The 130,911-nt window shown below is 44.2% G+C and overlaps 6 protein-coding genes, 1 long non-coding RNA gene and 2 pseudogenes across 18 annotated transcripts; 4 read left to right on the top strand and 5 right to left on the bottom strand.

The window, feature by feature from the left end:
* Positions 1-3,696: 3,696 nt before the first annotated feature.
* LOC141568993 (uncharacterized) lies at positions 3,697-10,919 on the bottom strand. Its single transcript, XR_012492346.2, has 2 exons — positions 10,514-10,919; positions 3,697-10,429 (listed from the first exon to the last, which is right to left on the bottom strand). It is a non-coding gene; the product is annotated as an uncharacterized LOC141568993 (long non-coding RNA).
* SLC13A5 (solute carrier family 13 member 5) lies at positions 9,718-39,088 on the top strand. 7 transcript variants are annotated; one of them, XM_019743826.3, is made up of 12 exons: positions 9,718-9,940; positions 14,361-14,489; positions 14,769-14,905; positions 17,445-17,632; positions 18,672-18,840; positions 20,366-20,488; positions 25,179-25,394; positions 25,793-25,893; positions 26,784-26,902; positions 28,880-29,041; positions 32,476-32,613; positions 33,762-39,088. In XM_019743826.3, exons 1-12 carry the CDS (start codon positions 9,839-9,841, stop codon positions 33,891-33,893), a joined length of 1,716 nt encoding a protein of 571 aa, XP_019599385.1. In that variant the 5' UTR covers positions 9,718-9,838; the 3' UTR covers positions 33,894-39,088. The 7 variants fall into 7 exon arrangements, with proteins under 7 accessions (XP_019599385.1, XP_074176761.1, XP_019599388.1 ...); XM_074320657.2 differs by having other exon boundaries at positions 9,767-9,940; positions 18,594-18,840; XM_019743828.3 differs by having other exon boundaries at positions 9,803-10,094.
* Positions 39,089-46,580: 7,492 nt separating this feature from the next.
* Positions 46,581-63,456, bottom strand: C12H17orf100 (chromosome 12 C17orf100 homolog). The gene is made up of 3 exons (XM_074320310.2): positions 62,422-63,456; positions 57,586-57,713; positions 46,581-47,815 (listed from the first exon to the last, which is right to left on the bottom strand). Exon 1 carries the CDS (start codon positions 63,131-63,133, stop codon positions 62,735-62,737), a length of 399 nt encoding a protein of 132 aa, XP_074176411.2. The 5' UTR covers positions 63,134-63,456; the 3' UTR covers positions 46,581-47,815; positions 57,586-57,713; positions 62,422-62,734.
* Positions 63,430-69,685, top strand: MED31 (mediator complex subunit 31). The gene is made up of 4 exons (XM_019743809.3): positions 63,430-63,628; positions 64,498-64,575; positions 64,962-65,058; positions 69,326-69,685. The coding sequence occupies exons 1-4, from the start codon at positions 63,445-63,447 to the stop codon at positions 69,516-69,518; spliced, it is 552 nt and encodes a 183-aa protein (XP_019599368.3). The 5' UTR covers positions 63,430-63,444; the 3' UTR covers positions 69,519-69,685.
* On the top strand, positions 64,512-130,039 carry KIAA0753 (KIAA0753 ortholog). Of its 6 annotated transcripts, none has more exons than XM_088801988.1 (19): positions 64,512-64,575; positions 78,600-78,762; positions 85,255-85,879; positions 88,461-88,567; positions 89,765-89,827; positions 91,212-91,427; positions 93,371-93,581; positions 104,006-104,238; positions 105,528-105,694; positions 107,575-107,694; positions 108,783-108,872; positions 109,064-109,153; positions 111,428-111,506; positions 112,525-112,608; positions 115,453-115,638; positions 116,801-116,882; positions 119,855-119,975; positions 120,446-120,670; positions 128,962-130,039. In XM_088801988.1, exons 2-19 carry the CDS (start codon positions 78,667-78,669, stop codon positions 129,077-129,079), a joined length of 2,913 nt encoding a protein of 970 aa, XP_088658114.1. In that variant the 5' UTR covers positions 64,512-64,575; positions 78,600-78,666; the 3' UTR covers positions 129,080-130,039. The 6 variants fall into 6 exon arrangements, with proteins under 6 accessions (XP_088658114.1, XP_088658113.1, XP_088658112.1 ...); XM_088801987.1 differs by lacking the exon at positions 64,512-64,575 and adding an exon at positions 73,136-73,256; XM_088801986.1 differs by lacking the exon at positions 64,512-64,575 and adding an exon at positions 77,088-77,905.
* TXNDC17 (thioredoxin domain containing 17) lies at positions 70,756-73,024 on the bottom strand. The gene is made up of 4 exons (XM_019743812.3): positions 72,658-73,024; positions 72,054-72,135; positions 71,560-71,635; positions 70,756-70,936 (listed from the first exon to the last, which is right to left on the bottom strand). Exons 1-4 carry the CDS (start codon positions 72,800-72,802, stop codon positions 70,868-70,870), a joined length of 372 nt encoding a protein of 123 aa, XP_019599371.1. The 5' UTR covers positions 72,803-73,024; the 3' UTR covers positions 70,756-70,867.
* On the top strand, positions 73,263-77,024 carry LOC141568944 (uncharacterized). The gene has a single exon (XM_074320301.2). The coding sequence runs from the start codon at positions 73,574-73,576 to the stop codon at positions 77,012-77,014; it is 3,441 nt and encodes a 1,146-aa protein (XP_074176402.2). The 5' UTR covers positions 73,263-73,573; the 3' UTR covers positions 77,015-77,024.
* On the bottom strand, positions 90,309-90,901 carry LOC109453788 (transcription factor BTF3 homolog 4 pseudogene; annotated as a pseudogene).
* Positions 98,902-100,620, bottom strand: LOC109453784 (large ribosomal subunit protein eL8-like; annotated as a pseudogene).
* Positions 130,040-130,911: the final 872 nt, after the last annotated feature.

Here is a 130,911-nt window from a genome sequence, read left to right as displayed (position 1 = left end):
CCCAGCACCAATTTGGAAAAGGGATCAAAGCTCACATTTTAATTCAGACATCATTTATATACACAGTGATCAAAAGATACTCGTACTTGCCTGACTTAAAAACACACAGTACAGCTTTGCCACCCCTGTGCTGCTTTCTCTCAGTCTTTACTCCACTCCCCCATAATATTTACCATATTTTTACCATAATATGATAACCATCTCTGTATCCATAACTCAACTAAAATAATAAAGCATTTCAGATACAGGTGAAGTCCTCTCTCTAATCACAGGCCTCCTCCCCACCAGGTTAAAACTAGACTAAATTTGGTGTTTACTTATATTGATATTCTTTATACTTTTACTACTTCGTTTGTATCCCTAAGCAAAATGTAGTATTATATGGCATGTTTTAAATTTAGAAACATTAACACACTCTAAGTATTCTTCTGTAACTTATTTCTTTTATCAGATATTGTAAACTTTCACCAAATACTCATAAGCTTCATTCATATTTATGTGTATGCCTCTAATTCCTTCATTTTTCGCGTTATATAAAAATTTGGCATGAAAATACCCCAATTCATTTATTCATTTTCCTGTTATTGGACGTTTCCAATTTTTTGCTCTTGCAAACACTATTACCATAACTTTCTTTTGTATGTCTCCTTGTACATACGCGCAAGAGAAGATTTTTTTAAGGGCAGTGGTCTTTGAACTTCTTGGCTCATATGCTCCCCAAGATAATGTTGGAAAGCTTACGTATCTCTTTCCACATTTTTAAGTTGGCATCTAAAATTTTTTTTCCATAAATTTAATTATTATTTTAACCATATGAATGCTTTATTTGTAGGTTGAAAATGGTTGAATATTAATAATTTCATATGGTTAAAACTAATAGTTGCAAAGAATGTCATGTCTGGTTATTATACATATCATTTAAAAATAAAATTATTACTTCACTTTTTAAGATGCATCCAATGGAATCTGCGTATCATAGTAACTTGATACTTGCTATTATCCACTTTAAAAAATACTCAAGCTCTTCCTTAACAGACCAAAATTTTACGTATTTTTCCCATGTATCTTATATTTCCATTCTATTTAGCTCATAAAACCTCTCAACATATTTTTCATTCGAAGTCTTCTATTGGTCTTCTAATCTTATTTCTCTGCATAAAAATATGTGTATAAATCGAGATACTCATGTTTTAAAGTTTCTTATAACAGACTCTAAGTGTTAAAGTTATCTTCTGTTTTGAATTATGACAACAATTATTAGTATACATTTGACCAAAGCAACATAAATGTAACACAGATTTTGATAATTATAATACATAAAAAGTAAAATTTGATTGGAAAGGCAACACAATAGGTTGATGGGGATTTTTTATTGTCAATTGTCGAAGGATGTATGTTACTTATATACCTGGATAAAGCAGGATTCAACATTGATTCTATCCTTATTTTCTGTTACAGATGTGAACTCTGAGCAACTTTGTTCATATGAATGAACAGATAGCAATAGAAGATTTTTAAAGATCAGAGTTTCTTAATTCTATTAACTTTTTCCAAGTTACACCAAATTCACCAAAAATCATATAATGATTTATCACAGAAAATTATGTTTGCTGTTGTATCAGTTGACAGCTCGATGGGGTTCTCACTCAATTTTGTTGACAGCAAAGAATTGGAAATCACCTAACTCAGAAAAACATTTGTTGCTGAGACTTTTAGGATTCTTTTTTGGTTCAACTTTCAAGAAGTACACCAAAAGGTCTATTAGGATTTTCAAATGATCATTAAATATGTGTTTCATGTAGAGGCATTGTTAAAGACCCAATATAATTGGAAAGAGTTGGGAAAACGAAAATATTGTTAATTTCAATACATCTGACAGAATAGAACATTTTCTGTTAATCATGTGCTTTAAACTATACTTGTGTCAAAATGTTTGAGCTGCAAATTTAGCTCATTTGGCTTATGGGAAGCATCCTCTATATAACCTAATTGGCAATGTGAGTCTTTAAAAAATTGTTTGTAATTAAATTTATTGGGGTAACATTGGTATATGGACCCCTGTGTTCATTGCAGCACTATTCACAATAGCCAAGACGTGGAAACAAACTGTCCTTTGAAGGATGATTGGATAAAGAAAAAAACAAAAACAAACAAACAAACAAACAAACAAACAAAATATATATATATATGATGGAATACCACTCAGCCATAAAAAAGTATTGCCATTTGTCACACCATGGATGGATCTTGAGAGTACCATGCTAAGTGAAATAAGTCAGATGGAAAAGGACAAGAACCATATCATTTCACTCATATATGGGGTATAAAACAAAAAGCAACAAATTAACAAACAAGCAAGGTCAGTCTTTAATGTTGATAAAAGCGAACTGGCATTTTAAGCAAATTGACCAGGCAGTGGGGAGGTCTGTGGCTGGAGCTGGGCTTCCTGTTATTCTCTAGTCCAGACGTCCTGTTAAACTTATGGTTCTAACTTCCTCTGTGTGTGTGGGGGTGGGGTGTGGGGGTAGGGGGGTGGGGGGATGTATATAAGGGAGCCATCTTGAGAGATGACTCTGTTTTGCACGTTGAGGGGTCTTCCGGAAATTGCGTCTTCCCACACTGCTGTGGTGGTTTTTTCTTTTCCCAAATAAACCCTCTTTCTGATGAACTATCTAAAACATTATTTTTGTCTAATTAACAATGTCAAATTAACCATCCAAATCAGACTTACTTTCTGTCAAAAAAAGCCTGATTTCGATTTTCCAATTTGAATAGCTATGTTAATTTGCATCCCTGTAATAACCATCTCACTTCTGAATTCATGTAACTCAAGTACCCAAGCTCATGTAACTTACATAATTTGATAGCGTTTCCACAACATCACTTTAAAAGATGTAAGTGCCTTGGTCTTAATAATGTTTATCATGTGTGGTAGGTCATATTATGTGCACACAATTCCCTCCCCACCTTTGCAATCCTTTCCGGTAGACAGAGTACATCTCCCCACCCCATGGACTTTGGACTTGGTCATGTGACTTGCTGTGTCCGGCTAGTAGAAGGTAAGCATTGTATGTATGGTATGCTGTACCTGAGCAGAAGCTTTGGCTGTGCTGTAAGGGTCACCAGCCCTCTTGTTCCTACTCTCCACCAGGAGAACAGCATGTCCTGAAGGAGTCTGCTTCCTCAGTCCGGGTTTCAGAATGAGAGAGCATGTGAAGCAGAACCACAGTCCAGAATGAGTCTGGAGCTGCCCAGTCAACCCACAGCCAGGAGCAGAGTTGCAAAACCACAGACACCCAGCCGACTTGCAGCTGGGAGTAAATATTTGTTGTTGCAAGCCTAACCTAGTGAAAGCTGACCAATGCTCTCTTTGAATGGCAACATCCAGTACTCCGAGCAAATCAGGCCCTGACTTGTTAGTAACCAAACCTTGTTTACAAATAGAACTGTTCCCAAATTAAAGTGTGCAAACAAATGACGCCAGTCTTGTAACCAATCGTTAGAGCAGACCTATCTGTAGAAACACTGAGTACCCTGCCCAAATACGAACAAAAAGACTCAAAAGTATCCAAAGTCCAAGAAATCTATTCATCAGCTGCCTTCCTAGGCACCCCTTATTCATATCACAATCTCAGCGGTAATACCATTTTCTTTGCTACAGTATCAGCCATAAAATATGAACTTGGAGAGGCTGGATTGATCAGTGTAAAGTATATATTTTTATTTACTACAATTTAAAAATCATTTTTAATTTTAGCATCGTAAGGAGTTGTAAAAATAGTACAGAGAGTTCCTATATACCAGTTCTCCAGATTGCCCCAATACAGCATTCCACATAACCATAGAGCATTATTAAAAACTGGAAATTGACTTTGGTACAATACTACCAACTCAACTACAGACTTTATTTAGATTTAATGATTTTTACATGCACAATTTGTGTGTGTATGTGTGTGTCTCTGTGTGTAATTCTACGGAATGTTATCACGTGTAGATTAGGGTATCCATCACCACAATTACGATATAAAAATGTTTACTTACTTTTTTATAGTTATATTCTCCCCCAACCCTAACCCTTGGCAGTTACCGATCTGTTCTGCCTCCCTCTAATTTTTTTCACTTGCAAAATGTTGTATAAATGGAATAATACCATATGTTGCCTTTTGAGACTGGCTTTTTTTCACTCAGTATAATGCCTTTGGGATCCCTCCAAGTATGTTCATTTTTACTGCTGAGTAGTATTCTACTCTATGGATGGATTGTGTAGTCTGTTTATCTACTCACCTGTTGAACGACATGTGGATTGTTTCTAGCCTGGGGCTGTTATAATCAAATTGCTATGAACATTCACATACAAGTTTTTGTATGAACATAAGTTTTCATTTCTCTAGGATAAATACCCAGGAGTATGATGATGGGCTGTATGGTAAATGTATGTTGAACTTTATAAGAAACTGTCAAACTGTTTTTCAGAGTGTCTGTACTATTGTCTATTCCCATCACCAATGTATAAGAGATCCAGTTGCTACACAGCCTCATCAGTACTTAATCAGTATTTTTTTATTTTAGCCATTCTAGTAAGTGTGCATATGCATATATACTGAAATTTATGACTAATTTTCCTGAACAATGAATGTCTTCCCCACTTCATTCCCTCTATGAAGTACAGTAGTATCTGCTAGGAGATAAATTTAATTGAAGAAATGAACTTGACATTCGACATCTAACTAGCATCAAAAGTATAACAGCTATGAATATTTTTAAGAGTAAACTTAGTCTTTGCACTAATTTGTATGAGTTTTCCAAAGTTAACTTTGATGATCACGTGAAAATGTTAAGCTTATTTAACTACTTACTAGTATTCTCATAAAGATTAATTGGTGTAAGTAATCTTGAGAAAGGAGAACAATGATGGAAGAATCACATTTCCTGATTTGAAACATATTACAAAGCTATAGTAATCAAAACAGTATGGTATTGGTATAAAAACAGACACATAGATCACTGGAACAGAACAGAGAGCCCAGAAATAAATCCACACATGTGTGGTCAATTAATATACAACAAAAGAGGAAAGAATATACAACAGGGTGAGGACAGTTTTTTCAATAAATGGCGTTGGGAAAACTAGACAGTCACATGTAAAAGAATGAAAGAGGACCACTATCTTATGCCATACATAAAATTTAACTCAAAATGGATTAAAGACTTGAACGTAAGACCTAAACCCGTAAAACTCCTAGAAGAAAATATAGGTGGTAAACTCCTTGACATTGATCTTACCAATGATTTTTTGGACCTGAGTCCAAAGGCAAGGACAACAAAAGCAAAAATAAACAAGTTGGACTACATCAAAAAAGTTTCTGCATGGCAAAGGAAACCCATTAACAAGTGAAAAGGCAACCTACCGAATGGGAGGAGATATTTACCACTCATATTATCTGATAAAAAGTTAATATTTAAAACATATAAAGAACACATACAACTCAATAACAACAAGAAACTATCCAATTAAAAAATGAGCAGGGGGTCTGAATAGACATTTTTCCGAAGACGGCATACAGATGGCCAATAGACATGTGAAAAGATGCTCAACATCACTGATCAGGGAAATGCAAATCAAAACCACCGTGAGATACCACCTCACACTCTGTCAAAGTGGCTATTATCAAAAAGAAAAATTGTAAGTGTGGGTGAGGATGTGGAGAAAGGGGAACCCTTGTGCACTGTTGGTGGGAATGTAAGTTGGTGCAGTCACTGTGGAAAACAGTATGGATCTTCCTCAAAAAAATAAAAGTAGAATTATATTGGGCAATTTCAGTTCTGTGTATTTATCTGAAGAAAATGAAAATACTAATTTGAAAAGATATATGCACCTTTATGTTCATAGCAGTATTATTTACAATAGACAAGATATGGAAACAAGCTAGTGTCTATTGATATAAAAATGGATATAGAAGACAGTCTTGCCATTTGTGACAACGTGGATGGAGCTTAAGCATATTATGCTAAGTGAAACAAGGCAGACAGAGGAAGAAAAATACTATATAATCTCACTTATATGTGAACATTTAAAAAAATTACTCATAGATACAGAGAACAGATTAAAGGTTGCTAGAGGCAAGGGTGGGAAGTTGTGTGAAATGGGTGAAGGGAGTCAAAAGGTACAAACTTCCAAATAAGTCAAGGGGATGTAACATGGTGACTACACAAATACTGAATTGTGTATTTGAAAGTTACTAAGAGAGTGGATCTTATAAATTCTCATCACAAGAAACATTTTTTTTGTAATGTTGAGGGATGATAACTACACTTACTGTGATCATTTCGTGATGTTTACAAACATAGAATAATCTGAAACTAATATGTTTTAAGCTAATTATATCTCAATAAAAAGCGGGTGTATTTTTAGTGGTGTATTTTTTTAGAGGTTTTGTAAATCGAAGCTTTTGCTCAATCGATAGTTTTGTAAATCAATGACTTTGCTATAGAGATGGCATATTGGACTCAGCACTGATTTGGTTGTTCTTGGATTTTGTGGAGTTGAAAAACTTTCCAATATTTGTATCCTGTCTGTAGTCTGTTTTGTTGAAAAATACATCTGCCACCTTACTGTATCCCAGAGAATTCTCATCTGTATTTTCTTTAACATCCCCATTTTCTATTTATTAGAAATTCATCCATAGGCTGGTAAGTTTTCAAAAATGTAAATTGTACACAATGCTAATTCTGACTAGAAAGTAACAACTACATATTGAAACTGAGGTCAAATTGCTAAAACACATGTAATTAAAAATTTTTATACCAAAAAGTAGACTTTCACTACCTTAGTTATAAGATGAAAGTTCTATTAAATTATTAAGGTGAGGATAAGAGTTGCATCACACAATTGCATATTATGTATCATTATAAGTAAAATTCCAAAATAATTTTGGTTTTACATATGTCCCTATTTTCAGTTAGGGACAAGAAATGCCTTGTAATGTTTGGATTCATATTTTTGAGGAATACTATTTTTAAAACCCAATAAATAAAATATAGAATGCACCTTGATGACAGGTTCCTAAAAGCAGCCACATTGAGGTGAAGTGCTTGATACTTAATCCATTTTATGATAAGCTTTCAATACAAGATATAAATTGATATGCTCTTTTTCATTACTTCATTTGTTTTCATGCAATGCAATATGTGGCTAAAATTCTAAGTTAGTTGTGAAGTTGGGAGTATGATTAAAAAGCAGAGCATTTCTTTGGTAAATAAATTTGCATGCATAAATTGAACTCTCATTTCAGCTTTTGGGAATAATTAAATGACTCAAATTTAAAAAGCAGAAATAACTTTATTAATTTATTACATATCATGATCAAACTTTTCTTCTGTGTCTAACATATTTAGTGAAAGAAAAATGTCTCTACTGCTAAAACCTAATTGGTCCAGCAACTGCCAGGAGGCATCAAATAGTCCACGCAATCTCTCTTCTATATCAAGTTTCCATGTAAGCATGGGTCTATTTCTAGGCTCTTTATTCTATGGTACTGATCTATTTTTCTATCCTCTTGCCAATATTTAATAATTACATGAATTACTATAATGTCGTGAATCTTGAATTCTGATAGGCAATTTGCCCCCACTTCTCCAGAAGTGTCTTAACTATTCTTGGCGCCTTGCAAAAGTTTGAATTTTTTGATTTAGCTTGTCAAATAAAAATTCTGTTGGGACTTTAATTAGAATTTGAATGAATTTATAGATGAATTTGAGAGGAACAAATATCTTGACAATGCTTGGTCTTCCTACCTATGAACTTGGTATAATCTCTACACTTATTTAGCTTTTGTTTGTTGTTGTTGCACTCTGGTCTCCAGTATTCCTGAATTATCTTGGGATTTCTCTCAACAATTTTAATACTTTCTCATTCATTGGTGATTTTGACTAGCCACCAATGCTGTCTGGCAAATTTTACTCAGCTTTGAAGTCTCAGTTCAAATGCCACCTCCTCCGTGAAGCCTTCCCCATTTGCTTTTGCGACTCAGAGTATTTTTGTGTATAATTGCAAAAGCAAGTATTTACTGATTGCTTACTATATGCCAGAGCATTGTGTTAAGTACTCTCTGAGCATTAACTTACATAATCTTTAAAGCAACCTTTTGAAATCATCGTTGGTGTTATCTCCATTTATGAAAAAAATAAGCTCAGAGAGGGCAACTTGTCTAAGGCACACAGCCAGGATGCCACAGGGCCAAGCAGTCTGGCTCCAGAGCCCATGTCCTAATTAGGTTATACTCCCTTTCAAGCAGTTGTATTTGTACTGAAATGGTGTGCATGCATTCATTCATACACCCCGGGGAAAAAGTTGTTTCTCGTGCACACACTGGATCAGGCACTGTAAAAGGTGCGGGTTGAACATATGGTGTTGAATAAAAAACATTAAATAAAAATTACACCAAAGAATATGTAAACACAACTAGTGCTGAGTGGCCTGGGATGGGGCAGGGGAACCCAGGGTTAGATCATTGAGAATTACAAAGGGGAGAGGGCGTAAGGCAGGCAGATGCAGGAAGGGTCTGGGGGAATATGTGTCCTTAAGTGGAAGTCACAGGAAGAGTCACGAACTTGATTAAGAGGTGTTGAGTTTTAGGGCCTGAGGTTGGAAAAGGTCGGAAATGTGGAACTCTGGGACTCCCGCACATGGCTGGGTTGAAGACAGAGGGTGGTAATTACTAAGAAGCAGGCTGTGGTTAAAACTCAAGCAGGGTTAAGAGTCCCCAAAAGAAAGCTGCAGAATAAGAAGACAAGCAGGCAGAGGAGGAGAAGGGAGGGAAAAAAAAAAGGGACAGATGGCAGTGGCGGTGTCTGCATCCTTGGACCTCCAGCACCCAAAACAGGGCTCAGCACAGAATTGGTGCTCAGTGCGCCGTTGGCAGGAGTTCTGCCAAATGAATGAACGACGCTCTGTGTGGTGTTGGTTAAGTCCCTTCCTCGCTGGATCCCCGTTTCCCTCAGTAAAATAGCAGTAGCTGCTTGGGTCAGGCGGGCAGCGGGCTTCTGAGACCCACCAAAGTCATTGAGCCCGTCGGCGGGTTGCGCGGGTGTCCGCTGGAGGGCAGAAGGCGCTCAGATTGCGGAGGACAGTGGCCTCGCCTCCTCCGCGATTGCCCAAGAGCGCCCGGGAAGCGCTGGGTGGGAGGGGACACGCGCGGGGTAAGGGTCCTGTGCCCAGAGCAGCACGGACGCGGCGGAGAAGCCAGGAGTGACCCGGGAAAGGGGGCCCGCCGTACCGAGGGTGCGGGGCGTGGTCATCACCTCTGCTAGAGACCCCTCCGGCATGCGGGTGCGAGGGGAGTTAGTAATGAGGCGAAAAGGAGCGAGAGATTCGGGAGATAGATCCGAAAGACCGAGAGGCCGGTGGGGACTTTCAGCTGGGACCCCTGAAGGGCCCAGGAAGGGCAGGTGCGAACACAGAAGGGGGCCCGCATGCCAAAGCAGGCAGAATGAATGACCGATCACATCCCGCCTGGCAGCCCCGGGCGTGCCTCTGTCCAGGACAGTTAGGAAAGGCTTGGAGAGTCATGAGGTGCCTGGGCCCCAGTCGCTCCTGGCGGGCCGGTCTCAAGCGCAGGAATCCGCAGGCGCCTCCGGCAGCCGCCGGGTGGCAGAGTTGGGGGTAGGCGCGCCCCACCGACCCCGCCCAGGGGCCGCGGGGAGGCCCCACCGTGGGGGGGCGGAGTTGCCGCTGTTCCCCCCCCCCCCCGCATCCCCCGGGGACTGTGGCCCCTTCTTAAGCCCGCGGAGCCTCTGGCTGCCCCTCACTCGCCTCTCCAGTCGGTCTCCCTCCCGCGCGATGGCCTCGGCACTGAGCTATGTCTCCAAGTTCAAGTCCTTCGCGATCTTGTTCGTCACCCCGCTACTGCTGCTGCCACTCATCATTCTGATGCCCGCCAAGGTCAGTTGCATCTCCCGGCAGCCCCGTGGACTCCAGGCGCCTGGTCCCAGCAGCGGGCACCGAACCCGGGAGCACTGAGTTGGAGTGCACAGACTCCCGGGTGGGCACAGCTCTCCTGGGGGCGCGCGCACTTGGGAGCTCCGGGTGCCAGATGGTAGGTGCCCTGTGAAGAATTCCAAGGGGCACGGAGACCCCGAGGCGCACCGACCTTCGGGTTCACAGATCCCAGGGTGCAAGAACTGTCCCAACAAGCACAGAAACGTAGAAGTTAGCTCAGATCTCGGCCACACAGCACATCCATAGGCTCAGCCCGGAGCGCAGAATCTCCCTAGGGTGCATAATCTCATTCCCTCTCCCTCTCACCCAGCCTAATACCACCCATGCTGACAGAGAGCCTGGGCGCTCGTCTTTTCCCCCTTCTGGCTCAGGTCTCTTCCATTAGCGATTGGGGACTTCGCAGCTGTAGATGGCTCCTGGTCAGTTAGGGACCTACAGAAAAAAATCATCACCTAAGTGGATCCTGAGTGCTGTTTTGCAACTCTCTGGCCCTTCTTTGAGCCTTGCTTTCTCTACCTATGGTCCACATTTCTATCCATCTCTGAAACCTAGGAAGCCACAGCTGAGTCAAAATCCTGCTCCAGCTGAAAAGCAGGTCAGGATTGGCCTGCTTCGCTCACTGCCTGCTGTGGCTGTGGCAGGAGGCAGACATGTTCCCAGGACTCACGCCTTGGGTGGCACCACCCAGGGCTGCAGGGAAGCGGTGTCCCATGCCCTGGCCTCCTACTGCTTCTGGGAGGGAGGCAGAGAATGAATAGCCTTGGCCATGGGCTGGAGGCGGTGCTGGGAGCCCTGGCCCAGGCTGGGCTGGGCTGTGTGAAGCCTATTTGGCAGAGGCCCGAGGCCTTTGAAGCCTTTTGTGGCTGCTGGCTGCTCCTTCCTCATTCCCTCTTTCAGCCCTTTCACTCTAAGCCCAGACAGGAAACCCCCGGCTTGCCCCCCACCTCCCAGGCAGGTTTGGCAAACAGAGGAGCTCTTTAGGGGATACTCGGGGGGCAGTCCTGGAGGAGTGGGATTGTACAGGGGTATCAGAAAGCCAACTCTGCGAGAGAACTGGACTTCCTCTATTCAGTCATCATTGTGATTTTAGCAAAGCCCCTGCATTTTTCTGGGCCTTGATGTTCTCGTCTGTACAATGGGGCAAGGTGGTTTGGTTCTGATATTTCATGGTTTTGGGTGCCCAAAGGAATGATACTGGTTCTTAGGATGTGGAAGGGGGAGGCTGAGAAGAACCTTTGGGGGGGGGGGTGTTAACACAGGCCCTGAATGGGCCAAGGACAGCAGATCCAACTGTGATGGCCCTTCAGTTGCCATACCAACTGTGAGCAGCCATACTTCCTCTGTAGAAAGAGATTTGGGGTTGTTATTGTCTGTAGGAGGGAGTCAGGCAGGAGAGCTGTGATTTTGGTTCTGCTGGGGGGGTGGGGGGAGTGCTGTTCCCTGGAATAATTATAGTAGCTTGGCTGAACTTCCTGTTCCAGGGGAGTATGACTGAGACCCCACTCCTACCCTGCCCCCACCCCCACCCCCACGCACACAGATGGCCCTGGGCTGGGACCCCCAACTCAGGGTGTATATACATGTCATTAACCTGCCATGGGAGTGAGGATCGGGTGAGGGAAGAGACGACATCGGTGAAAGTCCTTCCAAAGGCTGCCTTCACGTGCTTTCCCTCCCGCTGGGGCAGGTGACTGGGAGCCTGGACCCTGTCTTGGTGTTTTCTCCTTTTGTGCCTCTGTTTAGTCACCACTGACGAGCTCCCTGACCCTGCCCCCCCACCCCCACAGCCACATCATTGTGCCAGGACACCCGGAGATATTGGCATGGGGCAGAGCTACGGGGAGGCCAGGGAAAGCTTGGCAGCCTGGCTAGTACTGTCCAAGTGGGGCAGTGACTCAGTGCACGCCACCCTCTGCCGGTGCCCTGGCCCCTCTCCTGCAGGCTTCCTTCTATTCCTCCCGCCACCTTGCTGCATTCCTGGCTTCATCTCTGCTCCATTTTTTTTAACCCTTTCTCTGAGTACTATTTTTTTTTTTAAATAGCTTTTTAACGATACATTTTTTTTGTATCATTTATTTTATTAAATTTGTTTTCAAAATCTTATTTTTAAAGTCTGTAAAGTATAAAGTAATAATGAAAATACTCTCGATTGCCATAATTTACTGTAACTTTGATGGCCTTCTCTCTAGAAATCAATCTCTCCTCTCCTCTCCTCTCCTCTCCTCTCCTCTCCTCTCCTCTCCTCTCCTCTCCTCTCCTCTCCTCTCCTCTCCTCTCCTCTCCTCTCCTCTCCTCTCCAACACACACACACACACACACACACACAGAGTATGTTCTCTTACCTACATTTTTTTCACTAAGCAACATGTCATGGCCACCCTTACTTGTTAATTATATGTGTGCATTTAAGATGTATTTATTGAGCCCCACTATGTGCTTGATGCTGATTTTTCGTTCCCACTGTCCACTTTTAGCTTGGCTTTAAGTGCTTTTCCAGCCACATTCCAGCTTCATGGAAATGTTTGAACTTACCTACAGGGAGCCGGGCTCCTCTCTGCAGGTAGAATCTATCTCATTCTGCACAGTTACCACCCGCTCCTCAGATGGGTCTGACATATCCTGCTCTCTCCACTGTGGGAGCATTCTAGATGAGGAGGGTCAAGTTTGCTTCGGGGGTGGGGCATCTCCTGGGCCTCGTTATAGTGCCATGGAGGGGAGGGGGCAGTCAGCCTTGTGTCTTTTCTATTGGTTATATTTGGCACCTCCTGGAACGGTGCTGTGAAAATTGCTTACATCTACCACCTGCTCTTTCTAAGTTTAGATAATAAAAATTCACCGAGCACTTTATGTATGCTAGATGTTAAAAATGGGTGCTCTTAAATCCTCAATTTACACGTGAGGACATGGAACAAGCAGGGAGAGGGGCCACGGTTGGGAGTGAGAGGAGTATTTTATCAGTGACATTGATGAGTGACCGTTGAAAGCCAGACAATGGCAGACAGTGGACACTGATCAGGTCTGCCTGGTGGCAGAGCCTGGGCTTCTAACCACACTGTTGTCCCGCCTTGAGTCTGGTGGCTTCAATCAGCATTGATACCTGCAACCCCCAAGCAGGGGACTGCAGACATTTTCTGCAAAGCCTGGAGACATTTTTTGTTGTCACAACTGGAGAAAGTGCTACTGACACCTAGTGGTGTGGAGGCCAAGATGCTGCCAAACATCCTACCATAGGACAACCTTCCCCACAGAACAAAGAATCACCCAAAAATGTCCATCATGCCGAGAAACCCTGCATTACACGGGAGGGAGATGTCCTGGGTGCTCATGGGATGCTGAAGGAAGATTTATTTTTTATGACTCAATTCAAACAAAGACTGTCTAAGTCTTCATGCAATGTTTCATGCATCTCATATGTGCTCTTTGGGGTGATGATAAGCAGGGACAGCGTACAGGTACATCTTCACGGCAGTGTTGTTGTAGCTCCTGCTACGCTGGCCCATTCCTCTAATAGGCATTTACTGAGCGTCTCCTAAGTGTCAGGCCTGTGCTGGGTGCTGAGGACAGAGTGAATCCACAAACACTGGCTCTGCCCTCAAGGTGCTCGCTGTTTGGTCGTGGTAGTGGGGAGACCGTCCAGGAAACAAATGATGGCAACCCAATGTGCAAATTGCCAAGGGTCTGGGTGGGGAGGAAAACACAGAGGGAGGGCACAGACCCAGCCTGTGGGGGAGGTGGGGACAGGTGCCCAAGGAGAAATGCTGAGCTGAGCCATGGGGGGCGGTGTGTGTAAGAGTAAGAACTTCGGTTATTGCCAGCGCTCTGGGGTAGCTGGAACTCGGGGTGTAAGTGGGCAAGGAGATGCTGTTGGAGGGGTCTGCAGGGCCTGCTCCATTGCACTGGGTCTCCTAAGTCATGTGGGTTTTGTCCTGGAAGCAAGAGAAGGCTTTTAAACAGGGAGTGATATGATCAGCTTTACAAAAGAGAAAGAAGGAGCAGCAATGTGGTGTGATACAACTAGAAAGATCAAATTAGAAGATACTTGCAGCCATCTAGGCAGGAGGAGATGTGCCCTGAGCAAAAGCAGCGGCCGTGGTGGGTGAAGGTGGGAAGGGGAAGAGGCCAGAGAATGAAGGTCTAGAAGCAGTAGGTCTTGGTGACGGGGTTGGGATGAGGGAGAGGACAGAGTTAATAATAGAGACAGAGAGGTGGTTAATAAAAGGACAGAGAGGTGGTTAATAATGATTATAATAAAAATGCCGATGAAACGTTAAACAGCCTAGGGACGTGGGTATTATTATCCACATTTAATACATGATGAGACTGAGGGCAGCAGCATGCCGAGGCCTCAGGGCTGTCTCTTCAGTTTGTCAGGTGTGCCTACGTCATCATCCTCATGGCCATTTACTGGTGCACAGAAGTCATCCCTCTGGCTGTCACCTCCCTCATGCCTGCCTTGCTTTTCCCACTCCTCAAGATTCTGGACTCCAAGCAGGTGAGCAGACCCAGGGGGTCCTGGTGGATCCCTTCTCCTCCCCTTTGCTCATTCTCCAAGCCTCTCTCTGAGCTGCCTAGGCCCCAGGGGACCAGGTAAGCCCACCGTGGATTCTTTTTGGCACGGAGACACCCCACTTGACCCTCCATCCCCACGCCAAGCTGCCCATGAAGTCAGCATCTGGTCTGCTTGCCTGTCCCTGGGGACTTGGGTGGCCGTAGGCCCAAGCAGTATGTGGCCAAGAGACAACCCTGACAGGGCCTCCCTGCCCCCCTCCAGGTGTGTGTCCAGTACATGAAAGACACTAACATGCTGTTCCTGGGCGGCCTCATCGTGGCCGTGGCTGTGGAGCGCTGGAACCTGCACAAGAGAATCGCCCTGCGCACGCTCCTCTGGGTGGGGGCCAAGCCTGCACAGTAATTACACCTTCCCTTTCTTGCCACAGGGCTCTCTGTGGGCCCCAGGGCTAGGGAGGAGCTGTAGCACAAACCAATCACCCTTAGGTGAGGGCTGGCTGTAGGATTACCTGGGTTTGGCGGGCAGGGGGACCTCTGGGTGGGCATGTGACAATCTTAGCAGGGGATACCAGATGCATGGGCGGTGGTGGGAGCCCGTGGTGACAGCAGTGGGTAAGGGTCCTCTGAATCCAGGGGACACTGGTTAGCAAGGGTCCCTGGATGTTCAGAGGACTCCTGGAGGAGGGCTGCAGAGTTCCACAGGGAACAAGGTGGGGGGAGGTTGGATCAAGCCATGACTGACAGGGCATTTGTGGGGAAAGTAGGCCAGAGGTGGTTCAACCACCCAGCTCAGGGGGGAGCAGAAAGGCCATCCTTCCAAAGCTGGCACATCGAGTCCCTCTGTAAAGAAGCTTCTTATCTCATTTTCTCTCATGTCTCTTAGGACCTCAGCTTCTCCCTCCTCTCTTAGATCTCCCCCACCAATCCAACCCACCCGTGGCGCTGACATGATCAGAATCACCTGGGTATTCTGAGCATCTGCCATGCCCCAGGCATGACCTAAGAGCTTATGTATCACTTCATTTTAACTCTCACAACTCTTGAGAGTTGGGTATTATTCCTACCACCCATGTTCTGTACACGAGGAATTTGAGATAGAGGTTAAATGATATGCTGACAGTCACTTGGGGACCATCACGTGAGACCTGGCATGTACAATGAGGCCTCCCCCACTCTAGTCAGGAACTCAGGATGCGCCTTTGTTTTGAGGCAATGCTCTCCCCAAGTGATGGTGTGTCCCTCACTCCCAGCCCACCCAGCCCAGCCCCAGGGAGGCAGCAGTTCGTTAGTTCACAGCAAATCCGTCCTGAGATGTCCATGTGTCAGGAAGTGTGTGGGATCCTGAGCCCGCAGACCCTGGGCTGCCCTCTGAGAGATGTTACCTGGTTCCCTTAGTGCCTCAGGCTCTCCTGAGAAGGAAGCTTTGTGACTGGTCTCTGTTACCTTTTATGGTAGCAAGCCCATCCAGTGATTGGTTTGTAGGTCAAATCAAAAGCCATTGCATTTTCTAGAAATGTGAGACCTCAGGGGCCTCAGAATTCTTGCTCTCAGCATCCTTTGAGTGGCCAGCTTTTCTCCATTAGCAGGTGGGCCTCGTTCTGAGAGTACTGAAGCATTTTTGCTTCCAAATCCAGGAAGTTTGCACATGCTTCTCTGCTCCTTTCTGCCACCTGGCTTCTTCTCTGAGCTTGGCTTCCAACTGTCCATGGCACTGCCTGCCCTGAGGGTGACCTTCATGTTGAGGCCCCCTCGGTGCCTTGGGATATCATGTCAAAGCCTTATTCATGCAAACTCGGGTTCTCCTCCCAGCCTGGATCCCAGCCTTTGTTCTTACGGGTCCATGAGGCCAACCCACATGGACACCGGCTTGGACCTCGGTGCAGTGCAGCCGTCAGGCAAATTAGTGGCCGTGGGGAGAAGCCTGACTGCAGAGGGCCATGGAGACCGAGAACGGTTGCTTTCCATTCAGCCAGCCCTCCCCCGGTGCCTTCTGTTCCTGGCCTTGTGCTGGGGTGCATGGAAGCCATGGAGAAGAATCAGACCCTTCCCCTGCTCACCATCCGAGGAAAGAACAGACAAGGAAACAGGTCCTCTGAGGCCAGCCAGTGCTTAGCGTTGAAGGGAGGATGGAGGAAGGTGTGTTCAGCCATGCCTGGTCTGACCGGGAGGGAAGCCACAGAGGAGGGGCCTTATCTGACAGGTTTTTGAAGGACCTTGAGGAATGTTCTAGGCAGATGGCCGATGTGGGACAGAGGTGGAAGACAGGTGTTACACATGAAGGGAACATGTTTTCTGAATATTGTTTGTTTGATCTGATCCATTGCAGAGTGGAAGGGGTACAAAGTGTGTGTGTGCAGAGAGAGACAGCGAGGGTAGGGGTGTCAGCTCCTCCCATGAGGGAGATTCCACTTCCCCAGGCTCCACCCAGGCTTGCCCTACCCCTGAAGGCTACTCTGCCAGCCCTTCTGCACTTAGGGGAGAACAGGGTCTGGGGTGGGATGTTGGAGCTACCTGCACATAGGGCTGCTGCAGCTCACCCTTAGGTCATACAAGGGCCAGCTCTTCACATCTGGATGTCTGTGATGCCCCTGCTAGATGGGCCTCCTTAGAACTATGACAAGGGGCTGAGAAAGGCCTCTTGGTGACCCTGAGAGCCAGCAGACTAGACATCAGTAATGTCTGTGGGAGAGAGGTAGGAAGGAGTAAAGAAGGAAGGCAGGGGAGAGGGGAGGGGAGGAGGGAGGTGGGGAGGGAGGGAGGCAGGTACTACAAGCACGATCCTCTCCTGGACCACCCGGTCTTGAACTGGCCTCAGCACCTTGGCCTTGACCTCTGGCATCCCTGCAGGGGGACATCGTGCCTGTTACTCCCTAAAGGCTGGGGAAGGAGGTGGGTGGGGTGGGATTCTCCTGCTCTCCTTTCTGCTCCTCCTCTGCAGGCTGATGCTGGGCTTCATGGGTGTCACAGCCTTTCTCTCCATGTGGATCAGCAACACGGCCACCACGGCCATGATGGTCCCCATTGTGGAGGCCGTGCTGCAGCAGATGGAGGCCACGAGCACAGCCACCGAGGCCGGCCTGGGGGCCCTGGAGCTGGCAGACAAGGGCAAGGCCAGTGAGCTACCAGGTGAGCCCCCGGCCAGGTGCTGCCAGGGTTCATGGGACTCACCTTCCCCTCTGTTGCCAAAAAGCTTTGGCCACCTCCCCAGCTCCTGGAACCCACTTTTGAACAGACATAAGAGAAATACTTAGAAAACGCTATTTTCATAAGTTTTAGGGATGTAATTATTGCACAAAAATTAGATCCTTTAGTAGAACTTACAGCAAGTTCCCACCGTCAGTTCCCGCCAATCACAGAAATCAGTGCATGATCATTTGATTATTCATTTGGGCATCTTTTGAGCACCTACTGGGTGCCCCTCACCCTTTCGTCCTCCTACTCATCCTCAGGGAGGCCTCCCCCGAACAGCTCAAACCTCTCATCCGCTCCCACAGGTATTGGGGTGGTTGTCCCATGTTGCTTCCCCGCTAGGGGCCGAGCTCAGGGAAGTCAGACGGTGCCTGTTTTATTCTCTGCCTTGTTTGCTACACCAGCCCCAGGGTGCAGCACAGGGGGGCTTGACCCATGCCGATGGCTTGATGGCCAGACCCTGGGCCTGCTGAGATGATGCCGACACATCCATACTTTGGACCCATGGAGCCCAGTGGGGCAGGGTAATGAGGCCCCACGTGCACTTCTTCTGACTTGGGGAAGCCACGGGGTGCCACAAACCAGACACTGAGGGAGCTCAGACAAGGGAGAGGTCTTGCCAGGAGGAGAGGACATTTGAGATGGATTTGGACCGCCCCCCCCCCCCCCCCGCGCCCCCCCCACACACATGGAGTGACCAGCTGGAGCAACAGCAAAGAGGCAGGAAAGAAGGGCTTGTGTCTGAAGTTGCTGAATTGGAACAGGGCACCGAGGAGCCTTGAGGAAGCTATGGGAAGGGACTGCGGGCAGACAGATAGGGCCAGACTACAACTTTGTGCTGGAGGCTGAGGAAAACCTGTGGAGGGAGCCGGCATAGCTGGCATGTCCCCATCCTCAGGTCAGCAGCCGAGTGAAGCGTTAGAGCTGAGCCGATGGCCTCCAGGATGGCTCGGCTCATGGAGCTGTGTCACTACAGGGAGCCAAGTGAGTTTTGAAGGCCCTGCTATGGGGCAGCGGGAGAATTGTGACAGGAAGAGCATGTGCAAAGCCATGACCCTGTGCGTGTGCTACGCTGCCAGCATCGGAGGCACTGCCACCCTGACCGGGACAGGACCCAACGTGGTGCTCCTGGGCCAGATGCATGAGTGAGTCACTGGCCATGCCTTCTGGGGACAATTACTTGGGCCCCGGGTTTGGAGGGACCCTCCCACCTCTCCCTCCTCCTCAGCTGGGCCCTGGTGCTGGGGGCCTAGCAGAGGTGGGAGGATGTGCCCCCATCAGCCTGTGGGTCCCAGCACTGTTGCAGCTGCTCAGGACCCATCAGGGGTGGGAGCTGATGACAACCCTCAGATCTGGTTGCTTTCTATCCTGGGGTAAGTCCCACCTTTCTTTCCTGGACTCAGGATTCTGACTTGGACAGGTCAAATGATTGAACTCTACCACTAAAGTCATGGGAAAGGACAACGTCGTCCCAGATGTTGGGTCCTTGGTTAAAATGTGGGGAAAACACACACACCTACAGATGTTCCCCTCAGAGCTGGCTCACCGACCTTGGTTGTAAATGGTGAAGGTCCTATGCTATTGGGGATCTAGACATGGTACAAACGTTAGAGGTTAGGTCACTCACTTTGTCACCAGCTCATGCACTATAGTTCCTCTGATTGCCCTTGATGTGACCAGTGTCCTTGTGAGGCCCCAGGTAGACCACAGGGGTGGTCTGTGGTCTGGAACTTTCTTTGGCCACAAAGGGACACAGGGCTTAAGGACCCAGTTCCGTGCCTGGTCTTGTGTCGGGTGGGGCTGGCATCACAGAAGTGAGGGAATCCTGGGCCCTGTCCATGGGATATTCGTGGTCAGCTGAGGTTAGCAGACACCTGGAGAGTTCTAGGTGGGTCATGTAAATGCATTAATGAAGGTAAGTACAAACTGCAGTGGGCACGGAGGGAAGGAACTTAAATATCATGGTGCCCGTCCTGGGCATACTAGAGCCCTGGACAGATGGGGAGGGCAGCTAGGAGGTGGGAAGGACAGGCCTGGAGCCTGGCTGGGCACACCTGAGATCCAACAAGCAGACTATTCTGACCCCGTGAGTGTTTTCTGTAATGAGAACCTTACAGTTCTCCCTGGAGTTCCTTTGAGAAAAAAAAGAGCTGTCAGGGCTGAGCACAGAAAGCTCAGCTTTTACTGTGACACCCTTGGGCTAAAGGGAGCAGCCCCTAGGGGAGGGAGGCAGAACCTGGAGTGGAAATGATCTTCCTCCAGCCCCAGAAACATGTTCTGGTCCCACCCAGGCAAGCTTTGAGATTTGCTTTCCTACGGGGACCCTTCCTTTGCAGAAGCTCACAGAACGAGGGTTCTGAGGCTTGGTGGACCCTCTGAAGTGGTTGGCCAAGTTATGTGTGTATAACGGTGTATTTTTCTGGAGGGAAGGGCCATGACTTGCATGAGATTTCCAGCAGAGTCTGGACCCCTAGGAGGGTCAGTTGGTCACTCCTTAGGCTTGTCTTGTGTGTAGCCGTGTGCTGAGGCCCCCCACTTGATTGGGGATATTACCCGGTGGTGGACTTGGGTGGCTGGGCCTCAGGAAGAGGAGGTCCCTGCTCCAGACTGTCTCGTGGGGTCCACAGCTCAGTGTCTGGTAGAGATGTGGACCGGTATTTCTCCCTTCAGATTGTTTCCTGACAGCAAAGATACCGTGAACTTCGCCTCTTGGTTTGGATTTGCCTTCCCCAACATGGTGATAATGCTGCTGCTCGCCTGGTTGTGGCTCCAGTGTATTTATATGGGATTCAAGTAAGTTTGAGCTGCTTCCAGAATAGCGTCTAATCTGCCATGCGCCTGCAGAAGAATCCTCAGACTCAGTAGGCCACTCCACAAAGTTCTTCCTGTCTGGTCCTGACTATTTCTCAAGCTCCACCACCTGTGTTTACTTTGACACCCTTGAGCGAAAGCGAGCAACTCCTAAGGGGGGGAGGCCACCTCAGGCTGCTCACTGAACCTTTCACATGCTTCTCCCTCTTCCTGGAATGCCATTCCCTACCTTCCCGCCTTCCAAGCACCTCAGCCTCCCAGGCCAGCTCAACTTTCCCTCTTTCCCAACACCTTTCCCGACTTTCCCTCACCCCCATCCTGGAATTCTATCATGGAAGAATTCCTTGCTTCTCCTCTGGGCTGGCCTGGGCACCTCATAGCCCTGTCCCTCAGTACCTGTAGTCACGTTCCAGGGCTGCTTCTGCCCCCGTCCCGGGCAACTCTGGGGCCTGTGGTAAGTCCTGTCTGTCCCTGGCACCCCGCCTGGCTCCTGACCCAGAGAGAAAGAGCAGGTGTGCCATCAACGTGAGTCAAAGCAATTCAAGGGAATCTTGTCCCCATGTGCAAATCGATACTGCTGGACAAACTTCCACTTGGCTGTATGTGTCCATTAGGTCAGGTCACAGCAGACTACTAACAAGGTCCAAACAATCCAAACCCACACCTTTACTAAATGCCCACAATGTTCCCAGTGGTGTGCGGGTTCTGGAAAGTTCACCTTCCTCTTCCCAGCACACTGGCAAGTTCACCACGAGGCAACCTTGATAGCAGCCAGACTTTGGACAGAAACCATGAGGTGTGCCTGGCACATACCTAAAAAAGCTGTTGTGATTTTAAAAGGCGCAAATTCATCTATGGCACAAAGGTGACCCTGTCACCCTGGGATGGAAAGGACTTAGCTGTGAGCCATGTGCTCTGGGCCCTAATTCATGGGCAGCTGGAGCCAAATGACAGACGGGGGCCGCAGTGGCCAGCGCAATGAACTCTCAGAGGGGGGAGGCAAAAGTGCCCACCCAAACCTGTGAGTTAATGGAGAAAATCGGGCACTTTTGTAAGTTTTCTCTTAGAGGAGGGACTGTTTTGAAAACTGCTAGTAAAAATATCTTTATCCATAATCAAAGTAGTCATAGCAACGACATAAGAATAGTCGTAACTGTCCCTCACACACCACAACCCTGTGCAGGCCGCCCGTGAGAGGGAAGCTGCTCCCATGGGTGCCTGGGGCACAGCTTGGTTTTGATTGAAGCTCTTTGCCCTGCTTCTTGCACCCGCTTCAGCAGGTCCTCACGTCCATCCAGCGGGCCTCAGGAAACCTGCCTCAAACCTTGCAGGCGGCTTGTGGGTGTCAGTGTCTCCTTGTGGGACAATAGTAATAATAACGACCCACGTCTACCGAGTGCTTATTAAGTGTCAGATAAGATTTGAAGTATCTGCGTATGTTGATTAATCTTCATATCAATCTGTGAGGTAGGTACTCTTATTATTCCCAATTTACAGATAAGGCCACTGAGGCAACCAGAGGGGAAATGGTCTATGCAGGGTTGTAAAACTTGGACGTCATGGAACTGACATTTGAATCCGGGCAATTTGGCTCTAGAGACTGTGCGTGCTACCCTAGATCCCTGTCTTAGTCAGCCCTGGCTGCCATAGCAGAATGCCACAGATTGGGTGGCTTAGACCACAGGCATTTATTTCTCACAGTTCTGGAAGGCGGAAGTTCAAGGTCAAGGTGCCAGCAGATTTGGTTCCTGGTGAGAGCTTTTCTCCCGGCTTGCAGAAGGCCACCTTCTTACTGTGTCCTCACATGGGGGAGAGAGAGAAAGAGAGAGTGAGCACTCTAGTGCCTTCCTTTTCGTATAAAGGCACAATCTCAATCATGAGGCCCCACGCTCATGACCTCATCTAAACCTAATTTAGGCCAACCTCCTAATAGTGTCACACTGGGGGTTAGGGCTTCGACATTGGAATTTGCAGGGACACAGGTCAGTCCATAACAGTCCCCTCTTGGGAAAGCTGAGGGTTGCTGCCCTTGACTCCCCGGGGCCTAGGTACAGCCAGGTGTCAGAGGTACCTGCTGTAGCCTCCCCCCAGGCTGGGGTTGGCAGGGGCCTAAAGCCCTGAGGCCCACTGAGTTCCCTGGCAGAGCAAGCAGAGGGGAGCTGGCCTGGCCCCACAACCACAAGGACACCACCCGCCTTTAGAAGTGGACACCATGCCCCTGGGAACTCACAGCCAAGGACCTGAGCCGTGGTTCACTCACCTGGCATAGCCTCCATCAGCCTGGAGACTTCTGGAGTCTGCCTGTGGTTGGTTCAGGCTTGCCACCCATCCCACCCCTTCCTGGCACGCTGCTGCAGCTCAGGAGCCCTCACCAACTAGATGTGTAGGGCGGCGGCGGTGGTGGTGGTGAGGGTGGGGGGGCGTGGCTCACAGGTAGCCTTGTTTGGACAGTTTTTTACAATCAGCTTGAATGACAGAACAGCAGGAGATGTCATCCGGCCCAGGGCATGTCCTGCCATGTACCAGGACGTGCCTCCGTCCCTCCTGGACCACCTCACCTGAAGCAGAGGGAAGCATCTCTGCTGTGCCCTCACTCACATCCCTTATCTAAATGGTCGTGAAGAGCCATATTAGGGCCATTGCCTTTGGCCTAATCCAGAAAAACTGTGCGCGTATCTTCCTGAGTTTATGGGTGACTATCTTGGCCACTTCCAGCCAAGGGAGCCACAGACCCTCCAGGATGCCCCAGGACTAACGGAGCATCACTGCTGGCTTATCCCCAACTTTCCCAGCCAGGCTGACCCCTGGATTAGGGTGGGGGTTCTTCTGGGCCCCTTCCACAGCAGAGGCACGCGGGGGCTCGGGTCCTTCACCTCTCCTTGGCTCTGCAGCACATTCCCCATGTTCATCTGCATTATCCTGAAAGCCATTCTGCTGTAGGAGGACACTTGGCATCCACCCCAGGACCAGGCTCCCACAGGCAAACGGGATCCATTTGCCTGCATCTCGTGCCAGCCCAGCAGTCACCAGATGGGATTAACCCAGAGACGAGGGTGAAACTGCTTAGCGTAAGAGGGTCCTGAAGGCTTGGCTAGCTGTGGGGGGCCAGCACCGGATAACTGCATATACAATGCTGCCCCAGAGTCCACAGCCATTGTGGGGTCAGGACGTGTCACGAACATCAGACGTGGGCTCTGCAGCTGGGAGGACCAGACAGCCCTTATCCTGGGAACCTGAAGTCTCGGTCCCAGCCTCAGAGTCTAGAGAATGACAGGTGGCAGGCAGCAGAGGTGTGCTTGGTAGAACACAGACTCCCATACCAAGGGGGCGAGGCCACTGCCCACACTGGCAGAGTCACCTCATGCCAGGAGATCATGGAGGGTGTACCCAGAAGGTGACCTGTGGGATGCACGGCCTTGCCCCTTGTCCAGCACGAGACCTGGCAGGCTGTGCAGAACTGAAGCCCCATAACTGCTGCTTCCTTTCCCAAGCACTGAGCACCCTGGGAGACTATGTCCTGACATCCTGTGTCCCATGTTTAGGCCCCGCCCCATCACAAGCGTGGCCCTCACCCTCTCACGGGCAGTTCACATCCAGCCCTGGCTTCAGGCTTTGGTGTGTGGCACCCATGCCAACATGCCCTGCCTCCTATGAAGTCTGTCTTAGGCCCCAGGAAGGACACCCACATCTCTAGGAACCATCCTCTTGGCCTGGCCCACCACCTTCAGGCTGACAGGGACTGGACTATGGATGGAATCCTCAGAGAAGTCCTCCAGGTCTGAATCCTGGGCCCCAGTGGCCCCAGTTAGTCCCTCCCCATGGCTGAGTTAGCCTCCACACCTCCTCCAAGAAGCCCTCCTTCCTGCCCCCTCTTGCCGGCACCCTCCAGGGGAGGTCCTGCAGTGCACCCTGGGCAGGCCGTGTTGGCCAATGGGCACTGGTCTCTCGGGAGCCCATTCACAAGCAGGGCCAGGGCTGGCTTCCTTTTCCATAGCCATGCCTGCTGCTAGCTCCAAAGTCTCCTGGATCCCAAATCTTACCTCTCCAGCTCCTTGGAATGCAAGCACCACCCTGCTCCCTCCCGGCCCTGTCTCCTTCTTCCTTGTGTCCTCTTGTGCCACCCCAATGATGGGGCTGGCATCCCAGGACCATCAAAGGCAGCTCCAGGTGGCAGTCAGAGGAGAAAGACTCAGGAAGCATGTGACAGAGCCCTGGACCCACCTCGAGCCAGCTCCAGAGCACATGGCCTTCCCCTAGATGACAGGAACAGCTGTCCTCCAGGCGACTGGGCACCTGCTGGGTCATCAGCGGTGGCCTCAGTTCTGCTTATTTCTGCCTCTGATGCTCCCGCCCACCTCCCCATCCCCGTCCCCATCCTCCCTGTCCTGCTCAGCCTCCAACCTTCCCATCTGCCATCTCCTTTCTTGTCTCCACTGTCCCTGAGGCATGTGCTGGGCACACATAACAAAGACTCCCCCCCCTGCGTCCTGTGAGGTAGGGGAGGCAGAAGACAGAAATGAGGAGCAGGGAAGGGACTTGCTCAAGGCCCCCGTAGGTGGCAGGCAGCACCATAGGCCTTTATGCCAAGTTCTGCCTCCCAATCTGGCTTCCATCCAACAAGCCCCGACCTAACCAGCTCGCCCTGCCGTTCTCTTATCTTTGCGTCCTCTAGTTTTAAAAAGTCCTGGGGCTGCGGGTTGGAGAGGAGGAATAATGAGAAGGCTGCTTACGAGGTGCTGCAGGAGGAGTACAGGAAGCTGGGCCCCTTCTCCTTCGCCGAGGTCAACGTCCTGCTCTGCTTCTTCCTGCTGGTCAGCCTGTGGTTCTCCCGGGACCCCGGCTTCATGCCTGGCTGGCTGTCGATCGCCTGGGCTGAGGGCGAGACACAGTAAGTCATTCCTTCTGCAGCACCCTCCACGGCAATGCTGGGTTCCGTAGTTGAGTTCTGGACTGCTCTGTTGGTTCCACGACTCATTTTTTTTCTCATGTTCGTGATGAAGCCCCAGGTGTATTCCTGTGGCCCCTCCTGCCTCAGCACAGGCTGTGAGAGGCAAGTGAGCTGTTCAGGGTCCTCCAGCGTTGGGGGCAAAGCCAGGCCAAGAATGGAGGTGCCTTGGTTTCCAGCCAGAATTCAATCTACTGCCTGACCTGTGTCTTTGGGGTTCCAGTTTTCATACCCAGCTAAGCCTTTTTCTTCACACAGGAGCATTTAGACACGGTACAGGTTTGTTGCATGACGGCCACTGCAGCTGAGCTGGCTCATCCTGTGTGCTCTCCCCCACCTAGATATGCCTCCGATGCCACTGTGGCCATCTTCGTGGCCATGCTGCTATTCATTGTGCCTTCGCAGAAGCCCAAGTTCAACTTTTGCAGCCAGACTGAGGAAGGTAAGGCTCCTGTCCTGGCCTCCCATTTATCAGGGTTGGGACCCTGGCGGCAAAGGCTCTCTGTGGGAGTCCCTGGGCTCAGGAGGGAGAAAGTCCCACCCTACTGAAGAGGGTTGGCGAGATTACAAAGTCTGGACGGAGGGGGTTATTCAAACCTTCCCTGGGTATTGCTGAGTGCAAAATCTCTTCTCTTTCACTTTTTAAAACCCTTGAAACCTTATTAATATTATAACTGGAACAGAAAAATATTTCCCATTTCCCAGAATGTCGTCAGTATTTCTGAGTTTCTCTCTCCCTCCTACACTTTATCAATATGCACATATAATATATGGCTGTAATCAAAACACACAATTTGAATCCTGTTACTTTGCTGTTTTTGTTTTCGTGTTTTTGCTTGGGGTTACAAAAATATTTCGTACTATTGCCGCAGTCTTCAAATTTATTGTTTCTAATAACAGCATTGTATTGCATCGCGGGACTAGAACCATTTTCCCTGTTATGGAACACTCTGGCTGCTTTTGAATTTTTCATGATTATAAATTAATGTATTCATGTGTATAGCTTTTTCTTGGAGGGTGTTTCTTCTTTGGGATAAGTTTCTAGGAGTGATGTTGCTGGGATGAAAAGAGTCTGTATGTCTTAATGGCTCTTAAATGTCTTGCCAAATTGCTTTTCAAGAAGATTATACCAATTTATAAGGCTACCTGGGGTGTGTAATAGCTTTACCACGTCTTCACCAGCAATGGGTGCAGTAATTATTGTAAATTTTAGCTAATTTACAGATATGAGATGGACTCATTGTCCTTACAGGCTTTAATTCCCCTTTGTTAGATCGCCTTTGCTTTCAAATGCTGCTCTGTGTATATGTGTGTTTTATTGTTTCTTTTCAGAAAGGAAAATTCCATTTTATCCCCCTGCACTGCTGAATTGGAAGGTGACTCAGGAGAAAGTTCCCTGGGGCATTGTGCTGCTACTGGGGGGCGGATTTGCTCTGGCCAAAGGATGTGAGGTAACTTCTCTAGCTGTGAGCTGCTCACAGGGTCCCCTTCTTTCACCAAGAGACGGCCAAAGAACCATGTCCCTCCAGCTCTGCAACCCTGGGCTGGTTCCACTAACTGTACATTTCTTGAGGACAGGGGCTTTGTCTTGTCATGTATTATATGAATAGAAACTCTGCACCACAAGTAGTGCCTGGAATAGAGAAAGTACTCTGAGTGACTGCAGAAATGAGTGAATTTAAGTGACCTTGGTTAGCCAAGATAGGCAGAGGACACTGTGAGGTCTCCTTTGGGATTTGGTAATAAGGATCTTTGCTCTGATTTAGTCTAGGGAAATCTTTCTTTCAAGGCCTTGTGAATATTTTCACCATTACCTTTGTTTGGTTCTCCTACTTGCTGAATTCTTTGTTGATATGGTTGCCATTTAAAATTTTTTCTCTAGCAAAGTATATAGCAGTATAGAAGGGGAGGAACAGGCTTTTGTGGGAAAACACCCCAAAATGTAACTTTCTTACCTCCCCGCTTTCCCTGATAGGGAATGAGCCACAGGGAGGGATGAGCCAGCTGGATGCTGCTATCCTCCACCCATCCATTTGTCCATCTGTGTGTCCATCCATCTGTCCATCTGTCCATCCATCCAGGAATAGAGTGTAATTGATAGGTCTATCTTGTCACTGCTGTTTCCTCAGCATCTAAGACAGAACCTGGTGCTTGGTGGGTGTGTAAATATTTTGTGGGTGAACAAATCCATCCAGCTCGTCACTTTTCCATCCAGTCACTCATTCATTCATCAAAGATTTCTGTTATGTCCACGTTAGGCCACGCACGGGAATGACAGAGGAGACTGAAATATAGTCCCTGTTCTCGAGGACTTCACAGTCAGGAGAGGGGGACATATATAGAAGAGCATTTCAGGAAGAAGTGACACATGAGTAAAGGAGTAAGTGTGTGGTGTAGAGCTGAAGGACAAATGAGGCAGGTGAGGCTAAGAGAAGCAACTTCACACAGGGTCTGGAATTCAAGAGAGGGAGTATGGACCTTATTCTGAAGGCAGTGGGCAGCCACGGAAGAGTTGAGGCCCGAGCGTGACTTGGTCAGACCTGCACTTGGGGAATATCACTCTGATGTCTGGAGTGGAGGCATGGGCAGCGCAGTAGTTGAGGGAGACTCCGTAGATGCTCTACACCCTTCATCTCACTCCATCTCAGAACACTGGACTCCAGGAACCATTCTCTCCTTGAAACTCCCTCCTCCTTTGGCTCCCAAGACACCATTCTCTCCTGGTTTCCTTTTAACTCTGACTGTTCCTGTTCAGCCTCCTGTGCTGACTTTTCCTCCATTCTCCCTTAAATATGTGTGTTCCCCAAGCCTCTGTTCTTGGCCTCTTCTCTGTTTACTTTTCACTCTCTTCCTGGATGGACAATCTCTTCTCAGCGCAAAGCACCAAATCCAGATTCCCAATTTCTGGCTCAAATCACTCTCCTGAGCTTCTAGAACTGTGGGAGACGGAGAGGAGACAATGGACATGAGATGTTTGGGGTGACTGATTGGATGGAAGGAATGAGGGGGGCAGAGGCCCCCAGGGTGACTCCAGTTTTCTAGGTTGGATAGCAGGTAGATGACGAGTCGATTCACTAAGCTGGGGAGCACAGGGAGAGCAGTAGCTTCTGGGCTAGAGAGGAGGAATGCAGGTTGGGGTACGCTGAATCTGACGTGCTCACAGGACACCTGGATGGAAATTTCTAGAAGGAATATGGATGTTTAAATCTGGATAGTAGACCAGCTGGGCTTGAAATACAGATTTAGGAGACAGTAGAGTGAGGATGGAGATTGAAATTGCAGGCATAGATGAGATCACCTATGGCAAGTGTGCAGAGAATCGGAAGTGGGGGATGGGCTGAGCGCCCTGGAGAAAGAGGAGGGTCTCTTCTGGCCCTGGAGGAACTGTAACCTAGTTGCCCTGTGATTGCCCTCCTGGTGCTTCCCAGGTCTCGGGGCTGTCCGAATGGATGGGGAAGCAGATGGAGCCCTTGCACGCTGTGCCCCCAGCAGCTATCACCTTGATCTTGTCCTTGCTTGTTGCTGTGTTCACTGAGTGCACAAGCAACGTGGCCACCACCACCCTGTTCCTGCCCATCTTTGCGTCCATGGTAAGTAACACTGCCGGGGGCAGCTCTTAGTGCCCATTTCAGAGGAAGCTGTTAACCTGCACCTGTGTTGTAGGTCACTAGAGTGGCAGTGAAATCAGGGACCAGAGCCTGACCAGGCTTTGGGGACCTCAGTCTCGCCCTGGCTTTGATAGGATGTGTGGGCTCTTGATGACCCTGGGCCTGCTCTCAGTGCTTTGCTTGTTCTTCTTTGTATCCTCTGTGCTAGCCAAAGCACTAGGCATGAATCAGGTGCTCAAAATTTATTTATAAATGTAACTGACCATTTCTCCAGGTGGGGAGACAGGATTTGCATCAAGGAGGGTGGACCAATGCCATGGGAGAATGATAGAGGGTCTCTGAATATGTAGCACTGGTGTGCAGAGATGGGGACACCACTGGCTGGGACCCACCAGGAAGAGGTCTTGGGGAAGGTGGGGCTTGGGAATGGTCATGGGGAGAGGATGCCTGGGAAGATGGAGAGCCCAAGGAAAGGAAATGGGGGGCATGACTGGAAACTCCCAGAAGCCTTGGGCGGTGAGCCCAGGGATCAGGAATGAGTGTGAGCTGAGTCCAGAAGGCTGGTGGGTTGTGGAGGAGGGGGGATGCTGAGTGCCAGGCTAGAGAGTTTGGTTCTATGGGCAAGCGTGCTTTTGAGTTGGGACTGAGAAGAAAGCAGAGCTTATTGGAAAATCAGCTGTGATCTTTTCTTGCATTTCCTTCTGCCATTCATCACATGGGAACACTGACCTCAGGGTGGTACAGGAAGAGCCCTGGGTTTGGAGTCAGAAGACCTGAGGTCAAGTTGTGGGATCCTCGAACGTGTCACCTAAGTTCTTTGCTCCTACACTTGTGCTGAGGGTCGAGTAAGATGAGGGTGATGAAAATCCTCTGTATACTGCAAAATGAGCCTGGGAGAGGTTGTGGTTGTCTCTCTGGAGTTAGGAAACAGACTTACTAAGGCCTGAACACAGTGTTGTCGTTTGTAAATTTCCATTTGGCTGCCCGGGTATCCACGTGTTTACAAAGCAAACCCACTGGTTTCTCCTTCTAGTCCAAGAGAAGATGAAAAGTGTTAGAAATAGTAAGGTGCCCATCTCCCCCTCCCCTAAGCAGGCTGCCCAATCAGATGCAGCATGGAACATCTTTTGATGCTGGGCGTGTGGTGAGTCCTTTCCCCACCCCCAGCAAAGGTCTGGCTTTGTCACCTTTAGTCCCAGCAGTGAGCCCTGAGGGCTCCAACCAGAGAAATGGAGGTCTTAACTCAAGAGGGTGGCCAGGCCCTTTGAAAACAAGCTTTTCTAGAACCAGAAGCCCCAAATAAGATTCCTCAGTTACCTCCAAGCCCACTCACATTCCGGCCTCAGCACCCACCTGTGAGAAAAGGAAAGGTAGTGACCTTCCCAGCTGCATCCCAGAGCCACATGGCGTGCATACACCATGTACACCTAAGGCCAGGACAAATGGGGAACCAGGAAATAGATAGGCTCCTGCCTAGCACTTTGCACCCAGAGGGAGTGTAACTGGGTACAAACTCCGCTCCCCCAATCTACTACCCCTCTGACATCGTATCTCTATTACAATTCAATTGACTCTATTCCCTATGCTGTACTCCACATCCTGTGACTATATGTATATTAAAGTATAGTTGACATTCATTGTTATTCAGCTTCAGCTTCAGGTGTACACTGCAGTGGTCAGGCATCTACACTGTCCCTGAAGTGGTCTTTATAACAAGACAAGTGCCCATCAGATACCCTACAAGCCTTTTAAAAGACCTATTTACCCACAGGAACCGTTACCTAAAACCTGCTCATATCCTATGACTCAGCAATTTCACGGCTGCAAATATGTCTTGGGACATCATCAGAGATGCCTACAAGCATATACAGTTGACACTTGAACAACACGGGGGTTCGGGGCACAGACCCCTCGCACTGTCGAAAACCCCCGAATAACTTTGACTCCCCCAGAACTTAACTACGGTCCCGCAGTCCCTGGGGGTTGGTTCCAGGACCTGCCTTGGATACCAAAATCCACAGACGCTCAAGTCCCTTATAGAAAATGGCACAGAACAATGCAGACAGTTGGCTCTCTTCATCCACGGATTCCCAACTGTGGCTGGAAAAAGGGTTTCAATCCATGGTTGGTTGAATCTGCAGGTGGGAAACCTGGGGATATGTAGGGACCGACTGTATGTTTATTAAAAAAAAGTCTGGGTATAAGTGGACCCGCACCGGTCAAACCTGTGTTATCCAATGGCCAACTGTATTATAAAGATGGACATTAAAGAATTATTTAGTATAAAATATTTCTATACTATCAAGCCATTTTTTAAAAAATCAGTTCTGAAGAACGTTTAATAAAATGGGAACCTGTATCATTTTTTAAAGTTGAAAATGTAATACATACACATGGCTTAAAATGTCTAATACCAAAGAGTATAGGTCTTAACCCTCTAGAATCCTCCCTAGAGACGTCTGTTATTAATTTTTTAGGTGTCTTTCTGGATGTATTTTTCACACACACACACACACACACACACACACACTCTTTTTAAACAAATAATATTAGTCTGTGGTCCTGTTCTGCCTCTTAAATTTTTTAGAAATCTAACTATACATCTTGGAGCTCTTTCCATGATAGCACATAAATCCTACTCAATTCTTGTTTCCGGCTACCAACTATTCCATTGTTTGCATACACGTATTTTATTTAACCATTCTGCTGTTGATGGCCATGTAGTCTGTTTCCTGTGTGTTTTGCTGTTATAATGTCGCCGTGAACATCTTTGCATATATGTCTGCCCTCATGTGCATGTAGAACTGCATGCTAGATTATTAATTTTGATAGATATCGACAGACAGTATGAATTACATCATTCATTCAACACATATTTAATGAGTGTCTGTATACTCTGTGCTAGGTGCCGTTACATGTGGCTGAATTTTAAGCTGTAGAGTAAAAAGGTGGATCCCAAATTCCATGTTTAAAATTATCCCAAACGTGTACATAAAAACGTGCACACATAGAAGCATCCGTAGGTGAGAATACATGGTCCCTCCCCTCTAGGCTCTCGGTCTGTGACAGGACGGAGAGATGTGTGCACACGAGGGCTGCAGGAACACCGGGAGATTCATTGCAGTCTAAGTGGCCAGCATGGTCTGTGGCACATAGTAGGTGCCCAAGAAATAGATGTTGAATGAATTAGGGGGTTTAGAAAGGCCCCTTGGAGAGAGGGCTCTGAACTCAGCCCCGGGTCCAGCCGCGTTATCCCCCAGAGGCATGGCAAAAGGTAGAAGACCCTGAAGGACAAAGGCACAGAGGTGGGAACGTGCACAGTGCATTAGAGGAATGCTTTTCAGAATAATGGTCCCTGGGAGCTTTTGTTTTCCGTATCTGTGACGCTGACGCTGCAGTGCTGTGTTTTCCCCCAGTCACGCTCCATTGGCCTCAATCCGCTGTACGTCATGCTCCCCTGTACCCTGAGTGCGTCCTTTGCCTTCATGCTGCCCGTGGCCACCCCACCTAACGCCATCGTGTTTGCCTATGGACACCTCAAGGTTTCTGACATGGTAACGCAGCCGCTTTTATTTGCTCCTATCAGCTTTGATGCTTTTGCCATGAGGGATGCCCCGTTTATTAATGACGTGTGAAGTCATACGATTTGGGAATACCACCGAACATCCGAATCTATCCTCATTATTTGCACTTAGATGCAGCTTTTCTTCTTTTTTGAAATGATCTCAAATTTCATACTGCTCTGTCTCCCAAAGCTGAGAGGTGGGTAATAGGATCTCCCAGCTGGAGGTGCCTGAGTAGTCAGCAGGGGAGCTCTCGCTGAGCCTTTGGGAGGGGTGACAGTGGGGGTCCCAGATGGCCAAGAGGAACTTCACAAACTAGCAAGAACCTGTGATATGATCAGGAGGGGCAAGGCTGAGATGTGCATGGGGTCGGTGGATGTGTGGGGGTGCTAATGACAGCCAAAGAGATTGACAGAGGCATCTGCAGACATAGAAGCAGGGAGGGGAAGAGAGGGACCACCGCCTGGGAACAGAAGATGCCTCTTCAGTTCTGCTTTGCTTTGTCGCCTCTGACAGGAGAAGGAGAGCAGATTTGCAGCTCTGGGAGGGGGAGAAGCAAATGCATGAGCAGGGCAGGCCAGAAATGAAGGTCCCTACCTCAGCCCAATCAGGTGTCAGTTATCTCAGAGCCTCTGCTGGGTATCTCTGGGACTGCATGGAACATTCTCACAAGGAGGGTGGATCCCGGACTGCAAACTCAATTCCAACAGGAATGGTTAACGAGCATGAGGAGGCATCAGAAAGAGCCAGAGGAAGTTCTTGGGAAGCCAGTAGGTGCTGGTGGGGCGGTAAAGGTGCTGGGTGAGCCCAGGGCCTAGAGTCAGACCCAGGCTCCCCCAGTAACTCCCCGAATGGCGGGTGGGAGTAGGTTTGCCTCACATTGCCTCCCCTCCTGGAAGCCAATTTTCCAAATGCTCAAGGGGGAACAGAGAACCCATCCCATCATCTGCCTGTTTCCCAGGGATGCTTTGAGCACTGGTGATACTTACTGGGCATGAAGTTGCCCAGGGACAGGAGGCCCAGCAAACTAGCGTTTTCTCCTTCTCTGTGCACACTAATTCCCAGTGTCCCATTCACCTTGGTTCTGACAGCCCGGCTAACCAAGGATGCATGCTGACTCTGGCCCTCTGTTTTTCCAGGTGAAAACAGGACTAATGATGAACGTAATTGGAGTCTTCTGTGTATTTCTGGCAGTCAACACTTGGGGACGGGTCATATTTGATTTGGATCATTTCCCGGACTGGGCAAATGTGACACATATTGAGACTTAGAAGAGCCACGAGACCACAACACAGCCCTGCCCTCCTGAGGATTCCCGAACCTTCTGGCACACCTTATAGCAGAGCTTTGGGGTTCATACCCCAAAGTGACACAATGATGCCCACACCCCACAGAGACCCAGGCCCAGGTCACAGCTGGGGTTGGGCAGCTGGAGGGCAGGCTTGGAAGTGAAGGGAGCTTCCCAAGAGGCTGCTGGCATCCACCTTTCCCAGGGGCCTGCCATCATCTCTGGGACAGGCAGGCTGCAGAAGTCTCCTGCCCCACTCAGCCTCAGACTGGCCCCACACTGGGCTCCAGTATCCACTTGCTTAGTTCCAGCGTCATCTAAATGGGAATCAGATCCCACCTTGAGAGGTGAGAAAACTACCTTCCAGAGCCCATGCCTCTTGTTGCCGATTTGAGGCTGCCTCGGATCACTCCTGTCACTTGGAAGGGACAACTCAGCCCCGGGACAGAACATCTGGTGCTGGGCAGCTTCCCACTGCTGGAGTAAGGGTGGGAATCAGAGCCTCCTGGAACCACGAGGAGTAAGTGCCACCACCAAAGGATGAGGGATTTGAGTTGGCGACTTACGGACAACATCACCCACAGCTCACCATGGGCGAAACTGCTCCCCTCTTTACCTTGCTCCCTTTTCACTGACAGTTTAGATCCCTTTCCCATCTTTCCAGTGCACCTCCTTCAACTCCTAGGGCCCTTTGTTGTCTGGGCCAACATTCGCTGGGATCCCCTGGCTTGGGCCCTCTGGCACCCTCTTTTCTCCCAGGCAGGTGAGTTGGCTCTTCTGGAAGATGCTTTGCCTGCCTCCCCACAAAGCTGGGATCACACTCCAAGTATGGGCAGCGATGGCTCCTTTGGGGCCTCAGGGGTATCTCGGTCCTCCCTCCCTTACCTGTAGGCCCAGAGGAGACACAGCAGTTAATCACCAAGAGCAGGGCCCCTTCAGAGTTATTCTGTCCTGCCAGAGTTCTAGCTCCCCCAGGGAAAGCCTTCCCTTTGCTGACTGGCTTTCACAGTCATGCTGGGTGGTGACAGCGTTGTTGAGAAGGAGCAGTGCTTGGTGGTCCCTGAGCTAATAGCCCCTGCCCATGAGTGAATCTACCTGAAGTGCTGAAGCAAAGACCCCAGAGTGGCTGTGGGAACCCTCAGAACCCCTAGGAGAGAGACATCAGCAACACCTACGCCTTTGCCCACCAACTCCATTTTCTTTTTGTGGTGCTCTGGAAGACAGGCAGCAGCAGATACATGGGGTCCATGGATGACATTTTTCAGGGCAGGGGAAAGTATGGGAACCGAAGGGAATCCCCTCAAGGAGCGAGTGTATACCTGGCTCTCCGGGTGGGAGGATCCTTGACTGCCCCGTTTACTTCCCATGGAAAGTTGCACTGTGCTGTCTCCGGCTTTCTGGGGTGGGGGCAGGGGCAGGCAGATGAATGAGCACTCACTCACTGGCCACCTCCTATGTGCCAAGCCTCTCTGTACCTGGTGCATCCACTACTTATCTCATTTGACTTTCTCAGCAGCCCCGTGAGATAGGCGGGTGTTATTATCCTTCTCTGTCTTTCGAGAATACTGAGGCTAGAGGCCAAGTCATGTGTCCCAAATCACATATCGTGTGAGTGGCACTTAGGGTTGCAATCCAGATTTTTGGCCTGCATGTCCACTGCTCCTTCCTCATTAAGGGTCTTGGCCTTATAGCACCTATAGGGAAAAGTGAGTGGCCAAGAGAAGGTCCGCCCAAGGCCCTTCCTGCTCAGGGAAATTGTTAAACAAGAGCCCCTTTTTGCTGCCTCCTTTGAGATGGGCTCAGGATAATGTTGGAGCAGACAGGGCTGATGTGTGCCTGAAGAAGCAAAGCGTTTGGTTGGAGACAGAAGTACGGAAATGGCTCCCGATACCAACATAACACTGATGCACCCCCTCTATCACAGCTCTTCACACTGCAGCTGTGGAGGTGTGTGCCACAGCCATCTGAGGGCGCCCCAAGGATTTGCACTGCCTGCTGGGTCCGGTGCCAGTGCTAGGACTGACCCAGAGCAGGACACTGTAAGTGTGGTTGCTAAATAAAGAAGTGATCGGCGTGGTCAATTAGATGTACACCTGGTGGTAGTGGGCAAGGTCAGTGAAGGTCATCCAAGGTGGGCATTGAAAGATGAGTAGGTCTGGCCAGGCTGATGAAGGAGGATGTAATGGGCAGAGGACTCTTCCAGACTCCATGGGGTTGAGGGCTGACAAGAAAGCTGGGTGGGGGCTTCCGGGGAGCACATGCCACAGTTGAGGAGGCTGAGCAAAGGCTGTTACTATACAACTTCTCTTGAAGTCAGCTGGAGTTGCACTAACATTTATGGCCAGTGCCAGTCAGGGTTGCTTTTAGCTGCAAGTAAGAGAAAAGCCAGCAAACAGTAGTTTAAATCATAAGGACAGTTAATGTCTACTTAACAAGAAGTCTGGAAGTAGACAGCTGCTGGCTTTGGTCCACCTCTCTCTCAGGCCATCAAGAACTTGGGCTCTACCATCTACTCTGCCATCCTGAGGGTATCTTGCCTTTCTCTACTCTCATGCCTGGCCCTCGTACTGCATATGCATCTACATTGAAGGCAGGAAGAAAGCAGTGTGGGGTGGAGTGCGGGCTTGATGGTGCCTGCTTCAGCTTTCCCTTTTATTAGGAAAGCAAAAGCTTTCCCAGAAGCCCCTACAGACTTCCCTTTATGTCTCATTGGCCAGAACTAGATCATACACCTACCTTTAGGCCAATCATGAACAAAGGGCAATTGGAATGCTATTGGAATACCATGAGACCAATTAGGACCCATCTCCTGGGTTTGGGGAATTGGCCTGTGTTTTCTGAAAGGAAGAGATTTCCACCCACTACAAAACATGGGTTCTGGCAGGAAAAAAGAGAGGGGAGCTATTGGGTAGGTGATGAACCGGGTCTAGTGTGATGACCCTCTCAGAGGGCTGCCCTTACGCCAGTCTGCTTGAGGGGCTATGTGTCCATGGAATTCAGTAGAAATAGGTTTATAGGTAGGAAGAGACTACATGGTTGTCTGGTCAAGGGCTCAGTTCTGCTTCCACTTCTCCTTCCAGGAGACCCACTGGATTGGGAGGCTAAAGTCTGAGTCCTGACATCTGACACTGAACAAGTCAGTCCGCTTTCTTGCCCTCAGTTTCCATTAGGAAGGGGCTGGACTAGAGGATCTCTAAGGGCCTGGCCCAGAGTCGTGGATCCTCTTATCCCACCTGTTCCTTCATCTACTTGCGTCAGATGCAGCCCCGTCCGTCTCCCACCCCCGCCCCCATTCTCCATGCTGTCTCATCTTGAGTCTATTACACAGCCTATACCCGTTCCCATCTGGGTCTCAGATCTTTTCCCCATCTGTATTTTGCCTCTTGCGTTTTGTAAAGAGGTCCTACTCAAGACCCCTGAGTCCTCTCTTAGTATCTAGAGCAGACATCTGGGCCTGAGGTTAGCTGAACACGTAATCTTGACCAGGACTGCTCTCTCAACTGTTTTGCCAAGGATTTAGGACTCCATAAGGATTCTATGCGTTCCAAAAGTCAGGCCCCCAGGGTTCCTTACCCTCTGACCCCAGAACTGGGACCCTGAGCTGAGAACTTCCTCAGGGAAAGGCCTGGGGCTCCTTCTCTGATAGGACCCGTGAACAAGGCATCTCCTGGGACACGTGAAGTCCTCGCTCCTCCCCACCATCTCTTGAACACTAACAGAAATAATGGCGAGTGAGGCTTTTGCTCTGGACTCCAAGTGGGGAATCATGTCAGTAGCACAAGTCCATTCTCAAAATAAGTACCTTCTTGGTTAAGGCCCTTGATGGCATGCTCTTGTTTGTGGAAATAAAGACCAAATGCTGGATTGTTTGGTTAAAAACTATACCTGGCAGTCCTATTCTTAGATCAGAACTCCTTTTTCCAGGGACTCTCTCCCCCTCACAGCCTCTGAAAAGCTTTGTCTCCCAACCCACCAGGGAAGCTTCCTTTCACATTAAAAAAATAAAAAATAAAAAAGAAATCCATCAAGATAAACTGTCCACACCATGGGACCAGTTTTTACATTCCTTAACAGAAAGCTTATCGTTTCAGGTTGGAATCCTTGTAATCAGATATTCTGTTTCTTCCCAGTGGTGTCCTGAGCCCAGGCTCAGGTTCTTACTTCCCTGCCCTAGGAACGTCTTCCAGGCACTTCCCTGATCTGCTTGTCCAAACACCCACTTCTGTCCTCAGAGATGCAGGCCACCCACTGCTGGCAGTTTGAGAGCAGCGTTTATGTCCCTGCTTCCAGCTGTCAAGGGTAGAGAAATACTAAAATTCAATCTCAGGGAACCCTATTATCTAATCAAGAAATTTTAACTACTTTTTATATTAAAAAAATAATATGAACACAGTAAAAGAAATTCCAACAATACAAAAAAGTATTGAGACGTGTCCCTCCCACTTAAGACGTAAGGCCTCCATCCCCTTCCAGAAAGACAAGTACTGTCAACAGTTCCTTACGTGTCTTTCCAGATATTACATATATACGATCTTATGTGATAGATGCATGTCCTCTTTCTTACATATGGGAGCATACTATACACATTTTCTGTCCTTGTTTTCACCCCCACCCCAGCCTTCACACCCCTGCTAAAGTTATTCGGAAATCATTCCATTTCAAGACAGGACAAATTAAATTTGATTAGGGTGGGTTTTTTGTTTTATTTTTGTTTTTCTCATTCAATAGTTAATTTTGTTTTTAAATTGAGGTAATACTAAATTCAATGAATAGCATAGATTTTAAGTGTACAATTCAATAACTTCGAACTGTCTACACTGTGTCAGCAATACCCCACTTCCATCTCTTTCCCCCTGGAAGTTCTCCTGCCCGTTCAAGTAACCTGTACCTTCTCTAGGCAGCCACTGTTCTGATTTCTGTCACCATGGATGAGTTTGGTCTGTTAAACTTTATATAAATGGAATCCTACAGTATTTACTCTTCTGTGTCTGATTTATTTGGCTTTAACAAAATGCTTTTGAAATACATTCCTGTTGTGGGTATCCATGCATTCCTTTTATTATTGTTGCTAAGGAGTGTTCCATTGTATGAATATGCCACAATTCATTTACTCTCCTTTGACAGACATTTGGGTTGTTCCAGTTTGGGGCCATTATGAATAAAGCTGTTATAAAGTTCTGTTTTTGTGGACATATGTTTTCATTTTTCTTGAATGTATGCCTAGGAGTAAGCCTCAGTCTTTTTAAGAGCTGCATGGCATTTCACTGTAAGTGTATACAGTATAATAAGCAAGTGCCCTATTGATGGACATTTAGGTTGTTTCCAGTCTTTTGCTAATACTGTAATAAACACGCCTGTACTTAAATCTTTGTGCACCTATGTGACGAGAATACTTTCTTGGAATGGCATGCTGGATCAGGGGTATGTGTATTTAAATATGGGACAGATATTGCCAAATTGCTTTTCAAAGAGGCAATGCCAATATGTAGTCTCAAGAGCTGTGCATGAGACCTTACTCTCACACACCCCTAACAACTCTGCGTAATCAAATTTCTTAATCTTTGCTGATCTGATAGTTGAAAAATGCTATCTCATGATTTTCATTTTCATTAAATTGCAAAGAACATCGAACATTTCCCCACATATTTATAATCCACTTGTGTATCTCTTTTTGTAAACTCCCTGTCTTTTTCTCATTTTTTGAGATGTTTTTAAAGGCCTTTTCTTATTTGTTTGTACTGACTCTTTATATATTAAGGGAATTAGTCATTTATAGTATATGTTAAGATCTGGTGAAGCTAGTTACTGTTTACTCTTTTTAATATTTCCTCCGAGCTATTCTCACATATTTTTCCATAAGAATTTCTGAATCAGCTTCTCTAGATTCAAGAAAAACCTGGGTGGCATTTACCTCTCTGGCCAGCTCTCCTACTACTGTTTGCTACTGTTTTCTTCTCTCCCAGATTTCTTGACCTCAGCATTATTGGCAACTGGACCAAATAATTCTTTGTTGTAGGGAGCTGTTTGTTGCACTGTGGGATATTCAGCAGCATCTTGACTTCTAGTCACCAGATGCCAATGGCGTCCCCCCACCCCCAGTTGTGACAATGAAAGATGTCTCTAGGCATTGCCACATGTCTGAGAAACCATGGACTCACTCTCATCTTGTGACACTGCTCTCCTTAATGTTCCTAGAGCAGGCAAAGGACACTCCTGCTCCCTCATCTCCTTTAAATCCCTGCTCGAATGTTACTTCTCAGCCTGTTTTAAATTATAAACCCCCCACCCCCTCCCCACTCTCTATACTGTCCCTGATTTTTCTCTATTATACCTTTCATTTTAATATACTATAGAATTTACTCCTTTAGTTCTTTGTCTCTCCTCCATCTTTAAGAGTGTAAGTCCAACGAAGGCAGAGATTTTTATCTGTGTCGTTCACTCTATATCCCCTGTGCTTAGAACACACCTGGTACATAGTAGGTGCTCAATAAATATTGAATGAATGAGTCAGAATGGATTTGTAGATTGGGTTAGGTGACAGATGACATCTTTACAATGTTTATCTATACAATAAAACGGTGTTTCTCCTTATAGTAAAGCTTTCTTTTATGTCTTCCTGTAAAGTTTTAAAATTTCTTACAAATAAGGAATTCTAATTTTTTTTTTTTTGGTAGGAACCATTTGCCCAGCCTGATTTTTACTTTTTCTATAAGTAGACTTGGGGAATGAAACTGCCTGACTCACAGGGCTGGGGAATGCGCTGCCAGCAGGATGCCAGGCCCCAGGGACTTCCCTGGCAGGGTGACTCTGGGGCTGCGGTGATGTCTGGAGGCCCTCTGCTTTCCATCACCCATCCCAGAGCTCTTCCTCAGTCTCCTAGGGGGGCTGTGGCCTTGGTTGATGGTGCTTCCTAGGCGACCATCCCCACCCTTCTCCCTGAGGGGCTCTAGCCATGAAACATTGAAGAGACACTGCTGAGGACAGTCTCGCTGTGAGGCCTCTGCAGAGAACCAAATGCTCATCTATGAGCTCTCTTGTGGGACAGGTGACAAGCTGGGGTGACTGTATGTTTCACGGCCAGTTCCCTAGCCTGATGGTAAGGGCCTGTGCCGGGGTCCAGTCTGTTTAGTGGAGTAGGTTGTCGGAAGAGAGACGTTTCCTTGGCAGGGTCTGAGAAGATGGAGAATGAGTGTCCTGCCATGCCTCCATTTCCTCTGACCCTTCCCGATGGGCCCCTGCTCCTCACCCTGCAATGGACTCCTGCCAAGGCTTGAACTGTGGGAGTGGTGGGGAGACCCGAGGCACAGCTCAGGTCTGGACCCTCCTCCCTGGGTGTGGCCCTGTCATGCAAGGACTCAGCTCCCATTCCCTGCACAGGAACGCAGGATATGGTGAGGCCAAAAAGGAACACCCACAGAGCCACAGATAGGGGAGTCATATTGCTATAGTCTTGCTGGCAGCTGGGTTGGAGACACAGAAAGCAGGAGCCACAGGATCTGCAACCCGCTGTACACTTCTCTCTGCCAACCAACCCCACTTGCTAACTGCAATCCGCTCTTGCTAGCTCAGCCACTATCCTCTTGCTAGCCCCCATTTGCTGCTAGTGTAGCCACAGCAGTTATATTAGTGGCCAATGGCTCACTGGTTACAGCTGACGCCCAACTAGTCACAGCTGATGGCCATCCAATCACAGTTGATGGCCATTTACTACCCGAGGGAGCACCTTTCCAGGTGAGGGCGAGAGTCTGGAAACTGCACTCCTGGCTCTGTCCCATAGGCTCCTTGCCTGTGAAATGGGCACAATAACCCTTCTGAGGTTCTGAGAACTCTGGGCGGGCCACACATCGGGCACTTTGGGAAGGGGGCTGCTCTGATCTCATCAGCCCTGGGTGCTGCTCCCCGGTGTCTCCGTGTCGGCCGTGAAGATGGCTGTCAGGACCACGTGAGGTCCTCCACCCCGTGGTCACCCTGACTGTGCTCTATGCAGCCTCTGGGTAAGTTTGAAATGGTGATCTAGTGCCACCCAGGGAAGGAATAAGACCCTTAGAAACACGGAACTGCAAAGAGATTATGGGGCCGTCTCCGCTTGGGTAAGTCAACATACAATGAGCTACGCCCGCGAGGTGAGATCACAGGCAGTGGCTGTTGGTGTACAAAGTGCTGTGTAGTGTCCTGCTTTACATTCTGCCTGGGACCTCTGTTGGGGGGCTCCCAGCGGCCCTGCTCAGAGCCCAGAGCTGGGAGACCTGGAAGGCAGGTCTGGGCTGTTTCAGAGGCTTGGCCAGGGGCCCTGCAGCCTGCAGAGAGGCTGGGAGGCAGGCCCTTGGGGGGCTGTGGCAGTGTCCCGTGGTTCGCCACTTCACATTTATAGCTACAGTGCTTCTCAGTTTACTGTCCCTGCGGTGGGAGGCCTGGCTCTCTGAAAACCACCGCTGTGGTTAGTTGGGTGCCTGCCTGAGTGCTGAGCTGTGAGGGAGGCTCAGAAGTTTCCCAGGACGCTGAGGCCCAGCCCCCACCTCGGGCTTGCCCTGGTCTCTTCCTAGAATCTGATTCCAGGCTAGAGGGAGCTGCCAGGATATGGAGGGTCCCCTGGCGCCCCTCCGCCTGTTGGCCTTGCCAAACAGCGGGTGCTCTTTTAGGCCCCAGTGGACTCTGGGACAAGGGAGCTGATGGAGGAGGGGAGCGTGAGTTGTGAAACTAGAGAAGGGGCTCACTAACCAGGGCTGGGTGGCCTGGAGCTTGATACTTGGTGAGCACACAGGAAGCATGGAGCTGCTGCTCTCCACTCCGAATGCCTTACTCTGCGGGGTTTCACACATGGTCCCGCTGCCAGAGTGGCTGGCCTTGTGCTATCCCTGCATCATGGAGTGACGCTCAGCAGACAGCACAGCAGGTGTGTCTCCGTTTAGCCAGGGGTGCAGGGAGGCTGGGAGAGGTTAGGGAGGTGGATGAGGCGTCTAAATGCTGGCAGCTGTGCTGGAGCCAGCCCCAGGACCCTGAGCCTGACTCCAAAGCCCCATTCTGTTCACTGCACCATGTGGACCCCAAATTTTGTCTGAACTAGGGAGCGGGGTCCTGCTGGCTTGACAGAGACCTGGGAGGAGCAGGGCCTGGCTCCTGTGCACCCAGCGCCAATCTGCCCTGCTCTGGCTCAGCGAAGGGGTCATCCAGTCACTGAATGACTCCCTGCCCTGCCTTCCCCAACCTGGGCCCAAGGGCCCTGACTCTGACCCGCTCTTTGGAAACTCTGGGATTAGAAGGGCAGGTTAGGGAGGGAGGGAGGGAGTCTGGGGCCAGGCATGAGACGGGCATCTGGAAACACACCCTGCAATCAAGGGAAACCCCAGAGAGCAAACAGGGCAGGGGATGGGAGCAGGTAGGGCCATGATTACCGGGTGGGGTGTGGAGGGGACCCGTGGGAGGGCAGGGCACACCTTGGGGAGGTGAAGTGGGAGGACAGCTACCTAAAAATGGAGCTGATTTTCATATAAATAGAACACCTATTGGGTGTGTTCCTTTTTCAAAGTTAGGATTTGTTTCAGTGTTCCCTTCCTCAGCAAACACTCCTGGCATGCCAGCCTGTGGTGGTTTCAGCTTAGTGACCAGGGCAACTGGCTGGTTCTGAGCACGGGTGCCCTTGGTCTGGGTTTCTGAAGCCAAGAGCAATTCAATTCTACAGTTACTGACTGCAGCTGGGTGTTTGGTCTGCGCTGACAGATGGGGTCACGGGGAAGAATCTGGTCCTGTCCTGCCCTCCAGGGTGTAAACAATCCTCCTACAGATTGTTCGGAGGGGACAGGGTTAACTCAGTCTGGGTCAATCAGGAAAGGCTCCCAGGGTCTATTGTAAGCGGAGTTTCCAAGGATGAATACAACTTTTCCAGAGTCTCCTTTTTTCTTGGAACAAACAGTTAAGGACCTACTGTGTTTTCCCGAAAATAAGACCTAGCCGGACCATCAGCTCTAATGTGTCTTTTAGAGCAAAAATTAATATAAGACCCAGTATTATATTATTACATTATATAAGACCGGGTGTTATAGTAAAATAAGACCGGGTAATTATATTATATTATATTATATTATATTATATTATATTATATTATATTATATTAGACTGGTCTTATATTAATTTTTGCTCCAAAAGATGCATTAGAGCTGATTGTCTGGCTAGGTCTTATTTTCAGGGAAACATGGTAAGTGCCAGGTGCCAAACTAGTAACAGAGACAGGACATAGGTCCTGAGAAGTTTACTAGGAGAGTCATGTGAATGGTGACACCGTCTTAAATGTTAAAACGGAAGTGTGTGCAAGATGCATCAGAGGCCAGAGGAGGGGACCATCCATTCTCTGTGGGGACGTGAGAGCAAGGGTGTGCACGGGAAGCTGGCTGGTTTGTCCTAGGGAGTTGAAGCAGTGGGGTTGAGCTGATAGGTACTGGGGTTGGGCTTTCATAGGCCAAGTGCTTAGCAAGTTGCCCACAGGCATGGGCCCACCAAGCAAACGCCAGGAGTGGGACTGGTGGTTTCAGGCCAGTTGTCTGTGGATGAGCTGTAGGCCCTGGGCACCTTTGGACAAGTGGGTTCTAGCTCCCACTCCTTCATGTATGAGCTGGGTGGCCTTGAACCCCATACTTCACCTCTCTGAGCTCCATTTGCTCATGCCGGAAGTGGAAATCATGATAACACTAGTCACACCTACTTGGCAGGGTGATATGAGTGAATGAGAGGATGCATGTGAAGGGTCTCCTGCAGTTTATTGATAAATGGGAGCTGTTCTAGCTCCCCTGTGGGGCTCTCAGGAGGCGGGATGAGGTGTGGGAGAGCCACGTGGAGGAAGGGGCAGGGGTGCTCCAGAGCTATGAACAGGGGCCCCGTCCCACGCTTGCTCTGGCAGGGGCATCTTTGTGGGACTGATGGGTGGGGTTCTCTGCTGGATCCCAGCACAGGGAAGGGTGCAGCCCAGTGTCCACGGGGGTGGGGGGCAGGGGGCTACATTGGCCCAGGCCTGGTTAGTCACGGGGGCCGTCTGTGCAAGCCTGGCTCCTTCGTGCTCCTTTGACTTTTACTCCTTGTTTCTGGATGAGGCCCCTTTGGGCAATGCCAGCCTGTCTGTGACAACTATGCCCAACAGCCAGGGCTTGGCCCACCTGACTCCAGGATGCCGGTTAGTTGGGGAGAGCAACATTCACGCGTCTTCTGAGTGCAGAGGCTCTGAGATGGGCCTGATCGAGCGAGTCTGGCCTGCTCTGAGGATGATGTGCCCGTCAGCTCTCCCGGCCCCAGGCTCAGGAGGGCAAAGCGGTAGCATCCTAATTGCTCACAAGCATCAGTGGTCTTCTCGAAAGCCCAGTGCTGACTTGGTGTCCATGCAGGCTGCGCTGGGAGGGGCTCCAACAAGACGGGCCTTGTGAGAGGCCTGTTACCTGCCAGTGCGCCGCATCCAAAATAGAATCTTGAGCAGCAGCAAGGCCTTTAATTCAATGTGTCCCAACAGCAGGTCGGTGTGGGGATAACTATGATCTGACCGGTCTTGAGCTATAATTATGGAGTCAGAATAAAAAATTACAGGCATTGTGTGGGCTTGTTTTAAATATAACGTAATCCATACTGTCCTCTCTCTTATTTGCTGGATTTGAGGTGGAGTCTTTGGCAGTTGGCAGGAGTTTTGCCTGACGTGTAGCAGATAAAAATGACCCTTGGCCCAGGGAAAAGGACATGGTGGGAGGCCTCCCCAGACCCCTAATGTTCCCGGCTGCCCACATCCCACAACCACACACACACACACACACACACACAACCACACACACACAACCCCCCCCCCACACACACACACAACCACACACACACACACAACCACACACACACAACCACACACACACAACCACACACACACAACCACACACACACACACAACCACACACACACAACCACACACAAACACACAACCACACACACAACTACAACCACACACACACACCACACACAAACATAGGTGCACGTGCATCTGTGCAGTTCTTTCCGTTATTCACATCATCTGCATGTCGCATCTCCCCGACTGGTCTCCCTGTCTCCAGCGTCCCCACCACAAGTCCACCAGAGACATCTTTGTATCAACACAGTCTTGGCACTTAAGGACCCATTCATGATGCCCTTCTGTCTATAGAAGGTAAATACAAACTCCAAGTTCCTTCATGCCAGGCCCCCGGACCACCTTTCACATCCTGTCTGGGAGCAGCAGCTATAAGACAGAGGTGAAGGACAAAGGCCCTGAGGTCTGACTGCGTGTGATCAACTCAGGCCCCGCGTCCTACGAGCGGAGTGTGGGCCTGGGCAGGTTACCCCATCTGTGTGCTGTAGCTCCTCCACTGCTGCCCCAGGTTGTCGTGAGGATGGAATGAGGTGGCATACTCCTAGAGTGACCCTAGGCGTGTCCCTTTTCCTCACCAAGTCTCAGTTTACCTATTACAAGGAAGCAATAGACTCATTGCTTTAAATCAGTAAATGTCTTTTTAAATGATATATTCTTGGTGTAGTTGGGTGTGGTCAGGGGGCATGTGTTAGTTCAACCTCCTGGAAAGCAAAACAGAAAATACATATATAAAGTTTTAAAACATGCTTATACCCTATGAATAGGAATCTAACCCAAGGGAAAAAATCAAATTGTGGACAAAGATTTATATTGAAAAAATATTTACTTTTGTGTGTTTTTATGCTCTTGAAAAACTGAAAACATAAATGCCCAGCATTTGGGGAACAGGAAGTATTTACATTGTGTCCATTCAAAACACTCTTACGTCATCGTTAAAAGGGATGATGAAGAACATTTCATTATGTTGAAAATGCTTATAATCTAATTTGAAGTGAATAAAGCAGATACAAAATTACATACCATATTGTATGATCTCAGCGTTAATAAAAATATACACAACCGTAGGAAAACAGTTGAGATGGAAATGTAACAGCAGTTATCTTTGGTGAATTTATAGGATTATATTTTCCTCTTTATTGTTTTCAGTATTTTCCAAATATTTTCAAATGGGCATGTACCACTTATATAACAATAATTGTTAAAAGAGCTGAGTGTTAAAAATGGTAAATAAAATGAGAGGGTAGAACTTGACGTCTGAGTTCCCACCTGGCTTTTACCGATCGCTGACTGTAAAGGGCTAGGACTGTTCACAAGGTCTGAGAGGCGACAGCAGAAACCCAAATTCTCAAGACCCGCCTGCCTCAGTGACAAGCAGCAGCAGGTCCAGTGTCTGGACTCAGCAATTCACCACCCATGCGGCTCCCAAGTGCATCCGCGCAGACTTCCCTGGAGGTCAGCTGCCTTTCTGAAGTCTTTCTGAAATTTCCCAAGTGCTCCAGAACCTTCGATGCCTTCCAACCTTCAGCTGGAAGTGAAGCAGTGACCCTGTCCCTGCCACACCACGGAGTGTTGGTGTGCCCCTACCCACTTGGGTCGAGTGGGTTTTCCACCCAAGAAGATAAGCTCTTTCTGCCACTTTAGGCAAGGGGCTGGTTGGAGCAGGAAAACAGGCTGAGCTGCTGTCATCAGTGTAGACCCCTCTGCTCTCTACTCATCTGGACTTTGGGGACCCCATTCACTGGCTTTGTCAGACCACACATGCCCAATTGCTGGGACACGCAGGTCCCTCTGGCAAGTCCATTTGTCCTGAGGGTGGAGAGCCTGGAACACTTCGTTGGAGAACCGTTTCTCAGGAGGTCAGCCGGGATGAGGCCACCTGGAGAGATGAAAGGGGCTCCTGATGAGCCGCCCCATGTGGAAGTAAGGGCCCTGTCTGCACTCAGCTCAGCGGGGGAGGGAGCCCTTACAGGCCGCAGTGTCTGGGTGTAGCCGGCAACTTGTCCGGGCCTGTCCAGGACCTGCACGAGCCAGCCACGTGCCTGCCCAGTTAGAAACGAGAGAAAGACAGGAATCAGAAGCTGAAAGACCAAGACGGCCAGACAGCCTTACAGAGAGGCAGGGAGACCGAGAGACAGACTGAGATGCAGTGCTGCCCTGCAGGGAGACAGACCATCACCAAGAGGGAACGCCAGGGAGGAGACCAGCACCTAGAACACGCTGCTCCTGGCTGCGATCAGGGAAGCGCATATTACAGGAGCCTGACTGCCACTTTACACCTACTAAATTAGCGCACATTAACACAATGATAACATCTCCTGCTGCCCAGGTTGTGGTAAAACCAGCTTAAACACACTGCCAGTAGTCCTGGAAATTAGCACAGTGTTTGTTTTGAGGACGAAATTGGGCAATACAGCCCCAGGGCTATGAAAACGTTCAACTCTTTTGACGTGGTAATTCCACTCCTGGGAAAAGAGAAATAATTCAACAGAAAAATGACAGGTTTATACACAAAAGATGACGAGTGCAGTGCTGTCCGTTAGGTCCAACATGCTACAGGATGGCACCAGGAATAGGGAACGTGAAGACTCAATAACAACATATCCTTATGGTATGTGCAAATAAGCAGGAAAAAAAACTGTCCGAAAATTAATAATTACGTAAAACAGCCGCCTGGATGCCCGAGGAGCCCCACCCTCGTGGGTGAACAGCGATCCTTGCCTCCCGCTGGCCAGACAGACACGTCTGTCTTCCCCAGGGTCCTGCCCGCCGCTCCCTGTCTGGAGCTCTCTAACCAAGAAGGCTAATCCGCAGACCTCAGACTGGTGGGGAGACAGTCTCAGCCAAGCCTTCCCACCTGGCCAGCTCACTCTGGTGGCCCCAGGGGGTCTGGAGGATGCCGGCTGTGTCACTGCCATGTCACGCCTCAAGGAGCCGAACCAGAACAGATATGGTAGAAGTGGGTTCTCATTTAAGAAAAAGAATAAAGTGGTGTTTCTGGCTCTGAAGTGTCTTGCTATTTGCAAGCACAGCAATCTGTTTAAGCCAACTCAGGTCTGGACTTCCATCTGGAGTGTCTCGGGGTGAAGGCAATTTAGCACAGACTGATGAAAAGAGAAGGAGGAATCGTGGGGTCACCCCGCCCGGCTTGCCCCGGCACCCGGAGGCACTGCTCTGACTCTGAACTTGAATCATCCAGTTCTGTCTTCCCCTCACTCCGAGTGGCCATCCCAGAAGCCAGCAACGAGTGAGAACCCAGTAAATCATGGATGAATGACGAGGAGGAGCAGGGGAAAAGGCCACGTAGTACAGGAATGAGCACGTGTCACCAAACAATCCTGTCTTTATTCAAAGCCGGTCTGGCTTTCCGTATGTGCCCCCAATGATGCTCCAGATAAGCCACGTCCCTTGTGCCTGCCCTGCTTACTGCCAGGTGAGGCCCCGCCTTACAGAGGCTGAGAACATTCACTGACCATGCCAGTGTCCAGACAAACCTAATCTTGTTCATTCGGTCCATGAATAGTTACTGAACGCAAAGAGGCTTTCTACATAGTTCCTGCCCTTGATGCGCTTTCAGTCTCATGGAAGAGACACGGGAAAACAAGAAAGAATAATTTAAGAAGCAATCATGTGGGTGCTGTGAAAAGAAGTTTCAGAGGTGGGGAATGAGAACACCCAGGAAGTGGGCTCAGGGTGGGGTGGAGGTGGAAATGGAGCACAGCCATGAGGACAGGCAGGATTTTACCTGTCAGAAGGCACATCAGAGGGCCAGAGGCAAGTGCGAAAGTCCACCGTGGTCTCTCCCAGCTTCTCACCTGTGACCTAGCCAATGACCTTGGCTTAGTGACAATCTTGCCCAGACTGATGCAGAAACTGCAATGGTGGTCTCAGCCTGAATCCAAACTGCTGAGGTCCTGAAATTCATCTTGACCATTCGTTCATGCATTCCTTCATTTGCTTGTACCACAAACATTTACTGCACGCCTGCTCTGTGCTGGGTACCGTGATAGGTTTTGGGGGATATAGTGACAAACAAATCAAGGTCCTTGCCCTTCCAGTGGGGAAAACAGACAATAAACAAGTGATCAATAAAATAAATTCACACTAGAGAAATATAAAATAAGGGTTGGGGGATTAGAGTGACGAAGGTAGGGGAGAAGGAGGAGGTATTTAATCAGTAGAATCAATATCTGATTTAACATCTAAATGATGTGAAGAGGCAAACTATTAAAAAATCTGGGGAAGAGCATTCTAGGCAGCACACATGGAAAGTGCAAAGGCCCTGGGGCAGGAATAAACGTGGCATATTTAAGGATTAGCATGAAGGCCAATAAGGTGGAAAAGGACTCAGGGGTGAGGAAGGGGTGGTAGGAGCTGAGAGCAGAGAGGCAGTAGGGAGCCAGGCTTGCTCATGATGCTGGCTCCTGGGCTCCAGGGAATTACAGCACGCTTTGCGTCACAGCCAGGCTCCTGCCTTGAGTTAAAGGTCTCGGGACTGGATCTGGGCCCTGCACACTAATATGCTTGACTGGGTGCTGGTACATGCCACAGCCTCACCCAAAGTGCCCTCTGGGTCAGACGAGGACAATGGACAAATGACCCCTGGTGTGCCATCCTTACAGCTTTTGTTTCACCCACTCCCGTTCCTATGCTCTCCTCCTCCCGTTCTTGCAGGGAGTGCTGTTGGAGTTCCAGCATAGCTTGCAAGTGTCACGGGAAGTGTGCTGTGCAGGAGTGAGCACGAGCAGGATGCGGCTGGAGCAGAGTGCCGAGAGGGGCCTTGTGGTAGATGATGCCAGAGAACTGAAAGCCAGGCTAAGCATAGTGGAGAGAGGAGCAGGAGATGGGAAACGCTTGAGGAAGGGAGGAAAGGGTGACATGGTGGAGAAATGTAATTTTGGTGACATTTTGGAGATGGATCAGAAGAGAGGAACGGAGACCAGGCAGAGAGATAGTAAGATTTTGAACTAGGGCAATGCCCATGGGTTAGTTGCAAGTGGCCAAGCAGATGGACCCACTGGACCGACTTGTATCGGGATGGGGGTGGTAATTGTGAGAAAGAAGTCAAAGATAACCGTGATTTCTGCCAGGCAAGTGGGCAGACATTTCACTGAGGAACAGCAGGTGGAGGTGTGAGTCATGGTGGGGCGGAGGGGACAGGAGGCAGATGAGCCAGTTTGGGACACTGAATAGACGAATCTAGGCCATCAAGGAAAAGCGTCCAGGCCATGAACACCTGGTGTCTGCTGCTCAGGAGAGAGGTCTGGGTGGGACGGACAGCAGCATGCAGGCAGCAGCTGGCACTGTGAAATGCTGGGGTAGGGTGAGCAAAATGAGCAAAGAAGGCTGGGGCAAGAATTCTGGGGCCCACGGACATTTGCCGGGTTTGGGGTCGGCGGGGGTAGGACGTAGTGAAAGGAGACTGGGCCAGAGTGCAGGCTCATGGACCACCCATGGAGGAAAGATGTCGAGAAGAGGATGGTTCCCAGTGTCAAATGCTACAGAAGGGTCAGGGAGGATGGGGCTGAGAAGAAGCAGGAAGAGACAGTGGGAAGGACAGATTTGGTGCAGCTGGGCTGCAAGGGGAGGGAAAGATTCTCAGGCTGGGGAACTTTAAGCAATGCGGGCAGACAGCTCTTTGAGGAAGCCTGGGAGAGGATAAGATGAACCACAGCTTAGGGATGCTGTGGTGTGAGGAAAAGGGAGTCCGGTTTGGGAATAGGGGACATTTTTGTTGATTTAGGCAAGGGAGCAAGGCTTCTTTCCTCTTCTTGCCCCGCTCAAACCTCAGGTTTCCTGGGACTGGCCCTCCTCTCCAACAGGCATCTCTTCCCAAGTGGTTGTCCGGCCTCCATCTGTCCTTGCTCAGGGAGACGGTGCTCCCCACTGGGTGGCAGGCAGGCAGCCTAGTTCATCATGGGACTAGCTCAACTATTAGAAAAGCTTTCCTTGGAGATACAACGCAGATATGGCAGTGTTGGGATTTCAATGGGGCTGGGCTTTCTGTTTGTCTGTAGATCTTATAATACATTTCAAAAATTCTTCCTCCTATTGAGCCCCTGTGCATCTCCTTGTAGACTTTTACCCTTTGATTCTAGTTCTGCTCTTGAGGCTTCCTCTGACCGACAGCCCTTCAAATAGCAGACGGAAGCCGTGCTCACCTTATCTTTCTGACATGGGCTTGAATGTCCCCTGCTCCTCTGATGGTCTCCAGGATTTCTCCTGAACACACTGCACCTTCACTATCCTTTGAAATAGATACACTACTAGACTAATAGACACCTATTCCTCTTGGACCCACAGAACCTAGTGGGTAAGAGCACAAGTGGTTAAGAGCCAGCCTGGGTTTGCATCCTGGCTCCGCTTCCTCCTAGCTGGTACCCTGAGTGAGTCACTTAACTTCTCTCTGCCCCCGAGACCCCACCTACCTCATCTAGCTGTGAAGAATGCATGAGTTAGAAAGTATAGAGTGCTTCGAAGAGTGTCAAGGGGAGAGTGAGTGCTCAATGCATGTTCACTGCTCTCAGGTATCAAAGCTCCTTTTGGAGGGGACTATGAAACACAAGAGTCCTCCCTAAATCAATGTGGGCAGGTCACCTGAAGATGCTTTGATTTTCCAAGATGAACATGTGGGCCCAATCCTGAATCATAGGACCTTGGTCTGAGAAAAACAAGACACCTGAAGCATCCACCCCCCACCCCCCTCCCCAGGGTGTTTTGGAAGTCCAGGGAGAAGAATCCAATCTGGGGATGGAGAATGGAAAGTGGCTGCAGCAAAGCCATCTGGAGAGCGCCTCTCTCATAGAAGCTGTCACTCCTGCAGGCCAAGGAGCCGGGTTTTCTGTTAACTGTCACCTCAGGCCTGACTTCAGGCGTCTGCCTTGCTTGGCACTCCCCTAGGTTTCTGCTCATCCAAGGATCAGCCTTTGCAGCCGTGCAGGGATTGCCTGACCCCTGCTGTCCACTCCCTGTCATGGCACAAACTTAAAGGTGGTCACTGACTGGCTGTGGGGGGGTTGGCTGTAGTAGGAAGAGACCTCAGATATACACTTTTTTCCACTTTTTTGGACAGTGACTCCCAACATTAATATATTGGGGTGGGGGGCGGGGGGGTCGTGAGGCCCAGAGAACTGAATTCACTTATCTGAGGTCTAATTTCTCAGTCCCTGGGAAGAAATGTGTTGTCTTGTCACAGGAGGGGAAAAAGGAAACAAAGGAAGTCTATCTCTAGGCTGTCCCTGGCCCAACGATATGCTAAGACTATTGGTCTTAACCACATTCGGAGAGAAGCCCCACCCCCAAATGTCAGCAGAGCCCGGGTATCAGCATACAGTTACCTTGGCAGAGCCATTTGAAGACCTTCATAGGTTTTAGACATCCTCATCTTTGGAGAGCCTGACCCCTATCATAGCATGAATATTACCACTTGTCCAATTGGCACTTACTAATTTCAATTTTGTTTTTCTCTTTTTGTAATTTGAAGGCTTCAACCTTTTTTATAGGCCTTTAAAAAGTTCCTAGTTCCTACGTTTATAGCCTATTGTGCCTAATGGATGAAGCGGGCTTGGGTCTGGTAAAGGAATCGGATCAATGAAGACACACTAAACAGCAATTTCACTACGTAAACCCTCTTTCCTTGGGGGAATGTGTTCAGGCCACTGCCAACTAAACGCATGTTTCCGGGGCGGAAATCTTTGCTATCCTGATGGACCGGTGGGGGCAGTGCCACTAGAGGACTGTGTGATTGACAAGCTGTTCTCACTCTGGGCTTTAGTTTCCGCATTAAGTAAAACAAAGGGATTAGACTAGATTGATGATTTTCAAAGATTTTATTTTAACACTAGGGCACTTTTACCAATGAAATGTCACTATCAGGCGATATGAGCTCTCCGATGGACAATGCTCTGATCAGCCCTCTGAATCAAACAGATAAGAAGGTAAGTTTGTGAAGACATCTAGGAGAATCCCCCCCTAGGTGTCTGTAAAGATATAGAGGTTTCCTGCAGAGAAGGGCAGGCTTCACGACCCCTGAAATTCCCAAGGCTTTGATCAGACCTCAGCTCTAAAGAACAGCACAGCATTTTCCAAACCCCTTTGACAGTGGTGCACAGTGAAAAAATAAATAAATAAAGCTTACGTCAAGCTGGAATACACATGTTCTGAAATAGTGTTCATGAAACATACCTTTATACTGTAAAAGAAAATACTGTCCCATACTTGGGATGGATCAGGGACATTTAGAGAATATAATCTACAAACCTCTTCTTAAGAATCAACTATATTTCTGATAAAATGCTTAAGCAATTTTCTGATGCATTTTCATGGGAATAAGACCTCTGTGAACCCAGCTGTCTTATGAACTCAGCTAATGTCAACTTTGGGGGGCACCCAACAGCCTTCAGTTGTCTTTCAATAAATCTAATAATCCATAACCAGCACTTTTCCCCTTGTATCCAGTCTAACAGTGGTTATCTAACCATTGTCTTTTCCTATTCAATATCCGTACTAACAGATACTTGTTGAATTGTCCCGGTAGAAGTCTATGCCCTTGCTATGAGATTGTAATAAAAACAGTGTTGACAGTGGGTTATAACTAAATGGCCTGAAGCTTTTCCCTTCCTTTCCTCCATTCATTCCTTAAGGGTGTGATGCACTCTGATATTTTCTGTTCTACTCTGTTTTTTAACAATGCTGACTGTGACCCACTAAATTGATTTCATCAGTCTTTAATGGTTTTGACTGGAAGCTTAAAAACCATCAGACTAGCACTCCTGGAACTATCTTTTGAAACTTAAAAAAAAAAAAAAAGAAAACTTTAAAAAGGGAGGGAGGCACTAACTTTGAGACTATGTTTGCAACGCAAACGAGAATTTGTATTCAGAATATTGAAAGGACGCATAAACATCAAAAAGAAAAAGACAAGAAAAAAGAAAAATGAGCAAAGAATAAGAACAGGCAATCTCAGAAAACGAAGGTAATAAGCATCTAGGAGGGTGCCCGACGCACTGGTAGACAGGAAAAGGAAGAGAATGGAGTTATTAAAACTGAAGAACTTAGAGGAGGAACCCCAGAGACCTGAAACTCATATGTCAGAGAAGGGGTGTCGTCAGCCAGCCGGTACTAGTGTTCTGAAGTGGGCGACAGGAGAGCCAGTTCTTCAAATATCAGAAAATTGCAGGTGGATTCAGCTGCTGCCAGGTGAAGTGCTGCCGGCGGGAGGCTCCCGAGGCAGGAATCCCAGAAAGCAGACAGGAAGGTCCGCCCCTCCGGCCCAGATGGCGCCCTCTAGTGCCCCTTATTGGCAGAGAGCAATGTGGGCGGGGGGGGGGGGGGGGCACAGAAATGCGGTTTGTGGAGTCCCAGCATCAGCCACAAAGTGGAATATAGAAGCAGGATTTGGAGTCAAGGGACAAACACAACTGCCACAGCCCATTATATTGGCTAACGAACTTCCACACAAGAAAAAAAAAGTTGTTTCTAACACAATGCAACTATGCTTCGCAGAAAGAAAGATGTTATTACCATCTCCCCCCAAAGGGGACACAAAGTCCCAACAATCATTGTATCCCCTCTCCGGGAGACAGTTACACTATCCATCTCTGGTCTACAATTCCATTTTCAGTCACAGATACACCTGACTATTCTGTTATCTAAAGATCAAATTGTAAAGTTAATGTCCAATGAAACATATTCATTAAAGAGGCAGCTTCCTGCCAGGGTGGAGTAACAGGGATTGAATTTACCATTCTGTTTGAGATAACTGAAAACAAACAAACAAACAAACAAACAAAAACTACTGGATCGTATTTGACAGATTAAAGATTAGTGAATTTAAAAGACATAGCAATAGACATTATCCAGTGAAATACAGAGAAAACAAGAGACTAAAAAGAAAAGAATAGAATCAATGAACTGTGGGACAGCATTAAATGGCCTAATGTACTTTTAATTGGAATCCATGAGGATAGTGTGGCAGAAAAAATATTTCAAGAAATAAGAGCCAATTTCTAAACTTGATTAAAACTATAAAACCACAGATCCAAAAAACACAATGAACCCCAAGTACAAGAAACATGAGGAAAACTACATAAAGGCACCTCATAATCCAATTGCTTAAAACTAATGATAATGAAGACACATTAAAAGTCATAGAGAAGTCTTTGTACAGAGGAACAAAGACTAGCAGGACAGAGCAAGGTTTTTAGTTGAAAATAATGCAAATCAGAATGCAGTGAAATAACACTATTAAAGAAAAAGAAAATAAGAATTCTTTACCCAGGAAAAACATATATAAAAAAAGAGGGCAAAATCTAGACTTTTTTGGACATACGAAAATGGAAAGAATTCATCGCCAGCAAACCTCCACTAGAAAAAAATGATTAAAGAAGTCCCTTAAGTAGAAGGAAAATGCTACTAGACGGAAGTCTGGATCTACATAAAGATATGAAGAGCACCAAAATGCTAACTATGCGAGGAAATGTAAAGAGTTTTTAAAAGTTGTTATTTAAATTTCTTTAAAAGCTAATCAACTGTTTAAAGCAAATATGTTACCAGTGTACTGTGGGGTTTATAACATACATACAAGTAAAATGTATCACAATAATAGCAAAAAGGCCAGGAAAAATGGAAGTACACTGTTGTAAGGTTCTTACACTATACATCAAGTGAAGGTAGACTATGATAAGTTAAAAATGTATACTATAAATCCTAATGAGACTACTAATATAAAATGAAAGAGTAACAGCCAACAAAGGAGATGAAATGGAATAATTAAAAATACTAACACAAAAGGAAAAAGGAAAAAAGGGGACCAATGACCAGAGAGAACAAACAGAAAACAAACAGCTAGATGGTAGATTTAAATCCAACCATATCAATAATTGCAGAAAATATAAATTGTCAAAACATTCCCATATTAGCAGAAATTATTAAATTGGATTAAAAAAAAGACACCAACTATATGATACAATAGATCCATTCTAGATCTAAAGATACAAATAGGTTGAAAGTAAAAGGGTAGAACAAGGTGCACCATCTTAACAATAATCCAAAGAAAGCTGGGGCAGCTATGTTAACATCAAATAAAATAGATTTCGCAGCAAAGAGTATTATCAGAGCTAAAGAAGGTAATTTATTAATGATAAAGAGGCCAATTTATCAAGCAGACATGATGATGCTAAAGGTTTATGCATCTAATAACAGAGCTTCAAAATACAGAGGGTACCAAATAAATGTATACACATTTTAAGAAAAACTGTATTGACAATAGTTTAGTGGTTACTAGAGGGTAAGGGGGGTGGAGGGTGGGAGATGAGGGTAAGGGGGATCAAATATATGGTGATGGAAGGAGAACTGACTCTGGGTGGTGAACACACAATGGGATTTATAGATGATGTAATACAGAATTGTACACCTGAAATCTATGTAAAATTTTACTAACAATTGTCACCCCAATAAATTTAAAAAAAACAAAAAACAAAAACAAACAAAAAAAGAAAAACTGTATTAAAATCACGCTGATGGTAACCACTTTGAGCACCTCTTGTAATTGCAGAAGTCAATTGTGACTAGTAGTCATCTTTTGTTATTGCTATATATTGAGTATTATCATTTTAACAGTTTTTTTTTTTTTTGCTTTCTTAAAATGTGTATACATTTTTTTGGCATCCTCTGTAGTAATGAGATGTTTTTGGAGCCTCACAGGAATCAGTGCTCTAAACAATTGCATATAAAAGTTATTTCTTTCTTCCTTTTCTATTAAGTATTATCTACTATGCTAACTGTAAATTGAACTTAAGGGCACTATACATACCTTTCTTGGGCTATTAAAAGAAACCATCCTGGGAGGCAGTAAATAGTGGTTGCAAGAACCTTTGCTCTTGGTAAGTTACTTTTGGCTTCTATGGACTTCAGTTTTTCCATCTGTATCATGAAGATCAACTGTTTTGAAAGAAAAAGTTTTAAGCTGTGAATTCTTTCTCTAGCCTAATAGCATGTGGAACCCATATAAGCGTGCGGAACTCTGCAGAAGCTGGGTATCCGGGGCTGGGGTAGTCGTACTAGCCGTACTGGGATGGAAGCAACAGCGAGGATGCAGCACCAGGAATCCTGGAAGGTCTACGTGAGGACTTGAGCCTAAACCTCACTGGTTGGGCTCTTAATTCTCCCCATGGCTTGTGTGATCTGGGGAAATGTCACGCAGCAGCCTGCCCGTCTGTTCCCTCGTGCCTATCCCTAAAGAAAGAAGAGTCTGTGAGACGGATCCTTTCAGGGACTTTGCTTCACCTTTGTGCTTACACATTATGCCTCCCTGTTTGGCCCCAAAGGATGGCTGGCTAGCCAATAACGGGTAAGACTCCTCACGGGAGGAATGACCTAAGCCAGGCACAGTCGCATAGGGACCATCAGGAAAACTCACGGGGTTGATAGAGGTGGGCACAGCCCCCCACCATCCCCCGGCTAAGGAGAGCTTCTGCCTCTATGGCTATATTCCTTCCCACAACCTGCTTGGGAAGTGATTCTAGATGTGATAACATCAGTTCTCCATCTCAGCAAGTTTCAGCATAAAGGATTTGTCCCCTGGGGAGGTACAAACAACAATTACTAATACATCACAGGACTTTGGGCAGGCAAGGGTGATTGGTTTGAACCAGCTTCCTGGTATGATGTATGAGACTCACAGACCTAGAAAAAACAATGCTACTTCCTTGTATGTGCATCAATAAAAGCCACAAGGCGGCCCGATTCGGGGCTCTCAGTCCTTTGAGGCTGTGAGACCCTTGGCCCCTGTTTCAAAACTTTCTTGATTTCTGTTTCTTTCTTAACCCTTCGCGGCCCCTTCTCGTTCTCTCACTGCCTGTGTTGCGCTGGATGCGACAGGGAAAGATTATCCTATTAACAGCATTCTTTCTTTCCAAGTATTTTCAATACAACTGGCAACAAATATATGTGATGCATTTTGTAAGCTGCCCTCAGCTTACATATAAATGAGCGGATGGATTATGAAGAAAATGACAGGTGCTGACTTGTACTTATTTTTCAACCTAACCCGACTGGCAACAACGGAAGGCACACCACAGCTGTTTCTTAGCTCAACAAATCCAAGGGATAAGCAGGTGGGGCCATTACGGGCGTTCGTGGCTGGCAATGGAGGCACAGCATCATTGTTTGCTCTTTATTGTGCACGTGTATATGGCATCATATCCCATGTCACAGATACAGCAGCACCAAGCTCCTTTGGAGCTTCCAGAAGCAGACAGTGTGGGGAGGGTGCTGACACACAGTATGAGCAGCAGACACTTATAACATGCAGCAGGTACATTAAAAGTTATGACAGATACAAGCTTCTTTAACACGTGATCATTTTAACGCTGTAGGATCTGATGTGTAAAACAGTGTGTACAGCAAATATCTTGTCACATCCTTTTTTTGGACACTTTCTTGCTCTGTGTATTCCTTTTTGGATTTCAGTTTTGAAACAGGGATAAATGAAATTGTACTGGGCAAAATCCTTCTTCTGAATCAAGGATAACAAAAAGAAGCTACCAGAATCTTATATCCTTCAAAACCATCTAGACACCCAGTGTTTGGCTTTTTCACAGTAACCCGCCAACCAGTCTTACAGGTACGAAGAAGGGGGATCGAAGTAGTAAATGCAGAAAAGTCTAGAAGGATATATTCCAAGTTGCTGACATTATTTCCAGAGGATGGAAATGGAATGATGACAAGTTACTAAATTTTTCTTTACACACCTTTGAATTATTTCATTTGTGACATTAAGCACATACCACTTTTGTAATAAAGACAACAATGAACATTGTCAAAGAAAAGCAACGACTTTGTTCATTTAAAAAACACTGGTGAAGAGAGAGTTTGTATATAATGCACACGGTCTATTATGTTAAAAAGAATTAGTAAGCTCACCAAAGACCCAAATTCCAAAGTCTAATTATTAGTTTCTAGCGGAAGTTTTATGAGGTGGAACCATGAAGGTAGCCTCTGGGGTTCTGTAACGTTCATTCCGCTGGCCTGAGCCCCTATTGTACTGGGCAACCCAGTGCACTCTCTCCTGTAATTAAATGAAGAAATGTGGGTATGGACTTAGCACAGCGCCTGGAAACAGCAAGCACTCTACCTCACAATGAGGTCCCACAGAATCAAGGTCATTTACATGCCGCTAGATGGGACTGGTTTCCTCCTGGGGTAAATATCACACAAATTATTGAAAACAGAGATGTAAGGTCTCCTCAAAAAGCAACACATTCCTCTCCTCTGAGAGCTCCTGTCCTGACATTTGACAGAGGTTGCTACCTCTAAACCTGGCCCATAGCATAATCCTGCTATTACTAGTGGGGTGTTCCCCCCAATGGACCATGCTTCAGCTTTCTAAGCTGCTAGAAGCTTCAAGGTTTTCAGCCTTGGTACTACTGACATTTTGGACCCAGTGATTCCTTGTTGTCAGGGGCTGGGTAGGGGATAACCTATGCATTGTAGGATGTTTAGCGGCATCTCTGGCCTCTACCCACTAGATGCCAGTAGCATCCAACACCTACAGTTGTGACAAAAATATCTTCAGACATTGCCAAGTGTCCGCTGCAAGGCAAAACTGCCCCCAGTTGAGAACCACTGTCATAGATCAGTTCAGTCGTTCTTCAGCCATCCCATAAGAACCTAGGGCTAGGACACACATTAATATCCATGCACCCCCGCCCCCCCAAAAAAACACCCCAAAACTTGAACTTTCGAACCTTTGTTTTGAGACCTTCTTCCCAGGAGCAGTGAAAAGTTTACTGTGAAAGTCAAGTTCTCTGAAACATCTAACATTTTAGTGCAAACTTTCTCACGTATTGGTGGCTACCAGATGACTACAGGCAAAGAAACATTAGGTAGGTCAAGCCAGGCCCTGTGGGGATGAGACGGAGGGAAGATGTGTTCAGCCAGCTGGTCTCCCTCAAGGACAAGATCTCAAATTCATTTATGCAGCACAGAATGAGTGAGACAGATTGGCAGATGGTAGTCCCTCAGTCCCATGGCTTTAAATATCATCTATGTATTGATGGCCCCACATTTTCATTTCCAATCCTCACCTCTCTCACAGTAGTCAGTTTCTTGCATTGAACTGCCACTCAGTGTCTCTATTTGGGTATTGTACAGGCATCTCAAACTCAGCATGGTCAAAACAACTGATTTTCCTTCCGAAACCTGGTCTCCTCCTAGTGTTTCTTATAAATGGCCATACCACCACCATATACCAAACTGCTCAAGCCAAAACTCAGAAGTCATCCTTGATTCTTCTATTCCTCTTTCCCTCACCTCCATATTCATTGGTCATGTCAGCTCTGCCTCTAAACCCATCCCTAATCTGCCTTCTTTTCTCTAGCTCCACTTCTACAACTCCAATATGAGCCACTGTCATTTCTTACGAGACCATGGCGTTCGATTCCTAACTAGCTCTCGTTTCCTCCCTTGGCCCCTCCATCAGGGTTTCTCAATCTCAAACTATTGACATTTTGGGCTAAGTAATTGTTTGGTGTGTGTGTGGCGGGGAGAGGGGGGTGTGCTGTCTTGTGAACTATAAGATGTTTAGCAGCATGCCTAGTCTCCAACTACCAGATGCCAGTCACAAACCTTCCTCCCACCCCGCCACCAAGTTGTGACAAGCAAAAATGTCTCTAGACATTGCCAGGGGGCAAAACCACCCATAGTGGAGAACCATGGTCCTACATCCTACACACAGAAGCCAGGATATTTTGAGAACATAAATTGCATCATGTCACTCCCCAGCGGAAAACCTTCCAATGTCTTTCCATTGACCTTAGAATAAAACCCAAGCCCCTTACCGTGGCTTACAACATGTCTCTGAACTGGCCCCTGCCTACTTCTCTCACATCCTCTCTCCCATACCATGCTGTCCCTCACTAAGCTCCAGCCACACTGATCTTCTTTCTTTTCTTGAACATTCCAAGCTTGCTCCCATCCACTCTTTGCACGTGCTGTTCCCTCTGCCTAGAATGCACTCTTCCTAGATCTTTGCATGGCCCACTCTTGACTCACACAAATCTCAGCTCAAATGATACTTCGTCAGCAAGGCTATCCCTGATCACCCTACCCAAAGAAACTCCTTACCTCCATTCTCTATCCCATTACTCATTTATTTCCTTTATAGTGTTAATCAGAATAGAAAACTGTCATTTTGTCATTTGTTGTCTGCCTCTTCACCGGAGTGTAAGCTCCTCAAGAGCCGGGCTCTGTCTCCCTTGTTCACTGCCATAGCCCAAGTGCTAGAATAGCATCTGGGATAGAGTAGGTACTCAATAAATATTCCTCCGTTCCAGCTCCTCAAATTTTAGGTCAAGTTTCCCCTTTAAGATTATTCTTGATTGTTGATGTTGTTGACTTTCATTTTTAACTACACTTGACCTATTTTAAAAAGTGTGTGGCTGGGGGTACCATGTACAGAGCTTAGTATAAAGAAAATGCTCATTTTGAAACATAAACAAAGGCCAATTAATTAATTAATGAAAGTCTGTTCCTTGCCCCTCAAGTTTTTAGCAGCCGTATAGTTATTCCACTGGTTATCATTTCAGTTTGCTCCCTGTGCCTAGGTTTGAAGCAGTGGTTGTTCAGGGATTATGAATCTCAAACTCACCTGGCTGAGGTTCAAACAGCCTCTGTGTCCATCAACTCAATGTATACAGTATCATGGGCCTGAAAACCTTTTGCGCTGGCTTCAAGTTACAATAGCTGCCTGGATCAGAGGTAGGATGGTCCAAGGTGCAGCATGGTCAATAAATGTTGGCTGAGTCCGGATACAGTAGCTTGGCTGCTGCTTACATGGATTTATGGGGCTGTTTCCATGAAATCAAAGATGGTTGGTTCACCTGGCAGCTGGGTGGCTGCAAACTGGAGGCAATTCCGTCCTGGTTGAGGGCCATGGCTTTTCATGACCCCTCGGAAGCATTTCATCTGGCCATTTTTACATTCTGGCTGGCTGCCGGCTTGTCCGGCCGGCTCGGGCTCGCCACGCGATGCACAGATGTCTCTACCCGCCGGGACGAGGCCCTGACGTGGCGGGAGGACGTTTCCGTGCGCTGCGAGGAGATTTCCACGTGCTGGGAGGACACCTCCAGGACGTGAGGGAACCGCTTCCCAGAGGCGGACAGGGAAGGCCCTTCACTGCGGCGCTGGGAGGTCTCCACCTGCCGGGAGGACGTGCGCACCTGCCGGGAGGAAGTCTCCACGCGGTGGGACGAGGTCTCCACGCGGTGGGACGAGGTCTCCACGCGGTGGGTCGACGTCTCTTTGTAGCGAGTGGTCTTCACCTGGGGCGAAGCAGGCTTCCCCCGAAGGGGTGAGGCCATTCTACCGGTGTAACGGGGCCAAATAGGCCTCGGGAGCCCCCACAGCCCAATGTACCACGCTGTCTAGCCTCTGGGTTACGTCACAGGGTAAGGGATGACGTCACAATGGCGTGTTATGTCATCGCGGACACAAGGGTGGAGGAAAGTGCCCCGACACGACGACGTGAAGGCACAGGAGTTCCATGGAGACTGGACTCTCCCTTCCAAAGGCGGGGCCCTGCTCACAAGCGCTCCTTTGGCCACAGCATCTCGTCCTCGCGCGCCCGGAGCCTGCGAGGGCGGGGCCGGGACTGAACCCGGGCAGGCCAGAGATGGGCGGAGCCTCCTGCCGCCTCGCCAGGCTGTGCCCGCCCCCGCATCCCACACTGCCCTGCGACAGGAAGGCGGAGCCGCGGTTTCCGGAACTTCCTCCGCCGCTCCGACCGTTGCTGTGTCGGGCAGGTGGCGTTTTAGCGTCTTTGCTTGTGATGGCCGCAGCTGTCGCTATGGAGACAGGTCAGTAGCTCTCTGAGCCGCGAGTTTTCGCGAAGAGAACTGTCTCGGGCCCAGACATCTCCTCCGGCTTCCCCGGGCTCCTTGCAGGCCTAGCTCCTGGCGGGGTAAGAGTTCGGACCCGGAGGCGCGAGGGCTCTTCTAGCGTCTGGAAAGGCGAAGGTAGTTTGGCCTTTTGAGAGTCAGATTTGTTCGCAGACCTTTTTTTCCTCACTTGCTAATCAAAATACCGATCCCACGGGCTTTCTGGCCTGGGCAAGACTAACCGAGAGGAGTTCAATCTTAAACTGTCTCTATTTGTTTTCTGCCCCTCAAATGAACTGCAGAAGTTTGAAATACGTCGACACGCTTGTATATTCCTCTGCCACTGACGCTTCTCACAAATGCACACACTCCGTGATCTTGCAACAACTCCATCTCTTTTTCGGCTTGGATTCTAAACGTTTTCCTGATTGATTTAGCATTCACTTAGCTTTTGCTTAATCACGTAATAGTTGTCGTAACGCATTATTAAGTAGAGGAAGGCACAGTTATTACCACTTACCGCAGTGATCACTGTTAAAATCCCTACATAGTGGCTCACAAGAGAGAAATATCCTGCCTCCTGTGTTTCTTGTTTTCTTTGATGCCATCTCATTAACTGTAGAGAAACTTCTAACTTACTCTTTCCTTATAATCAGGGCTTTGCTTTTCTTCGCCTTCTAAGAAAGGTTTATGTCCTCCCACACCCAGGTTAGGGAAAACGATCACCTGTCCTTTATGTAGAAATGTATCTCAGCATTGGTCAGGTTTCTTTCCGGTTTTCTTTCTACTAATCAGTATTATATACAATGACCTCCATTTGGGATGATTCTTGCTATCTTCTCTCCTAGATGATGCTGGAAATCGACTTCGGTTTCAGTTGGAGTTGGAATTTGTGCAGTGTTTAGCCAACCCAAATTACCTTAATTGTAAGTTGTTGAGCACCTCATTGAATTGAGTAGCTGTTAATGATTTCTGACGGAACAGTTGCAATTCGTAATAGTGTCTACTTTTATACATTCTCAATTGAATGGAATTACTGCTACACTTATACTGGTGTGTGTGTGTGTGTGTGTATATATATATATATATATATATATATATATATATATATATATATATATTACATATATGTGTGTGTATATATGTGTGTGTGTATATATATATATTCGAGCCAAATTGGACTTGTTTTTTGAATTTAGTGTGTGGATGGCGGGGATGTTAAATACGTGAATTCTTTATGTTAGGAGTCACAAATCAGTAGTCCAAGGATTGGTTTGCTCTATAGATGTATTTTTTTTTTTATGCCTTTCAGTTCTTGCCCAGAGAGGTTACTTCAAAGATAAAGCTTTCGTTAATTATCTTAAGTACTTGCTTTACTGGAAAGAACCAGAATATGCCAAGTATCTAAAGTAAGTTTAATTTTTATAGTCCTAAATATGTATATACCTTATTATACTCCAAAACACTGCTATTTAACGGACTTCTAGTTTCACACTGGAAAAAATATATTTTGAATGTCTCCACTTCTTTTAGTTGCCACCGCCTTACAAGACACACTCATCTCTAACTTGAATTACTGCAGTAATCTACTCACTGGTTAGCTCTACTTCTACTGTTACCTTCCCCCCTCCACACCTAAACAAAGGAAAATAATTTCATACACAGAAGCCATACTGATCTCTTAAACATGTAAATCACAACATGTTATTTTCTTGCTTAGACTCTTTCAATGATTTCCCATTGCATGCAGAATAAAGTCTAGTCTCTTAAGCTAAAGTTCTATATGACATGGCTTTTTTATCTGACGTTATCTTGTACCATTCACCCCTTCTCACTGGTTTTCTGACCCCAAGGAATCCAAATTCTATAAATGAAAGGAGATAGCCATGGGCTGAAAATTAAAGAATGTAGAAAGAAGTAATTGTAAGAAGGTTTTGTGCAGAAGGTAGCCTTATCTGTGTCTTAATAGCTACTATTCTTTTTTTAGGGCCTCCTAAGTGCCAAGTACTGTACTAATTTAAAACACACACACACACACACACACACACATATGCACAATTCAGGTTGTGCAACAGATGCTGTCATTTTAAGGGGTACTAAATTGCAAGAAGCATGTTAATCACAAACCTGCTTTTAATGGTAAAAAATAATCTTTGAATTATTTGAACCTCTGCTTTAACTAGCTGGTCAGAAAGCAGTAGTGAAACTTTTTGTCTTTTTTTTTTCTACACAAGCACAAGTTTGAAAGGAAAATGTTTCATACTTGTACTGTGTCCTGGTCAATTTTCTGATCTGTGTGTAATAGCTGAGTCACAAAGCCCACATCCTCCTACTGCCTGCAGGACCCTTTGTACCTTCTTTATAAACAACCACTTATTATCTAGAGAAAAGACTTTTTTATTAGATTGCAACATGTATGTATGTAGACTTAGAGACAGCATTGGACACTGAGTCTTTAGTCTTAGATACCATCAAGTTCACACACAGCACTGCTGAGATGATCGTCTACACTGTGGTTAGGTTTCCAGTGAGCACATACTGCTCTGTTCAGGGACAGCCAATTCCATTGTTAGTTAAATGCTACAAAGTTCTTTATGTTGTGATATAATATACCTCCATGTAGTTTCAACCCGTGTTCCCAGTTTTGTCCCTGAATCTAGAACCAGTCCATGCCCTATGGAGACAATGGCCCTTCAGATATTTAAATTCAAGAAAGGCTGCAGACTAACTTCTGTGGCATATCATTCAGTCTGTACAAAGTTTTTATTTTAATAATTGCCAGCATTTAGAGATTGCAGAGTTTCATATAATAATCCAGATTTCTAGCTACTGTTTGAAATCTGGAAAAGCTGGTAACTCCAGGTCTTTCTTGCAAATCAAGAAATGGCTAGAGCTGAGAGGAGCAACTGACTTTTCTAGACACTTTCCACCATTTGACCTGCTTCACTAACAGCCAGTATCTGCATTACAATGTCTCTTAACATTTCTTTTTCTCAACTACCTTCAGTCCTTTCTCATCTGCCCTCCTTTGGATATTTTGCAATTGTGCCTTATGTTATTCAGCCAAGAACTAAACACAGGCCTTCAGATGTAAGGGTAGTGGACCAAATAGCATTTTTTTCTTCATACAGACATTACACTTCTATTAGTTCAACTTAAGTTTACATTACCTTTTTTTGGGGGTGGGTGGGAGGCAAAGATTCACATTGTTGACTTGCTGGGAGCTTTATGTGAACTAAAATTTTTCAGTTATTTCCATTAATACTATTGAGTTCGCCATTTATTTGTTCACTTTTTAAAAATCTAAATGCAGAACTTTCTTTTTGTACTTCATATTGTTAATTCTATAATTGTAGCCTATCAAAATATTTATAATTTCTTATGTGTCATTTAATGTATTCTGAGCATTGCCTTCTATAAGTTTGATAAATGATCACTGTATCTAAATTCCTATTATTGACTAAATGCTACTTGAGACCATTCTCTTGGTTGTCACATTATTTTACAAATGAAGAAACTAAACCTTAGAGAAGTTAAGTACCTTGTTCAAGGCTACCCAGCTGGTGCGTGGAAGAGCTGGTATTCAGACCCTTTTTAATTACCAGTGCCCTCATGAAAAGGAGATAGCCAGGGTAGGTGTGAGTAGGGCATTCCAGGCTCAGCTACCAACAATTACAAGTAACCGTGAATCTTTGGAGTGGAGATAGCAAACCTGTAATGTGGTATTGGGCCCTGCTATTCAATGAGGTCCTTAATGCTGGTGTCACTTGGGAGCTTGTTAGAAATGCAGAGCTCAGGCCCCACCCCAGACCTACTAAATCAGAATCTGCATTTTAAGAAGTGAGTCATATGCGTATTAAAATTTGAGAAGCACTGCTGTAGTCATTGTTTTCCAAACTTTAGTCACTTGTACAATTTTGGCTCTGTACTTCCTGTGTGGTTTAATGTTGTTTAATTGACTCATTTAAATTTTGTCTTTTCTATATGAAATAATTTCACTTACAAAACAGCTTGGAAAAATAGTAAAGAGAATTCCCGTATATTCTTCACTCAGATAATTCTAAATGTTAACATCTTATATAACCATAGTACAATGATCAAAATCAGAACATTAACATTACTGTCTAACTTTATTATCTAACCTCATTAACAGACCTCATTCAAATTTTGCCAGCTGTCTTACTAATATTCTGTTTGGTACAGTATCAAGTTTAGGCTTATATGCTGCATTTTGTCATGTCTTCTTAGTCTCCGTTGATCTGAGTTCCTCAGTCTTTTTTTTTTCCTATGACTATGACACAGAAGTGATCTTGTATCCTTCTAGGGTACATCAGGAGTAATAGGAAGTCAGTTTACCCACCTCTGATGTTAATTTTGATCATTTGGTTGAGGTGGTAGCTGCATTTTCTCCATATCAGGTTACTATTTTTTTCTTTTGTATTGAATAAGTATCTTATGAGGAAATACTTTGAATCTATGTAAATATCTTGTTTTATTATAATTTTTACCCACTAATTTTAGCATCTATTGAAGATACTTGCCTTAAAGAATTTTAATGGTGACTTTCCAATTACATCATTCTTTCTATATTTATTAGTTGGAATTCAGTTGTAAGGAACATTCCCTCGTTCCTGATTTATTTATTCATTTAAAAACTTGTTTCAGTATGGACTCTTGGATTCTTATTTTTATTTTGTGGATTATAATTTTGTATTTTCTTGCTCTAGTGATTCCAGATAATGGCCATTCGGGGCCCCTTCAAATTGGCTCCTGACTACTTTAAAGATACCTTCATCATAATTTTTTGAGCACTTTTTTTGGACACTACATAATATTCCAGACTCATCTTGTACTTTCCCTGCCTTAGCCCTGGAATCATACATTTCTCCAAGGTATCCTGGAAAACGTGATTTAAAATCCACGATCTGGGCACTAAGTGTGCTCATTGGTACCAGTCTCATTGCTTCTAGGCCCTCTCAGCACACAAAGTTAGGAATTCTCTGTGTGTGTGTGTGTATTTCTGTATCTGTCTATATATTAAAAGACGTAAGTTCATACTGATATTTTCAATTCCAGCTCAATAACTGGGTTCATTCTCGCCTTCCCCTTTATCTGTCTCTTTGTCTAATAGCCAGAGATTTGGCTCTCTTTATCCATAGTACATATACTTACATATTTGTTCAATCTTAGAGAATACATAAAGTAATTTTAGAATTGGTATGTCCCCATGGAAATCTAGAGTACAATATTTGTGCATAGTTCTTTCTGAAATTGACTTTTAGAATACAAATTGTCTTTTTATCCTTGATGATGGAAAACCAATAGTTATCAATTAAACACTTAACTACTAAAATTAAAATGTTCATGTTCCTCATCTTGGAAACCACCAGAACAGAATAGCATGTTGACTCCGCTTACCAGTTACTGTGTGGCCTTGGGCAAGGTACTTAATATTTCAGAACTTAACTTTTCTCACTTTTGACAATTTTGCTTAATGCTGACTTTTGATCATTAGCTTCCTTGCCTAAGCAGGAAAAAACAAACTTTGTACTACCCAAGTGTTCTAAGTTGATGTTATTGAGGTGGTAGGGTATAAGATCATCTTTGAGTAACTGACAGAGCTTGGCGTTATTGACTTAAATTACGTTGATCATTAACTTATAAACTTAAACCCAGGTACCCTCAGTGTTTACACATGTTAGAACTGCTCCAATATGAACACTTCCGCAAGGAGCTGGTGAATGCTCAGTGTGCGAAATTTATTGATGAGCAGCAAATTCTGCACTGGCAGCACTATTCTCGGAAGCGGATGCGCCTTCAGCAAGCCCTGGCAGAGCAGCAACAGCAAAATAACACATCAGGAAAATGAAAGCTGGATCCAGACCAGGCTCTTAAGACATGTATATATTGCTTTTGTACAGTGAAGACAAAGACTTCTGCCTACCTTTATTGTGGCAGCACCTAAAACCTCTAGTGTACTATTTAATCCAACTAACTTTTTATTGTTAATAGATTACTGCTGTTGAACCAAAACCATTTCTGCTTTGATTTACCTGTGGATTTTTAAGTTATTATTAGTATTTAACACATTCAATTGAATAGGAACAGCAATGTTAGGTTCTTTAGATCTGTTTAAAGAGGCAGTGGGGATGGGACAAGGGACAGGATTGGGCCACCAAATATCCCTAACTCAGCCTAATGTTCCTGGTGTACAGTAGGGCCTAGGGCAAGTCCATGGGGAACCTTACTGTCCCTCAGATCAGCTACCCTACCCCTCTTATCTACAGAACGAGAGGAATGGAGTCAGTGACCTCTCTAAATGAGAGCACAAGACCTGCATAAAGTTTCTTAAATTCTGCAGGAGAGGAGAACATACCTATATCACTATTTGCATTGCAAGAGAGCTTTATGGAAGAATCATTGGTATGTGGCTGACCTAGTGATGGCAGGACGATTGGTTGTTAACTACTAATTGGACTCTTGACCTTAGACTAGAACAACGATGAGGAGCCTCAAATACTTGTGCTTATTTGGGGAAGCTAACATTTTATTTGGCAGGTTCCACAAGCCAGGCACTGCGTTAAGTGTTCAGTTGCCTTCTCATTTTATTCTCAGAATAATCCTTGTTCTTACAGGAGGAAACTGAGGTTTAGAAAGGTGAAGTAACTTGCCTATGGTTACACAGCTAGTAAATGGTAATCAGTGACTGACTCACGGGCTAGAGTCCTTCCCACCACTAGGTTATATAGTCTCTGGCCTCTGCCACCCACCTCATCCCAAGTAGGGAAGCACATTCAGAGTTGTAAAACAAAACTGCCTGCATGAAGCAGAGGCTGGATTAGATGTGACGTGCTTTCCTTCAGTGGTTAGGTTAAATTCTAAATTCTAAAGCCGAAGATGTTTTAGAAATAACAGTTCTTTGTAAATTCATGGAATTTGAGGTAAAAGTTCCTAACTCCTTTAGAGGTTTGGAAGCTGTCTAATTTCTATTACCTCCAGTAATACATTCCTTTGTGCTAATACTGCCACTCCTGAAGACTGAATTTACCTATCTTAGAGGGTTCATGAGCATCTTAATATAGCACTCTATTGTTTAGACATACTAATTGTTTTATATCATAATTATTTATTTATTGCTAACATGAATTCAAAGCAAGTATGCAGTTTCTTTTAGACTAGAGCAAATCAGGAAATCAAGACAATTGCCATCATCAAATCTTAATCTTCAGAGAACAACATCTCCACAAGGTTGGCCTGAAGACACTCAGATTCTACCAGTTTTTGAGGCTGTAAGAGAAGAACAGTCAAACTGTTAACCCACAACTACAAAAATGTTGTTAGTAGAGGATAGAGTTGTTCTGCTTTGAATGACACAAACCTTGGAACAGAGAAATTACGTCATTCAGGAATTACCAACCAGTTGCAACAAGTTTTAGGAAATAGTTAAGATTTTTGCTTTAAGATGAATCACTTGGCTCTAAGCATAGAGTCTAAAACAGGAAACAGCAAGCCTAATGCCAACCCCGTTCCCCTCATCTCTTTAATTTAGAATCCCAGTGCCATGACTAAACTAGAAGAGGTGCCCCTTCTTTTCAATCAGAATTATGGATTAAATGGAAAACCACCACTGATGCCAGTGTTTTAAGAAATTATCTGTAAACCAACTTTCTTGAACAGTGCTGATACAATTTTAAATTAATAGCCTTTAAAAAGCATGAAAAAGATGTAATATTTAGATATTTGCATTATTCAGTTTATTGGGATTGGCCACGGGATGAACAGATGCACTCTGAACAGGAATGTGATGTTTGCGATGGAATCTCAAGACCTTTTCAAATTTGAATCCAGAACAAGTTAAAAGTTTTGACAGGGTGAATTGTAGCCCCAACACGTTAAAGAAAGATACTCACAGTTCCATATTTAAGTAGTGTAGGCACTGCAGTTACTTTTAAATTTTTTCTGAAGTCATTATTTGGGTCTTTCCAGCTATTTCGAAAAGAGGAAGTGATCATGAAAAACATTTACTTGGTTTCTTACGTGTTGTTTAATATTTTACATATTCCTAAATTTAGTCTTTTAGCTATTGTTTTTGTTGTAAACATTTAAAAAAAACCCGAGGACTGACTTATCTATTCCCCCAAATAAAATTTTTCATTTGAAGTGTGATCAAGATATAAAATAAATGTAAAGACAATTAAGTTCTGAACTAACACCAGCCAAATTCATTGAATTAGCCTTACCTAATGCAAATGGCTGAACATTCAAAATTTTTATTTGTATTTAATGTCTTATCATTGCTGGACTTAACTACCTTAGAAGGTAGAACCTGAGTCCCAAGGTCCTTCCCGTCTAAGTTTGCGAGTCTCTAGTTCATGTCTGAGAAACAGTACACATTGCTACTTACTAAGGTTTTTCTCCTACTTGGCAGTAGATGAACACACATCCTTCACAAATATGCTTCAGCCCCTCTCGGACGACTGGTTCAGCTTTCAAAAAGTAGATATAAAATAATCATGCATCAACTGTACAATCAGGCACAGATACACAGTGTTCCTTTCCCCTCCCCTCAGTGTTGCCAGGAACTCAGACTTTAACCTACACTTAACAGAGAAGATTAACAGAAGTCAGGTATTCTGATTTGAGAGCCACTGATTTGTCGCCACGCCACAGCGCCCATAACAATGGAAGGCATAGATATTTGCTGACATCCAAAGGAGACCAATTCACGTCTACTGTAAGACATTAATCATAATGGGACGTGAAAAGTTTTAAAGGACTGGATTCCAAGATTATATGGGTCGAATGGTAGGAAGAGCACTTGGGGCGGGGAAGGACTTCACAGCAGGAGAGAAGGGAACAAGGTAGGAGAAGGAGGCAAGATGACAGCTCTGATCGCCCTGCAGATCTCCGGGGGCAAGACTCCCTCTGCCTCTCCCCAGCCCCGCTCTCTATAGCCTCGGCCTTCCCGTCATTTCCTCTGGGCGGCAGCCCCCGAATCCCGGCCTCACCCTGCACGCAGTCGGGGCACCAGCTTTTCCCTTCGGCGTCCTTAGAACCGGTGAAGTAGGCGAAAATGGTCTTGCCTTTGTGCAGCTCCACAGCCCGGCTGAAGTCCTCGAAACCGGACACACTCACCTCCTGGTAGTGAGCCATCGGGGAGCGGGCCGCGGACAGCCGGCGGAGCCTTTGGGTCGCACCGCCGGGAGGCGGGGCCCCACGTGGGGCGGGGCGGGGCGAAGCTGTTTCCGGGTGGTCTAAGCAGGGCGGTGCCTAGAGGATCCCACAGAGCTGGGAGGTGCTACGGGAGCCTCTGAAGGCCATTCCTCATCCGTACCGTCTTTCTGCTCGTACTTCTCCGATCTTTCGGTGCTGGCTCCATTGCGAAACCGAGGCCTCTGCCCTGATCTGTTCTGGGCCCCAGCCCCGTGTGCAGTGGCTGCAAAACCTCCCGCCATGCAGCCCCTGGACGCTTAGGTGGTTTAGGCTCCCTAACGGCTCCCAAGCCGCCCCGCGCCGGTTGCTATGGCGACTAGGCGAGCGGCCGGAAGCGAGGCCTAATTGGGACCCCCCGCCCACTTCCCAGTAGCCGCGCCCTGCCTTAGGCCAGGTGGGCTCGGGCTGGCGCTGGGGGGATTCTGGGAAGCTGCGTTAGGAATCATGGACCTGGGGGAGAGCAGGCCCTGACCCGGGGCAGATCCTGCCGCTCGTCGCCCCCAATTACCTATTCTCCTGCCTAGGCTTTGGGGGATCCGGGACTGGGGGGCGGACGTGCAGGGCTGGGCAGGGGTGGGGGGCTGGGAGGGAATAAGGCTACGAGGTTGGAGCTGAGTGTGTGAGTGCGTGTGTGGAGCAGCCTTGGGAACAAGGTGTTAAGACAAAGTGCCCTGGGGCTGCGTTGGGGGAGACGGCAATTGTCCTCGAGCCATGAGCAGGGCGGCTGGCCGTGGGGCCTTGCCGAAGCTGCGCAGGGGCGAGCGGGTGGCAGAGATGCCAGGCCGCGGGGTGGGGCCCGGCAGGTCGGGGCGCGGAGCTCGGCGGCCATGGGGGAAGAGATGGGGTGCAGGGACGTCCCGAGGCCGTGGATCTAGTCGCCGGGTGAGGTCCTCGGTGTGGGAGACGCGCTGTGTGAGTGCAGAAAGGCTGCAGGACTGTCGGCAGCCACGGCGGAGAAGACGAGCGGCCGAGACAGTTGAGGCCGAAGGGGCGAACGAGGCTTCGGAGACACCTGGCCCTTCAGGCTCAATTGAGGCTGCAAGGGACCCTGGGGCTGTGTGGGTGAACGGGGCCGTGGGGGAGCCCCAGGTGGTGGGGCCTGCCGGGTCCGTGTGGGCGACTGACATTGGGGAGGAGGAGGAGGCACTTGATAGGAGTCCTCGGGGCTGTGAGAGAAAAGGTCGTCCGGGATCTATGGGGCGCGAGAGTATTCTGGAGCTGTGGTTGAAGGTGCAGGCTATGAGGGCAGCTTTAGGATGTGGGGAAGGAAGCAGAGTCGAGCTCCATCCTGTGCCTGCAGGAGAAGGGCCAGTTGAAAGGGGTATACCTGGCCAGGCTTCATGGATAGAGACCAGCCGCCGTGGCCTCACAGGACCGTGGGTGAAAGGACAGGCTAGGACAGTCCCCCAGGCCTCAGGAATATCTGCAGCTCCTGACGTAGGGCCGGATTGTGAGAGGCCCTCCTGCTCCTGTGGGCAGGGACAGGCTGTGAGGGTGCCTTCTGTGGGGGTGCCTGGGACTGTGGAGACAAGGTCTGGGATTGCGCCACACTTGCTGGGGAGAGGACAAGCGGAGGGGGTGCCTGGAGCTGTGGAGGAGATAGGTTATGGCGCTGCCCCAGGCCGGTGGCCAAAAGCACCAACTATGGGAGTTCCTGGGGCCATGGTGTGGCCTGAGGCTGTGGAGGTACCCAGAGCTGTGGAGGGAGGGAGAGGCTATGGGGGTACACCAGGTCTGTGGGAGAGGGGTCTGTCAGTGCAGGTGCCTGGGGCTCTGGCACAAGAGGCAGTGTGTGGGGATACCCTAGGCGTATGGGGCAGGGCACAGGCTATAGGGGTGTCCAGAGCTGTGGAGGAGGAAACTCCAGGCTTGTGGCGGAGGAGACAAGCTCTGGAGGATGTAGGCCCTAGGGGTATCCCTGGCCTGTGGGGCACTGGGCAGCCTGTAGAGGTGCCTTGTTCTGAAGAAGAAACTAGACATGGTGGTGACCCAGGATTTAGTGAAAGGGGACAGGCTGTGTGGGTAGAGACAGGCTCTGGAGGTGACCGAGGGCCATGGGAAGCTGCACAGACTGCAGAGGTATCTAGTCCTGATGAGCAGAAGGCAGGTCCTGCGGTTGCTCCAGGCCTGTGGGGTGTAGGACAGGCTATGGGAGTACCTAGGGCTTTGGGGAAGGAGACAGGCTGTGGGAATGTCCCGGGTGTGTGGGGAACAGAACAGCCTGTGGGGGTATCCCAGGCTGGGGTGGTACTAGGAGCCATGGGCGAACATGGGCAGTATGGTGGCATCCCAGGCTTGTGGGACAGGCAGCAGGCTGTGGGGGTACCTTTGGCTGATGCAGTGCCAGGGGTTATTGGGGAGGAGACATGCTGTGGGAATGTCCTGAGTCTGTGGGAAAGGAGGCAGGCTATGGGGGAGCAAGAGGCTGTGGTGCCCACAGCTTTAGGGGTCTCTGGGTCTGTGGATCAAGAGACTGGCTATGAGGATATTTCCTGTTTGTGCAGGAGGAGACAAGCTATGGGCTTGCCGGAGACAGTGGGGGTGTCCGAGGCATCTGGTATGCCCAAGCACAGGTGTGCTCCAGCCACAGGGCTGCCTGCAGCTATGGATGTGCCTGGGTCGGGGAGGGTGCCTGCTGCTGTGTGGGTGTCTGGCCCCATGTGTCCGGAAAGCAGCTCTAGTGATGTCTTGAATCTGTGGGAGAGAGTTCAGACTGCCAGAATACCCGTGGCTTCAGGGGTCCCTGTGTCCCCCGAAGAGCTGTGGCCTGTGAGAGAGGATGCTGGTTCTGCGGCTTTTCCAGGATCATGGGGAAGGAGACAGGGTATTGAGGTTCCCATGACTGATAGGGTTTCCGCGGCTCCTGAGGTACCTGGACTTGTTGGGGAGGAGACTGGCTCTGGGGGTGTCACACGATCGTGGAGGAGACAGAGTGCCAGGGATCCTGTGGCTGCTGAGGTGTCCATGGCTTCGAGGGTACCTGGTCCTCTGGGAGTGGAGACTGGCTCTGGGGTTTTCTCACACTTGCCAGGAAGGAAACAGGCTCCCGGAGTACCTGTGACTGTAGGGGTGCCCGTGGCTCCCAGGCCTGTGTGGGAGGAGACTGGTTCTGGAGGTGTCTCAGGCTTATGGGGAGAGACAGAGACAGTGCAAGTATTTGCAGATGCCAAGGGTCCCACAGGAAGGGTGATGCCCGCCACCGCCAGGATGCCTGGGCCCAGAAGGGAAAAGATGGGTCCTGGGGGCATCTCGGGCTTGTCGGGAGGGAAACAAATGGCGGGGGTACCCATGGCTGTGGGACTGTGCACAGCCACGGGGGTACCTGGGCCTGAGGGGGACGAGACAATCTCCGGGAGTCTCTTGGGCTTATCGGACAGAAGACAAACTGCTGAGATGCCTGTGGCTTCTAGAGTTGCCATGGCTGTGGGAGCACCTACAGCTGCTGGGGTTCCTGTGCCGATGGTGGGTGATCCTAACTCTGGGGATGTCCCAGGTGTATGGGGAAGGAGACCGGCAGCTGAGGGGCCTCCTGCATCCAGGGCTCCAGGACCCGTGGACAGGGCGACTGGCTCTGAAGGTGTGTCAGGCATGTGGAGAAGGAGACCCGATGGAGTAGTCCCTGAGGCTGTGAGGGTACCTCTGTCTTTGGGGGTGCTTGCAGCGGTGGGAGTTCCCATGGCGGGGCGTGTGCCTGCTGCTGTGTGGGTGACTGGGTCTACTGGAGAAGAGGCGAATGCTGCTGTCTTGGGCCTCACAGTGGTGCGGAGACCGTCCACAGAGGGCCCAGGGGCTTCAGAGCAGGAGACAGGAGGGAGAAGTGTCCTGGGGCTAGCAAGGAGGAACCTGGCCTCTGGGCCGTCTTACACCTGTGGGCGTGGGGACAGGTTATGGAGCTGCCCAAGGTCTGTGGGGGAAGAAGCAGACTATCAGAGTGTGCCGGGATTCTCAGGTACAGGAACGGCTGCGGGGGTGAATGAAGCCGTGGAAGTGCCTCCTGTTTCAAGGGAGGAAACAGGCCTTGAGCATTCCAGGGGTCACCTGCAGCAGAGCAGCAGGAGACAGACGGGAGGGGTGTCTGGAATCAGAGTGAGGGGGAACAACTTGGGAGAAAATTGTGTGGGGGAGGACAGATTGAGGGGGGCATTCCAGTAGTATGTATAGGGAACAAATTGGGGGGGATCCTGGGACTCTGGGAGGGAACAGTTTGGTGGGAGATTTGTCCTGAGTTGTGGATGAAGGTACAAGCTGTAGGGGTGTCTCAGGATGTGGGAGAGAGATCCTTTGTGGAGAGGTCCCACAGTATGTGGTGTAACAAGTTGGGTGGTTTCCTGGAACAATTGGAAAGGGACAGGTTGCAAAGAGAGACATGTCCCAGGACTTTGTACAGGGGAACATTTTGGGGGTGGGTATCCCTGGACTCTGTGTGTTTGTGTGTGTGTGTGTGTGTGTGTGTGTGTGTGTGTGTGTGTGCAGTGTCACTTAAGGTATCCTGGAACTGTGGGGATCACCTAGTTTTTTTCCTGTGGAGAACGGATTATTAGGCCTTTGGCATCCTAGGGGAAGTGTTGACCACATAAATGTTGCAGACGCCCCCCAGGCCCCTTCCTCCAGCCCCTGAGCTGTGCTGATAACCAGGCCAGTCGATGGCCTCGCTCATGTGCCTCCTCCCATCTTCGTTTTTGATCGTGTCTCCACAGCCTTAGAAATAAGGAATCTTCTACAACTGCCTTTATATTCCTTCAGATGTATCTGTCGTTAAGCAAATGCAACCTACAAACGTTGAGCTTATTCAACAGCTTAAATTAAAACCTGAATTTCCCAATTGATTTACTATGGGATTCTTTCAGAGAACAAGTTCCCCAGTACATTTAACACTAGTTAGTTCATGGAAAAAGTCAGCTTAATTCCACAAATACTGAGTTAAATTGTCCGCTATGCTCAAAGCACTGTGTTGTGGGAAATATCAGAGAAGAGCAAGACAAGGCCCTTACCCTCAAGGAACCTTGTTTAGCTGGGAAGATGGGACATATGCCTGTGAAATAGGTAAATAACAACCTGACACAAGTGTGTGATCAACACGGGATGAGTACAGGGATAATAAAGTGTATATCAGGAGGCATTCAGGATGGGGAAAGGCAGTGATAAGAGTACCCCATAATGGCGTACACGATGCTGTCACATGTTGTATTTCACTGTGTATCGGATGGAGGGAAGATGGGGAAATGGAAGATTTAGAGAGGTCATTCCGCTAGTAAATGGATCCTGGCATAAATCTAGGTATTCTGATCCTGGAGGCTTCCTTCGAGTCATTCAGTCATGTCCTTTGGAGCTACCTAGTAAAGTATAACTGCTCTTTGACAAGCGGTTAGGACTTACTGATGTAGACTGTCCGTAAAACTGCCGAACTGGGAAGTGCTTATTTACCGTAACAGAGCCCTGTTTTCGAAGTAATGTCTTACTGGAGACTCTTGAGATTTGAAATTTAGAATGAAAAGGGCTCAAAAGATTTGTTACTAAAATAGTGTGTCCCCCTATCCTCTTGGGAATTTCAAAAGTGGAGTTGCTTTTGTGAATGGAAGAAACTCATTCCAGTCCTTAAGCACCTGCTCTTTAGTAGGAGGTCACTGTGGGCGACTTGGAGAGTATCGTTTCATGAGCATGGCACTCACTGTGTTTTACTTATTCTTTCCCTTTGTGTGAAGACGCTTGGTCTGAAAGTAGCTTCTTTGCGTTTTAGGCAATGGTTTTAAAGAAGCACTGTCGGCTGAGGACTAGGCTTCCACTATTGTTCTGCGCTGTCTGACATGATGGGACCAGGCCGACAAGCTTCAGCCTGTGTTCATCTAGCATCCGGTGTCCAGCTGGAGGGGAGGAGTGACCCCACGAGACTTCAGACCCAGGTAGTTTTCCTTTTTTTCTTCATATTTTATTCTGAAACATTTTAAACATGAAAGTTGAAAGAAAAGGACAACAACACCTTTTAACCCTACTTCTAGTTTCAACAGTTGTAACAATTTGTCCTGTTTCTTTCTTTCTGCCCATCTCTAAAATGCTTGCAGAACTGAAGTAAGTTGCAGATATCATGACACTTCACTTCCAAATATTTTAGAATACTGATCCTAAAAATAAACTCTTCTACTTAATCATAATACCATTGTTATACCTAAGAAATGGACCCAAATTTTTTTCTAATATTACCTAACTAGTCTTTATTGAATCAATTGTCCCAAGATGTCTTTACCTCCAACATTGTTTTATGAAAATCTTCGAACATACAGTGAAGTTGAATTTCACAGTGAACACCTAGATTCCATTACTATTTCGCTGTATTTAATTGCATGTCTATCCCTGTAGAATCCATTCATTAATCCATCTTATTTTTTGACCTACATCAAAGTAAATTGCAGACACAAGTACCTATTTCAGCACGCATATTATATCCTATAATTCATTCTTTTTACCTTTTTATCTTTTGATGTAAATTTTTTATCTTAAATGAATACATTGAAATGTCTACCTCTTGCACATTTGCTGAGTTTTGACAAATGTATACACATGTATAACCTGTACTTCTTTCAAGATACAGACCATTTCCATTACCCCAGAAGGTCCTCTTCTGCCCCTTCCCAGTCAATCCCTACCCAGTTCTCCAGAGGCAACCACTTTCTGATCTTTTTTTTTCCACCACAAACCAGTTTGTCTGTTCTAGAACTCATATAAATGGAATCATATACTATGTACTCTTTTGTAGAGGGCTTCTTTCATTGGTTATAATGTTTTTAAGATTCATCCATGTGTTACATATATCAGTAGTTTGTTCCTTTTTAATACTGAGTAGTATTCATAGTGGGAATGTACCCGCAGATTGTTTCTCCATTCTGCAGTTGATGGATACCTGGGCTGTTTCTAGTTTGGATTATTATAAATGAAGCTGCTATGAATATTCTTGTACAAATCTTTTTGTAAACATGTTTTCATTTCTCTTGGGTAAATGCCTGGGAGTAAAAGCTCTGGGTCGTAGGGGTAGGTATATATTTAATTTTTAACAAACCAACAGAGCTTTTTCCAAAGTGGTTTTACCATTTTACATTCCTACCAACAGTAAAGGAGAGTTCCTCCCGTTACTCCACATCTTTGCCAACATTTAGTGTTTTTTAAAAAATTATGGCCATTCTGTACGTTACGCAATGGAGGATTACCCTGCTATAAAAAAGAGTGACATATTACCATTTGTAACAACATGAATGGACCTAGAGTGTATTATTATAAGTGAAATAAGTCAGACTGGGAAAGACAAATACCATATGATCTCATTGATATGTGGAATCTAAAGAACAGAATAAACGCGCAAAACAGAAATAGACTCATAGATACAGAGAACAAACTGATGGTTACTAGATGGGAGGTGGGGGTTGGGGGATGGGTGAGAAAGGTCAAGGGATTAGGAAATACAAATTGGCAGTCACAAGGATGTAAAGAACAATATGGGGAATATAGCCAATAATATTGTAAAAACTGTATGGTGTTAGATGGGTACTAGACTTATCGGGGGATCACTTCATAAATCTTATAAATGTCTAACCATTATGCTGTACACCTGAAACTAATATAAAATTATATCGAATGCCAGCTAGAATTTAAAGAAAAAGAGTCACGGGATATAAAGCACAGTATAAGGAATATAGTCAATAATGTTGTAATAACTATGCACAGTGTCAGATGGGTAATAGACTTATTGGGGTTATCACTTTGTGAGGTATATAAATGTCTAATCAGTATGTTTTCTACTCCTGAAACTAATAAAAAAGATGTCACAGAAAGGTAGTTTTATTGTATATGGAATAAGTTAATGTTTTAAATACAAGGAATTTTTAATACTGGGGGTACCAAAAAAATGTATACAAGTGGGCACTTTGATCAAGGTTTCTCAAGCAGTAGTTCGCCGTAATCAGAAGTATCTGGATGCTGATGGTAACCTCTCTGAGTACCTGTTGTAATGGCAGAATGTGACTTGTATTCATCTTTTTTTTATCGGTATATATTGAGTATTACAATTTTAATAGTTTTTTCCTTTAAAATGTATACTTTTTTGGCACCATCTGTATATGTTTGTATGTTGCAAAATGAGTGTTTAAACAAAGTTTTAATAAATTGCAAAACAAAAATTATAGGCATTCTGATGGATGTGGTTTACAAAGAAATTTTTGTTTTTAATTTGACATAATTTCAGGCTAACAGAAGAGTTGCAAGAATGGTACACTGAATTTCTGGAAACTCTTCTCCCAGGTTCCCCAAATATTAACATTTTATTACACCCTCCCACCTTCCTTCCCTCCCTCCTCCCCTCTTTTCCTTCCACACTTTTTCCTCTCTCTACACACACACACACACACACACACACACACACACACACACACACACAATTTCTAAACTGGTTAAGATTTAGTTGCAGACACGATACCCTTTTATTCCTAAATACTTGTATGTGTATTTACTAAAAATAAGAATTTCTCTTATATAATCATACTACAGTGATGAAAATCAGGAAATTACATTAAAATAATGCTATCCTATAATCTACTGACCTTACTGAAATTTTGTTAGTCATCCCCAAAAATGTCGTTTGTAGCAAAAGAAAACCCAAGATCATATTTCTTTAGTTTCCTTTAATTTGAACAGTTTCTGAGCCTGTATTTGTATTTTGTGACATTTTTGAAAAATACACGCCAGTTGTTTGAGGATTTTTCTTTCAATTTTGGTTTGTTTGACATTTTCTCCGAATTAAATGCAGGTTCTACGCTTAGGGTGGGAAAATCACTGACGTGATGCTGAGTTCTCAGTGTGTCATATCAGGAGATACATGCTGTCAATTAGTCCCATTACTGGCAGTGTTAACTTTAATCATTTGATTAAGGTGGTGCCTGCCAAGTTTTCCGTTGTACAGTTACTCTGTTGCCTTTTATAATTGAAAATATCTCTCTTGAGATTATGTTAATATCTTTTTACTCTGCAGACTTTCATCTACTAGTTTTAGCATTCATTGATGATTTGCCTTAATCAATTTATTATGATGGTTGGCAAATGGTGCGTTAATTATTTATGTATTTATTTGTTTATATCAGAGCAGACTCCCACATAGAATCTTAACTTTATGCAGTAGGTTATAATCCTTTACCCTCAGTATTTATTTTTATGTTCAAATACATATTTTGATGTTCAGATGGTCTCCGACTAGGCCTACTGGACTCCAGTCTTTCTTTCACATGTTTTCATCAGTCTGACTACTTTTTGGTATAAAAAGATATTCTGGGCTTAGCATATTTTTTCCCTGACCCAGTCCTGGAATCAGCCATTTATCCAAGGAGACTTCTTCCCTTTAGCGGATAATGGAATTTAGAAATCAATATCTGGGTAATAGATATGCTCATTGATTCTCAGGTATCATTCTTTCTAGGCCCTGTCAGGGGATGTAACTGGCAAATAGATGTATATACTTGTGTACCCATACATACATTCATATTCACACTCACACCTGTATGCCTCCCTCTCTCTCCTGTCCCTTCTCCTCTCTCTCCGTTCTTCCCTCCCTTTCTATGTGTCTGTCTGTGTATCTGCCCATCTGTCTGAGTTCACACAGACATCTCCAATTCCAATTCAACACTTTCCATATTTCTAACTCCCTTACTCAACAGTGTGAAACCTCGCTCCAGTTATCCACGATGTACTTACTTATTTGCACAATCCTAGAATGTACAAAAATGTTTCAGAAGTTTGCTCCATGCCTCTGCAAAAGAGAAGCCTACAAATTAGAATTTACTATTTGTTTAGAGTACTTTTTATCTTTAGCCTATATAAGGTCATATAGTCCAAATGCTATGTTCAGAAATTAATTGGGTTAATTTTTTTAACCCTCACTTTTTAGTGTGGTTCTTTATTCATTTGAAATTCAGTTTGGTTTGTTGGTTTCTGTTAGTATTCATTTTCAGGGCTTTCCTTCATCCTTAATTTTATTTATTCCCTCCCTCCTTCCCTCTCTTCTTCCCTTGTGTTCTCCCTTGCTATCTCTCTAGTATATGTGAAACCTTAACATGGTTCCAAATATACCTGTACAAAAAGGTATATTCAGAGAAGTGTCATCCCGTCTCCCATTCCCTCTATCCTTTCCACCCAATTCCTACCCACACCCGATATATACCTAATCTTAATAGTCTCTGATTTTTCTTTCCTGTGTTTCTTTTTGCACAAATCATCAGATGCATGTACATTTTCTCGTGAAATATCTCTCTGCTTTTCTGAAGGGTAGTATATTACAGATACTCTTTTTGCACTTTGCTCTTTTCACTGCACAATATATCTGAGCAATCCCTCCATGTCAGTTCACAGAGAAATTCATAGAGATTGTCCTCATTCCTTTTTTACATTTTCACAATATTCCTTTGTGTGGACATAGCAAAGTTTATTCAGTCATTCTCCTACATGGGCATTTAGGTTGATTCTAGTACTTTGCAATTGTGAACAATATAGCAGTGAGTAATCTGTGCATAGGTACTGATGGGAGTGTATCTTCAGAAAAATTCCCAGAAGTGAGGCTGCTGAGACACTAAGTAAACATATGTAATTTGGTTAGATACTAGCAAGTTCCCCTCCCTAAGGTTGTATCAATTTGCATTCCCACCAGCACTGTGTGAGAGTGTCTGTTTTCCCACAGCCTCGCCAACAGCATGTGTGGTCATACCTTTCAATTTTGCTAATCTGTTGCTATTTCAGTGTTTTCTTTAAATTGTATTTTATGAGATGACCAACTTTTTATATGTCTTAGGGTCATGTTTATATATATGTACATTTTTGGTAAATTGTCTATTCATGTGTTTTTCCCACTTTCTATTTAGTTCTGATCTTTTTTCACCTTAATTTTTAAGATTTCCTTGTATGTAGGGAACCCTTTGTATTCACAAATATTTTTCTTCCAGTTTTCATTTCTTCTTTGACTTTGTGGTGTTTTTTTAACCGTAGAAAACAGGTAGCAGTTGTTTTTTAAATTATTTTATTGTAGTAAACTCTATCACTTTTTTCTTTTATTGCACATGGTTTTTGAGTCATAGTTAGAAAGCCTTTCCCTACACCCAGGTTAAAGAGGAGTTCACGCATATTTTTTTTTTTTTCTAGTACTTTCATCAAACCGCCCAGGTAATTTAGGTTGTTTTTATTAATACTTTGGGGGAAAAGACTTTCTCCACATAAGGCTGTAAGTTTCAAATGCTGTTCATCTGTCTGTACGCCCTTCAGATGGTAACTGTTTTTCTTTTTCTCTCTCATAACCTCTGCTAACAACTTTTTTTTATAAAATACTTTTCTGAAGTTTTACCACAATGGGTTTATTTTAAATAGACTCTTCACACACGTGATTATATAAAATACTTTATTGTGAGAGTTGGGGGGGCTGTTCCCTAGATAAAGGCATCACAGCACAAGCTTCATTAGTTCATCGTTGACAGGCCCAAAGCTATAGAATTGTTTGTTGCATTAGACCTAGTAACCCCAGAACAGATAATTTATCCCAAGGAAATAGTTTGAAAAGAGAAAAAAAAACACCTAAATGCATGGAGATATTAACACGTTGTGTACGGCGGGGTTTAAATCCCTCGTGAAAATTCTCGTGATCCATACGCAACGTGTTAATTGAAATAATATTTGAATTAGTGCAAAAACTGGAACAATCTAAATGTTTAATAGTAAGTTATAGTTAGGTTAAGCATGAAAAGGCCATTAACTGGATTTTGGAAATGTAATAATGAAAATGAAAACTGTGGGAATTTGGAAACATGCCTATCTTTGCTAAGTGAAAAAAATGAATTAAAACGTGTATCTACTATGATTCGAACAGACAGAAACTTAAGCCTGCATAAGATGGTGTAAGTGGGCTGTTTAGAGCAAGATGAACTGAGGTGCAGGAAAAAAGATGTGGTCCAACCACCAGATGAAAAATCTCAGCAAGACCCGAAGAAGCATTATCAAATGGCCTAGGTCCTATGTCTCTGTGTGGTGTATCTGGGAGCAGCTTTTAAGCATGCTCGTAATGGATTGTATTGGTCACTTGATGGAAGCTGATATTTTGAAATAGGACAGAAGTCCATCTCCGGGGAGTTGGGGAACTTACTGGTTGCTGCTTGAAACTTTCCGGGTTGACGTTTAGAGGAAGATCCTGGTATGCTATTAGTAAACAGAAGGATAATTCTATAGGTCAGAGTGATCGTAGGATAACAAAAGAGAAATACCTCTTAGCACTAATAATTGTGTGGGTGAAATTTTAGAAACTTGATTGTAGACATATACCAACTATGTAATATGTTGTTTTTCTAATGAGCGCTTACTTTTATTTATTTTTTTAAAAGAACCAGCTGCAGTTTAATAAGAATGTTCCTACACATTCAAGCAATTTGGCAATCCGCTATTCTTGCCCACATGCAATCAGAATTGAAAAACTGAAGCATTCGTACAATGAGTCGTACCATTGTAAAGATTTGGATTTTAGAGATGGTCCTGACCTAAGCAGTTCTGTTTCATTTTCTGTCATATCGGAAGAGAGACTTAGCTATGCTGTCCATCTAGCCAAAAGAGATGTGAAACGAAGACAATTGGAAGAACATATAAAAGCACATCATCTCAGAAGTCAGCCCCAAATCTCTCAGAGATGTGGACACACTAACCATAAAGTATCAGACCATAGGGTGGAAAGAAAGGAATCGAAGAGTCAAGAAGTCTGTCGTTGCAGCCACCAGCCGTCCAAAGTAGAAATTTCCAGCTCAGGTGCCAAGGTATACCTGTACACATCTCATCCAGGACAGTCAGATCTGACCATGCCGAATTTGCCAACCACCTGTGATCCAGAACTTCAGCCACATGCCAGGACAGGTGACCAAAAAAGCCTACGTGAACACAAAAGCCTGCTAGAAGTTCAGCGACTCCAGAAAGAATTGAGCAGTTGTATCCATAAAATTGAAGAAGTAACTATAAAAGGTGAGAAAAATTGGATTCTTCACTTTGAAGAGATGTTATGAGAGTGGGATAGTTCAAATATTAGACATCAGTAAAAGTAATTGCGGTTTAAAAGGTTAACAATTGCAAAAACCACAATTACTTTTGCACCAACCTAATATATTCCTTTGTGACCCCTGCCCCCATCAGATTTTACGCCCTCCTTCTGTCACTAGAGTGAGCACTCGTGACCAGACAACTGGACTTTGAGTTTGACTAATGTCTTTTTTTCTGAAGAGTTTGCTCCGCCCTAGCCCCTCTTTCCAGCAGAGGCACATGATAGGTCCTTTCCCATACGCTGTACTTGGTAATTGACCGACGTAGGGCCCAGCCTAGCAGTTGGGGTACCTGCTGTCTGAACCTTAGGTCTTCTGGCACCAGAGTGCAAATTGTCCTGTAATGTTTTGCTTCTTTATCCAGAAGTCCTTCTGACAAAATTATTTTTAACTTGTTTAGAAAAGAGCATAGTATATGTATATTGTAGAGGAAAGCATTTCTAACTTAGGTAACATTTAGATGAATACACAGCAGTGACAAGGGAAGTGGTGGGTATGTGTAAAATCTGACGACAGGTTAGAAAGGAAGGTGTGTAATCACCATACACTGTTTTCTGCAACTCTTCAGTGTTCTCTCTGCCTGCCCTTGCGTTTCCCGAGGGAATAGAGGATTGAGTCCTCGTGGAGAATTTAGGGTTACCATAGCTAACAAGTAGGGGATCAAGCCCAGCTGAGAACGCAAGGAGTAGGGAGTTGAGCATCCCAAGGAACTACCGTGCTAGGCTAGTACATAGTCTGTAATGACCTTTTGCGTTTTGAAATTAATTTATATTCGCATATGTACATATCTGCATGTTACATGAAGAAGTTAGGTGCCTTATAATAATACCTGTGGTTGAACAAGATAGAACAAACATGTACATTAGGATATTACAGCACAGGAAAAAATAAGGAAAGGAAAGATCAGATTTATTAGGGATGGACTACAGATTTGTTTTTGAGCTTTCTAGCAGCCAGCCAAAGGGGAAAATGTGATCAGTTGCAGAATTTACAAAGTCTAAAACAGAAAAAACAATTGTGGAAGGAAAATAATTATTGCACATAGTATTCAGGTCAGAAAAAATGTCTACTGTGGGTCTTCATAAAGCGTATGTTGTGTAATATGAACAATTAGAAAACATTCCTGTGTTGGGATACCAGGAGCGTCACGCTTGTTTCTTGTAGCTTTCCTCACTGTTGGTCTGTGGCAGGCTTTGGTAGAAGCCTTGCTCCCAGGGGAACAAAGCCACGGGACCCACTGCTCTGATCATGCGGCCAGCTACCGGGGGAAGCTTCAGAGCAGAGCTCCCCAAACTCCGGGGTTGCGTGTTTTTTAGTTTTGTTTTGTTTTGGTTAAAAATGCCAATCTGTCACAAATCAGTACTTTCTAGACTATCATAAAAGTGTCACGAAAAATGGCATATTGCTATAAAAACCTGTAAATGCGTACATTTGATTTCTGCACTTAGCTTGTTGTGGGCTGGTAATAGTTTGCGATGACCCCTATCTGCAGCCCACCCTTTCAGTAGCCGCCAAATACCCAATTGTGCTTCCCCAGTGCTGCTCTGCAGACTGGATGCATCAGAACCATCTGTAAGGTGAGCAGTTAAAACCCCACCTGACCTGCCACCACTGATATATAAGTATGTGAGTTGGCGTTTCTCCATGTTGTGCAGCCCCAACAAGAGACAGAAGCGGTTTGGCTTGTAGGCCCCTCTGAGACAGCGTCTGTGCCCACAACTCCTGATTTCAAATTTCTGATTTCTTCAAAACTATTTTCATTAGTTGAGTTTTCAATGAGTAAATATTGGAGATCTGAATTTCTAAAATACACCTATACTAATAAATACACCTATACTAATCGGACTTATGTGTTGGAGTTTTACATAAGAATTCATTTGTGTAAGCCTATTTGAAGACCACTGCCTGGGAGGAGTGGATTGGTTGCACATCCCTCAGGCAGTCTTCCAGAAACAATTTCTTTGAACTAACCTTTTGAAAATGTGGTGTATTTTCTGTGTATGCGAGGTTCTGCTTCCTGACAAATCTATAAAGTCTTTGGACATTCATATAATCTTACTATGCTGGAGAAAGGATTTCTCTTTTGGATTCAAGATAAGAAAGTGTAAAAGAAATCTTGCTAAACATAAAAATAGGACAATAAAGGGTTTTTGAAAACGTAGAAAGCATGACAGATTTCGGCTCAATATAAAGAATTCTAAAACAGCGAGAGATGCCTCACAGTAGACTAGGCTGTCCAGTGGGGTTTGGTTCAGGAATTCCTGCAAAGAAGGGTGCTCGACCTAGTGAATGGCTTCATGTCCCTTCCATCTCTGAGTCAGTACACAGCCCCACTCCTTCCTGATCTCTTGGCTGATGACAAATGACATGTGTTGTTAGGACAGCCTCATTTTTTCACCTTAAAAAATAGAGGTCAACTTTATTACCTCTTTGAGTAATTGAAATGTTTCTAAGTTTATGTATTTGGTTTATAATCCACTTATTTGGGGGGGGGGGGGTATTTTCAGATAGAATGGAAGAAGCCTTGGATCCAGACGAGGAGCGGCGAGTCCGTGTCAGGAGGCAGGAACAAGCTGTTCGTTCTGCCCGGACGCTCTATGTCCTCCAGCAGCAGGTACGGAAAGCAGGAGGGTCCCGCAGCACATTCAGCCTTGGCTGTTACATCCTCAAAGGTCCAGTTTTCCTTTTGTCTCAGGATTATTAGCACCAAAGTATCCTCCATGAATTCTGATGTGTTTGTGAGACTCAATTCCCTGAACACGCAAATGTTCTTATTCTTTTTGTCATCTGCCTTTTTGTGCGTTTGTGTATTATGTGTCTGTGCCCAAACTCCTTAAATAGTTAGTGGTTTTCAACTTTTTGGTGTCAGAGACTCTTGAGAAGCTACTAAAAGCCATGGGTCCTTTCCCCAGAACAAATGTTTATACAGCACATATTTTTGCAGATGAAGTCAAGGGGATCAGTTACCCTAAAACCCTTGGTCCCCAGTTAGGAACATTAGTCTTAGAAGAAAGGGACCTCGTTAGTTTTCCCATCTGTCTCATGTTTATAATGTACTAGAAGCTTAGTAATGGTAAATGATTTGATTATCTTTATTAAATAGTAAAGAATGAAGACCATGTTAAGGGTCTTTCAGGACACATTTAGAGGCTGATAAACAGACATTTATATTGTTTACATTACAAGTAGATTTTTTAAAATGTTTGTTCTAACTTTAATGCCTTACTCATTAGTACATCTTTAACTCATTTCTGGTCACTGAAGTCACATGTTGGCCTTATTGCTTGAACCCAAAACTGGACCTTTACATTTAAAAGAAAATGCCTGAGTTAGATTTTGTTCTGTATTTCTTTGGGGGTTTTTTGTTTCAGTCCTTACTCTACGTTGCTACCATAGAGATTGTTGTAAAACACGCATCTTACCATGTCAGACCTCTGCTTAAAAGACTTCAGTTGGCTTCTCTGTAACATAGAGGATGAAAGCTAAACCCTTCGGCGTGGCACTGAAGGCTTCATGATATGGCTCTCCTGCCTTTCCAGAGTCACCTCCATCTTCACGCCTCATGTTAAATTCCTGTTACATTGGGGACCAAGGGGTAGAAGGTGAACACTGTCCTTTATTCACCATCCCCAATTGGAAACCAGTAACTCTTTTTTGGGTGTATGAATGAAGAGCCTTGTCTCATTTTCAAGTGACTTGAGTTGATAATGGTTATATTTGGACAAGACAAGCTTTATTCTTTTCAAAGGATAAGTGGGAAAAGATCAGTGGAAAGGTATGAAGTTTTCGTTTTTCCCCCTTCACAAAACAGGTTAAAGAAATCCAGGAAGAATTGGATAAATTGAGTCCACATAAAATTAAACACACTAAGAAGGTATGAGGCAATTTAATTACGATTAATACTTATTATTCATAAATTAGATGTCCAGTGTTTTGTTAGTATTGTGTGTGTGTTCTCGGCACTAATACTGTCTTAAGTGCTTATAGAAACCTATTAGTGAGGGCATGGGCAACTTAAGTATTCTGAATTTGGGGTCACCTTCCAAGGAACAGGTTCTGAAAATAGGTTTTTGTTCTTGCTGCTCGTGTAAGAAACAGAATAACAAAGAAAAGACTTTATCATTAGAAAAACTTTAAACTTCATAATTCCCTTTACTATGAAAACATTTCCACAATGGAAATAGTTCAATATAGAAAGAAAATAGACTGTAAATATTCTTTTTCCCCCCAAAATGTAAAGATTTGTTTTCTTTCTATTGGGGGAAGGAAGAGGATAAATGGAACTGTTTTCTAATTTGCTCTCCACTGTATACACATATATCCACACGCATGCATGAACATAGACACACCAAAAATACCCCAAACAAAAAAATGAAACAAAAAGCCACGAATCAAAAATCAAAACACCCTCAAATTGCCCCAATACTTTGTATTTTGACCAAAAAAATAGATCCTGGGAAGAAGTGCAAAATGCGAAATCAAATGACCAAAAATGCTGAACAAACAGCATTATTAATATACAAAATACTTCTGTTAGTAACAGTTGATATGCTCTGTGTCTGTAAAGCTTTGGAACCACATAGCTGATCTGTTAAATCTACTCCATGCCAGCTGCCACAAACCAGAAGAGATTTTAGTTAGCTTTATTTTTGGATGCCTCATCAGAATTTTCTATGAGATACGGAATATCATCACCATCCTCCTCATCAATATTTTCTGGTTTTGGTGCTTTGCTCTCCAACACTTGCCGAGGAAACTGTTCAGCTAACTTCCTAAGACTTGTTAAGCTGAGAGCACCAAGTCGATTTAATATTACAGGAAGCATTTCTGCGATTGGTTTGGCCTCTGCATGACCAGTAATTGCAAAGGTGTTAGCAGAAAGGGAAGCTTGGACTTCGGGCTTGTTGAAATGAAGAACTGTCCCATCACTCATCGTATTCACCTCTTCAATACCAATTACATTATTCACAGCCAGTTTTTTTAGAGAACTCTGAAGTTTTCTGTCATCAGCTGTAGCTGTTCCGTGTACCACCTTCTTTCTGAGAGCTGTACCCTTGCCCCCTAGCTGGACCTGAGCCTAAAGTTTGGCTCACTTTTCTTGATTCATGCTGTTGGTAAATCTGAAGCAGGGAGGGTCCTCCAACACCAGCACGCAGCAAGAGCAAGATGGTTGCCTCCTGTAAATATTCTTAGGGGTTGGGTTAATGCCAAGAAGTTCTGAATATTGAAATAACTTCTCACATTTCATTTATTGCCAGTCATGGGCAATGTCCAGGCTGGCAGCTGCCCATCGTGGAGCCATTCGGGCCTTACAGATGTTTGTGACTCAGTTTACTGACCAAGGGGAGCACTCAGTTTCTGCTCGGTGTAGGGAGCTGGGCAGTCTTATCCGCCAGCTGTCACTCTGTTCTGCCAAGCTGAATGCTGATTCTTCTGTCCCGGATGTGGTGATAGATATCCTGCAACAAATTGAGGTATGAAATTGACTCTAACTTTTGTTAGAAGTGCATTGTTTCCAGGCAGGGAAGTCATGTTTATGACCTCCAAGTTTCATTGGGATTTATGCAGACTACAAGACAGAGCTGCTGCACCTAGTAAATGAAAGCTTTGCGAGGGCAAAAGAAGCACTTCATTTTTATTTTGTTGTTTTTACAGTCTAGTCTATAACATTGTATTTCACTTCTTTGGGAATTGGTGGCTAAAACTTACAATATCTCTTAACCAGGTCCTTTAATTAAATACAGTTTTCCATTCTCTGATCGTGCCATTTAATAAAGAATTTATTAGCATAGGAAAGGAAAACAGTGAAGCACTCTTAGATTAGTGCTTTGATTAGAATATCTGCGTAGTCTAGATAGATTTTTGAAAAGAAGAGACAAAGATATATGGAAGCAGAGCCTCAAGTCTCATGATATGACTAGAGACTTCTGGAAATCACAGCTGACATGTACTAGTCAGGAATGAATAGTGTGCTTAGTTCTTATTGGTAACAAAGACAACAGAAACAATATGCTCTTAAATCTTTATAGTTCTCTGAAGTTCACAGAGTGCTACCACATTTTCCCATTTCATCTTTACTGCAGTGCTGTGATTTGCAGTATGTTTCATTTCTACTGTTTTACAGATAAAATTTTAAAAAGCAAAGGTCAGAGAGATGACACAGTTACTTCTCTGGAGAGCTGGGAATTAAATTCCTATCTTGTGACTCCCATGCCACTGTCATTTTCACTGCACCACACATTGTCATCCACCAATTAAAAGACAACCTTTATGTTAGTGTGACATAGTAAACTGTTAGCTGTGGAAGGAAAGTGCTATTGTGGGGAGAATTGTGGACTAACTGACATAGCAGTTCTACCATTAACTAGCCCTTGGTGGTCTGTGAGTCCCCTTCTACTTTTACAGTTTCCTTATCCAGCACATCCTATGTTTGTGATTTGTATTGGTTGCATTCGTGTATATAGAACTCACTATCAGGAATGGTATTGTCAGACGCAGACCTTTAGGTAGTATAGCAAGTCATGTGATGCTTTTTAAACTTATCCATAAGAAAATTTATTGGCCAAGATGATTTCATTTAGAGGGCATAGCTTCATAATCCTAGAAAGGATTTGAACAGATTTCTACCCTTCCCCAAATTTTGAGCAAGAGTCCCTTAACATGAGATTTCTTAAACATCATGTTTATCTCTCCTACTTTTGAAAATATCCAGTATTGCAAAAAATTTATTCTTCTTGTACTGCAGCATCTCATAAGTTATTATTTTCGCATTGCCTTACTGTCATCTGAACTAAATCTCCCTGGCCGTGTTCACTTGTCCTTAATTTGTAGTGACCAGATGGAGACCAGGCCCTTGCTGCCTGGTAATGAGTAACTGGGTATTTATTAGAGGATATTCCTCTTTTAGAAAAGGGGAACACAGATCTCCTACCATTGTGGTACAGGAGTGACCAAAGCCATTGGACTTGCAAAGTTTCCTGTAGTTTATGAAAATGTATATTAAATGTAGTCTGCCCACTTAAAGTGGTATTTGAGTTTATGAGGTTTTCATTAAGAATTAAAATGCTTTTAAAGCATGAAGGGTTATATTCTGAAGACTATGGTAAGTTCCTAAAATAGTGATCCTTAATTTTAGGATTTGGATGCCTTTAAAACTAGTCATATTCTTTATCTTTTTGCTATTGGTTTTAGGGAGCTAAATGTGTAAAAGAACATGCAGAATTCCTTTTATTAATTAATTAGATATCCTAAATAATAAAGGTTTAAAATTAAATTAAGCAATATTTCATTAACCATTGGAAATAGCCGTTTAATAACACATTTCTCTAGAGTCCTCATTTTCAGTTTTGTGATTAAAAGTCAGACTTTTTAATCACTAAGAGTTAAACTAAGAGAATAATTGACTGTTTCATGGCAGGCTTTGGAATCCCTCCTGGAAAAGAAAGTGTCACCAAAAAAGGTGAAGAAATGTGTCACTGAAGTCCGGAGCAGATTTCCTGTTGGTAGCCAAAGGGCCCTAGAGAGACAGCGAAGCGCATCGCCAAAGAGCGAGAGGAGACCCCTCGTAGCAAAGGAGATATTTCCACAGGAAACAAGACGACCTTCCGTGGCAAAGAAGCTTCTTGCTGGTATGTGTCTTAAAGTGTTTCTTGCAAGATATTTCATTCTTTGGAATTATCTGTACTGTAATATTTGCAACACTGAGGAGAAAGTGAGGATTTAAAACCTAGTCCACAATAGGTGTCCTTGAGTGAGGATAAGTGAATAGTCACCAAGATGCTTCCCCAGGCTGGAGGCTGGAGTATTTATTCTTCCATAGAGGAGGATGAAACAGTAAATTCCCTTTTCCTACATCATAGCGTTTGGGCTACCCAAAGTAAGTTCCCACAGAGGAGAATGGTAGAGCCCCCCTGCCTTTAAAGTTTATTTTCATTTTAATGATATATGCATATACACACACATTTGATATTTATGTGTTTTTTTGACATAGGTAATACATTTTTGTTATTTCAGGAAGTGGAATTGCTAGCTTATGTGGTGTGCACGTTTAAACAGATACTGTCGACTTGCCCTTGAAAATGGGCATACAATTATGTTTTGTTAGCAGTGACCATCCGTATATATTTCCCCATATCCTTGCCAGCTGCTTTATGTAATGAAATTAAAAAAATGTTTCTAATCTCTCAGCGGAAAATGGTATCTTACTGTTCTATATTGCATTCCCGTGATTTCCAGTGAGGAAGGTTTTGTTCCTCTGCTGTGTTCCTTATCCATGTTTCTTTCCTCTTCTGCAGTTTGTCTATTTATAGCCTTTGCCCTCTCCCTCCTGGGCTATGTCTTTTGCTTGTGGGTATATAGAAGTTCTTTTATATATTCTGGATCTTAATCCTTTTTTGTTTACGTATATTACAAATATTCTCTTAGTTGCTTAGTTTTGAAATTTGTTGATACGTTTTCTGGTATAGAAACTTAATTTCATAGGCAAAATCATCATTCTTTCTTACATATTTTAATGTTGCGTGGAGCAGTTCTTCCCTCTTTGTTCTTCTTTTCCAAAATTTTGCTGATGGTGATTGCGTATCTTCAGAGGAATTTAAAATGAGCTTGTCAAGTTCCATGAAAAATGAGGTCCAGATTTTGATGGGTATTACACTGAGTTCATAGATTAATTAGGAGAGAAATGACTCTTTACAATATGAAGTTGTCTCGTCAATTTTTTCATGCCCCTTTTCCATCCCTGTAGTTGAATTTTATAATTTTCTGCATATAAGAATTTCTGACATAGGAATACATAGGAATTCCTAAATTTCTTGTTAGGTTTATTTCCAGTTTTTATATTTTATGGTTTTTGTTGCTGTTGTGAGTGGAATCTTCTTTTATTACATTTTGAAATTGGTTATTGCTACTTTGAGGAGAGCTGTTGGGTTTGCACATTGCTCTTATATCTGGCACCTTGCTGAAGTCTTTAATTTGTTATGGTAAAGTATACATTTGGACATTTCCAAAATTGGGATATATTCTTAAATTGATGCTATCTTACAGTTAATTGGAAATATTTCAAAAATTTTCTGTTGGTGCATAAAATAATATGTTTTACACTTGATGTTTTAGAGTTGATGAAATACGAAATTTTGTTAGTTAATTAACTCTTTTGTATTTTTCCAGATAGATGAGATTACTTATAAATAAGTAAAGTTTTGCCTCTCTATTTGCAATTTTTATACTTTTTCTCTTTCTGTTTTATTTACTGGGTTTTAATTCAGAATCATACTGAGTAATAGTTAGGTCTAATGGTGGACATCATTTCCTCCCCAGATTTAATCGAAATGCTTCTTCCTGTGTGACTCTCACTGTTGGTTTTGGTGGAGCTGAATATGAAGTTAAGAAAATTTTCTTCTGTTCCTGTTTTGCTAAGAGATTTTCTTTTCCTCTCCTTGTTTCTTTTTCTCAGTTAAACTGACAAGAGGTATATGTATTGATAGTGTTTTAAAATAGTTTTAAATTTTTAATACTGAATTTTTTTTACTATGCTATTTATACCAGAGTGTGGCTTAATCTAGTAAACCAGTGGAATATACATAGAAAAGTATATATGATATAAACTTACAGCTCAATTAATTATCAAAAAACAAACATCTGTTCAATCACTGCTCAATTCAAGAAATAGACCATTATGACCACTAAGAAATCCCCTCGTACCCTCTTTCAGTCTCTATCCCCTACCTCCTTTCCCAGATTAACCATTACTCTGATTTTTAATGCCATACTTTGGTTTTGCCTGATTTGGAACTTTATAAAAATAGAATTACATAATTAGGTATTTTCTTGGGACTGGCTTCTTTCACTTAACACTTTGTGAGATTCATCTGTTCTGTTTGTGTAATTGTGATTTGTTTATGTTCATTACTGTATTCCATTGTAGAACATATCACAATTTATTCAGTTGTTTTAATTATTGAATTTTTTCCATATTTGGGCAATTATGAAGAAAACTGCTATGATTGTTCTTATATATGTCTTTTGGTACATGTGAGTATGTGTTTCCCTTGGGTATATTCTCAGGAGTATAATTGGTATGTCACAGGGTATGTGTTTGTTCAACTGTAGTAGGTAAAGATTTTTTAAAGTAGTTTTATCATTTTACATTCCAGCCAACAATGTATGAGAACAGTTGCTACACATACTTGGCAACACTTATTATTATTAGTTTTTTAAATTTTAGCCACCTGGTTGGTGTGTAAGGCTATCATTGAGGTTTTAATTTACAATTTTCTGGATGAGTGATGGTGTGAGTACTTTTTCATATATTTATAGGCCTTTATTTACATGTCTTCCTTTGTGCACTGCCAATTCAAGTCTGTTGCCCACTCCTCCCTCCCTCTTCTCTTTCTATCTTTCACTTTCTCTTTCCCTTCGTCCTCTCTCTCCTTTCCTTTTTATTGATTGTAGGAGTTCCTTGTAGAGGTATTCTGCATAAGGAACCTTTCTGTTATCTATATTGTAAATATCTTAATAAAAATATGATGTGGTTTGCTTTTAAATGTTGCAGTGGTGTCTTTTGATGAACAGATTCTTAATTATACTGTAATCCAGTGTAGCAATCTTTCCTATATTTTTGTTTTTGTATCTTTTTTTTGTATCCTGTTTAAGAAGCTTTTCCCTATGCCAAAGTTAGGAAGACATTTTTCTATGTTATTTCTTATAAAAAAGTTTCATTTTCTTCCACATACATATCCAGTTGAGCTAGCACTATTTGTTGAAATGTTTATTTTTCCCCAAAATGCCACTTTTGCATAAAGCAACTATCCACATACTGGGGGTGCCAAAAAAATGTATACAAGTGGCCCCTTTGGTCAGTGTTGCTCAAGCAGTAGTTCGCTGTAATCAGCAGTGTCTGGATGCTGATGGTAACCACTTTGAGCACCTCTTGTAATTGCAGAAGTCACACGTGACTTGTGTTCACCTTTTGTTATCGGTGTATATTGAGTATTACAATTTTAATATAGTTTTCCTTTCTTAAAATGTGTATACATTTTTTTGGCACCCTCTGTATGTGTGGGTCAGTTTCTTGGACCCCCGATCCCTTCCATTGATCTAATTATTGGTTCTTATGCTAGTGTACACTATCTTAATTATTCTAAGTATTGATATGTGGAATAGCTTTGCCACCTGTTCTTCTTCCAGAATATCTTGGCTAACCTTGACCCTTGGTACTTCCATAGAAATTTTAGAATCAGAATTTATCAATTTCCACCCCCCCCAACCCCCACCCCCTGAAAACAACGAAAACCAGCCTACTGGAATTTTGATGAGGAGTTGATATTTTTACAATATTGAATTCCCCAGCCCTCAAATATGGTGTATCCCTCCATTTATTTAGGTTGTCTCTAAATACTCTTCAGTAATTTATTGTGTGTGTGTGTGTGGTTTTGTTTGTGTTTAATTAGCTTTATTCTTTGGTATTGCTATTTTCAATCATTGCTAATGTATAGACATACAATTGATCTTGTATATTGGTCTTATACCTAGCAACCTTGCTAAGCTCATTTATTTCTAATAATTTATCTGTAGATTATTTGTGTTTTGCTGTGTATATAATCATATCACCTATAAATAATCATTGGTTGATTTCCTCCTTTCCAATCTTTATTTCTTTTTCTTCTATAGTTTTCTGGTTTAATTTACTTGATCTATAGATGACTGATATAAAGGTATGTTAAAGTCTCTTATGATACTTGAGACTTCCTTAATTTCTCACTGTATTTTTATTCATTTTTGTTTTGTATATTTTGGAATTGTGCTGTTAGATGCATGAGTTCCTGACTGTTCAATTTTTTTGGTGGATTTTGTATGTTATTATTATTAAATATTTCTTTGTCTTTTTTAATGTTACTCACTTAAATTATGTTTTGTTTGGTATTCATATTGCTTCATCTACCTAACTTGTTTGGCATTTACTTAGAATAACATTTTCCATTCCTTTATGTTCAGTCTTCCTTTGCTGTTTTATTTTAAGAAAGTCTTAAATAGTTTATTGTTGATGTCTTTAAACCTGATGTAGAGTTCTGTATTTAACGTACATTTGCTGAGATTAATGATACATTTGAACTTCTTCCTACCTTATTTTATGTTTGTCATTTGCCAAGATTTTTCCTTTGTTGTAATTTACTATATTAATGAAGGTTTTCTTGTTTCATTTTGTTTCCTCTACTGATTTGAAAGTCATACATCAGTCCAGTTTTTATTTTATTTCTCAATCTGCCACTAATTTTGTGCAGCCTTAATAGTTTAATGCAGCACCTCTAACATGAATGTAACAAAGCCTAATTTACTGGATTACTGTTAACGTGTTTATCCACTATAATGTGATACTTCGTTTGTTGGCAGTTAGAACTAGTATAGTGTCTGCCTTTGCCAGCCTTTCCCTTTAGGACAAGTATTATGTCTATTTGCTGTTATGCCTTCTGTGACCAGTCTGGCACATAGTTAGGCCCTTAAGTGAGAGACTCTACAAAGAGGTGTGATTGAATAAGAAAAGGCTTCTGAACAGCACATCATGGTAGTTTGAGTTCTGGTGTTGGGGACAGACTTATACTCTGGAGGAAGTGTGGAGAACTTTCTATGCCTGCACATAGAGTTGTGTTTCCCAAATGAGTTAGGAGATTAGATGTGCCCATAACTGATTAGTGAAAAATGAGGACCAGCTTCAGAGAGAGAAGTTGGAAACCCTGCTAATCTAAAACTCACCTTAGAAACAATAAGAAAGCAGGAAGATAGACCACCCTGGGAAAATCGTGGACCAAAAAGACCTCACTTCTAGTCTCGGCTCTGCTAGTTTGTGATCCTGGATTGATGACTTCATCTCTCGAAACCTCAATGTTTTTCATCTGTAGAATGGGGATAATAGTCCTTACGCTACGTGACTGACTTCGCTGTTGTAAATAGCAAATTACATAATTACTAAGTGCTATTAATATAGGGTGTTGTTTCGTAATACTAATCATCTCAAATTATAAAGAAAAGTTAGATTATATCAGGCATATTCTAACTGAGAAAACAAATCTTTGGTAGCCATTTAAACATGAGTTTTGTCCATTTTTTAAAAAGTAAAGCTATGTGGTCATAAAGAAATAAGTTTCAGTTATCTGGAAAAAGGAATTATGTGGAACAACTCTATCCTCCCTGACCGGGCAGGATAAATGGTTCTAGCCCTGAACCAAAGGCACAAGATGTGGCTCTGCCGCTCGCTCTCTTTGTGACCTTGCGGAGAACACTTCACTGTTATTTCTTCATCTGAAAAATTGTACTGATCACTGTCCTGCCTGCTCTGTGTGTCATGGTGAGGCTCAGATGTGAGTGTGGATTATGTCATACACTGAAAAACGTTTTGTGCAAATGTGAGAGAGAATAATCATTGTTATCGTCTGTATTACAAATTGGGGTGTAGTTATAGTTAGCCTCTTTGCAAATTTAATACATCCTCCCCATATGTAGTGGCCCTCCTTTTTTTTTGAAGGAGAGTTTTTATTTTATGTACAGAAAACGCAACAGTGTATACTCATCCAAGTTTCGTGGCCAGTTCTTTAGCCTTTGCCTTTTTCAGCCTGGCAATGCGAGCCACTGATTCGGGCCCAGGACATTGCCTCCCCAGTGACGGCAGATCTCACCATATCTGTCATTATAATTGGTTCGGATAGCTTCTGCCCGCTTAGCCAGCGCTCCTTTGTCTTCCGAGTTAACCTGCGTGAAGGTGACAGTGTGCAGGTCTTCCTGGGGACTAGACGCCCCAGCCTGGCCTGGCCCTTGAGAATGCAGTAGGGAACCCCGTCTTACAGCACAGGGCAGGCAGGAAGACAGCCGGCTGGATGGGACCCGTGTCCTGTGCAGTCACTACCAGCTGAGCTTTCTTGTTCTCCACTGAAGTGGTGACAGTATTCGGCCCTGCTCAAAGGACAGGCGGCCTCTTGGTGGGGACGTCCTCTTTGCCAGCGGTTTTTTCTCAGCCCAAGCCAACAATCTCTGCTTCTTCTCTTGCTTTGTCTCTGGGCTGTGCTTGTTGGCCAGATTGGCCTGATGACTAACTACCCTCTTTCCCCGAAGAAAAGACCGAGCCAGACCATCAGCTCTCATGTGTCTTTTGGAGCAAAAATTAATGTACAACCCGGTCTTATATTATATAAGACCTGGTCTTATTTTACTGTAAGACCAGGTCATATATTAATTTTTTGCTCCAAAAGACGCATTAGAGCTGATGGTCCGGCGAGGTCTAATTTTCAGGGAAACACGGTTAGCTGTCGGGTGGTACAAGGCCTGACTGAGCTGGTTAATGGCAGGAGGCACTTACAGGCGCTGACAGAGAATAGCTCTTTGCTGCTGTAGCCGAAAGTACCGGGGCCATTTGACAAAGTGAGCGAGGTTTTTGGGCTGGATGTCCTGTCCGATGCCAGAATTCTTGGGCCTTTTCTCAAACGGGATTTACCACCATCTTGGCCTCTTGCTTCTTCATGACAGCAGGGGCTGGCGCCACCTTCTTCCCCGTAGCCTCCTTCCCTTTCGGCATCTTGGGCAGCAGGAGGAGAGCCTGTCCCTCTTATTTTTATTTATTTTATTTGTGTTTTGATTCTTGCCCTTATGATCTCGATTTGAGAAGGTTGTGTTTTCTGTTTCTGTTTTAGATGTCACGCTACCTAATTTGTCCATTCTGACTTCCTAAAGTCTCCTCTTCCCTACTCCTCACCCTCAAGAAGTCATAGGGAACTACGAAGGTGGAAAACCGTCTCTCTGCCCTTTTCAGTTGGGATGTATGTGTGAGCCTAATTAGATCTTCTGATTGATATAACTATTGGCTGGTGAGTTTCTGTAGCGGCTTCTGAAATGTTCTTGGAATGGTTGATTGCACTAGTGTAACCCGTCATATGTAAGGACGGTGGCTCCCTCCCCACCACTAGCAAAGTCCACAGATTCAGCCGCCCTGGACCTTGTTCTGCATTTACATGTTGATTTATGCAAATCATAACTGAAAAGGCGTCAGGACCGAGAGGTCGGAGTTGGCTTGCTATGTGTAAACTTGGGGGGTTAAATAAATTATAGACTGAGGATTTAATCATAGTGTTCTTTCCAATTTATATTTCCTTGCTGTGTAACTAACCTCCATGGCCTTGACAAGTGCCAGATGAAAGACGTGATTCAGGGGAGCTGAATCTGGCTCTTGACCAGCTGCTGTTAGCGCAGCCCGAATATAATTTCCCTTCCGTTATGAACCATTTAAAACATACAGAAAAAGAATGAAAATTGTAAACGCCTATGTATCTACTACCCAGATTTAACAAATTTTAGCATTTTTGCTTTATTTGCTTCAGAATGTTTTTTAGAACTAAAATATGACAGGTACAGCTGAAGTTTCTTTTGTATTTCTCTCCCCATTCTGTTCCCCTCCATCCCTCACTGGAGGTTCCTCTTGTTATTATTATAATATGGACCTGTTCTGTGTTTACACTTGTACTGCTCATGTATCTATCCATAGGCAGTGCCCAGTATTGTCTCAGATGCTGTACGTTTCATGTAAATGGTATCTTACAGTAAGCATCATTCTGCAGTTTGCTTCTCCACCTATGTGTGTAAGTCTTGTTCATATTGATATATGAATTCTAATTTATTCATCTAGCTGTTGTATAGGTTTCCTGTATATGAAAATACCATCCTTTATTTTTAGCTCTTAGCTGATGGACATTTGGGCTGTTTCTAGTTTTTGCTTTTATAAACAGTGATATAGTATATACAGAGGGCGCCAAAAAAATGTATACACATTTTAAGAAAGGAAAAAACTACTAAAATTGTAATACTCAATGTATACTGATAACAAAAGATGAATACAAGTCACGTTTGACTTCTGCAATTACAAGAGGTGCTCAAAGTGGTTAGCATCAGCGTCCAGACACTTCTGATTACAGCAAACTACTGCTTGAGCAACGTTGACCAAAGTGGCCACTTGTGTACATTTTTTTGGCACCCTCTGTATATCCTCGCTCATGTATTCTGGTGTACACATGTGAGACTTCCTCTAAGGCTGAGTATGTCCTAGACGTGAAACTTGTGGGTTGCAGTGTGGGCGAGTGTTCAGCTTTTCTAGAGCAATCAAGTTGCTCTCCCAAGTGGTTGAGCCAGTTCACTGCCTCACTAGGAGCTTGTGAGTGCACTTGTTTCTCCACATCCTTGTTTATACTTGGTATTTCACATTAAAAATTCTCCCACAGTCTGGTGGATGTAAAATTGTACCTTACTGTTTTAATTTGGATTTTTCTGATCACTGGTGATCACCTTTTCATGTCTTTATTAACAGTTTAGCTTTTCTCTCTAAATTGCTAGTTTCTATTCTTTGCTTATTTCTTTGTTGGATTATTTGTTTTTCTTAATAGATTTGTAGCTGTTCTTTGTGTATTCTGGATGTTAATCCTATGTTAATTATGCATTGCAGATATCTACTTGCAGACGCTGGCTTGTCTGTTGACTTGATGGGGTCTTTTTGTCAAAAGGAAGTTGTAGCTTAGTGTAATTAAATTTAAATATATTAATATTATATTTGAGTTAAGGAAGCCTTTTCTGCCCTGATGTTGTCATGGTATTCTGTCTATACTTTCTTCTAAGAGCTTTCAAGTTTTCCTTTACTTAGGTCTTTGTTCCATTTAGAATTTAAGTGTTCAGTGTGAGGCAAGGATCCTGTTTTGTTTTGTTACCCGTGGGTAGGAATAGTCTCAGCTGTTGAACAAGCAATTCGCACTCACGGATGTGTCCTGCTGCTATTGTCGTGCCCATTTTGCTTCATTGGTCTCTGTGTGTTCCTGCTTCATTCACTCCCACGGCTCTAATTATTACAGCTTTATAATGAACACTGTATCTCTGGTAGAATGAGACTCCCACCCCTGTCCCACTCCCCACTTTCTTGTTTTTCACGACTATTTGGCCTATTTTAGGATTTTACTCTTCATAAGAATTTTCGGATCAGCCTGTTTAGATCCACAAAAAAAAAAGATTGGGATTTTTATTGAATTTGCATTTGAAATTATAGGTTACTTTGGGGAGAACTGATGTCTTTACAGTTTCTTTCATTCATGAAAATAATTTATTCTTTTAATCTTCTTTCATGTCCTTTAAAAATACCTTTAATTTTTATGTAAAAGTCTTGTATCTCTTTCATTAGATTTCTTCCTAGTGCCTTATAGTTCTTGTTGCCAGTGTTTTAGGGTAATTTTTTCTCTCTTACATATTCTCTGGTTAGTTATTTTGATATGTGGGAATGATACTAATTTATGTACGTTACTCTTCTTTTATCCAGAGACATTGCTGGACTCTTTTTTTAATTGTAATTTATTTGTAGATTCTTTTGGATTTTCTATATAGAAAGCATTATCTCATCTTCAAATAAACCCAGCTTTATTTCCTTTCCCATTGCTAGTTGAATGTCATGTATGGAGTTCAGACTTTATTCTGTACCAAATTAGAAGCCATCAAAGTTTTCGAGAAGTGATATTTAAATGTTTACATTTTAGAAAACAATTCTGGTAGCCTGGTGAAAGTGTGGTTGATGATAAAGAAGGGGTCAGTTAATACAGAATTGTACACCTGAAATCTATGTAATTTTACTAACAATTGTCACCCCAATAAATTTAATAAAATAAAATTTAAAAAAAAAAAAAAAAAAAAAAAGAAGGGGTCAGTTAGGAGATGCTATTACTATAGTCACAAGATATTGCAAGCCTGACCTTGGGTAGTGGCAGAAAGACAAGAAGGACAGAGATAAGTACAAGAGCAACTTGAGAATTAGGGTCAAAGGGACCAGGTGAATGAGTAAATGTGGGAGGTGACCCTTAGATTTCTGCTTGTAGAGGTGTAATAATCACAGGATGAGGAGCAGCTTTAGTGACAAACCAACTCAGTTCTTAAACAGGGCTTAGATAGATACTTGGAGAGTATCTGTTGGTAGGTAGATAATCATTCTCACCGACTTGATTTAAATACATTTCCCTCAGTTTGCCCTTCTGAAATCTCCACATAGATAAGTATCAACCTGATAAAGAGCATCCGGTGACCCAGAGGTTGGAGAATGAGTTTGATGCGTTAGATGCGGATGTGCTTCCGGAAGAAGCTCCATCTACTCGAGACCAAAATGCAAGCTTCAAAGAAGAGGCATTAGCTCTGACCAAAACAAATACAGTGGAAAAGAAGCCTGTGACTGAGCAGGTGCCATTTAGGAAGAAAGATACTCTGGCATCGGCAAGACTACAGCAAGTATGAAAACACTTCTTTCTTTTGGCCCATTTGTATTGACCTGACATTGTCCAAGGTCATAGAGACTAGTAAGAGGTGGAGCCAGGATTTGAGTTCTCAGGCGTTTGAATGCCAGAGCCCTTAGGTCCAACTATCTAAATTAAGCTAACTTAGCTGAGCTCTAGGTTGTTTTTATTTTTTAACAAAAAAATAGCAATTTTTAATATTGTTGCTAGAACAGGGTGTTCTCTCTTGTGCTGATTTGGTAAGACCCTAAATAATTTGATACCGAAGTCCTAATCCGGCAAGCTGTTTTAAAATTCAGTTGTTTTCTGCTTCTGATTTGGAAGTGTGACATGTAAGGGGATTAAGATTTGGTGCCTGCTAAAGATAAATATTAATAAATAATAACCACTCCATATTAAAAGGCATCCTACAGTGAGTATTTTCTAATATGGCTTTGGGAGCCAACTGGCTTGAAACTATATTTTATTTTAAGCTTTTATATAAAATTTAACTTAAAGCCCTACCAGGGGCCAGAAGACTACCTCCTGGTCTAAATATCCTGAATAATGTGATTACTGCCACTTGATAATGCTGTCCAGGGGCTTCTGTAGCAAACTGATACGTTGTCAAGTGACCCTGGAAAAAGGATATTTAGCAGTTAACACCGGTTACTGATAGATTGTGGGTTTGCGTCACATCTTTCTTCCTTTCCAGACAGACTCTTACGGGGAGGTGGGGGTGGGTCAGTGGGAAGTCAGGATTGAGTCTGTTTGAATTCAGCTTGGGGCTCTTCTCTAGAGACGGCTTCGTTCTCTGCAGTGTTTTAAAGTAGCCGGATTCATTCCGTTTACATGGCATATGGCTCTCTCCTTCATCGTCATTCTCTTCTTATATTAATCTATATAATCTTCTAGAAACTATGTAATCTTCTATAAACCCATTTTACAGGCGAGAAACCTGAGGCTCAGTGAGGTAAAAGCTTTTTAACCAAGAATGTTTTACAGTTTACCTCTTTTGTTTATTTGTTTAGGAAAAAATATAAAAATAAATATATTTTATATAAAAAGATGGTAAAGTCAGGGATCCCAATTTGATACCTCCTTTACCCCACCCTGCCTCAACCATGGTTGTGTCAGTATAATTTACACCCTCCCCCAATTTTCTACCACAGTGCTTTACAGCTTGGTTTTTGCTGAATGGATGCGTGAATAGCGTAGGGGCACTTGAAGCTTCAGTAAGTCAGGAGCTAAAACCAGTTTCTTTGATGTCCATTTGACTTTATAATTCATATTTATCTCTCACAGGGATTCCACAAAGCTGAAAAAAGTAGATCAACCCAATCTCACAGCAAAAGCAGGTTGCAACGGACAACAGTCTCATCCAGATTAAAAATGAATCCACAGCCTGTGAAAGACAGTAGGGCTCCTTGGATACCTCCACACCCCACCTCCCCATCAGCATCCCCTAAATGGTATGTCACGTCCGAGGGGCCATTTGGGTATGTGATTTAATTTTTCCTCCACAGGTCAAAGGTGACCTACTGTTTAGAGCAAATAAAGCAACAGCCTTGGTTCCCATGAAACAGAAAAGCTTCTTTGGGTGAGTAATACATGGGACATTTTTGCCTTAAAGACCGTTGGTTCCCTTTTCCTATCCAACTATGGGTAGAGTAACTTGCGATCGGCCACCCCGACATCGTGTGGATAATGTCATCGTGTGGAGGGTCATGGGCTTCCCTCCACCCAATAGATTCTAGTCACTTGAGGCCAGGAACTGTGTCTTCCGTATACCTGAATGTTTAATGCCTGACCCTTAGTGTATCTTCGTAGGCATTCAGTAAATCTTTGCCGAATGAATAAATACTTTAAAGTAATTCTAATTCCAAGTGAAGATAATTATGAATTATAAAACCATACACATCTCATAGGTACTTGCCTGACTGCAAGGGACAGTTCGGATAATGCTGACGTTATTGCTGTGTCACTCGCATTCATAGCACGTGGAGAATGAGGAGCTGTCATTCCACAGAGCGAGACAGGGTCTTGTCCTCCAGGGGCAGCGGGGTCCTGTTAGGTGGAAATAGTCTTTGGGGAATTGGTTAAAGATAAAGGAGAGCTTGTTTACCATAGGACAATACTTCTTGCAAGCACAGTGGGAAGGACCAGCAGGTAGGACAGTAAAAGGAAGGCAGCAAAAAGCAGTAATGTGGGGAGAAAAGCGAGTGGAAAGGGATCGGAGGCTGGCAGAAAACAGAGTGAGAAAACAGAATGGATTCCCCTTAAGACTGTGAATGATTCTGAATGAATGGTTATGCTCGTCTATCAGCCCTCCCTCTAATGTTGACGAAACCTTGTCTAGAGAATTGAATGTCCTGCTTATCTAGCAGAACTGGGACTAATATCAGGTCTTCTGATGTCATAATGTGCTTTTTCGTTTATCTGCTCTAAATTCTGTATTTTTATAATGTGTTAGTATAGACTGTGAATTCAGTTGATAAGCTTATAAACATATCAATTAATTGACATGTCTATTGCAAGCTAAAAATATGCAGTGGATTGTCTTCTAAAGTGTACCGTGTTTCCCCGAAAATAAGACCTAGCCGGACAATCAGCTCTAATGTATCTTTTGGAGCAAAAATTAATATAAGACCTAGTCTTATTTTAGTGTACTATAAGACCGGGTCTATAATATAATATAATATAATATAGTATAGTATAGTATAGTATAATATAATAATATAATTAATATAATATAATTATAATATAATAACATGATATGATATGGTATAATATAATATAACAATATAACATAGTAAATATAGTATAATATAATAGCAGGTCTTATATTAATTTTTGTTCCAAAAGACACATCAGAGCTGATTGTGTCCGGCTAGGTCTTATTTTCGGGGAAACCCAGTATGTGTGGTGGGGGGGGAGGGGAGCGGACAAGGCTTCTAGCTCAGTGCTGTGTTAGGCCTTGTAAAGGTACAGAATTGCTCTGTAACATGGAATGTAATTAGTGACCCAAATCTGTATATTATAACAGGGTTTTGTTGAAGTTCACTCATCATTCTGTAATTGACAGGTTCGTTTTTTTGTGTGTGTGTGGTTTTTTTTTTCCATTTAAAATAGTGATTGCTCCCATGAAGCAAAGGCGAAAGTCTCTCCTTTAACGTTGAGCCTGAATCCTGGAGGAGCTCACCCTTCCTCACACTTGTTTCCGCTTTAGGGCCCCATGCTGGGGAGCAGCATTCCTTTAATGCTCTGGTCTTCTCTGAGACAGCACCTTCTGATGAGCCATTGGGTATGAAGTGAATGGTTTTATAAAGGCATGCTTTTCTGTTTTTTGCAGTGCTGCATGGTTAAAGGTGAAATCCAGCTCCAAAGATGTCACAAAAGAGCAGTCTGTCCAGCAAGAAGATCCTCGAGAGGAAGGTCAATTGAGAGGTGCTGTTGAGCAAGAAGCAGCTAGGTTTGTGCTGGTATTTTTCAAATCTTCGAAAATTTAAGGGCCCCTTTCACATAAATTCTAAAGTAAACTCTTTCTTTTCTTCCCTATGAATAAAGTTGGTTAATTAAAATGTCAGTTACTAACCTTTTCTGTCAAGCTCTACAGCTTAGACAGTGAACCCCTCTTTTATTCCTTCTTATGTCATTTATTCAAAAATTATGTGTGTCAGTTGCCTACCACTTGCTTGTTTTGCATATGATACAGTTGTGAGCTATGGAGACTTTATTAAAAGGAGCTAAAAAGACAGAATCCCAACCCCGACTTGTTTACAGTCAGTAGGGAGGACGTGTCACTATCTGTAATTTAAGATAGAACATGGTATGCACCCTAAAATCTAAAGGGTTAAGAACTGAGAGATTTTAGGATGGGGACGGGATACTTCTTGCTGTAGAGATCCACGGTTCGTGGAGGGAGATGGACAATAAATTAGGACTTGAAGAACAGGCCTTAAATGGGGAGTGATGACGTAGGTGAGAACATTCCATGAGAAGACAGCAGTGAAAACAGGTCTCTGCGTTTGTTTGGCTGAAATTGTTCTTGCAGTTATGGGAAAGCAAAAATGAAAATGGGCCATGAAATAATTTGGTAATATTCACATATCCTAAGCTCAAAGAATCAAAGCCCTTCCACACACAGTCAAGTTGTTTGGAGTTAGCTTTTCCTTTCCGTTTTTATTTAACTTCACTCTGCCTTTATGGCTGTCCTGGGAGTCCACTTCTTTGTCTAAACTTGTAGCCACAGCAACAGCTTTATTTTTATAATCAAACAAGAAATCCAAAGTCCACTGATGGCTCGTTTTCTTGACAATATTCGTGGGCAGTTTTTTGTTGCTCTACACACTAGCTGAGAGCACTTTTGCACAGAAATGTCTTTTTACACAGAACGTTACATGGAGAGCTTTACGGGTACAGAAAGATTGCGTTACCTCCTGGGTCCTTTGTGGAGCCAAGATGGGCGTTCTGGGGACCCTGACTTCCAGTTCGTTTCTGTGGTGATAGCACCCTGCAGGTCGGGGCAGAATTGGTTTGACTCTTTGTACTGTCTGCTAGACTTGCTTGGCTTGATGCCGAAACTTCCAAAACATTGAAGGAACTTGGAGAATTAAAAGCCGAAGAAATGGACAAAATGCAAAAACAGAGGTAAATATCTATTCCTGAGGTACAGAAAGAGAAAGCAGGCCTGGTCTATATCTATCTATTTTGACAACTAATTGAGATTGTTTAGAGATGTAGTCACACTCTTTGTTGGCTGCCTGCCTGCTTAGAAGACTTTGAAGTCACCTAAGAAGCTATGAGGAGAGTTAGGGTGACTGTTTTGTATTATCCTCCAGGCTTGATTGGCTCGATGCTGAAACTTCCAGAAGAACAAAGGAATTGAATAAACTCAAAACTGAAGAAGTGGATAGACTTCACAACTTGAGGTATGTGTTTGCTTCTGAGGAAGAATGCTTGCCTATTCTAATTCTAATTGGTCTGGATAGTTTTACCAACCAAGCAGGACTATTTAGGCCTAACCTCACTGAATGAATGAATGAGTGAATGAATGAATGAATGAATGAATGAATGAACACCTACATGCCTACATGTGTTTTATGCAGTATTTTTGCTAGGAAATGCTTCTTTTGTGTGGAGTTTGAATGATAACTGACGAAACATCTACAATTTGGGAGAAGTTCTGTCTGAAAGATGAGTCTTATATCTGTTTGTTTGTGTTGCCCTCAAAGGTGCTTTTCTCTTGGCCCTGTAGGAGGTTATTGTAATAGCATGTCTGCTTATGTGAGTGAATGCACAGAAATGTCTTTTTAACTTAAATGTAGCCTAAGGTTTTTGAATAGGTTGCCTTTTTCCATTTGCCCCCTAAGAGTGTTACCCCCTAACTATAAGCATGAAGGAGTTTGTGAGAAAATTTAGTTGATGCGGCTGCTCCTGCAATTGGCTCATTTTTCTAGCTCTGATAATAATTCACCTGAAGTCAAATGAACAGAATTCTCATTGCAACAGATGTGCATTCTGTCACCAGTCAGGAGAGAGCGTTCATTCCCAGACTAGAAGGGCTGTGGCTATATCGTTAGAGGGCCAAGATTTTTGTTTGTTTTTGTCTATAGTTAACATTTCAAGTCATAGAATCACAGCATCTTAGGATTTGAAGGATCTTTTCCTGCAGCTGATGGTTCCAGCCCGTCTGGCCTATCTCCATGCAGTAACTGTCCAGCATATTCACACACAGCCTCTGTGATGGGATGGCCACTACCATTTGGGGCAGCCCCTTCCTTAGTTATCTGTAGCAATTAGAAGGCATTACCTTAGATTGTTCTGGAATTGGATTTCCTATGACTCCTACTCACTTGTCCTTCGGACCATATAAAAAAAATGTAATCCTCCGTACCCCAGTTATCCCTTTGAGTATTTTTTTTATTTGAAAAATCATACATGTAGAAGAACATACTAAATGCACACATAGAATCCAAAATATGACAAAATGAACACCCGTGCATCACCACCCCAAACCAAGAAACAGATCATCACCCCTCCTCTAAAAACTCCCATGTGTTCCTCCTCAGTTGCCTCCTCGTCTTTCCCCCCAGAGCTAACAACTGTCTTGATTCTGTCCTGTGAATCTTTTCATTACCCTTTTCATAAATCCATCACCTAAAACTGAGAGGCAAGCACAAGCCTAGCTAAACAAGGAAAGAGCAGTGCTGCTGGTACTAGGTGAAGATTCCCAGGGCCACGTAGGCTGAACAGAGTCAGGCTCAGAATCTGCCCTGAGCTTCCCTGAGAGTTTTTAGGCAAGGTCATGAATGAGTCTGTGCACATATCGGCCTTACCACCTTTGGGGCCTCTGGAAGTGAACCAGGTACACTGGCATGTTCTGGAAGAAACCTGGTCAGGGGAACAGTGGGCTGCCCTGTATAGTTCATTCCACTTTATTGTTGAGTAGTATTCCATTGTATGAATATCCCACAGTCTATTTATCCATTCTCTGTGAATTAACATGTGGGTTGTTTTCCATCTTTAGTTAGTATGGGAGTTACTTTACAGTTGTTCCCCATCCTAGCTGATATTTAGTATTGTCCATATTTTTAATTTGAGCCATTCTGGTGAGAGTGTGTTGGTATCTTGTTTGGTTTTAATTTGCATTTTTTTGTGCTGTTTAAGTCAACAGTGCAAATTGTGGGGGTTCTCAGTTTTTCTCATTACTGGCCAAGAATTCAAATTTCTCAGGTCAGCTAAGTTGGTTATTACTTTTGTCCTGTTTTCCAGGATCATTTTTCCCCTTCTTTTTGTGGGTTTATGTCTATCTCTGTTATTGTGGGGTTTGCGGAGGGAACAAAATTTCATTTGTTCAGTCTTCTACCCTGTTGAGGCAGCCATTATTCTTTTAAAATGCGCTGAGAGCTTAACATACTTCAGATGTTATCTGAACCCTAGTCCTCAAAGTGGGTCCAGGGCCAGAGGTTTTGCATCACCGGGGAGCTTGTTGGGAATGCGGAATCTCAAGCCTCACATAGACCAACTGAATCAGAATCTGCATTTCAACAAGATCCCCAGAGGACTTGTATGGCCGTTAAAATGAGGGAAGCATTGTGGGTTTATACTCATTTGATTGTCCTTCACCTGGAGTGGTAAATAAATATGCAAAATAGGATAATTTCTTGCTTTCAATTTTAATTTTCAATTTTATTTCTAAATAGTGATTCTGCCACCCAGTTAGCAGACAAGGTAGAGAAGGCAGTTCTGGAGCATTTGAAGCCTCTCCTGGCCAAGGCTCAGGTAATGTAGTTCCTCTCGTTTGCTTGCCTTCTGGAAGTTCTAGAATAAACAGAGTTGCTCTAGAGGTCACGCTGACCCTTTATAGCACTAAGTGTCTGGCAGCTGGAGGCTGCAGTGCTTCTTGTGCAGTGTGGGAAGCGTGCTGTGTGGGCACCTGCAGACAACCACACACTTGTGGTATGCCTTCCAGTGTGGCTTAGGGGGAAAGCCCAGGGGAGGAGAGAGGAAGTCCCACTTTTGAGATAGGTGAGATTTCGTTTGGGGAATGAGTTTAGGTTGCAGTTTCCATTCTTAATCAAATAGATCTGTTGGTGATGTTGTTGTCGAATTAACTGCTTCCACTCTAATCCTGTGCCCTTCACCTCAGTGGTTTGGAACGGTTGGCTCTGTTTTTCGAAAGGAGAGAGATGTTAGGACAGCGTCTGTGCACAAACCAGTACGTTTCTGAAGATGAAATTGCATACAGGGTTACCAACAGGTTGTGTCATCTTCCTATAAGCAGTAAGCTGAGTGCTGTGGCCAGACCCTGTAGATCCGCCCTGTAAATAGAATGAATAGATGAGGTCACATAGAATATTATCGTCTTAAATGAAACGAAGGACATTCTGGGTTCCTGGATAGGCCACTGAATTTCTGTATTTGTAGTTTAAGAAATATTAAATTATTATTAGGGTTCATGGAAATCTCAGGAAAATAGAACTAGGAAGGTTCTTAGAGACCAAATCAACCTCCTCATTTTATCAATGAGGAAACTGTGGAACAGAGAGGTGGAGTAATTGCATCAAAACACACAGTTACTGGGACTATGTTTACAAAGCTGAGGGAAGAAAGGGGGCAGAAAGCCAAAATGAACATGTGGCATTTAATTTCATGGTGACAAAGTGCTTCGAATTGCTGCAACAAACCTCATGTAACTAAAGCTGATGCACACACAAGTTATTCTGGTAGCCGAATTCATTTGTACTAATATGGGTTGTACATTGTTATAACTCACGAACATGCTTGTCTGTTTTGATAGAGAGTCAATTCTTCTTTGGAAGCAGATACTCATTTGAAGGGTCGGCCGTCAGTGAACACAGCGACAGCCCAGCCTGCAGAGGAGGTGTGTGTTGTGTAGTGTGGGTATTACAGACTGACACTGGTGTGATTACGGGGCAGTGTCTTCGGACGTAAGGAAAATGATATGCAGAGTACTGTGCAAACACGAGATTATCCTACTCCAGCAGGGTGGAAGTTATTTTTCACATTTGCTATGTTAATTCTTACAGTGTATATTTAGCAGTGACTTAGATCAGCCTTGCAAACAGCTCACCGAAATCTCTAGAGCCGCAGGTTTTTGTCGGCGGCTATTTTCCTCTCCTCCTGATGACAGAATGTGGGTGCCCTGCGTGACCCTGAATGTTGATGGCCTGCGGCAGAAGAATGGCTGTCCTCATTTCCTTTTATTCAGCCTAGTTTTGCTCATTACCGGCCTAATTTCCTTTATGCTGAGGGCCTCATATTTATTGTTAAGCAAGCATGTTTTCAGAACCCGATAATGACCAATATCTAGCCTAACAGAGAGAAGAGGTAGCGCAGGAAAAAAATGATAGCATTTAAGGGAAAGAAACCCCACCTGTTCTGTGGTTGCCCGCCCCTGCGCTCTTCCTCGGGAGGACTGTGGTTCATGTGTGTGGGAATGTCCCCCCCCCCCCCCCCCCCCGGAGCTGTGAGTGGCAGGGGCCTGTGGCATCCACTGCGTCTTCGCGGAGGTTGGAAAGAGGTGACTGCTTTATGTGCTCAGAGCAAGTGTGATGGTTTGAGTTAGAAGGAAGCACCACCAGCCCAACGACCTTAGAACAGGAAGAAACCTTTGGAACAGGAAGATTTTGTGAGAAAGTATCCCTATTCTTACGATTAAGCAGTATTTTAGCTGCAGCATATTTGCATAATCTTTGTGTTTATAAGTTTATGGTACCAATATCTTGTGACAGAATCTCATATGAGGTGAGGTTTCTAACACTACATTCTGCTCTTACACGTCGGGTGTACTGTGGCTTCGTGTTTTGTGCAGCACAGCCACCGAATAATACTTTCTTTCCTAGCAAAGTAATGAGACTCACATCTAACCGAGGGAGGTGACTCCGTGTGGCATTTTATATGAAAGAAAAATGAAATGATTGTGTTGTCAGAGAAGTAGACATGTTTGAACATTATTAAGAATGATCAGCCTTCTATATAAGAATTCTACTGTAGGCATTAATTAGTCTTTAATACAGTTTATTGAAAAAGAAAAGTAACTCTATCCAGTCTGTAGTATTCTGGGATGCTCTTAAACATCAGGCAGCACCATCAAGAGTTAATGTTTACAAATAACTGAATAAAAACAAACAAAAAACCTAATCACCGTTGGCATGATGAAGTGAAAAGAATGATTTTTGCTATGTTAACTTAAAAAAAGAGCTGCGTGACCCTGAATGCAAATACTTGGAATTCTCCTTTCTAAAATGGAGAAGACACGTGCTGTACTTTACAAGTGAAATACAACCCTCAGTAGGTTACTTGTAGACAAGACAATCTCTCAAACCAGGACAAAGCTCTCAGAAGGTACCGTTATACAATATTTGTCTCTTGCTGCTGCAGTTGTCATTAGCTGAACTTACAAATGAAATATATTTTTCCAAAATGTGTTGTTTTTAGTTAAGTTATATATGCACATAGCTAAAAAATTTCAAGCAATTCCGAAAAAACATAATATAATATAAAAAGTTAAACCTTCCCACAAACAGATACCATATGTTGTTCTGTACCCAGCTTTTTTTCTTTATATTTTGGTGATCTTTCCCTGTCAGCATATTGAGACCTTCCTTATCTTTTTTTAATGGCACAAAGTGTTCTTGATAGTCCATTCTTGATAGATGAAAACTATTACACGTTCAATGCACACATCTTAATTAACTAGACCTGTATTATTGGTTTACTTGTCTCTAGATTTTTTATAATTTTATTGCATTGGTTATTCAACGAATTTTTATTTCTTTAACTTTGATTAAGGTTGGACATGTCTTCAGATCTATATTGGTCAGTCATATATTTTCTTCTGTGAGTTCTTAAGAGGTTTTAACATTGGCAATGGCAATAACCATTCATTGAGCATCTTACTTTTTGCCAGCCACTGTGATAAGTGTCCCAATATGCAAGTGCTCATGTAATCCTTACAACTCTGAAATATAAGATAACTATTTCCATATTACAAATGAGAGGATTAAGGCCCAGGGAGATTAAGTGAACTTGCCTACCTTGCAGGCTTATCAGTGGGCAGAACCAGAATTTAGTCCCAGAAATGTCTCATCCCAAAGCCTGGTATCATTTCATCAGCAGACATTGTTTGCAAAAGCCTCTTTCAGAGCAGATTCTAGACATATATTAGAATCATATATAGACATGTGTATATTAGAATAAAAAGAAGTACAACGCATGTGAAAATGCTTTGCAAGGTATAAAGTGCTTTGTGAATGTCAAGAATACAGTATCAAGAGAGGCTGGTGAAGCTCTACCAGGTTCTAGGTAGAAAGTCTCAAGCAAAGACAAAGAATCATGAACTTTGTGATGTTGTGGACAAGATGTTCTTACAAAAGCATTGAGTCAAAGAAGAGCAGATACATCCTCTGGAGTCTGTGATGTGTAAAATACTGTTCTGAGTTGAGCACAAGGATCACATTTGCTTTACCAACTGGCAAAACGGGTATTAACAATAGTTTACATGGACAATAAAGGTATTACTTGGTTATTAATGCTACCATTTGAATGACTATGGTAAAAACTGCACTGATGTGACTGCTTTTGATACTTACTGACCTAAGAGAAGTTTGATTTAATGTAGAAACTCTGCCACTTGAACTGTTAATCTCTTAAGTTCCTCTGTTGTCTTTGTGTTGCCTTTGCATTCCCTTCCCTTGTTGTGTAGACTACCGCTGCTGATTGTGAATCCAATAACGTTCGTCAGCTGGATAATTCTTTACAAGATTCCTCTCGTGAGTTCTGGGCTATGACTCAGTCCAAGATCTTGGAGCCTGATGCCTTAGCCGCTTTGGGGGACAGCAGGGACAGCCCGTATCTGGAGACCATGATCATCCGAATGGAGGAAATGGAGGTAAGGAAGGCCTGAGGCTGCCAGCTCCAGTTGGCCGCTGGGGGCTGGCCTCTGCTGAGGTGGAGCATAAGCAGCTCCTCCTCGCGCTGAGGTAGCTTTAGTCCTTCAGAATCACACGGTGCTGACTTTGAAGGCTAACTCAACTGCCAGCTGAGTGTAGGACCTTGGCAAAGTCACTTACCCTCTCTAATAAGTAGGGTGTTTTTAAAGATGAAATGAGGCATGAAGTATCCACACTACCTGACCACTAAGGAAGTGATCATTATTCATATTCCCTGGTGTCACTGATATGTGATCCGAAAAACACCAGGACCGTCCGGCCATCGAATTCCTCATCCCTCAGCGCATCAGTGCTGTTCAGTCGCCTCTTCTACCCCACTAGCGTGTGACCCTGACACATCACAGATAGGTTTACCTTTTAATTCTCCTGGTACTACTTTAGGATGCTTTTCTCAGAGTTTTCCATCTCAGAAGTTACCCCGCTCAACCCTAGGATTGTTCAGAGCAGAAAATTGAGACCCAGTAACAGAGTGATGTGGCCAAAGTCACACAACAGCTCCTGCCAGAGGGAGGGTGAGAGCCCAGGTCTCCAACTCCCAATTCAGCATTTTTATTTTGTTTTTAACGGCACCATGATTACATCTCATTTTTGGCTTTGCTGCTAAATAAAATATTATAGAGAAGACAATTTTTTGTTGCTATTTGAAAATTTAAAGATTTATCCTACTCTTGTGACTGATTTCCCCTTGTTGGGAATAACTGTTCAGACCCAAAGTGTCGGAAATGGTAGTTTCTAGCCACGTGTGGCCATGTAAGTGTGAATTAAGATTAAACAAACTACTCACATTTCAAGTGGTCAGTAGTTTGTGGCTGCTGTATTGGACGTGGCAAATATAGAACGTTTCCATCATCACAGCAAGTTCTCGTGAACAGTGCTCGTCTCTATTAGATTAACTAGATTAATCGCTTCATTTTATTTTAGACCTCACCTCATAAGCCGATCACTTCCTAGCCTGGCAGATGCCCATTTCTGGAAATTGTGTCTGCATCAGGCGTATCTGCTGAACTGTTAGCATTCTTACTAGCTCTGGTTTGTGATGAAACTAATTTTTTCTCATAAATTAAACTTTTTTTTTTTTTTTTTTTTTTTTTTTTTTTTAAGAAATACCAGGAGACAGTTCGCCAGAGATATAATAAAATCATTTATACTGATCTTCATCTTTGGATGCAGGAAGAAAAAAATGGTGAGTGTTCCCTTCCACTGTTTTCCCGAATACTATATTCTGAAAAATTTTCAAACATACAGAAAACTTGAAAAGCTTCTACAGTAGACACCCAGATGCCCACCTTCTAGATTCTACAATTAACATGTTGCTGTATTTGCTTTATCATATATCTGTTTATCCTCTATCCATCCATCAATGTTTTTTATTTTTGGATGCCTTTTAAAGTTAGTTACAGACATTAGTACACGTCATCCTATACATTTCAACATTTATATTAGCAACTAGAGTTTAATATTTATTTATGGCTCTTTTTCCTTTTGAAATAAAATTTACATATAATAAAATGCACAAATCTTAACTGTGTCATTTGATGGGATTTGATAAACAGATGCACCTTTGTTACCCAAACTCCTTTCAAAATATAGACAAATATCATCACCTTAGAAAGTTCCCTATGCTCCTTCCCAGTCAGGTCTCCACCACCCAGGCAACCACTGTGCTTTGTTTCCACTATAGATTAGTTTTGCCTGTTCTAGAATTTCACATAAATGGAATCAAACATGCATGTACTCTTGTCTAAGACTTCTTTCATTTAGCATGATGTTTTGTAGATTTATCTATGTTACTTATTTCCTATTGCCACTGGAACAAATTTAAGTTTATAACACAAATTTGGTGGTTTAAAACACAGGTTTATTCTCTTACAATTCTGCAGGTCTGAAGTCTGAAGCGAGTCTTAAAAGGGCTACCGTTGAGGTGTTGGCAGCTTCAAGGCGGCCTGCTGCCCTTGACTTGTAGCCGTACGACTGCAGGCTCTGCTGCGGTTGTCACGTTGCCTCCTCTTCTGCAGTCGCATCTTCCATGACTGCCTATTGTGAGGACACTTTGGTCACATTGAGGGCACACCCCAATAGTCCAGGGTACTCTCCTATCTGAAGATCGTTAACATAAAAGTCCCTCTGGCCAGGGAGGGGAACATTCAAAGTTTCCAGGGATTAGAAGGGGGACACCTTGGGGCCCCGTGCAGGCTGCCACGCTGTATCAGCAGTTCACTTCTTCTCAGTGCTCATTTTGTTTCCCTACGGGGTAACCATTTGTTCTCGTACCATTTGTTGAAAAGACTACACTTTTCTCCTCAACTTTTAAAAATTTATATATGTGCATTTTGGCTGCAGTTGCTAGGCTGCTATCACAATTTTGGCTGGGAAGTGTTATTCAAATTCTGTTTGAGTCATGCTTAAGTAACTGCCTTACTCAATGAAAGGAGGAGAATAAAATATGGTTAAACATTACCTCTAAGGGAATTTAAGTACGATGAGTAGTAAGGGATGTAAAGGAAATTATGGGTATAGAAGGTTGGTAACAGCAGCCTATGAGTTTGGGGTGTTGTCTTAGAAAAAGTATTCTCCACATCAAATTTTGACAGAAGGATGAACCACCTAAACACAATACTAATTTGTTCCTTTTATGTTTTCTGTAAGTTTCAAGCACTTTTCTGTGCTCATGTTTGTTCCGTCGTCCCACCAACCCCGCTGCCGCTCCCACCATCATCTTCATACGCGTATAACAGGCAAACACACGATTCTTCAAGGCCTGACTCACACGATCCCACTTGTGCCGGGTTTGCGGTGCTTTTCCTGGTGTTCCTCCTCCGGAGCTTGGCTGAGGCCTCCTTCCTTGCCTGCGAACTCCCATAGATTTCTGGCCTGCCCTGCCATGTGTAGAGCCGTTTGTAGAGGGGTCTTATCTTTCCCAGCTAGGCCACAGATTTTTTGAGGCCAGAGAGTTTGTCATATTCAGTTGTGTCCCCCACTGCACCTACCGTGGGCCCAGCACAAGGAGGACCCTTCTAATCATGGCGCAGTGAACCAGTTGGTGTCGTAGCATAGTTTGTATGGAAGAGGAAAGGGAAGGGTGGAAGGCGGTTTGTTTCACTGATGGTTTGGCCATTGGCTACAAAGTTAGGTTGCATCGTGCAAAAGACAGTCTTACCTAGAACTCAGTGCTTTTTTCTTTAAGGGCAGTTTGAATTATTAGTCACTGTCTGTGACTCTGCATAAAGTCTAGGCACATATTGAAAAGGAGCTCTTTGGAACACTAAGAACTGCAATGAGTTTTTGGACACTTTAATTCTAGAATCATGAAATCATAATAACAACCCTATGTTTCTAGTTGTTCTGACTGTATGTTCAATTGCAACCCATAACCAAATTTAAAGTGATTTTTTTGAATTGTGAAGTGTCTAATCTACATCTCCATAGCCTCTCTTTCTGTGAACAATTGAAAATTGATTGTACTCTCAGTGATATGTGTATAAAAGCTGACTTATGCAGTATTTCTGACAGTAAGAAATCATAAGCATATAAATGAGCCAGAGAAAGTTATTTGACTGAGAGATACTCTTTACCTAAGAGAAGGACCAATTCTTTTCCTACACTTGAAATGCATTTAAAATGATAAATAATCCAAAACTCAAAAGAGCTGTCAAGCCTGCAAGGTATAGTTAATAAGTTAATATTTTGACTATCATCATGCAGATTTTCCAGCAATGCCCGTAGACAAATTAAGTCAGCTAATTAAGTGTTCAGGTATAAGTGGTTTTCTTCTTTCTCCCTAATCAAACCATTTAAAGGTTAAAAAACAAACCCAACTGCTTAAAAGTCTCCTTCAGTGGGTGGCTGGATCCTAATGGAACCCACATAGCCAGGGGCTTTCACAGACCTCTTCAGGGAGTCTCCCTCAGGGCCAGCAGGGGCTTCAAAAGTTTGTTATTTCTCAAAACTGATTCCTCATTGGTTTGTTTCTTTGTAACTTTTAAATTCACCTCTTCATTTAAAATAAGCATTTTTTCCCCACTGCTCCCTCCCTAAACCTGTTATGCTTAAGAGGTGTGCATGTGACTTCCTCACAGGTACAGGCCAGTAGGACAGCTCTGAGATATACACTGACTTTTCTTTATATGCAATCATTTTATGCCTCTTCTTTTCTAGACCACAAAATCGCAGCAGTAAATGAAAGGCCCCTCTCTCCTCATCCAATCAGGATCACAAAGATAGCAGCTAATGAAGACCCAGACGTGAACATCGTGTTAGAAAAGCCCTGGGATGGCAAGTAAGTGGGGGCAGGCTCTGATCTCACTGTAGTTGGTTGCCTTTGACGGTGTTGAGTTTTATGTTCCTTCAACTCCTACAAGTCCGAGAGAAATTCTTCTGAGCAAGATCTTGCCAATCTCCAAAATGGCTTGGTAAAACAGTGTGTTTGTAAGAAGGGCACAGAGTACATTGCATCTTAAGGAGTCTCATTTTTACAGTTGAAAGCATCACATTGGCACATGCGGTTGTGCTGATAATTACTGCGAGATTTGTTGTAAATTCTTTTGTCTATGGGGCAGGAATTCCTACCGTGTAGAGGATTAGTCCAGGGAAAAGGGGAAAGTGAATGGTGATAAGAGGTTGAGTTTTGTTTGGCGTGAGAACGAAAAATGAAGCCTTTGGTTACCAAACCATCAGTGCGAATGAGCAGTTTACCTTCGATGATTACAGATGATTTTGAATGTTTTCATAATTTTTATTTGCTCTCAGTTCGCTGGATGAAAATGTGGGAACAGAGGAGAAATCGGAGAAAAGAGAAGGTCCCCTCTTGCCCCTTTCAGAGGAGCCTCAGCAGAGACAGGGGCGCGTTGCCCTCTCCGTCCCACCCGGCATGCGGGCCAGCATTGGTGACTACTGCGGCCGTTTTGAGCAGTACCTCCGGATGGTGTCTCATGAGGCCGTGGGCTCCTTCAATCCTTGGCTGATTGCTGAAAGGTCAGTGAAGTGTGATGTGCCTCTGGTTAGGAACCAAGTGCCAAATATTAACTGATGGAAGGGCTGGAGAAAAGACTGGCCGAAGTCTCGTGCTGGGCTTTCAGGCCCTGGAGTTCGTTTCAGTGGTTGCTTTTGGGCTACTGGCCAGGTTTCTCTGCGGACTACCTTTGTTCAGGTAGAAGAGACTGTAAAACAGCCTGGGTGATGCCACCAGAAGGAGTGTTCTGCAGCCTCCCCTTGGCAGGCAGAAGCCCAGTAGTCAAGTCAGGAAGGATTTCCTGTTGCTGTTACGGAGGGCTATGTCCACCAAAGACCACGAAGTTCACTGGGCCAGGAGCAGTGGTGTGCTGAAATCTTCACGGTCGGGACAAACGCACAGAGGAGTGGCCGACCTTGGGACTTGGCCACATCTTCTTTAACCCTTCTCCTTCCGAGGGTCACCCCCCTGAGAAAAGTCGTTTGGTGGAGTCGTAAAACACAGTCCTACTGCTACCAAATTTTTGAAACTTGGATAACCTTTTTTTATGTAGTTAGTTGAAAAATATGTGTAAATTCCTTCTTTTTAAGTAGGGCCCAAATTTAAATTCCTTATAGGTATCACTTTATTACGAACATGCAAATATGTTTCATCCCTAAGCCAATAGTATATACTGTGATTCCATTTCTTTCTTGAACAAGTTTTAAACATATTCCAGGAGTTAATAATTGCCTCTTTTTTATTTGCTTACTCTTTTATCTGTTTATTCTTTCCCCACTCATTAGCCAACACCTCTCAATGTAATTTTCCCCTTGATCAGGTAGATACTGTCAGTTAATCCCTGTTTCTCACCCCCACCCCTACTCTTTCCCCTGAGACCCTCTCTCCTACCCATCTGGCCCAGCAGCTTTCTAGATCTGCGTGTGGCTTTGCCCTGGGACTTCCTTCTTCACCTCCCTGGATGTTAGCTTACCTCCTTCCTGTGTTAGAATCCCTGTTTTCCCATGCCTTTGTCTCCTCTTTCTTGGTTTACTCTCTTATTTTAATGGAGCATATCCTGCTTTGCGTATTGGAGGAAATTTCTTGAGACTTACATGTTTGAAAGTGTCTTTGTTCTGTCTTCATACTTGACTGATGATTTGACTGGGTTTAAAATTATGGGTTTATTACTTCCAAAGAATATATACCTGCCTTCATTTGCAGGGGTAAAGGAGGGATTGTCACTTAGCTGCCAGGAGCAGGGGTGGAGACCTATCAATCTAGTTGCTCGTTCTGCAAATTTTCAACCCGTGCCCTCATTTTCTACCCCATGCCTCACTCCACTTTCATGATTCTCAGTACTCTTTCTTCCTGAGTCTTTCTGATGCTTTGTGAGCCAGACCAGCTTGCTTTTCCTTGGCGTCTTCCTCTGCAGACTCCTAGGTTTCACCTCTCTCTGTGCTGCTGAATCACTTAGGATTCTTCTGTGTGCTTTTTATCTCCTGAAAATCTTGGACATTTCTCATCTGTTTTTTGTCTTTTTCACCTTGTAGATTTATGTATGCATTTATCTACTTCCTTGCATTTTAGCGGAGGTTTGGGTAAGATCGGACGTAATCGCTTATGTTCGGTCCCTCAGGTATAACCTAAACTCCTGAGCCTTCTCTTTATATAAAGTGCCCTTCGAAGCATACGAGACCTTTTGTTCTGGTTGAGATACATCATTATTTTGTGGGAGAAGATAATAGGTAAACTTGACTTGCTTCAATGTGTGAACACGGAGTCTGTAGCACACTCACTTGTTTCCCTGCTTGGATTGGTTAGGCTCACTGGCATATTGGGAAATCCAAAAACAAGCTAAGGAAGGTAGATTGTCCCTTGTACATTCTTCCCACTTGATAAATGATACATTTTGTTCCTAGTTGTTTTGTTGATGTAGGGAAAGCTTTCTCAGCCTACAAGGAATCATAGGTTAAAGTGTGGAAGACAGAGCTGTTAAAATATGCCTGGGTTTTTACAAATGTTCTCTTCCTCTGCTATCCTTTGGTCTTCACATGACAGTGCATCTGAATTTTCTAGCTTTGTTTTTGATCTCTCTTGTTTTTGTTTCTGCTTTGAGTGTTTTAAAGGGAGAGCTGTATTGATTAGATCTGGAAAATTATCCTAAGACAGTCGAATTCATCTAATAGCCTCTTGTGTGGGGAGCGCTTAGATGAATTCTTTTTTTCTTTTAATGTCTCCATTTCTCTTTACACCTGAGGAAAAGCACCGTTCCATTGATCAAAGGGAGCAGATGATATAAACTGGATGTAAATAAAAGAGAGATTGTGAAAGGAAAGGCTTAAGGTAATGCTTTGGAAAACAAATTTTTAAGGCTTCCAGGTTTGAAAAACAAATCAGGAGGCTTCTGGTTGAGAAAGACATTGAACATATGTATTTATCTGTATCCCTGTGTAATGATATGTCACTAAAAGAAGAAATAAAAGGCATGAACCTGTAAGTGACAGCAAACAAAAATTTTGGAAGCCATAAAGCAGTTAGACAAATAGCAAATGACTTAGTAGAGCAAAGACTGTCAAGTGCCTGACGAGGGTGAAGCCAAGAACCAAGCTGATTTACATAAAGGAACATTGGTGAGACTCAGAACGAGAAGCACCAGATGCTTGTAAGGCCTGGGTCCAAGTGAGGTAGAAAATGGGGCCTTGGGTGAGATTCACATTCTTGAATATAGCACAGAGGTAAGATGAGCAGACATTTGACGAAAGCATGAGAGACTCACGGCTTCTTATAACTGAGAAAAAGAAGCCAAGACAGTGCAGGAAGGGAGAAGAAAACATTAAAACAAACTGAAATTAATATTGTCAGAGAAATAAATGGAGCTATTATACCATGAAACAAGAACAGGACACTATAAAAAAGAAACTTTTAAAGAATAAAACAAAAGTTCTTAGAACTTAAAAATATGATGGCTAAAATAAATTCACTAGAAAGATTCAAAGAAAATAGCCAGATCTCTCAGGTAGTAGAATAAAAAGAAACCAGGAGATAGATAATAGGAAAGATTTAAAAAACTGAAGGATCATTCTAGGAGATCCAGTGTCTACATCAGCTCTGGCTGTCACAACAAATGCCATAGGCTAAGTGGCTTCAACAACAGAAATTTGTATCTTACAAGTCTGGTGGCTGGGAAGTCAGAGATCAAGGTGCCGGCCTGTCTGGTTGGCAGGAAGCCATTTTCTCACCATGTTATTACATGGCTGAGAAGAGAGATCAGCTCTCTTGTGTCTCTTTTACAAGGGCACTAATCCCATTTGTGAGGGCTCCACCCTCATGACCTAATTACCTCCCAAAGGTCCCACCTCCAAATACCATCACATGGGGGATTAGGCTTTAAGGTATGAATTTGAGGGGTGGGGGGGGGGGGGGCACACACATGTTTTAGTTCATAGTAAGCACAGCTGAAGAATAGGAGTTCCAGAATGTGAGAAGAAGGTAAAAGGAGGAACGGGAAATTATCAAAGAAATACTGTAAGAAAAATTTCTAGAAGACTGTTAGTCTCTAAATTGAAAGAGTTCATCAGTTGTCCACTGTAAGTTCATGAGTGAATAAATAAATAGAACAGAACACACCATGACACATCATTATGAAAAGGAAATCTGAGCATCCCAATGTAAGGAAAAGATGACAGAAGGTTCCAGAGAGTTAAAACTGGGCATATTCAAATAATCAGAGTAAGAATGGCATATTGTTTCCAGTAGCAACACTGCTAGAAGATATTAGAGCACACTTCCAAAATTTGACCTAGAATTCTGTGCTCAGTTAAATTATCAATTAAATACAAGGGTAAAATGAAGAGATTTTTAGGTACGCGATGTATCCAAAAATCTAGTTGCCCTGTACTGTTTGCCAGTAAGCTGCTGGAGGATGCACGCCACCAATACAGGGTGTACATTGAGAAAGAGGAAGACAGGATTTAGGGAACTGAGGCTCCAACGTGGAACTTCCAGAAAAATGGCAAAAGCTATTTGCAAGAGAAGAACTTTTCAGTGAGCATAGCTAGAAAGCAACTAGTCCAGATTGGAGTCGGAGGACGGAGGACTCCAGGAGGAGTGGCTCCCAGAGGGGGAAGGCAGGGAAGGAAGATTAATAATGAGGAGAAAACAGATACAGTATTTAATGTGTTTGAATGTGTTGGGAATACCTTGGTGTTTCATAGTATGATGATTTCATAGTACAGAAGAATTAGTGATAGGAATAAAGAACGCAAAGCAAATATAAAAACAAGGTAATCACTTCTGTTTCTTAAATGACGCACATGGTAATTGGGACCACTTCTTCCACTGAGGATAACTCTTTATAGAAAAGCTAGATTAAAAATAAAACATACATGCTGGAAGGCATCAGGAAGTTAACTAGGTAATGGAGAATAACTGGGGCAGGATCCTGGAGAAGGCAGAGACCCAGAGAAGACAGAAGACAGAGACTCCCCCTGTCTGGCGCTGGAGTCTCATTTCCAGAGGGAGATAGTGCCATTTTGGACGGCCTTTTCAGGTCAGAGGCCAGAGGTGGGGATTCAGGGCTTGCTGTGATGGGGGAGTTGCCCTGGTGAACTTGCCTCACTTTTGATTGGGACCCTGAGGATGGCACTCTGGAAGTAAGGGTGACGTGGATGCCAGTAGACCCTCTAAGGACTGTTCTCAGCTCCTGGTTATCTCAGTTCCTGAAATTAGACTGTGGTAATTCTAGATCATTGCCCCCCAGGCACTAGGCAGAAGCAAATGTAAGTTTTCTCTCAAAGCATATAACATCATCTTAGGACTTAAAGTATTTCTAGAATTTTCAAATACAATGGCTGCTGTATGGTGAAAAATAACCAGGCAACAGCGAGGCATGAGAGTAAGAAGAACAGACCCACAGCAGCTCCAAATGTTAGACCTGTCAGACACAGATATTAGAATAATGGTGCTGCTATGTTCATAGAGATACAAGACACAATTTGGAATTTTGGCAGAGAACTGGGAACCAAACTAAATCCAAATGAACATTCTAGAACTTAAAAATACAGTTTCTGAAATACAGAGGGATTCACTGGATGGGCTTAATAGCAAATTAGACACATCAAAAGAAGAAACTAGAGACTTGGGACATAGGACCGAAGAAAGTATCCAGAGTGATGCATGGAGACACAAAAAAGGTGAAAGTAAAGAAGAGAGAGTAAAGAGTCAAGGTCTAATATAATACGTATGTGGCTGGCGTCTCAGGAGAGAAGAGAGAATGGGTCAGAAACAACATTCAAAGAGATAATGGCTGATAACTTTCCTAAAATAACGAAAGACATTAATCCATAAACTCAAGAAGCTCTGATAGCCCCAAGCAAGAAAAATAAAAATAAATCCATACAAAGGCATATCATAGTGTTGTTGAAAAATCAAAGGTAAAGAGAAAATTTTAAAATCAGCTAGAAGAAGTAAAAAAGAGAAACAGAAACAATGGAAGCTGGAAGAACTGGCATATCTTTTAAAGTTCTAAAAGAAAAGAACTGCTAATCCAGAGTTCTAAACCCAGTTGAAATACATTTCAAGAAGGATGGTAAGAGGTTCCAAATAAAGTTGAGAGAATTTATTACCAGTAGACCTTCACAATAGGAAATATTAAAAGAATATTTTTTAGGCAGAGCAAAAACAGTCACAGATGAAAGGTCAAAAATATAGGAAGGCATGAATTGTTTAGAAGGTCAATATGTAGGTAAGTGAATATTGACTGTATAAAAACAGTAAGTGGACGTCTTCTGGGTGTGTGTATAAAACACAGAAACAATGGCATGTAAGTCAGGAAGATGATAAATAGAGTTGGTATTCTGAGGTCCTAGCATCGTCTGGGAAAATGGTAGGAATATCAATTCACGCTGGATTTTAAATCAGGGATTCTTGTAATCTAGGGCGGCCACTGAAAGAATAGTAGAAGAGTGTATAACAGCCAAGTTAATAGCAAAAAAAGAATGCAATGAAAATTCAGAAAATCCAAAAGAAGGCAAGGAAGAAAAGAGAACAAACAAATAAAAAATACTTAGTGTTTTAGTAGTAGAAGCTCAAATATATCACCTGTATTAAATGAACGAGAACTATACATGCCATTTAAAAGACAAAAGATTGTCAGAACAACCAAACAGCTGGGATGGGAGTGGGTAGAGGGACAGGAGAAGCGGGTGAGTGACACTTACCTGCATTTACCTTTTCTGTTCAATTCTGACTTTTGGAACCATGTTCATGTTTCCTCTACATCCCTCCAAATCAACAGGGACGGGGGAATTGGAATACAAACAGAACCGTAACTGTGCTTCCAATAAACAACATAGTCATTTTTCAGTGAGCAGAGATAAAGATAGCTAAAGGGAGCAGGGACAGATAAGAACTGGTCTAAGTAACTTTTGAACATGATACAATGACTCTGTGCCCTCTGGCGAAAGACAGAAAGAATGTAAAGACATGCTAGATTCTGGTGAGTAGATTTCTTTTACTCGGTGGCATAGGTTAACAATTCTAAAACTACTTTCTCTATATTTTAGGATTGATCAAATATGTAAGCGTGTTATGAATCATGAGAGCCCGGTTTCTGTGGGAAGGATAGAATGAATCCTCTGTGCTGAATTGGGACTGGGGGTATTATGAACTTCCACTTTTTGATATAGATATAGCATGGGGTGTGTGTGTGTGTGTGTGTCTGAGTCTATCTGCCGAGAGGGCCTGGAGGCAGTGAGCATGTTTAGTACCCAGACCTTGGTTTCTAAGTACTATTTTCCATGAAAAGGTAACCGGGGCTTTTTGGAGAAATGGTTGATTCCGAGACAAGGGCTGGGAAGATGTCAGATGAGCCTGAAATATCATGTTGTTCCAGGAAGGAAATGCTCAGAGAATGAAGGGGACATGGAAGGAGGACCCAGGAGCCAGCTTGCAGGGGCTCCTATTGGCCTATCTGGGACATTTTGTGTATCAAACTAAGTCATAATAGTAATGGATTATAAACTACTGAATAAAATAAGAATCTGTAAGGCCAAACCTGTGTGAGGGAGTGAGTGAGTGGGTGAATGAATGAATGAATGAATGAATGAATATATGAGTAAAGGAGGAGGGAAAGCTCTTCATTACAGTAAAATGCCAACTATTAAATAGAGAAGGAAGGATGGAATTAGAAAATCAGTGTTGGCAACCCTGTAATAATTGATTCAAGCAAGTTTGATGAGAAACAGGGTATTTACATAGTCTCACAGTATCTCTCCACAATATATTTAATTACAAAGGGAAAACAGTAACTTTACAAAGGGAGAAACCTGGCCGACATCACTGTAACCAAGTGATACAAGTTAACCTCTTCAGTTGTAAGACAGAAGCACTGAGGAGATACGCTATCCCTTCTGTGGCATTTGTTCCAAAAATGGAAAACCTGAATCTGACCAGGAGGAAACATCAGACAAACCCAAACTGAGGGATATTCTACAAAAAAAAAGACCTTTACTCTGTAAAAAAAAGATAAGGTCGTGAAAGACAAAAACTGATGAACGATTCCAGATTAAAGGAGATTAGAGACATGACAGCTAAATGCGACATGGGGACCTGGGTTGAATCCTGGGCTAGAAAAAGTTTTCTTTTAAAGGACATTATTTGGACAGTTGGCAAGATTTAAAAAAGGTCTATGGGTAAGATTAGGTAGTAATAGTATTGTATCGATGTTTATGTTAAGATTTTTATAATTATCATGGTTATTTAAGAGAATGTTCTTGTTTTTAGAAAATGTACACTGAAGTACTTGAGGGATATCAAGTCTGCAACTTACTCTCAAATAGTTTGGAAAAAAAGTTGTGTGTGTGTGTGTGTGTGTGTGTGTGTGTGGAGGGAGGGAGGGCGGGAGGGGGAGAGAGAGAGAGAGAGAGAGAGAGAGAGAGAGAGAGAGAGAACCAGAACACAAATGTAGAGTCTCTTGCCTCCTGTCCCATAAGGAAGGCACACACACATCCCCTCTGTCAGGCAGTTAGACCTGCGCTGTGTCGCAACTAGTTAGTTCTGGTCACCTTTGGTTTCAGCCGTCTCAAGGGTGAGTTCCAGCCCGTGTATAGTGAAAGCCTTCCCTCCAGCCTGACTTTGGGATCTAAGCGTCTCCTAATATCTAGGAGAGCAAGGCCTCTCACCTTTTCTTCTTCAAAAGTATCTTGGCTGTTCTTGGCCTTTTGAATTTCTGTTTAAATCTTAGAATTGACTTGGTAGGTTCCTCAGCTGAGTAAAAGAATGGCTCCCGTATTGAGCTGCGTACCTTTCTGTAGCTGTGCTGTTTGTCTTCCAGCTTTTCAGACGAGCTGGTCGAGGAAGCGCTGGGAGTCGTGGCTGCTGAACTTCAGGATGTGTGTGAAGATTACGCAGAAGCAGTCTTCACCTCAGAGTTCTTGGAGGCTGCTACGTAAAGGCTCTCCAAGATGGGGGCCCCTCATGTCCCACTGGAGAAGGGACAGCACCGCACTTTGTTTCCAGGCCTCAGGAAGTCTTTGTCTTCAGCTCTTCGCCCAGGCCAAGGAGGTGCTGACTCCTGCAAGGAAGGAAATGCCCTAAGGTCGTCCTTACTGCGTTTTCTCACCCCACAGCAATGGTTCTGGTCGTTAGTGATGGGCAGTGTGTTGCATTTATCAGTCCCCAGGAAACACGGATTATGACAATATAATATTTACTGAATGTATAATTTTCCTGTTGAAATATGTTCATTCCACTGCCTCAGTATGGTGATCAGAATGTTTTGAAAGGTAATAGGTATGTTTCATACAGGGATTCAAGTTGCTGTTGAACCCACGGGTGGCATTAACACCAGCAACAGTGCAGTTACTCCCTGGTCCCCTCACCTGGCTCATGTTGCCATCTTTGGCAATTTCCTGTCAGGACACCTGTCCCACAGTGGGTTATGGACTCGTGGGGAGCACAGGATTTGGTTTTGCTGCCAAACCTCTGCTCTGCTGCAGCTCATTAAAAATAGGAACCCACAACAATAAGCTCACTTTTCTCTCATGTTCACTTCCTCGGTGGCTTTTCACATTTTGAGTTCCTGAGTCTTTTATTGCCATGGCTTGACGTGTTCCGGTATACAGAACTTTTTCTGAATTCAGAGGAAGCTTGAGGACATCGGGAGTGGGCCGGGCCTTCTCTTGTGCCTGGTTGAAGGTACAGAGCTCACTTCCATCTTGGTGAGGTCAGAAGTTCCTGCATTTCTACACCACGCAGGACCCTGGTGTGGGAGGAAAAACCTGTCTGGGTGGTATGAAGGCCCCTGTGTCTCTCCTGAGAAGGGAAGAAACTTAAGAACCATGAGAGCTTGGTCGTTGAACATCTCCTAAGCCCTATTTTACCAAGAGAAAAGCCTCCGTGTTTTCAGAAACTCTGAGTTCAGAAAAAGAAAAGGAATGTACATAAGCCCACTGCCTGGAAAAAGGTTCCCTCGATGTTTTGCCTGAGGCTTGGTGAAAGAATTGTGAGGGATGAGTGAGGTGAGACGTACCTTACGGGATAATGTGAATCTTTTTTATAACGTGTAATGTCGTCATCTGGGATTTTTCTCTGAAGTACAAGAATTTCAGGTGATAATTTAAGCTGCTTGATCCCACTTATTTGTACAAAATTGATCTTCGTTTAATGTTAATGTTTTCCTGCTTAATTTTATGTAACCTCAGAATTAAAAAGGCATCAAGGGAAATTAAAGGTCTTCAATTTGAGGAGTTAAAATGTGTGCACTTGACTTGATAGGAGCATCCGTCATTGGCAGCTTAAAGTAATTTGTGTGGCAGTTTTTACTGTGCTGATTTTTAAAATAAACCCAGTATTTTAAAGTATGTACGTGTCTGTTTGAAATAATTTACATCTCCTTTTCTTCCACAAAGTGAAATGTGATTTACAGAAACCACTGAGAATACTGTTATATTTGATACGAACATAGTGGATTATTTGCCGCCCCCTTCCCCCTGAAGGAAATAAATGGTAATAAAAGCTAACATTTATTGAGCACATGCTATGTACCAGGCTTTGCGCTAAGTGCTTCCCATGTATTAATTTATTTAGTCCTCATATTATCTGTGTGAGTTGGCTACCATTATTATTCCTATTTTATAGATGAATAAAATGAGTCAATAGAAAGGGGAAATTATTTGCTCAAACAAACAAACCTATATTCAGTGATGCCACGATCATGGATTCACTTAGTCCCATAAAGACAATTGTTACAGTTTTTGAGCATTCACGCAAGTACATTCTCCTC

This window comes from Rhinolophus sinicus, chromosome 12, assembly GCF_057876585.1.
Source record: "Rhinolophus sinicus isolate RSI-liver-muscle chromosome 12, RSI-T2T, whole genome shotgun sequence".
NCBI lineage: Eukaryota > Metazoa > Chordata > Mammalia > Chiroptera > Rhinolophidae > Rhinolophus > Rhinolophus sinicus.
The sequence above is the reverse complement of the archived record's forward strand: the minus strand, read 5'-3'. Positions and strand labels throughout refer to the sequence as shown.

Coding starts and splice junctions, on each gene's coding strand:
- SLC13A5 (XM_074320657.2), top strand. CDS start 9,839: ATGGCCTCGGCACTGAGCTATGTCTCCAAGTTCAAGTCCTTCGCGATC. Junction 18,841..20,365: donor CTCCTGGGCCAGATGCATGA/GTGAGTCACTGG, acceptor TTCTCCCTTCAG/ATTGTTTCCTGACAGCAAAG. Junction 32,614..33,761: donor ACCTCAAGGTTTCTGACATG/GTAACGCAGCCG, acceptor CTGTTTTTCCAG/GTGAAAACAGGACTAATGAT.
- C12H17orf100 (XM_074320310.2), bottom strand. CDS start 63,133: ATGGCCTCACCCCTTCGGGGGAAGCCTGCTTCGCCCCAGGTGAAGACC.
- MED31 (XM_019743809.3), top strand. CDS start 63,445: ATGGGCGGAGCCTCCTGCCGCCTCGCCAGGCTGTGCCCGCCCCCGCAT. Junction 63,629..64,497: donor AGCTGTCGCTATGGAGACAG/GTCAGTAGCTCT, acceptor CTTCTCTCCTAG/ATGATGCTGGAAATCGACTT. Junction 65,059..69,325: donor GAATATGCCAAGTATCTAAA/GTAAGTTTAATT, acceptor ACTTAAACCCAG/GTACCCTCAGTGTTTACACA.
- TXNDC17 (XM_019743812.3), bottom strand. CDS start 72,802: ATGGCTCACTACCAGGAGGTGAGTGTGTCCGGTTTCGAGGACTTCAGC. Junction 72,136..72,657: donor GTGCCCCGACTGCGTGCAGG/GTGAGGCCGGGA, acceptor ACTTTTTGAAAG/CTGAACCAGTCGTCCGAGAG. Junction 70,937..71,559: donor CACTACTTAAATATGGAACT/GTGAGTATCTTT, acceptor CTTCTCTTACAG/CCTCAAAAACTGGTAGAATC.
- LOC141568944 (XM_074320301.2), top strand. CDS start 73,574: ATGAGCAGGGCGGCTGGCCGTGGGGCCTTGCCGAAGCTGCGCAGGGGC.
- KIAA0753 (XM_088801988.1), top strand. CDS start 78,667: ATGATGGGACCAGGCCGACAAGCTTCAGCCTGTGTTCATCTAGCATCC. Junction 91,428..93,370: donor ATATCCTGCAACAAATTGAG/GTATGAAATTGA, acceptor GTTTCATGGCAG/GCTTTGGAATCCCTCCTGGA. Junction 109,154..111,427: donor GATAGACTTCACAACTTGAG/GTATGTGTTTGC, acceptor ATTTCTAAATAG/TGATTCTGCCACCCAGTTAG.